This window comes from Staurois parvus, unplaced genomic scaffold, assembly GCF_062004578.1.
Source record: "Staurois parvus isolate SC_StPar_1 unplaced genomic scaffold, SC_StPar_1.0 ptg001270l, whole genome shotgun sequence".
Classification (NCBI taxonomy): Eukaryota; Metazoa; Chordata; class Amphibia; order Anura; family Ranidae; genus Staurois; species Staurois parvus.
The window spans coordinates 1,295,717-1,439,895 of NW_028319066.1; the positions used below are offsets into that span (position 1 = coordinate 1,295,717).

A 144,179-nucleotide genomic window follows, 5' to 3' on the forward strand; every position below is an offset into this window, starting at 1 on the left:
GACCTCACACAAGTTACAAAGTAAACTTTTTACATTTTTTTTGGAAAGTTGCAGCATTTCGCTCTGCCCGGGAACCCCCCGCGTGCCGGGACAGGCAGAGGTTCCCAGTTTTTAGGAGGTTAGGTCCCGGGGCCGAGCGAGGAGGGAGCGGGGAACCCGGGGAGAAAAGTTTGTTGGAAGCCGCCACTCACCGATCAGCCCCCCCACCAGGAATGCCATCACCTGGAAGAGGAGCAGGACGCCACCGACCAGGCACAGCTTCTTGGTGCTCATGTTCTCGATGATCGCCCCCGCCATGGCTGCCGACCGACCGAGCCGCGCGCAGAGAGAGGAGCCGGAGAGAGGAGCCGACGGAGCTGCAACCTCCAGACTGAGAGCAGGCGAGCCGCTGCCGCAGCGTCACGTGACCCGCCCGGCCTGCGCTGCACCTCCCCTGCCTGCCTCCCAGTCCATAGAGGACTGCTGCAGTGCCATACACCGACCGGCACAGGGAACACCGACACCTAGGAGCCATACACCGACCGGCACAGGGAACACCGACACCTAGGAGCCATACACCGACCGGCACAGGGAACACCGACACCTAGGAGCCATACACCGACCGGCACAGGGAACACCGACACCTAGGAGCCATACACCGACCAGCACAGGGAACTCCGACACACAATGGCCAGCACAGGGAACACCAACACCTAGGAGCCATACACCGACCAGCACAGGGAACACCAACACCTAGGAGCCATACACCGACCAGCACAGGGAACTCCGACACCTAGGAGCCATACACCGACCAGCACAGGGAACACCAACACCTAGGAGCCATACACCGACCAGCACAGGGAACACCAACACCTAGGAGCCATACACCGGCCAGCACAGGGAACACCGACACACAATGGCCAGCACAGGGAACACCGACACCTAGGAGCCATACACCGACCAGCACAGGGAACTCCGGCACCTAGGAGCCATACACCGACCAGCACAGGGAACACCAACACCTAGGAGCCATACACCGACCAGCACAGGGAACACCAACACCTAGGAGCCATACACCGACAAGCATAGGGAACACCAACACCTAGGAGCCATACACCGACCAGCACAGGGAACACCAACACCTAGGAGCCATACACCGACCAGCACAGGGAACACCAACACCTAGGAGCCATACACCGGCCAGCACAGGGAACACCGACACACAATGGCCAGCACAGGGAACACCGACACCTAGGAGCCATACACCGACCAGCACAGGGAACTCCGGCACCTAGGAGCCATACACCGACCAGCACAGGGAACACCAACACCTAGGAGCCATACACCGACCAGCACAGGGAACACCAACACCTAGGAGCCATACACCGACAAGCATAGGGAACACCAACACCTAGGAGCCATACACCGACAAGCATAGGGAACACCAACACCTAGGAGCCATACACCGGCCAGCACAGGGAACACCAACACCTAGGAGCCATACACCGACCAGCACAGGGAACACCAACACCTAGGAGCCATTCACCGACCAGCACAGGGAACACCAACACCTAGGAGCCATACACCGACCAGCATAGGGAACACCAACACCTAGGAGCCATACACCGACCAGCACAGGGAACACCAACACCTAGGAGCCATACACCGACCAGCACAGGGAACTCCGACACACAATGGCCAGCACAGGGAACACCGACACCTAGGAGCCATACACCGACCAGCACAGGAAACACCAACACCTAGGAGCCATACACCGACCAGCACAGGGAACTCCGACACACAATGGCCAGCACAGGGAACACCAACACCTAGGAGCCATACACCGACCAGCACAGGGAACACCAACACCTAGGAGCCATACACCGGCCAGCACAGGGAACACCGACACACAATGGCCAGCACAGGGAACACCGACACCTAGGAGCCATACACCGACCAGCACAGGGAACTCCGGCACCTAGGAGCCATACACCGACCAGCACAGGGAACACCAACACCTAGGAGCCATACACCGACCAGCACAGGGAACACCAACACCTAGGAGCCATACACCGACCAGCACAGGGAACACCAACACCTAGGAGCCATTCACCGACCAGCACAGGGAACACCAACACCTAGGAGCCATACACCGACCAGCATAGGGAACACCAACACCTAGGAGCCATACACCGACCAGCACAGGGAACACCAACACCTAGGAGCCATTCACCGACCAGCACAGGGAACACCAACACCTAGGAGCCATACACCGACCAGCATAGGGAACACCAACACCTAGGAGCCATACACCGACCAGCATAGGGAACACTGACCGACACAGAGACCCGCGACACCTAGGAGCCATACTGATCAACACAGGAAACACCAACCAGCCCAGGGAACACCGATATATACTGACCAGCACAGGGAACACTGACATACCATGGACCAGCACAGGGAACACTGACATACCATGGACCAGCACAGGGAACACTGACATACCATGGACCAGCACAGGGAACACTGACATACACTGACTGGCACAGGGAACACTAACACCTAGGAGATGTACAATGACCAGCACAGGGAACACCAACCACTATGAGACTTTCAGTGACCAGCACAGGCAACACCAACCACTATTAGCCACTTTTTTTTCTTCTCCTTTTCACCTTGGAAGTGTTGAGCATTGGCATCTGACATTGGAAGATTTAAAACTAGACATCTAGATTGGATTGTGGAATACCAGTGGATAATATATCACTTTTATAGGTAAAGTTGATCCAGGGAATATCTGATTGCCTCTCTGGGGATCAGGAAGGAATTTGTTTCCCCCTGCAGGAACAAATTGGATCATTCTGTGCTGGGTTTTTTGCCTTCCTCTGGATCAACTGTGGGTGTAGGATTATCACTTTTTTTTTTTGTAATGGTTGAACTAGGTGGACTGTTTGTCTTTTTTCAGCCAGACTAACTATGTAACTTTTCACTCAAGGTAATCGGCAGTGGTGACCTTCAATGGAAAGTGGAATACCCTACAATAAAACCTCTTACATTGACCCTCATTGTAGCTCCATCCCTAACACTAACCTTCCCTTGTGTAAACCTAAATCCTTGCTTGCACACTCACTTTACCTGTACCAGGAGCCTCCACTCCAAAGACCAAGGTACCTGAACCAAAGTTCTGGATTTGACAGCTACTGCTTTGGTCAGAGAAGAGTGTCAAGAGGATGTAAGAGGCCACATCTTCTTGGGAGGACACCCATCTCTCCTTCAAGAAGATGTAAGAGGCCACATCGTCATAGGAGGACACCCATCTCTCCTTCAAGAGGATGTAAGAGGCCACATCTTCATAGGAGGACACCCTTCGGTGGACAGCTGGACCACCTTGTATAGTATAGGTTTCTTTTGTTTTTTTTGGATAACTCTCACTGGCTCTCTTGCTCATCTCTGGCATATAATGCTACTGTTATGTAGCTCTTTTGTGGACAACTGTTTTGATATCTCACCTTTTGAAAACCAAAAGAAAAAATTGAAATGGAAGGTGTAAGGAGGCCAAAGGTGGCCACATAGATGACCCACCTCAGTGGCTAACAGCCCTCTCAATGACATCTTTGACTATGTGCAGTGATGGTCAAATACAGAAGTCTGAACACATGACACGAGGTGTATAAAAAAGCTTCAAGACTGTTTACGAGAAAGTACTTTATTTAGCTACGTTTATACACTATTGCCTTCAAAATAGTCCCCTTGCACAGAAATACTGCACTCCCAGCGTTCCTGCCACTTCTGGGAGTCTTCCTTTCGAAGCGTGTCACCTTCTGCTATTTGCTCTGGATCTCCGCATTGTCAAAACGGCGAACATTGAGCTGGATCTTCATTTTTCTGCAGGAGCCAAATCTGGCGAGTAAGGTGGGTGGTCAGAGACAAACTTAGCAGCAACACAGTGCATGTTCAAATCAGACATGAGGATTGCCTGGACTGTTCTGCATGACACATCGACTGTGTTGTGGATTGTTCTCCGATGATCGTCATGCACAATTTGCCAAATGGTTTCAATATTTTCAGGGATTGAGCTTGTTGAAGGTCTTCCAGTGATGTTCTTCTGCTCTTGAAGAGCGTGTGCCACTCAAAACGCCTCAAATGACTCATTGCAGCATCGCCGTGAACTTGCCCAATCATGTCAAACGTCTCTGCAGCAGAATCTGGAATTAGGGTGGTAGATTTAGCTGTTGGAGTAGAAGTATAGGAAACCAGAGTGTGATTCAGCCAGCTCAGTAAGAATATGTAATGTTGGCCGTACATTATACAATTTTCTTGAGAATTTTTCTTTAGATTTACCAAAAGCCATATTAGAGGTCAAACCTAAACAACACTTTCAATTGTATCCAATCGGGCAGACCCTTGCACTACATAGCTGAAGGTAAATCTAAAGGAAATTGGACAGAGATTTGTAAGAAAATTGTAAGTGTATGGCTAGCCTTAACCTCCTCGGCGGTATGATTCTTTCCGATTTTTTGTGCTGAAAGCGGTACCATTTTTTTTGCATGGAAATATGTAGTTTTTTATTGTAGGCTGTAATTTTTAGGAATAATTCACTGAAATCTGTCCGAACAAGAGTCTAGTAAACATCCCGGATATGATAAAACTTGAAACACGAAATCATAAATTATAATTTAATAAATAATCCTAAAAAATAATAATATAATAGTAATAAATTTAATTCAATAATATAATCAAACCAAAAACACTGAAATTTGAAATACAGAGGCAAATTCGCACATCACTGAGCAAAGTCGCAAAATCGTTTTCAGTGTCTGATGATGAATTTCCCCCACGAATCATTATCACTCAATTCTGCAAGTGGTTCTGATTTACTATCGCTGTTCTAAAACCGCTTTTGACGTAAAGGGACGCTTTTTGGACGCCATGGACTTTTCTAAGTTTCCAGGCAGAAAGAACAGTCAAAATGCAGGCAGGGCACAGGACAAAGCACTCGGGACAAAATGTATGTGAAATGCATTGAAACAGCAATGACCGCAAAAATGACATTTTTAAAAAATTTCAAACTTCCCGCCGGTTCTGGCGCCCGTACGTCCCGACGTCACAGGGACCGGAACACGGAAGCCAGATGCCGGCATCGGCCGGAGGAGATGGCCGGGGACGCTGCAGGGGACACATCGCGGGAGCGAAGGACAAGGTAAGTGCTGCAGGGACCCCCGGAGAACGCCGCATGGTAAGCCTGAGTGTAGCTCGGGGTTCCCGCTCTTGGTATTGAAATTTTACCTCGAGCTACACTCGGGAAAACCGCCAGGGAGGTTAAGGTGGGAATACACGATTAGAAAATTGACCAATCGGTCATCTGAGGACCGAGAGGCTTTCGTTCGTTGGTCGAAATCGTGACCCACATTAACCAATCTAAAAAATCGCTAGTCGGGCAATATGTAGTGTTGACGTCTTCCGTACAAGTGGAAGTGATGCGGAGTGCGTGTGACCTTGTAGCCACGCCCTTCTGGCCAGAACGAGCGACATACACAACGATTAACAGCAATGAGTATAATATAGTTTATTACATGACCTATATACATAAATAGTGATACATAAAATATAATCTGCAGAATTCTGGTTTCATTATCTCATTAGGCCAATCTTCTTTTAACATTTGGATTTTTCGTTCGTGTTTACGAAGATTCCTTGGACATAAACATCCGGGTCATTTTCTGTTTCCCCTCATGCGTGATAGTGCTTGATAGATTTTTTCCGTACGACCGTCATACTGCCGCATAGAAAATTGGTCGTTCGTATGCAAAACGACAACATTTTTCACTGTTGTTCAACTGGATTTTTTCGTTCACAATATCATTATCGGTTAAAACATCCTGCTCCTCAACGAAGAGAAAATCGTTCGATCAGTGGTTCCGCAAAATTTTTCATACGATTTTCTAATTGTGTGTACCCGGCGTGAGGCTGGCCATACTAATACAATTTTTTCTTGAGATTTTTGGTTTTATTTACCAAAAAACATATAATAGGAGGTCAAACCTAACAACATTTTCAATTGTATCCAATTAGGCAGGCTCCTGCACTACATAGTTTATCTCAACCTATTGAATTATGATCTCTTCATATCTTCCGTTAAATTTAATTAATCTTTTTTTGTTTATCCCATTGTGCCTAGATGATAGCTGATGCCCATTATATCCTCTACAACTGTTTTGATTAAGATTTTTTTAGGTAATTTTCTTCTAGCTCCGTGAGCTTTCACATCCAGGGTGAGCCATTGAGTCCCATATATATGTGTATATATATTTGATTAACTACCTTGTATTGGATATATTAAAGTTGTTTGGTAATTGAACAGTTTTCCTTTGATATACTTTTAGATTGCCTTGGCGGTAGAAATTTCCTCAAAAAATCTTCCCTGAAGAAGCCTGTGAGGGCGAAACATGTAGGGAGTATACTACATTTACCTAACCAAGGTGTCCGTTTATGAACCAGCAGTAAATGATCGCTGCTCAGTTCTTTGGAATTCTCGGAGAACACAGTTCTCCTGTGAATGCTGTTTATGAAGCATATGTAGATCAGTTCTCCAAACGAAGGGAGAACGGTCTACAAACGCTGGAAAACGGCTGATTTTATTATAATCTCGCGAGATTACAGTAAAAGATCAGTTTACTAAGCAGAGGTAAATTATCTCTGCTTAGTTTGCGGTCCCTCCAATTCTCCAGCTCTGGGCTGGAGAATCTGGAGGGAGAACACAGATCTCCAGTGAAGAGCTGAACAGTTCTCCTGGGTGTCATAAACTGTGAATGACCAGAGAATAGCTGAGATTCTCTGAATTGCAGCTATTCTGTGTGTCATAAACGGACACCCAAGTTTGAATCTCAGTTGGTATTCTTAGAATTGAAATTGTTTTTATGTTTTTGTATTTTTTCCTTTCTTCTGTTTTTTTACCAAAATACGAAATAAAAATTATTTAACTTTTAATGTGTGGTATTCATATCTATGCACCCTGAAAGTCCCATCTTCTCTATTATTTCCTGCACTACATAGTTGAAGGTAAATCTAAAGGAAATTGGACAGAAAATTGTAAGTGTATGGCCAGCCTAATCAGTCAGACTGCCCGCTGCTAGCAAAACCACAAATGTGTAAGTTCAAATATAAAAGTTGCTCCTCTGCCTCTACTAAAAAAAATTGTGGATAAATAAACACCTTACTGCATAAAGGGTCCCTACAAATGTGCATATGATTCCATGCTCTGTTGGCTGACAAAACAAAAACAAATATGTATATTCAACGTGTTCAAATGAAAATAGTGCTAACAATTACAAATATACAATACGATCAAACTGTGTATACAGTGCCTTTGAAACCAATGTGTACATATATTAAAGTCCCAATAATTATGCAAACATAAGAAATTCCAAAAAATCCCCATTGGCATCCAATGTGAATACTAAGTGATACAATAGTTAATCTTGTTATCCATAGCAAATCTCTGTGCGAAGTGTTCCAATTAGTGCTCCCCCCTCCAGACCCCCACTCACCACAGATAATTGACCCCCTGGAATGGTAGGTCAAATATCGCATGAGATGTTGTAGCGCTCTCCTGCAGAAAGTTGGCCGTCTGTGTGGTCTTGATACCTCTACACGCTAACCGCGGACTGCATAGGTGGAGACACCTCTATCTAGACCAGTGGTCGGCAAGCCGCGGCTCGCGAGCCACATGCAGCTCTTTACAAGCTTAAATGCGGCTCTGTGTGCCGGGCACCCGCTCCCCTCCCTCCCCCCGGACGGGCGTGTGCCGGGCGGCCGCCCCCTCACCTCCCCTCCCCTCCCTCCTCTCGGACGGCCGCCCGCTCCCCTCCCTCCTCTCGGGCGGCCGCCCCAAAAGTCAGGACTCTGCAGCTGTCAGGATGTAGGCGGGGCAGCCAGGATGTAGGCGGGGCAGCGTGACGAACTCCTCTCCTCTCACAGTCCGCCCTGAAGACCAGAACGGCGCGGGAAGCACGACGAGAGGAACGCGCGGAGCAAAGGTAAGTGAATTGACACAGGGGGGACTTACTATATGGGGGATGAATTACTATATGGGGGACTTACTATATGGGGGGGGACTTACTATATGGGGGATGAATTACTATATGGGGGGGGGGGACTTACTATATGGGGGATGAATTACTATATGGGGGGGACTTACTATATGGGGGGGACTTACTATATGGGGGGGGACTTACTATATGGGGGGGGGGACTTACTATATGGGAGATGAATTACTATATGGGGGATGAATTACTATATGGGGGATGAATTACTATATGGGGGATGAATTACTATTGGGGATGAATTACTATATGGGGGATGAATTACTATATGGGGGATGAATTACTATATGGGAGATGAATTACTATGGGGGGGATGAATTACTATATGGGGGATGAATTACTATGGGGGATGAATTACTATGGGGGATGAATTAATATGGGGGATGAATTACTATGGGGGATGAATTACTATATGGGGGATGAATTGCTATGGGGGATGAATTGCTATATGGGGGATGAATTGCTATGGGGGATGAATTACTATGGGGGATGAATTACTATATGGGGGATGAATTACTCTATGGGGGATGAATTACTATGGGGGATGAATTACTATATGGGAGATGTATTTTCAGTTTTAAAAATGTGGCTCTCAAAATAAATTTCAATTGTGGTTTTGGCGAGATTTGGCTCAGTTGAAAAAAAAGGTTGCCCACCACTGATCTAGACCAATCATTTGCAAAAATTCCTCCAGAACCTCCACAGTACTCCTCCACCACTGTAAAACATCAACGGGAAACTTCCATACAGGGGCGGACTGACAACTCATGGGGCCCCCCGGGCAATAGGGGATCATGGGGCCCCTGTGTCCTTTCCCAAACTCAAAAAAAGCCTATGAAAAAGGTACCAGGGGCATCTCATGGGGCCCCCTACTGACCCCAGGCCCTCGAGCAGTGCCCGAGTTTCCAAATGGTCAGTCCGCCCCTGCTCCCATAGCGTAACACCGTATTTATTAGGTAAAAAAACACTTAAAACTGCACTTACATAAAATCCATGTGTATGGCACTTTAAATCCCAGCAAAAAGCAATTCCTTCTCAGAGGACAAGTGTAGCGCCATCAGGCTAAGCTCCTTCTGGAAATAGTAGTCGTCTAAACCGGTGTTTCTCAACCTCTTTTCAGTCAAGGCACCCTTTAAACTGATGGACAGTCCTGAGCCGCCCTTTAAATGATGGACAGTCCTGAGCCGCCCTTTAAAATGATGGACAGTCCTGAGCAGCCCTTTAAAATGATGGACAGTCCTGAGCCGCCCTTTAAAATGATGGACAGTCTTAAGGCACCCCATTCTAAAAATGGGGTGCCTCAAGACTGTCCATAATTTTAAAAGGGCAACAAATGCTAAAATTTTAAAAACTATTCTAATAGTTTTCTATATTGCAGCAACATCCACACACATAGGACACCCAAAGTTAGAGGTGATTTACTCTTCCAAAGCAAATACACTTTTGCACACTGGTACTGACTTGTATGCCTATGTTTCTCTTCTCCCTCAGTTTTTCTCCATCACTGAACGAATGTGACCACAGCACTGACAGAGAGGGGCAGGGGAGGGTCAAACTAGGATGGTGTGCAAGCAACCGACATCCTCCTTATCAACTGATGTCATTGGTTGTCAGGACGCCGGTGGCTAGAAGGTCATAATTGTGCACAATGAAAACGTGTGACTTTTTGTAACTAAAAGGCAGGCTTGATCCACTCACTGGCTTGTATACAAGTTTGGGGCAATTTTTAGAAATTTTGCCAAGGCACCCCTGAAGAAACTTCAAGGCACCCAGGGTGCCTAGGCACCCTGGTTGAGAAAGGCTGGTCTAAACCACAGGTGAACAAGTATCAGGGAAGTCCCTATGAAGACTGAACAACTCCTCTTCATACGTGTTTAGGGTCAGGGATTCCAAGTAATAAAACCAGAGGATTAAGCCTTGGTTCTCATATATGCGGCCATGCGGGCCGCGTTTTGCGCATGCATGAGAGCCCATTCATTTGAATGGACTCCCGTGCCCAGTGACACGCAGGGAAGAAGTCCCTGCACTTCTTCTGAAAAAGCAACCCGCATGGGAACCTCGGTTCCCAGTACGGTTGCATTTTCCAGTGCGGGCGACATGCCATTAGAGCTGATGGCACCCGCCCACTGGTGATTTTTTTTCTTTGTACTTTTATCCCAAGTAAACATGCGTTTTTTGTATATATTATTATTTAAATTTTGATCATTTAAAAATGTGGCTTCTCAGCCCATATCTTCTTGGGATATTTACTTGCTTTTATCTATGTTTGTGTATGTTATTTCATTTTTCATTGTACTTTTCATTTATATTTATTTTTATTCATTATTCTTTTTCTCTTTCTTTGTTTCTCTTTTTATTCCACTTTGCTTTTTTTTTTTCTTCCTTCCTTGTTGTTCTCTGATATCACTGTTTTTGATACAATGGTTTTATATGTCTTGTTACAATGTAGGCGTATCCTCAGGATTCAGGAGTGCTGATTAGGAGTTCTTTATTAACTAACGCCTATATAAGAGAGCACTTTTGTTGTTTTCTTTCTTATGATTAAGTATGAGATCATGTGAAACGCGTTAACAGGTCCTGTCTTCATATCCTGGTGTTTTGTGTGTCCTATGGATCAATAAATATACACCATATTCATCAATCCTCCGGTGTGCGACTGACCCTTCTGCCTGTTAAAGATAGAAGCACCTGGTATCAGCAGGAACAGTGACAGCATGGCTCTGGAGCAGGGGCGGACTGACAACTCATGGGGCCCCCGGGCAATAGGGGATCATGGGGCCCCTGTGTCTTTGCCCAAACTCAGAAAAGCCTATGAAAAAGGTACCAGGGACATCTCATGGGGCCCCCTACTGACCCCGGGCCCTCAGGCAGTGCCCGAGTTTCCAAATGGTCAGTCCGCCCCAGCTCTGGAGGGATCTGTTTGACAGGTAAGTCTGTCATAATGTGCTGGTATGCGCTGCATATGGCTGCATGGACCCATATTTATTTATTTGCAGAGTTTATTTCCACTTTAACTGGCATTTTCAGGAGTGGTCTGCTTTTGCAACCTCGGTATGGTGTGCATACCCCGGCAGAAATCGTGAAATTTTATTCAAAGATGGTGATCATATGAAGCCATTTATTATCAACTAGTTGTTTGGCTCCTTTTTAAATCATAATGATAACAAAAATCACCCAAATGGCCCGGATCAAAAGTTTCCATCCCCTGGAATGTTTGGCCTTCGTACAGACACACAGGTTAATTTCCCACATCTGTGACTTTTAAATTGCAATTAGTGTCTGTGTATAAAAAAGTTGATGAGTTTGTTCATTCTCACAATGGATGCACTGAGCAGGCTGGATACTGAGCCATGGGGAGCAGAAAAGAACTGTCAAAAGACCTGCATGACAAGATAATGGAACTTAATAAAGATTATTATTATTCAGGATTTATATCGTGGCAACAGTTTGCTCAGCGCTTTACAATATAACGGGAGACAATACAGCAATAATAGAGTTCAATACAAGAGGGTTAGGAGGGCCCTGCTCCTTGGAGCTTACAACCTTAAGAGGGAGGGGCTAGTGGTACAAAAGGTAGTAACTGTGGGGGATGGACTGGTTGGAAGAGTAGAAGATTCCATTATTAGCAGAGGGCAGGATAGGCTTCCCTGAGAGATACGTTTTCAGAGATCGCCTAAAATTGAGCAGAGTAGGCGATAGTCTGATAAATTGGGGTAGAGAGTTCCAGAGGATGGGGGAAGCTGGAAAATGATCTAAAAAGATGTCCAGATCCTTTAATATGCCAGTCAGTACTGTTCAATCACTTATTAAGAAGTGGAACGTTCAGAGATCTCTTGATTCCAAACCAAGGTCAGGTACACCAAGACAGGTTGCAGCCACAACTGCCAAAAGAATTGTTCGGAAACAAAGAATGACCCACAGGTAACTGCGGGCTGCTCTGGAAAAAGACGGTGTGGTTGTTTCAAAAAGCACAATACAACGATACATAAGCAAAAATGAGCTGCATAGTCGAGTTGCCAAAAAGAAGCCTTTACTGCACCAATGTCACAAAAAAAGCCCGGTTACAATATGCCTGACAACACCTTGTCATGCCTCACCGGGCTTTTTTCAAAAGAAATTGGTAAAATGACGAGTGGTTGACCATCCACATATTGCACCACATCCCCAGTAGAATTAAACCAAGAAAAGTAGAATATTGGATTTCAAGCCCGGGTTCACATATATGCGGTGCAGTACATCGCATGTGATTCACACAGGAACCGCACCGCATTCCTGCACAGATCACATGCGATTTGTGTGCGGTGCAATCGGAGTCATACATTTTGTATGGCTCTAATCGCACTGCACCCACACCAAAAAGGTGCAGGACCCTTTTTTTGGGTCTGCACTAGAATCGGATCGCATGGGTATTCACACCTATGCGATCCAATTCTGCACATCGCACCGCGTTTTGCAGACTGCTTTCAGGGTGTTGTTAACATACACACCTGCAGCGGTTTGCATGAATGGGGTGCGATTCTGATGCAGTACAGAATTCGCACAGAAAGCGATGTGAATTCTGCACCACATCAGTATGAACCAGGGCTGAAAGTGCATAAAAATAGACAAACAGATATATTTAAAATAGGTTTTTCTCCAATTTATTACAAAGAAATGATATGGAGTACAAGTAAGTACAGTAAATCTTGACATTCATGACAGGCTTGGCCTGGCAAGATTTACTGTACTTACTTGTATTACATATCATTTCTTTGTAATAAATTGGAGAAAAACCTATTTTAAATATATCTGTTTGTCTATTTTTATGCATCTTCAAAATCCCATCTTCTAGTCTTGTTTTTTTTTTCAAAAGAAGACCAGTCAAAAATATTAGGGAGCCCCTAGACACCGCACCGCTGGACTGTATATAATTTATAATGTATATAATATATATATATATATGTATAGTTCCACTTTTTGTGTTTGTATTAGGCTCCATGTACACTGCAGCTGATAAACTGACGTTCAGCAGCTTTTCTGCATTTTTTTCAGCAGCCCCTGAACTCTCTATAATGTTTTCCTATGTGTCCATGTACACATTGTCGTTTATCGTCGTTTACAGGCAGTTGAGTTTAGTCGTTTTTTTTGAACGCACCAAACTTGTGTTCAGGAGTAGATTTTAGCAGCGTTTCAAACGCTTGTAAACGCGGCTAACCTTGTTTATGTTAGCATTTGGAACATTTTTATAACTCTTCCATTTCCAGATTCTGTCCAGAGCCTCTTTTCATCATGAAAAATGCATGCAAAGCATTTTCCCATTTTTCCCGGTACTCAAATGGACCCGGTACACCATACTTTGAGATTTCACATGAAAGAAAATATGTTAGACTCTGCTGCAATAATTTCTGCACAGAAATGAACCGGAACACATCCAAACACCACAAAAAAAAGACAGCTAATCTCAACACATACTGCTCTCTCTGCTTCTGCTCTCTCTATTTCTCTCAAAATGTCTGAAATAGTTAATTTTTTACTGTATTTCAGTGCATTCTGGGAAGGTTTCCTGAGGTTATCTTTAACCACTTCCTGTCCAGACACTTTTACCCCCTTCCTGTCCAGGGCAATTTTCAGCTTTCAGCGCTATCACACTTTGAATGACAATCACGCGGTCATGCAACACTGTACCCATATGAATTTTTTACCATTTTTTTTTGAGACAGATAAAGCTTTATTTTGGTGGTATTTATTCACCACTGGGATTTTAATTTTTTTTGTTATGTAAACGAAAAAGTCCAAAAATTTTGAAAAAAAGTTTTTTTCTTATAAAATTTTGCAAATAAATAATCTTTCATCATAAATCTTGGCCAAAAGGTATTCAGTTATATTTTTAGTAAAAAAAAAAAAACAAGCCAAATTAGTTTATAACCAAAAATTATAATTTTTAAACATTTTTTTTACATTTTTTTTTTATATTATTATTTATGTTTTTTTTTCACATACTGTCACCCTAGCAGTACAGTGTCACCATGGTGACACTGTACTACTTGTGGGGGGTGATGAAGCTTTTTGTTTTTTTTTTCTACAGTGATTGCTTTTACACCCATATAGGATGTAAAAGCAATCATTTCTCTTTCTCCCTGTCTGCATTCTTGCAGCCATTGAGAAATACTGAGTGAGCTGTGATTGGTCACAGCTTGTCACATGGTACAAGGCTTTTGTGAATAGCCTTGTACCATGTGACCTCTGTGATCATTCACAGATTTCACACGTAGTAAGCAATGATGTCACAAGTGACATCTTGCTTACTACTTTGCATGTGATCACTGATTGGCCAATCAGTGATCACATGAACGGGACCTCATACAGAGGTCCTGTCCGACGATCGGTGTTTCACTGTGTCCGGAGGACACAGCGGGCACCGGATCGCGGTGCTGCGCACTCCAAGGGAGTGCACACAGCTAGAAAAGGCGGGTGCCGTTTATGAACGGCAACCCGCCCCTGGAGTGCCACCGCCCTGCCGTTTATAAACAGCAGGCGGACGGCAAGTGGTTAAAAAACACTTCTAAACGCAAATGCTCATAGACGTGGTATGCAAACGCGGCTAAACTGACCTTTTTTAACCTACGTTTTCCAGCAGTCAGTTTCCATCATTCAGAAGTGTCCCGTGTACATGGAGTCTTATGCCCCGTACACACTATAAGAAAATCGTCCGAAAATTTTCATATGAGGACTGATCATCTGATAATCGGATCGTTAGTACACAGCTTTCGAGAGCCGATCAGGACAATTAGTGCGACAATATCCGAAAATTTTTCTCATACGATACCAGGTTGTACGATTTTCCTTTAATCAGTACAGTAGTCGTCCAAAAATACAATACAATACATGACATCACTTTCGATTTTCTTTTCTTTCATAGGAGAATTTTCCTATCTTTAGTAACGTTTTCACTTTCGATGTGAGACTAGCAGGCGAAATAAACGGGCGATCGTTCGTCCGATATTCTCATCGTGTGTACGGGGCTTTAGGGTTGTAGAGTAATTGTGTGGAAAAACAAGAATTATTTTGTTATATAGTAAAGTAGCATTTTGATGATTATTATTACTACAACTGTAACTTGTATCCAAAGTGCTGCTCCCTTGTAATGTGTGTTCTGACTATGCGGAATGTTCTTCTGTCTCTCTTTGATTTAGACAAGTTTTATATTAAGAGCAATGACAGTATTGTCACAGTGGACGCTGCCAGCTGCTACAGATTAAGTTACCCAGGGGCCCGATCAAAACGTTGCTATGGGGCCCCCATGATTCCTAGTCACTCCCATGTTCTGCTGAGAATGTCTGACAGTCACAGAGTCTCAGGGTGATTACTGGAACCTGTGTGCAGTCCTGGGGCATGCAGGGTTTCCATCCTCGTCTTCGCTCCTGACCTGCGAGGCATGCTTAGACTTGTAGTTTGCCGACCATTGTGTGTGGCTCCTGACCGGGCTTCTCCATGCAGCGCGTTCCATGCTGTTGCAAATTTGGCTCACGTTACCGAAGGGCAGAAATTGATGACTGTTTTCTCAAATATCCGAAGCACTGCAATGAGATCATGTCTGAGACTTATAGCACACATTGTTACGCAACGCGGGCTGAGGACTCTCTTGTCAGAGGTGTCTGCACTGACAAACGGGAAACTGTGTCAGAAAAACGGTTGTGACACGCACTTCAGCAATGCCATCAAATTGTAGACTATTAAAGGGGCGCTGTCATGAAAGCAAAACATTTGTGTGATAAGGCACTGATGGAAGCAGTAGCAAGGTTTCTTGCTAGAATGTTTCCATCTGGGTGGGATAAAAGAAGTAGGCAGTGCACCATACAAAAGGAAGTATAAAATCGCTGAGGGTCCAAGCTTTGTGGTAGCACCGGTGGCCCAACGAGCTTCATCCTGCATTGCACTGGGGTTGATTTACTGAATCTGGAGAGTGCGAAACCTGCTGCAGCTGTGCATGGTAGCCAATTGGCTTCTAATTTCAATCTTCTACAAAGGTGTATATCATCATCCAAAAACATTTAGTGTTTAAAATAAATAATTATAGTGTCCAAACATAAATTAGTGTCCAAAAAATATATATATATATCTTCAGTGACTTGAACCAATTGTGAAAAATCCACCACCAAAGGAGATTAAATGAACTCACCAGAGCTAATGGCTGGTCAGATTATAAACCAGCGACTATGTACATCGGGTTCATTGCTCCCAGAGCACAAGCGCTGTTGCTGGTTTATAATCTGACCAGCCATTAGCTCTGGTGAGTTCATTTAATCTCCTTTGGTGGTGGATTTTTCACAATTGGTTCAAGTCACTGAAGATATATATATATATATTTTTTGGACACTATAATTATTTATTTTAAACACTAAATGTTTTTGGATGATGATATACACCTTTGTATAAGTTTGTTATTAGCGCATACCTTTTAATTAGGATTATTGTTGCCAAAATGTATTTTGGGTGGGATATGCTGCTGACACTTTGGTGTTTTTTGTAAGTGGAGCTTTTTTCTTTTTTAATTCGGCTTCTAACATCAACTTGTTCAATTAAAGTGTTACTAAACCCACAACAGTAAAATCAGTCTGTATATGCAGTGTACCATGCTTGTTATACTCACTGTGGAAACTAATGGGTTAATCCTCTGCATTGTGTAAATATGTTGTTTGATCCTGTCTTCTCTGCACCTCCTCTTGTTGAAATGTCCACATCTTGTCTCCTGATAAGACAGACTGAACCCGTAGCCATTCTGCACATGCTCAGTTTAGTGTGTATCGCTAGAGGGTTTTTTTTTCTTGGGGGAGTACATGTGATCAGCATAGGGCCAATCAGCACTGGTCAGACAGCGGTCAGGGGTTCTACATCCTCCTAGAGCATAAAGAAAACTCCTCCTAAAAGCTTTAACCAGTGCTTAGCTGGACACTGGTACAAGTCAAAAGACTGCTATACACTGCTGATGAGAAAAGGTATTTAGCAGTTTATATTTACTAAACTAATTGCATTTCTATGTTCTGTGTACTGGGGGAAACCAGATATAGTGGATGCAGGGTCCTGGGAGACCAGATATAGTGAATGCAGGGTCCAGAGAGACCAGATATAGTGAATTCGGAGTCCGGGGAGAGCGGATATAGTGAATGCAGAGTCCGGGGAGACCAGATATAGTGAATTCAGAGTCCGGGGAGACCAGATATAGTGAATGCAGGGTCTGGGGAGACCAGATATAGTGGATGCAGGGTCCAGGGAGGCTAGATATAGTGAATGCAGGGTCCAGGGAGACCGGATATAGTGAATGCAGGGTCCGGGGAGACCATATATAGTGAATGCAGGGTCTGGGGAGAGCAGATATAGTGAATGCGGGTCTGGGGAGACCAGATATAGTGAATGCAGGGTCTGGGGAGAGCAGATATAGTGGATGCAGGGTCTGGGGAGATCAGATATAGTGAATGCAGGGACCGGGGAGACCAGATATAGTGAATGCAGGGTCTGGGGAGACCAGATATAGTGGATGCAGGGTCCGGGGAGACCAGATATAGTGAATGCAGGGACCGGGGAGACCAGATATAGTGAATGCAGGGTCTGGGGAGACCAGATATAGTGGATGCAGGGTCCGGGAGACCAGATATAGTGAATGCAGGGATCGGGGAGAGCAGATATAGTGAGTGCAGGGTCCGGGGAGACCAGATATAGTGGATGCAGGGACCGGGGAGAGCAGATATAGTGAATGCAGGGTCCTGGGTTTAGTAACATTATAAGCTTTGACAACAAAAATAACTGGAAGCTGATTGGTTTCTATGCACAGCTGCACCAGATTTTGCACCCTCCAGTTTTAGTAAATCAACCCCAATGTGTTTCAATAAGGCCTCTGCATTTTGAATGGGCTCCAATGCAGGAGAAATCTCTCCTGCTCTATTTTTTTTCTCCTGCTGCAGTAGATGCTTTGGGGGACTATTCCAAATACTTTTACAGCCAGGCAATGATGTGATCAGGCACTAAGAAATGGAAACATTGCACAAAATTATTTATTTATTTATTTATTTATTTGTACTGAAAACCAAGGCTTGCCATGGTTGCAAGAGTAAAATTTAAGTTAAAGAAGAAAAGGTTTTTGGGATTTTAAAGGTGCAAAAATTCCCTCAGGATGAACACACAAATATATATAAAAGTCAAGTTTTATTACATTATAATATACATTGATTTGTATATATATTTGTGTGTTTTATCCATTGGGAATTTGTGCACCTTTAACATCCCACATACCTTTTCTTCTCTAACGTTTGCCTATTGGAATAGGGATGTGGTGCAGATTGATCAACTATCCCTATTTATATGTTTCAAGAAAGTAAAGTTTATTTTTTTTGTCATCGCTGGCTATTGAAACTGATCATTTTTGACTTTCAACAGATTTTTACTTTTATTTTTTAAGATGTGAAATTAATAAAATTAAGTGCAGTTGTGTAAGTACAATATTTGGCAGTCATGAAGCAAAAAAAAAAGGTACAAGATCATGTAATTATACGTATTTTTTTGCTACATAACCACTACATTTTGTACTATACATACAACTATATCAGCCTCTGTCATTTTCTTGGTTACCTCTAATAAAATTATCAATAAAAATTTATTGAAAGTCTAACATGACCTCTCAGTCATTTTTGTTTAGTTTCAATAGATTTCCATTTAGAATTTCTTAGGAGAAATTTAAAATGTAAAAATAGGTACAAGATCATGTAAACAATATTTACATTTTTTGCTACTTGACTGCCAATTGTTTTACATACAGCTACGTATATAAGCCTCTGCTATTTTGTTACTGTTACCTAAAATGAATTATAAAAATTAATTGAAAGTCAAAAATGACCTGTCATTCATTTTTGTTAACTTTTAATAGATTTTATTGAGAATTGTTAGAGGAGAAAATATAAAAATTACAGAGGTTCTTATAGCTTTAAGTAACAAAACAAAACATATAGGTACAAGATCATGTGTATATATATATATATATATATATACATACACATATATATATGTATATACAGTATATATATATTTACATTTACATATATACATATATATATGCAGTATATATATATATTATTGGTATTAATAATAATAATAATAATTATTATTATTATTATTTATATACATATATTTATTTCTTTTGGTATATATATATTTAATTTACATATATATATATATATATATAATTAGTATTATTAATAATAATAATAATAATAATACTTATTATTATTATTATTTATATACATATATTTATTTCTTTTGTTACATGACTTTATACTACAGTATATGAACATCTGTAATTTTGCTATGTTTACCTCTAAAAATATTTATTGAAGGTCACAAATGGCCTTTCAATTAAAAAAAGCAGTCGGCTATGACCAAAATCAAATTTTGCTTTCTTGCAACCATGGCAAGAGTATCAGCTTTGGTGCAATGGGGTTTATTTACTAAAGCTGAAGAGTGCAAAACCAGGCTCACTTCTTCATAGAAACCAATCAGCTTCCAGGTTTTATTGCTAAAGCCTAATTGAATGAACTGAGGTTTGACGCTTATTGGTTTGGCTATGCAGAAGGGAGTCTGATTTTGAACTCTCCACCTTTAGTAAATAAACCCCAACATGTCCCAAAAATATGTCAGGGATTAGCTCACTGGGTTTACTAGAAGTCAGCACAGAGCTTCTGATAAAATATCAGGAATCCTCTGCCCAGCCCTAGAAGGGTAACGCCACACAGTACACAGAACATGGAAATGCAATTCTTTTAGTTAATATAAACTGCTAAATACCTTTTCTCATCAGCAATATATAGCAGTCTTGTGACTTCTATCAGTGTCAATCAGAGCACTGGATAAAGCTTGTAGGAGTTGTTTTCATTTTGCTTTAGGAGGATGCTGAACCCCTGACCTCTGTCTGGACATTGCTGATTGGCCCTGTGCTGGTCACATGCACTCTCCCAAGAAAAAAAAAAACTTTCTAGGCATATACACTAAACTGAGCATGCGCAGAATGACTCCTAGAGCTCTGTACTATCAGCAAATTGATTGGGGACAGTAGAAAAAAAAAACCTCTCTAGCGATACACACTAAACTAAGCATGTGCAGAATGGCTACGGGTTCAGTCTGTCTTATCAGAAGATAAGGTGTGGACATTTGAACAAGAGGAGGATCAGAGAAGAGAGGATCAAACAGCCTTTTTACACAATGCAGAGGATTAACCCCTTAGGTTCCACAGTGAGTATAACAAGCATGCTTTCCTGCATCTACAGACTGATTTTACTGTTGTGGGTTTACTAACACTTTAATAAAAATGGAGCAGTTATATTTAAAAATTGAATCGGCATGTTGATGAGGGAGGGGGAAGAACCAGGGAAGGAAAAATAAAAGCATATCAAATTTCAGTATTAATCGTCCATCTGCAGAGTTTCACAGAGTGATGTAGACTTCATCACACCCAGCGTGGTGGGACGTTCAGGACCTTGTAGATGAAGGTCACAGCATACGAGTCCTGATTGTAATACAGATCAGTCCTATCGGTATTAATTCAGAGGCAATCCTTCACATAATCCTCCGCAACTTAGTAACACTTTAAATTCTTTGTGCAAATTTCTGGGAAAATCAGTGAACCAATCATACAGCTGGAAATGACATTTCTAGATGTGTTCCATAGACCAGTGATGTACAGAACACCTCCAGGTTGCCATATTGCATTGAATTGTACAGAAAATGACAGCACTGAAGATTGAATAGGAAAGGTCATTTTTAATAACATTCAATTACAATATGGCATGTGCAGCATTTTATTTTTTTTTATTTGTATTTTTTTCCACGAAAGTTGAGTTACCCTTTAAATCTCCTAGATTGTAAGCTCCAAGGATCAGGGCCCTCTTATCCCTCTTGTATTGAACTGTATTGTTGCTGTATTGTCTCCCATTCAGGGGCGGACTGACAACTCATGGGGCCCCCGGGCAATAGGGGATCATGGGGCCCCTGTGTCCTTGCCCAAACTCAAAAAAGCCTATGAAGAAGGTACCAGGGGCATCTCATGGGGCCCCCTACTGACCCTGGGCCCTCGGGCAGTGCCAGAGTTTCCAAATGGTCAGTCCGCCCCTGCACAGGAGATACGTATACAGGGGTGCTGCGGATACAATGTTTCTCTTACTAGGACTAATCAGATAATCAGGCAAACCCTCACATTTGCAATCAGGAACTCACGGGATGACGTCTTTCAGTATCTACAGAACAGAAGCAAGAGTCTGTAATGAAACCTTTGCAATGTTCTGTATATTTTCAGTTTTATCTTGATAAAAAAATGAATTTCAGGTAATTTTTAAAAACAATAAACTCCAAAAAAATACTTGTGCTGGAATAGCATGTTATATATTGATGTTATACTTATGTCACATCAATTATTTATGAAAGTTACATTTTTCATAAAGGGATAATTAATTGAGAAGCCGCATTTAAAATGAATGAAATCTATTTATTTTCCACTTTAATATGCAAATCACAATTGGGTCTATAGCGCTTCGCAGTCCTCGGAGACAGCATTGTATGAGACGAGCTAGGCTGCGTTGACTTCCTTTGAAATTATTCTAAAAATGATAAATTGGCAGCTGTGGTGTATTGAAAAGTGTCGGGCAATTCCTGCAGTGATTTGGCCTAATTCTGTAGGCCGTTTCCTAATGATTGCGTTCAGATAAAATCTGGGTTTTTTTTTTTTTTTTGGCGTAGAACATGTTGCGAATTTTTGCAGCAATGCACAGTGATATGTTTGCATTACGGCATGAAGCCTTTTTTTTTTTTAGGTCTGTTAGCATTCCGGACCTGACTTTGCGCATGATGAGAGAATTCCACGGCTCTGGACTCTTTCCAGGACTTCAAGAGGACACAGTGAGTAGACTCTGCCAAACATTTGCCATCTAGCAAAATGACTCTTTTGTTATATTAGGAACACCAGTGTTAACCCCCTGCTGGGACGCACAGGAGCGGGAGAGCAGTTATGATTAAACAGAGCAGCAAATGATAAGTTTTTCGGGCTAATGAGCAAAAGTTGGCGGAGGAGACCTTGCGGTGGCAACGACTGGTGACAGCAACCAGACCAATTAGACTGGGTATCTTTGTTATGTGTGGTTCCCGTCCTTACTTCTTTTTAATTAAGTCATGAATATTCCCAGTCAATGAGCCCGACAGAAATAATTACAAGGCTGTCTGAAGGCAAATGCAGAAGCACAAAAAGCAAAGTCTTGGGGGAAATTGTAATTTTCCACTGCGCTTCTTGTTATGTGTGCCGTAGATGGCGCTGTTGTTATATAAAGGCAGACTGGCCAACCTGTACACTTGATAGTAACTCGTTTTGAAGATTTGCTGCATATAGCAGGCTTTCTCAACCTTTTCAACGCAAAGGAACCTGTGAAATAACTTTCCGGTCTCAGGGAACCCCTGCAAAAAAAAATTAATAAATCTATGATTCATGATACATTAGTGTGATAGTTAGTGGGAAGAATGCTCCATACACTTGTGGTCATTGGAAAAAATTCCTCCTTACAGATAGCCAAAAAGATCAGTGATGTCGGTAGGAATTTATCTGAGAGGCAGAAATTGCTCATTGCTCATGGAACCCTTAGCAATTTTTGGAGGAACCCTGGTTGAGAAACCCTGGCATACAGTGTAAAGTCAGACTGTCAGGGCTCTGTCCACAGCAGAGGTACTCGGAGACCTGACATTCCTTCCAGTACCTTTCATGGCCGCAGAAATGCACATTGGCGAAAATCTATGTGCATTGGTGCACAGACGCGAGCCTGAACACGCATGCGCACTGGCGCATAGTTACACACACATTAGCTCATTTTGGTGCCAGACAGCCTTTATAAGGAAGCCCATCACTCCCTCAAATTGCTGGTTGATCTCTAGCTTCCCAGTACCTTTGTCCGTATTCCCTTGCTACTGTGATCTCCTGTTACCGATTTGGCTTGTTCCTGGACCTGTCTTCTCTGCCTGACTACTGATCTGACCCTGGCTTGGCTAATGAATATTCTCACCTGCTCTTCTATGTATGACCCCAGCTATCCTATTGACTACATCTGCTCCAATCTCCACCTGGCATCTGACCTTGGCTTTGAACTGACTACCCTGTGGTCCTCTGCTTCCCTGAAGGCCTGCATACCTCTCACGGGTGCCACCTGTCTGTAGACACCTTTCCAGTTCATCAGCTGTGCTCCTGGGTGTACCTCTGACAAGCACTCCTACAGGCGACCCATGCTACTTTGGACCTGACTCCTTCTGTCCCATATCCAGGGGAGTCTGGAACTTAGCCGCAAGGGAAGCCCTCTCTCCATTGGCCTCTAACACCAGGTACGTGATACAGAATTTAAAATGGATAGACAGCGCTAGACACTAGGGTTGTCCTATAATGGCAGCACCCAGATATGGCAGAGTTCCCCTTTAAACTTTAACATTTTTAATAGTATCTGCTTGCAAAGCAAAGTTCTCAGCTCATTTTCCCCCTCCCTTATTTCCTGTGAGTAATGTGTACCAGTCTGTAGCTAGTTCCCCCTATCTGCAGGTGCTATTCAAGGTTATATTCTGCAGAGTTTAGAAAGACTTTTGAATGTACAGAAAGTGAAAGAGCAAAAATATGCATTGTGACGTAATCATTGGTATATACGCTTGTAAGAAGTAGATTCAAGTAACTTGGCTTTGCACGCATGAGCCTGGCTGGGTCACTCAGCGCTGTTTTAATAAATAACTTGTTTTCCTCAAGTCCCTGTCCGGAGTTCCCTGGTTTTCCAAAGTTGCTACTACACTATTGGCATTACTATCCAATAGTATTATAATAATGTTGGTACAGGTTGTCTGGTTACCGGGCTGGCATCTTCTGTACCCTAAAGCAGTCATTCTCAACCAGGGTTCCTCTAGAAATTGCTAGGGGTTCTTTGAGCTGTGGCTGACCCCCCCATTTGATGGTGCCTTTATTGTTCCAAGGTCAACACCACTTGGCAGAGTCAACAGGAACCTAATCATTCTCACGGCTGTCTGTAAGGGTGGCATTCTGACCACTACTGTAAAGGGGGATATCAAGGTAAGTGTCACAGTTTTGGATCAGGCTCGGAGGCCAGTGGCTGTAGCAGTAGAGAGGTTCACGAGTATTCAGCAGGAAATATACCAGTAGATCCACTTAGCGATGATGAGGGTTTATCTGAGGCATGGGGTCTAAGTACTAACCAGTATTCATCAGGGTTCCTAATGGTGGATGTGAATTTTGGGGAATGCTAGTACCAAGTTGTGGTCCTCAGGATCTCCCCAGCAGGAGGTGAGCAAGAGGAGCTCTGATAGTAGACGTAGCAGACAGAGATGCAGCAGGAAACCAAAAGCATAGTCTGTAAACAAGCCAAAGGTCAGTAACAAGTAGTAGCTGGATGGGATCAGACTGATGAACAAGCGTTGATGATGAGTGGTAGTGAAGATAAGGACAGCAGGTGTGCAAGGAGCAAGATATTGGCTGGAGAGAGCACAATAATCTGGCAAACACGAAATGCAGAGATACGGCTTAAATCAGGAATTTCATGGGAGGAGCAAAAAGTTCAAGATTTACTGAAAACAAGACACAAATCAAGGTTGTCCAAGGAATCAGGCAAGGAGCTGTCCAGCATGCCTTGTGGCACAGTGAGAAAGGCTACAGCGAGACGCAGCAGGAGTCGCAGGTTCAGATCCCAGTAAGGGGCATTTTACCCACTGACCACCAATGAATTAGTTTTTGCAAAGATTCCGTGAGTTCTGAAAATTTTTCCAAGGGTTCCTCTTGGGTAATAAGGCTGCCCTAGAGGATTTCTGCAGTTTTCTTGATTTTTCTGCACTTGATTGTAGCCAAAAGGCAGAGAAGCGATAGTGTTCTTGATTTTTAGTGCAAAACAGAAGATCTAAGATTGATGTGCCACACCAGAAAATGACAGTACAGATGCAATTTTATTCCAGAATAGGGTTAGACTGAAGATCAAAAAAGGTAAGCCAACATGTTTCAGAGGTCCAATAACATCCCTTTCATCAGGGCTTTCCTACAGTCAGCTCTCACACACTGTACAAGAGCTCTAACTGCAGCTCCCTGCCCCCTCCTCTGTCCTCCTGACAGATGCAGAAGGATTTTATCCTAATTCAGCACTTTTGAAGGGATATAGAAAAGAGAAGACTGCAGATAAACAAGTAAAACGTATGTAGGAGGATTTGTTTCATCTCTGTGTATCATCTGAGGCCAGTCACTTCACTGGGTATATGAGAGGGTTTACAGCCACATTAAAGAAAAGCTATAGTGGTTTTGACATAATTATTGGTTTATATTCTTCATCTCCTTCTTATTATTTCATAAATGTTTTAGTTATTAGAAAGTGCCCAGCCCAAGACTGTGCACCCTTTTGTTCCTCAATGTAATTTGTTTAGAACACAAAATTACAATAGCAAGATGCTGACATTGTGATACCACGCGCTGCGTGACATCACTTTACAGTTACTATTTTGGACAGAATGGACTTGAAGGCATATCACTATGCAATATACCTGATGCTTTGTAATATCTTGGTTTGCTTAATAAAAATTCATATGATGAAAACAAACAAAAAAAAAGAAAGCCCAGCGTGCTTTGCAGTTCCAGGCCATGAGTGCACCCTGTTCATTTTAGGCTTTAGTAACTTTACTAATTTATTTTATTTTGAAATTAATTAAAAATATTTGTAGATTAGTTATCACTACATTAAATGAAACTATTTGTTCTTAATTAAAAAAAAAAAAAAAAAATATATATATATATATATATATATACACACACACACAAAACATCAATTTATAAAACTTTGGGACTAGTTTATTTATGCTGTTGCCAGTTACTTATTAATTAATTTTTAATTCACTATTGTATGACCTACCACATCACTAATTGTAGTTTTTCATATATGTACTACATAGAATATTATGAGATTTTGAGAATTTTTTCTGACCTATCATGTTTATTAGATGATTCTCAAAATGTTTATTATACTGTTATTTCTAGTTTTCTCATGAATTATTACAACAGGATAATGGTAATAATATATATATAAATGTATATTATTTATTATGGTTAGGAATAGACAATTAACTTTTCAAACTATTGATATTAATATTTTTGTTCTTCTTCTTGTATTATTATTTTATTATATACAAAGCCCAGCATGTTTTGCAGCCCTGAGGTCATGAATGCACCTCATTTTTTTTTTTTATTTTACTGTTATGTCTAGTTTTCTTGTGAATTATTACAACAGGATAATGGTTAATAATATATATATAAATGTATATTATTTATTATGGTTAGGAATAGACAATTAACTTTTCAAACTATTGATATTAATATTTTTGTTCTTCTTCTTGTTGTATTATTATTTTATTATATACGTAGCCCAGCATGTTTTGCAGCCCTGAGGTCATGAATGCACCTCATTTTTTTTTAAATAAACCTTTTATAAATAATAAAAAAACAAAATCATCCCTTTGTAAACTTTAAAATGTCCCTCTCAAAATACTATCAAAATAATATATATATATATATACAAAACATCAATTTATAAAACTTTGGGACTTGTTTATTTATGCTGTTGCCAGTTACTAACCAATTCATTTTTTATTCACTATTGTATGACCTACCACATCACTAATTGTAGTTTTTCATGTACTACATAGAATATTATGATATTTTGATAATTTTTTCTGACCTATCATGTTTATTAGATGATTCTCAACATTTTTATTTTACTGTTATGTCTAGTTTGCTCATGAATGGTTTGAGTATCCGATATAACACTTTTTCTTGGGATCTTACCCAATTGGCACCATTGATTCAGGAGGGTTTGACAGCTGCTGTACAGTTTTGTGCTGTTTTAAAACAATCTAAAAGAACTTAGAGTGCCTAATGCATAGCTCCCTACTGTCCCTGATTTCGAGGAACTGTCCCTCATCTGAAACAAAGTCCCTCTGTCCATCTTTCCTCCTCATGTGTCCCTCATTTTGGTCTGATCTATATAGTTGTATATAAACTGCACTATTTAGCAAAAAGTGTTTTACAGTGTTAAACTTTCATCCAATTTCTAAATTGTTGTATTTCCAAAGCCTCTATAAAGGAATAGTAGTGGTAAAAAAGCGCTTGTGAGTTTAATCAATCATTTTTTGGGTATTAATTAAGGGGGCGTGGTAGGGGTGTGTGTCCTATGAATACATACTTTTGCTTATACACTCACCAGCCACTTTATTAGGTACACCGTCTAATTGCTTGGTAACACAAATTGCTAATCAGCCAATCACATCAGCAATGCAATGCATTTAAGCATCTAGAAGTGGTGAAGACGACTTGCTGAAGTTCAAACCGAGCATCATAATGGGGAAGAATGGGAATTTAAGTGACTAAACATGGCATGGTTGTTGGTGTCAGACAGGCTGGTCTGAATATTTCAAAAACTGCTGATCTACTGGGATTTTCAGGCACAACCATCTCTAGGGTTTACAGAGAATGGTCCAAAAAAGCCAACGGTTTGCTCAGCGCTTTACATTATAGTGGGAGACAATACAGTAACAATACAGTTCAATACAAGAGGGATTTGAGGGCCCTGCTCCTTGGAGCTTACAATCTAGGAGGGAGCGCTTAATGGTACAATAGGTAATAACTGTGGGGGATGGAGTGGTTGGAAGAGTAGAGGATTCCAGTATTAGCAGAGGGCAGGATAGGCTTCCCTGAAGAGATAGGTTTTCAGTGATTGACTAAAAGTAAGTAGAGTAGGTGATAGTCTGATAGATTGGGGTAGGGAGTTCCAGAGGACTGGGGATGCCCTGGAGAAGTCCTGGAGACGAGCATGGGAGGAGGAGATAAGCGAGCTAGAGAAAAGGAGGTCCTGCGAGGACCGGAGAGTACGGTTTGGGTGATTGGTCACAGCTTGTCACATGGTACAAGGCTGTTGCGAATAGCCTTGTACCCAGGGGCGGACTGACCATTGGGAAACTCGGGCACTTCCCGAGGGCCCGGGGTCAGTAGGGGGCCCCATGAGATGCCCCTGGTACCTTTTTCATAGGCTTTTTTTAGTTTGGGCAAGGACACAGGGGCCCCATGATCCCCTATTGCCCGGGGGCCCCATGAGTTGTCAGTCCACCCCTGCTTGTACCATGTGACCTCTGTGATCATTCACAGATTTCACACATAGTAAGCAATGATGTCAGAAGTGAGCACGCATAGTCTATAATGGTGGGCACCATTTATGAACGGCAACCCGCCCCTGGAGTGCCACCGTCTGGCCATTTATATACAGCGGCCGGACGGCAAGTGGTTAAAAAATTTTATCCACTGTCCACAGTGGGCACCACATCGCGGTGCTGCGCGCTCCCAGGGAGTGCGCACAAGCAGAGGGCGGGGAGGCCGTTTGTAAACGGCCACCCGACCCTGCACTGCCACCGTCCGGCCGTTTATATACAACAGCCAGACGGGAGGTGGTTAATCAGTACATAAAGTAAATATAAATCACTATTTATACCCAATTACTTTTAAGCACTTCACCTCTACCCTTAGAGGTGCACAAATATTAACATAAATATGCTCAGTGAGAAATTAAAAAAACCCTTCGTTAAATTATAACCATAATAATTTCCAATTAAAGTCCAAAATATAAAAATTAAAAACCAAAAACCAAAAATTCAAAAACAAAAATATATATCCAATGTCCCTCTTATAAATAGAAAAATAAATAAATACGTGTTGTCCAAAATTCATTCAAGTGTAAAAACTCTCAGCCGCTTGCAAAAATTTGATTACCTCAAAAACAAAAACAAAAAATATACATAGTGCATTATCCTTTATAGATCAAAAATTACATGTGAAATCACTCCAATAATAATCACCCAAGTGAGAAACAAGTGTATATATAAAACCACATACCGTATTTTTTGCCGTATAAGACGCACCTGACCATAAGACGCACCTAGGTTTTAGAGGCAGAAAACAGGAAAAAAAAAATTCTGAACTAACGGACTGTAGACACAGTACAGGAGATGACCAGAGACTGCGGACAGCACAGGAGATGACCAGAGACTGTGGACAGCACAGGGATGACCAGAGACTGCGGACAGCACAGGGATGACCAGAGACTGCGGACAGTACAGGGATGACCAGAGACTGCGGACAGCACAGGGATGACCAGAGACTGCGGACAGCACATGGATGACCACAGACTGCGAACAGCACAGGGATGACCAGAGACTGCGGACAGTACAGATGACTGCTGACCTTTGGGGAAGTGGGGAGCGGGTACCTGAATTTGACAGGTACCCGCTCTTACTTCCGCAGAGTTTTTGTTTGATCTTACCTGTTCCTCGATCCAGCCACGCGCTGTCTTCCCGGCTTCTGTAATGGCGCTCGGCATGACAGCCGGGTGCCCAGTGCGCATGAGCGAGAAGCACTTGCGCTTTGTGATTGGTCCGGCGGCTTCTGGGATCTGTCATGTGTCCCAGGTACCGCCTTACCATTCACAAAAAGCACTGCTTCTTGCGCATGCGCACTTGGCACCCGGCTGTCATGCCCAGTGCCCACACTACAGAAGCCGGGAAGACAGCACGCCGCTGGATTGAGGAACAGGTAAGGTCCCGCTGCAGAGCTGAGCGGCCGGCCCGGTATTCTGACACGGCCGTGGTGGAAATACCGGACCGGCCGCTCCATATTCGCTCCATAAGACGCACTGACATTTCCCCCCCAGTTTTGGGGAAGATAAAGTGCGTCTTATACGGCGAAAAATACGGTACACATGCAATATACAGTGCAAAACAGTGTATGTAAAACACTCTACTGTGCTCAAAAACTCACAACACAGTTTAATCAGTACAGTTTTTGTCCAAAAATACAATACAATACATGACATCACTTCTGAATTTTTTTTTCTGCCGTACAAGAATTTTCTTCATTTTGATATGAGACTAGCATAAAAAAAAAAAAAGGACAATAATTCGTCCAATATTGTACAGCGCTGAGCAAACCCTTTGGCGCTATATAAACTCGATGTAATAATAATAATAATATGGTCATCGTGTGAATGGGGCTTTAGACTTCCTGCCTGGAACCAATGCATGCGGATGACCTCACACCTCGACTTTGTTTCTGTTTGTGGAGTCTGCAGTCTACACTCCTTTCAGGCTGCTTATTACCCATAACATAGCACAGCTATTTGCGTCCCGGGAGCCCAGAGACAGCCGTGGACTGTGAAGCTGTGGTTAGCAGTGGGGAGGTGGGTGATGTGTGCGGAGGGGGGGGCGGTAGAGAATACCAAATGAGTGCAATTGACTCTGCTGGAATGTTGCAGTGCAAGTAATGATGATAAGATCTGACAAGGTGGCTTTCATGTAGCATGGCTCTATCCCCACTACCCGCTGTGAGGCTGAAAGGCAGAGCTTTCTGTAAAATTCACAGCACTCATCCTGATTAATCCTCAGACTTCCCGCTGTGACTGAATACATTGAGCTAGGTATCCAGCCCTTTAATGTGAGATATGTTCTGATTTTCTCTGAACCCCCTAAGGGCAAAGTGATACGGATAGCGAGTAACCGGCGCACACTATTGAAATGTTGCGGTGAAGTAGGACACCGGGCCTGCCATCTACCTAAACTGTCCTCTTTTGCCGTTCTTTAAAGTTTTGCTAAAAATTGATATACGATATAAAATCGTCGTACGAGCCGTGGTGTCGTTTATTGCTGCTAACCGCATAGGGACCCTGATGCATATAAGTCCTCATGCACACGGGACGTTTTTACAGCGGATGTTTTTGGTTTTTGACCTTTTTTTCTACAGCCAGTAACTCCCCAGCCTGTTATCCTGTGTGTCCATCCCCGGCATGTTATCCTATGTGTCCATCCCCGGCATGTTATCCTTTGTGTCCATCCCCGGCATGTTATCCTTTGTGTCCATCCCCGGCATGTTATCCTTTGTGTCCATCCCCGGCATGTTATCCTATGTGTCCATCCCCGGCATGTTATCCTGTGTGTCCATCCCCGGCATGTTATCCTGTGTGTCCATCCCCGGCATGTTATCCTATGTGTCCATCCCGGCATGTTATCCTGTGTGTCCATCCCCGGCATGTTATCCTACGTGTCCGTCCCCGGCATGTTATCCTACGTGTCCGTCCCCGGCATGTTATCCTACGTGTCCGTCCCCGGCACGTTATCCTACGTATCCATCCCCGGCACGTTATCCTATGTGTCCGTCCCCGGCACGTTATCCTATGTGTCCATCCCCGGCACGTTATCCTATGTGTCCATCCCCGGCACGTTATCCTATGTGTCCATCCCCAGCATGTTATCCTATGTGTCCATCCCCGGCATGTTATCCTATGTGTCCATCCCCGGCATGTTATCCTATGTGTCCATCCCCGGCATGTTATTGCTGCTAACCGCATAGGGACCCGGCATGTTATCCTATGTGTCCGTCCCCGGCACGTTATCCCATGTGTCCATCCCCAGCATGTTATCCTATGTGTCCATCCCCGGCATGTTATCCTATGTGTCCATCCCCGGCATGTTATCCTATGTGTCCATCCCCGGCATGTTATCCTTTGTGTCCATCCCCGGCATGTTATCCTATGTGTCCATCCCCGGCATGTTATCCTGTGTGTCCATCCCCGGCATGTTCTCCTGTGTGTCCGTCCCCGGCACGTTATCCTAAGTGTCCATCCCCGGCACGTTATCCTATGTGTCCGTCCCCGGCATGTTATCCTGTGTGTCCGTCCCCGGCATGTTATCCTATGTGTCCGTCCCCGGCATGTTATCCTGTGTGTCCGTCCCCGGCATGTTATTCTATGTGTCCATCCCCGGCATGTTATCCTGTGTGTCCATCCCCGGCATGTTATCCTATGTGTCCATCCTCGGCATGTTATCCTATGTGTCCATCCCAGGCATGTTATCCTGTGTCCATGCAGTATTATTATACTCCTAGATTGTAAGCTCCCAGGATCAGGACCCTCCTATCCCTCTTGTATTGAACTGTATTGTTGCTGTATTGTTTCCCGTTATATTGTAAAGAGCTGAGCAAACTGTTGGCGCTATATAAATCCTGTATAATAATAATTTTTATTATTTCAGGTACTTCTATAGCGCCATCAATTTACACAGCACTTTACATATATATTGTACATTCATATCAGTCCCTAACCCTCAAGGGGCGTACAATCTAAGGTCCCTAACTCACATTCATACATACACATACTAGGGCCAATGTAGAAAGGATCCAATTAACCTACCAGCATGTCTTTGGAGTGTGGGAGGAAACCGGAGTATCCGGAGGAAACAGGCACAGGGAGAATATGCAAACTCCAGGCAGGTGGTGCCGTGGCTGGGATTTGAACCAAAGACCCGAGTACTGCCAGGTGGAAAATGCTAACCATTTAGCCACTGTGCTTCATTTACATAGACTGTAATCAATGTTTTTTGGGAGGAAAAAATACCCAGAACTAGTGGGTTTCTAGAGGAGTTTTTCAGCTGTAAAAATGTTCTAATGCTTAAAAACACGCCAAAACGCATTAAATCACCGCAAACCGGCATTTTTGGATTTTTTTTTACCAAAAGCCCTCATGCACACTGGACGTTTTTACAGCGGCAGTTTTTGGCGGTTGGTGTTTTTTTTCTACAGCCAGTAAACCCCCCAGCATGTTATCCTATGTGTCCACACACACATAGACTGGAATTAACCTTTTTTGGTTGAAAAAAACCCAGGACTAGTGGGTTCTAGAGGAGTTTTTTTGCTGTAAAAATGCTTTAATGCTGAAAGACGCTGCAAAACGCAGCAAAATGCAGTAAAACGCCGCAACTGGCGCCTTTGGAATTTTTTTTTACCAAAAACCGTCATGCACTCGGGGCATTTTTACAGCGGCTGTTTTTGGCTTTTGATGGTTTTTTCGAAAGCCAGTAAACCCCCCAGCATGTTATCCTATGTGTCCATGCACACATAGTCTGTAATCAAAGTTTTTTGGCAGGAGCGTTTTTTGGCTGGAAAGAAAACCCAGAACGAATGGGTTTCTAGAGGAGTTTTTTAGTTGTAAAAGCGCTCTAATGCTGAAAAACGTGGCAAAACGCTGCAAACTGGCATTTTTGGACTATTTTTTACCAAAAGTTCTCATGCGCACTTGACGTTTTTACAGCGGCTGTTTTTGGCTGTTGATGGTTTTTTTTACAGCCAGTAAACTCCCCAGCATGTTATCCTATGCGTCCATACACACATAGACTGAAATCAACGTTTTTTGGCTGGAAAACCCCCCCAAAACTAGTGGGTTTCTAGAGGAGTTTTTCAGCTGTAAAAACACTCTAACACTGCAAAACGCGGTAAAACGCCACAAACCGGCATTTTTAGATTTTTTTTGACCCCCCCCATAAAATAATTTTTTATGGTAAAAAACCGCTAAAAATGCTAAAAGCCGCAAACGTGGGAAAACGCTGCTAATCGCGGCAAAACGTAGCTAAACTCTAATGCAAAAATGCTAAAAAAAGCTGAAAAACTCAAATTTTTAACGTGACTTTACACAGCTAATGTTACCAGCGTTATTAACACGTCAAGTGTGCATGAGGGCAAAAAAAATTTTTTTTTTGGTAAAAAAACCCCACTAAAATACGCGGGAAAATGCCGCTAATCGTGGCAAAACTTCGCTAATGCAGAAATGCTAAAAAAAGCTGAAGAACTCACATTTTTAACGTGACTTTACACAGCTAACGTTACTAGTGTTAGGAAACGTCCTGTGTGCATGGAGCCTAAAAGGGTTTAGATGGACGTCCAACATGTGCTCCTGGTGTCCAATCTCTACTGGTATTGGAACCTTTATCTCTAGAAGTTTCGTATAACTTGGCATGTAATGAAAGTCACTCTAAGCCCGGGTTCACACTGATGCTGTGCGGAATTCGCAGTGTTTTCAGTGCGCATTCTGCACCGCATCAGAATCGCACTCCGTTCAGGAGAACCGCTGCAGGTGTGTATATTAAGTTAACAACACCCTGAAATCGGTCCGCAAAACACGGTGTGGTGTGCAGAATCGGAGTGCATAGGTGTAAATACCCGTGCGATCCAATTCTAGTGCGGACCCATAAAAGGGTCCTGCATGTTTTTGGTGCCGGTGCAGTGCAATTAGAGCCATACACAATGTACGACTCCGATCGCACTGCACACAAATCGCATGTGATTGGCACAGGAATGCGGTACGGTTCCTGTGCGAATCACATGCGATGTACCGCACTGCATTAGTGTGAACCTGGGCTTAGGGATCTATTTGTTTAAAAATGTTGCTTTACGAATGTGACTAAAATTTGCAACAGAAAATTGCTGCATTTTGTTCAATATGATTATTTCAAGTGCCATTTAAAGGCCAACGATAATATTTTTAATGAAAATACTGCATCATGGTCACTAGATGATGCCGATGGGGGGCATATTTTATCCATTATAATCATTTCCAAGGATTGTAAGCATCATTTAGTGGCCATAATGGTCTATTCTTCCTATAATTCCACGATCTGGAAAATACCGCGAGATGGACATTAGATACCACTAAAAATCGCCATATTTTGCCTAATATCGTAATTTCCTATTCTCATAAGTGCCATCTAGTTGCCATAATGCTGTATGTTTACTGAACTGTGACTGGACAGTGAAAGGAGAAGCAGCAGAATGATGAGCTTCCTATCATCCTGTTCTCTCCTCCTATCAGCAATTGTCATCTGCCCCAGGACTCTGAACCCCAGGCCCACGCAGGGCCACGTGAATGCTTAGTCCTGACTCACTGCCAGAGCCTCTATTGTCCACGAAGCTTCTAGGAATGAACTGTAAAAGGGTTGGGGAGGGGCTTAGTGTTGAGCAGGGGCTGGCCCTAAGGACTGACTTACATTTATTATTATTATTATACAGGATTTATATAGCGCCGACAGTTTGCTCAGCGCTTTACATTATGGAGGGAGACAGTAATAATACAGTTCAATACAAGAGGGATTACATATTAGGTCATATTTTGCCTAATATCGGATTGTAAGCATCATCTAGTGGCCATAACTACCTATTTTTCCTCAAATTCCCCGATCTGGAAAATACTATAAGATGGCCATTAAATGCCTCTAAAAATCGACATATTTTGCCTAATATCGTAATTTCCTATTCTCATAAGTGCCATCTAGTTGCCATAATGCTGTATGTTTACTGAACTGTGACTGGACAGTGAAAGGAGAAGCAGCAGAATGATGAGTTTCCTATCATCCAGTGCTCTCCTCCTATCAGCAGTTCTCATCTGCCCCAGGACTCCGAACCCCAGGCCCATGCAGGGCCACGTGAATGCTTAGTCTTGACTTACTGCCAGAGCCTCTATTGTCCACTAAGCTTCTAGGAATGAACGGAAAAAAGGTTGGGGAGGGGCTTAGTGTTGAGCGGGGGTTGGCCCTCAGGACTTACTTACACAGAAGTCGAGGGCCAGTGTGCAGTCTGGACTTGGGATCCAGTAAGGGGGTTTTCAGGAATGGAATGGCCCTAGTGATGAACACCAGTGCAAGATCTGGAGCCCTCATCAAGAATGCCATCATCTACTGCCACAGGTATACATGAGCAGAGGGAAGTGGCCTCTCAGCCCGAAGCTACAAACATGGTCTGCATGGTGGACATGCCAGGTCACTAAATTTTGGGGGGATTGTCCATAGGGTGACAAGATATACATCATAGGTAGACATGTGCTGAATGAAAAAAATTGTTTTGATTTGTTATTTAAATAATTTAATTTAGTTAAATTCATTTAATTTGTTTTCGGAATTAGCTTCATTTAATAATTTTCCAATTTGATTCTATTTTCCGAATTCAGTTGAATTGAAATCAAAGTATCAAATCAGCATTCCAATTCAAATGTATTGTATTCCAAATTAGAATTTCGGAAGACGTTATATTCTTTCTATTTTATTCTATTGTTTTTTTCTATCCTATTCTTTACTGTTCTGTTCTATTCTTTTATTTTCTATTTTTTTATTATTATTATTTTACAGTATTTATATAGCGCCACAAGGTTTGCTCAGCGCTGTACATTATAGTGGGGGACAGAACATGAGACAATACAGTAACAAAACAATACACGAGGGGTTTGAGGGGCCTGCTCTTTCGAGCTTACAATCTAGGAGGGAGGGGGAAGTGGTACAGGAGGAAGTGGCTGTGGGGGATGGAGTGGTAGGAGGAGTGGAGGAGATTGGTTGTTAGGTGAGGGTGGGGTAGGCTTCCCTGAAGAGATGAGTTTTCAGGGTGTGCCTAAAGGTGAGGAGGGTAGGTGACAGCCTGATGGATTGGGGTAGTGAGTTCCAGAGGATGGGGGAAGTCCTGGAGAAGTCCTGCAGTCGGGCGTGGGAGGTGGAGACCAGGGAGCTAGAAAGTAGGAGGTCTTGTGAGGATCGAAGAGTACGTGTTGGGTGGTATTTGGGTATCAGGTCGGTGAGGTAGTTTGGGGCAGCGTTGTGAATGGCTTTGTATGTCAGTGTTAGTAGTTTGAATTTAATGCGTTGGGCAATCGGGAGCCAGTAGAGGGAATGACAGAGGGGGGTGGCAGAGAGGAGCGGTTGGTAAGGTGCATGAGTCTGGCCGCTGAGTTCAGGATAGACTGAAGCGGGGATAGTCTGTGATGAGGTAGGCCGGTGAGGAGGGAGTTGCAGTAGTCCAGACGTGAGATAATAAGGGAGTGAACGAGTTGTTTAGTAGTGTCTGGGGCTAGGAACGAACATATTTTGGAGATGTTGTGGAGGTGGAGCCTGCATGAGTTTGCCAACGATTGGACATGGGGTTGGAAGGACAGGTTTGAGTCTAGAGTGACACCTAGGACTTTGGCTTACGGGGTGGGACTGATGGTGACATTATTGGTCGTGATGGAGAGGATGGGGTGGGGGCGTGGGCTGGGGGGAAAATTAGGAGCTCGGTTTTGGAAAGGTTCAATTTGAGGAAATGGAGCGACATCCAGTCTGATATGTTGTTCAGTTGGTGGGTGATACGGGTGGAGACTGAAGAGGTGAGGCGAGGGGTAGAGAGGTAAATTTGCATGTCATCGACGTAGAGGTGATAGTTGAAGCCGTGGGAGTGTATCAGTTGGCCAAGGGAGGAGGTGTAGATGGAGAAAACAAGGGGCCCCAGGACAGAGCCTTGGGGGACCCCAACAGAGAGGAGGAGAGAGGGGGAGGTTGTAGCATTATAGGTAACGCTGAAGGAGCGTTGGGATAGATAGGAGGAGAGCCAGGAGAGAACGGAGTCTCTGATGCCGAGGGAGTGTAGTTTATTAAGGAGGAGGGGGTGGTCAACTGTGTTGAAGGCCGCGGAGAGGTCGAGGAGTAGGAAGATAGAGTAGTGGCCATTAGCTTTGGCGGTTAGCAGATCATTAGTGATTTTGAGTAGGGCGGTTTTGGTGGAGTGTAGGGGACGGAAGCTAGACTGTAGTGGATCGAGGAGGTTTTTGTCCGTGAGGTGGGCGCTTAGGCGATTGTAGAATAAGCGCTCAAAGAGCTTGGAAGTAAATGGCAGCAGGGAGATGGGTCTAAGGTTGTTCAGGTCGGTGGGGTCCAGGGAGGGCTTTTTTGAGTATGTGCTCGTGCTTTAGGGGGGAGGGGAATGCACCAGTAGAGAGGGAGAGATTGAAGATGTGGGTGAGGGAGCGTAGGATGAAGGAGGAGGGTGCTCGGAGGAGTTGTGTGGGGACAGGGTCAAGGGGGCAAGTGGTGAGGTGGGCTTCTGAGAAGACCTTAGTGACCTCCTCAGTGGTGGCAAGGCTGAAGGAGCGGAGTGTTGGGGAGGTAATGGTGTATATTCTTTCTATTTTACTCTATTCTATTGTTTTTTTCTGTTCTGTTTTGTTCTTTTATTTTCTATTCTATTATTTTTTATTCCGTTCCTTTCTATTTTATTCTAATCTATTCTATTCAAATTCCGATTTATTCTATTCTATTCGAATTTGAATTTATTCTATTTTATTCTATTGCTTTTTCTATTCTATTATGTTCTTTTCTAGTCTGTTATGTTCTGTTCTTTTCTATTCTATTCTAATGTATTCTATTCGAAATTCGAATTTCAAAAGATGGTTAAATTTATTCTAATCTATTCAATTCTATTGTTTTTTTCTATTCTATTATTTTCTCTTCTCTTCTTTTCTATTTTATTCCCTTATTTTCTATTCTATTTTCTTTTCTTTTACTTTCTATTTTATTCTGTTCTATTCTTTTCCTTTATTTTCTATTCTATTTTATTCTATTCTTGTTTTCGAATTCAATTCTTATGAAATTTAGTTTCATTATTTCGGGTTCATATGAATTTGTGACTATTGTAATTTGGAAATTCGGATGCATCCGAGTAACAAAAAATGTGTCCAAATTTCAGAACAAAATGAACCGCACATGTCTAATCCTAGGTGAATTTTCTTGGTGACTTGACATGCCTGGTGTTCTGCCCTGTTTTTATGCAGTTCTATTCATCTCTTCTGCGAATTAAGCCATGACCTTGAAATTATAGCACGGCTCACCATGAATTTTGTATGATGCTTCCTGTGCATGTAAGAGTATAATCATACAGGAGATCGTCTGGCTCCCATGTTTTGAGGACAAAGAGGGACACCCCAACCACACTCCATTTAAATGGACATGAAGAATTCATACCCAGAAAAAGTTCATTCAAATTACTGTGCTCTTTCTACCCCTGTTGTCTTCTATATTAGTATGTTAAAGCTACAATTGCATTCATTCAGAGCGGGGGTCTCCAATCTACGGCCCATGGGCCAAATCAATCCCACTACAAGATTTTATACTGTCTGCAGCTAGGGTCAGCGGACTATCCCTGGGCATAGCTTGAGGTCTCAGAGGCTGCCTATGGCCTCTGTGTTGACCTGATGTAAGGGGGAGCCAGATGTAAGGGGTACTCTGATGGGGACCCTGATGTAAGGGGTACTCTGACGGGGACCCTGATGTAAGGAGTACTCTGATGGGGACCCTGATGTAAGGAGTACTCTGATGGGGACCCTGATGTAAGGAGTACTCTGATGGGGACCCTGATGTAAGGGGTACTCTGGTGGGGACCCTGATGTAAGGGGTACTCTGATGGGAACCCTGATGTAAGGGGTACTCTGGTGGGGACCCTGATGTAAGGGGTACTCTGACAGGGACCCTGATGTAAGGAGTACTCTGATGGGGACCCTGATGTAAGGGGTACTCTGGTGGGGACCATGATGTAAGGGGGTACTCTGGTGGGGACCCTGATGTAAGGGATACTCTGATGGGGACGAATCCGAATAATTTATTACAAAACTAATTATTCAAATTTGAAAATGAATTCAAATGAACATTTTTTTTAATTTGAAATGAAAACATATTGCAATAAATACAGTAAGGTATAAAAGTGAAATAAGATGAATAGATTAGAATGGACTAGAATAAAACAGAATATAATAGAAACTAAAAGGATGGAATAGATCAGAAAAGAATAGAATAGAACAAAACAGATTATAATAGAATAGAATAGAAAATGATAGAATATAAAAGAATAGAATAAAACGGAATAGAAAATAAAAACAGAATAGAATAAATTAGAAAAGAATAGAATACATCAGAATATACTAGAATATAAAAGAATAGAATAAAACAGAATAGAATAAAATAGAAAATTATAGAATATGTGTAAACAGATGATCATTTGTTTACATCCGCTAGTCCATTGTTAATTTAGAAAAAAATAAAACCCCGGCGGTGATTAAATACCACCAAAAGAAAGCTCTAGTTATGTGAACAAAATGCTAAAAATCTACTTTGGGTGCAGTGTTGCATGACCGCACAATTGTCATTCAAAGTGTGACAGCGCTGAAAGCTGAAAATTGGCCTGGACAGGAAGGGGGTGAAAGAGCCCGGTATTGAAGTGCTTAAGTTAACAACACCCCGAAAGCGGTCCGCAAAACGCGGTGCAATGTGCAGAATCGAATCGCATAGGTGTGAATACGATTCTAGCGCAGACCCAAAAAAAGGTCCTGTACCTTTTTGGTGCGGGTGCGATTAGAGCCGTACAAAATGTACGGCTCCAATCGCACCACACAAAAATCGCATGTCATTTGCACAGGAATGCGGTGCGGTTCCTGTGCGAATCACATGCGATATTCCGCACCGTATATATGTGAACCTGGGCTGAACGTGCGGTGAGATAGGTAAGACCGCTGCAGGTGTGTATGTTAACAACACCCTGAAAGTAGTCCGCAAAACGCGGTGCGATGTGCAGAATTGGATCGCATAGGTGTGAATACCCGTGCGATCCAATTCTAGTGCAGACCCAAAAAAGGGTCCTGTGCCTTTTTGGTGTGGGTGCGATTAGAGCCATACAAAATGTACGGCTCCAATCGCACCGCACACAAATCGCATGTCATTTGCACAGGAATACGGTGCGGTTCCTGTGCGAATCACATGCGATATTCCGCACCGCATATATGTGAACCCGGGCTGAAGGTGCGGTGAGATAGGTAAGATTTGAACCTGCGGAGAGTTCAGTCACGGAGACCAAGTAAATAGAGTGTTTTGAGGAGGAGGGGGTGGGCAACTGTGTCATAGGCAGCATTTATATTACGTTTAGGTGCGATTAAGCGTGTTTACATGCATACATGCGGTAAAAATGCAGAAACTGTAAGGCCACACGGATCTCTACTTTATTTTTTTTTTTTTTACGTTGCTAAACACGGCGCTACATAACGGCCCCCAACGCTTCTGTCTGGGTGGACGAATTCGTTTTAATTATGCTGCATGCACGTGGGTGCAGAACTGGACAGCGCACGCATCTGTACGCAGCGTTCTTTATGTCCCACCCAGGGGCGGACTAACAACTCATGGGGCCCCCATGCAATAGGGGATCATGGGGCCCCTGTGTCCTTGCCCAAACTCAAAAAAGCCTATGAAAAAGGTACCAGGGGCATCTCATGGGGCTCCCTACTGACCCCGGGCCCTCGGGCAGTGCCCGAGTTTCCGAATGGTCAGTCCGCCCCTGGTCCCACCGTGCGAACGAGGCCTTTACACTCATTTTTGCTGTTTTCGAACTTTCGTCGCGCAATGACCTCTATGGAAGAAACGTTCCAGGGCGGCCTGTGCCATCTGGTGACCCTATGAGGGAACTGCAACAACAAGGAAGTGCCGTGATGAAACTGCTGACGGGAATCTGCAGCTGTGAGGAAAGTGCTGCTCTGTGTTTGCCCTTCCCTGGGAGACTTTGCTCAGGGCTATTGCTGACTGATGGCAGCCCTGAGGCTGTGCAGACACCTCCTGCAGCTGCCCCAGTGCAGCCCCCAATGCTGCAGGCTCAGTGGCAGGGCTGCCCAGGCCTTCCCTGTCCTCAGAGGGGACATACTGCCCATCCACAGACATGTCTATGAGGCCAATTCCAGGAACAGTGACCGCTGCAGGGCCAGGTGAGCCGGGGTTTTGTGTGTGTGTGTGTGTGTGTGTGTGTGGGGGGGGGGGGGGGGCGCTTCTCATCATAGGTGACCCCGCCAGGGGTCAGGGACAAGGGGTACTACATGTTTAGCTACGTAAACTTGGCGTTGCAACTCTAAAATGATGATTATTATTATTATACAGGATTTATATCACGCCAACAGTTTACAAAATGAAGGCAGACATTACAGTTACAATACAATTTGGTAGAAGAGGAAACAGAGGGCCCAGCTATATGTTTACAAATGCTCGCAGATCCCATTCTGATAGTTTTGGGGTTCAGCTAAACCGCTTGCCCACCGCCCTATAGCAGAAATACTGCTACAGGGCGGCAGGGCTGTGCAAAATCACGTATATATACACGTGATTTTGCATTTCCGGGTAGGGGCCGTGCGCGCGCCCTACCAGTGCCACCATTGGCGACTTTGGCTGTCGATTACCGCCGGCGATCGCCGAGTATCACTGATGGGGGAGAGGTCTGTATGTGAAAAAATACAGATTTCTCCCCTGTCAGCTCCCCTGCGCGCGCCCTACCCACGCCGCCTTTGGCGGCTTCAGCTGTCGATCACCGGGTCCCAGCCGGAGATTCTCCGCCGGCACCCAGCGATCGCCGAGTATCACTGACGGGGGAAGAGGTCTGTATGTAAACAATACAGATCTCTTCCCTGTCAGCTACAGCACGCTGCATAGCAGAGACATACAAAGCAGTTTCCTTACACTCTACAACACACAGTAAAAACACACAGCACACAGCTAACCCTTTGATCACCCCTCATGTTAAACCCTTCCTTCCCAGCGCCATTAGTACAGTGTTCGTGCTTTTTATTAGCAGTGATCACTATATTAATGTTACTGGAGATGTCATTGACAGTCAGTTCCCCCCCCCCAGTGTCAGAATGCCCACCGCAGTCCCGCTATAAGTCGCTGATCGCCACCATTACTAGTATAAAAAAAAATTTAAATTCCAGTATACATACCGCTATTTGTAGACGCTATAACTTTCACGTAATGTTGTGTAAATGAAGAAAGATTTTTTTTGCCTTTTGTTATACCTTAAAAGTACTGCTTTTTTTCCCCATTTATACTCACCTAGGTGGATGCAGCATAGGTCCCCTGCTGGCTCTAACTGTGAGAACTCAGTGATCACATGACCACTGATCACTGAGCAGAGAGCGGCACGGTCAGTCACCACTGTCTGCTCTGCCCTCTGCTGTGCTCACTGGAGTGCTGGGCTGTGGAGGGAGAGGGTGAGGGAGTGGCTGGCTCAAGCTCTCAGCACTTCGCTGAGAGTCTGAGCAAGGTGCTGCTCCAGTCTTTGGGGTGGATCCCGACTTTAAAGTCGGGATCTTTCCCCAACCTGGACCAACTTCAGCCCGCTGTCAGCTTAAAACGGGTCAAAGGAGTGCAGAATGAACTGCACTCCTGTGATCCACAGGAGGAGCACAGCCAAAAGAGCTTTGGCTTTACTCCTCCTTTTAAATACATTGCTAATCACACTAGCTACGTGTCTGTAGAATTAATATTAATATTTGTACTGAAAACGGTAATTTTGGCTAACTTTTTGAACTGTCAATAAAAATAATGGTTCTGTCAGTACATTTTGTGGGTCATGCCAGTAACAAAATTGGCTCTGTCTGTAAATGTTTCCTGTTGTGTCAGTAAATTTCACTTCTGGAGGTTGGCAGCCCTGCCGGCAGTGGTACACAGACGTCCTGTCCGTCTGCCAAAGTCAAGTAAGATTGAATGCTGCTCAGCCATTCACAGGAGGCTTTGTATTTTCCGAACACACTTCCTATGAATGGCTAAGTTGGAGATTGTGATGATATCCACTCGCCTTTCCACCTCAGCCAGTCACAGGAAGCTTTGTATTTGTTCAGAATGGCTGAGCTCAATTTTGTGATGGGAGTGGGACAGGAAGTCCCAATTTTTTTCCTTCTGAAAATACAAAGATCCCTGTGAATGGCTGAGCTCAATTTTGTGATGGGAGTGGGACAGGAAGTCCCAATTTTTTTCCTTCTGAAAATACAAAAATCCCTGTGAATGGCTGAGCTCAATTTTGTTCTGGGAGTGGGACAGGAAGTCCCAATTTTTTTCCTTCTGGCTTCTAATTGATGTCATCCGTCTCCGGGTCCCTGGTCATGGTTTGTGGTCTGCTCCTGAAAATGTTGGATGTAGAATTATTTTGCAGTGTAAATAACTTTTTTTTTTTTTCCTTTTATTGCATGTTGATGAAAACTTTGTCCATAAAATGATAATCATCTGGAAATACACTAATTATCTCATTACATCGCATTAAATGGTATGAGAAGGCCTATGATGATAATAAGTGCCGCTCTCAGGCGTCCCATAATTACCAGTCATTAGGCAAGCTAAGCAGGTTTGGGGCACTCTGAAATAATTTAATAACATGAGCTTTCATTGTGACATGTCCATCAAATGGAGGGTAACATCTAGAGTGCAGAAAGTGATACTAAATGAAATTTTTGTTTGTTAAAATAAAAAGTTCTACTTACCTGCTCAGTGCAACGATATTGCACAGAGTGGTCTCTTACCTCCTCTTCTGGAAATCGCCTACTGGCGCTGTCCACTCCTCCCTCCTCTGGGTGCCTCCTTAGCAAGCTGGGTGCTATGGAGGCACCCATGCGCATGCTCCCAAGCCAGGCTGTGTGTGTCCATAGACACACACAGCGCTGGCAAGCCACACCCCACTCCCTCTTCACAGGAGTTTGACTGACAGTAGTAGGAGCCTATGGCCAGGGGTGTATTTATCACAAGGCATACAAGACATTTGCCTAGGGCGGCATTTCTCCGGGGGGACAACACTGCCTCTCGGAAGAAGGGACAGAAGAAGGGACACAGCATGGGGACCTGGTAGGTTCCGAGGGAGGCTGCGGGTTTCATGACAGTGTATGCACAGCCCAACTCTCGTTCCCAGGGATGTCTGGAGTTGTTAAGGTGAGTTTCTGTCTCTCGCCATGGGGGACGGTGGCTGGTGTATGGAGGGGCAGTGGTAGTGAAAGGCGCTCTTGAGTGGGAGGTAGGGGTGTTGTTGGTCAATGTCAGGCTCTCTCTGAGGGGGGTGCCCTAAATACAACACTGCCTATGGCTCCTGCTGCTTTCAGTATTTCCTGTGAACCCAGGAAGTCAGCCGGGACAGTGCTGGAGCGGTGAGAGGAACCAGCTAAGTGTTTAGGTTGGGGGGGAAGAGTAGACATTTTTAGCTTAATTCATAAAATTTTGCCTTTATGACCACTTTATATCCTAACTGGTGCTTCCAAATCCCTAAAATTGCCCCCCCTCAACTCCTAATAAAGATAGCTTGTTTTTTTCTTCGGATGTTCAGTCGTCTCCGGCTCTTGATTATCTTGCCACCACGTCCACCATGTGATACACTAGAAAGCCTTTTCCGTAGAATTTTCTTGGTAAGCTTTTTACAAGGTAGGTTACCAGGTCTTTCAATTTATACACACATACAAGGACCAATGAACTCCTTGGTGCCTAGAGTACACATGTATGTGGTGTCTCGGCGGGTGGGCCTTAACGCGGAGAGGCCGCATATATGTGTACCAAAATGTAAACAAGGCTGTGCTGAAAGCGTGCGCTCTGCATGCCCCTGGCACAGTTACCAGCACCTAATGAAAAGCTCCCTATCGCTGCTTGTGATTGAGAGCTTTCTGATTACGTGACCCCTGTAACAGCCAATCGCTGCAGTCACATAATTATAAACCCCGCCTCCCACCATCAGAAACCCTTTAAAGGGCCAGGAGTCGCTGGCATTAAGGGGTTAAACTACCAGCATTGGATACAAATGGAGAAACAGAAAAAGGGCGCACCGACCTAGTGCATTATCGTTTAAAATAAATTATTGAAGAAACAAAATAGGTATCATACTCACAATGGACATATTAACACAGGCATGTCAAACTGAACAAGATGTATGATCCAAACAACATCTGAGTCCATACGATGGAACCCTGAATGACCGACTGGCTAACGTGTTTCGAGGACATAACCTCTTCCTCAGAGGTTGGCACTGAGGAAGAGGTTGTGTCCTCGAAACGCATTAGAATTTGGTCATCCAGGGTTCCATCGTATGGACTCAGATGTTGTTTGGATCATACATCTTGTTCAGTTTGACATGCCTGTGTTAATATGTCCATTGTGAGTATGATACCTATTTTTTTTCTTCAATAAATTATTTTAAACGATAATGCACTAGGTCGGTGCGCCCTTTTTCTGTTTCTCCATTTGTATCCAGTGTATTTGGACCACCCCGGTCTGTTGAGGGCAGCAAGCAGTGCATATTCCTGAAAATTCCAGAACATTCCTATTGGGTCTACTGAGTCCTTTCCTAGCGCAGGAGTAAAGTGTTTGTTGTGTTGGATTAAACTACCAGCATGTCTTAGGAATATGGGAGGAGTCCCAGTAAGCACAGGGAGAACATGCAAACTCCATACAGATGTTGCCCTATCCTGGCCAAGCTTCCAATGAGATCTCCAGTGCCGATAGGCATTAGTGCTAGCCACTTTTATTTCTACACTTTGCTTTATTGCTATGACATAGTAGGCCAATACCCTCCTCTGTGATAGCATACTGTAATGACAGGCATTCTTTAATAAGACATCAGGGAGTCTATTAAACCCCTGATGTCTTCCATGCTCTCCACTGAAGCTTATGAAGTGCAGATCATGCACCAATAGCTTCTTTCCCAGCTGGTGCGGCCTTGGAAATTGAGCCTGTAATACATGATGGGGGTCAGGCAGGCGAGCCCTTCAGTGGGGTGTGGAAGTGAAACTGCCTGAATTGCTTCCACCGGAAAGCCTATCGCTGGATGAACAAATTTGAACACTAGCAGCTGGGATGGATTTTAAAATCCTGTTCTACCAGCCACCATTTACAGTGAAGGAAGTAAGTATTTGCTCCCCTGCTGATTTTGAATGTTTGCCCACTCACAAAGAAATGATCGGTCTAAAAATCAAATGTTCGGTGTATTGTAACACTGAGAGACAGAATAGCAACAAAACATTCAAAAGAAATGCATGTCTAACAAATGATGACTGATTTGCATGTTCATGAGGGAAATAAGTATTTGATCCCCTATCATTCAGCAGGATTTCTGGCTACCAGGTGTCTTCCATACAGATAACAAGCTGAGATTAGAAGGAGTCTATTAAAGGGAGTGCTGCTAATCTCATTTTGTTACCTGTATAAAAGACACCTGTCCACAGGAGCAATCAAATAATCAGACTCCAAACTCTCCACCATGGCAAAGACCAAAGAGCTGTCCAAGGATGTCAGGGACAAGATTGTAGACCTACACAAGGCTGGACTGGGCTACCAAACTATCGCCAAGCAGCTTGGTGAGAAGGTGACAACAGTTGCTGCAATCATTCGCAAATGGAAGAAACACAAAACAACTTTCAGTCTCCCTAGGTCTGGTGCACCATGCAAGATCTCACCTCGTGGAGTGTCAATGATCATGAGACTGATCATTTCTTTGTGAGTGGGCATACATTCAAAATCAGCGGGGGATCAAATACTTCTTTCCTTCACTGTATAAATTGCGCTGGTAGACTAGTGAACCCATGAAAAACCGGCTGCCTGGTCCTTTATGCTTCAGAATGTGGGCGGTAACACCTACATCACCAATTGCTACGCAGGACTGCTGGCCCTGCATTGTAAGAAAAGGGCTATGACAAGACCAGCCAGAGCCTGGCAAGATGAGCGACTTCTATGCTAGAGACTGCTATGAGTATGACTTTCCCTTAGGAATGAATAGGGCTGAGAACCTGGCGAGGATGTCTACAGATGAAAGGGCTGCACAGTGAAGATCACTGGACAGGGTGGAAGGTAGGCTGGAGGGTTTCAGGAGGGTGCACTGTACTAGCAGTACAGTTGTCCTCTAATTATTTTTGGATTGAGGACCCTTAAAAATGTTTCACATACAGGGGCGGACTAGCCATTTAGTCTTTTGGGCACTGCCCGAGGGCCCGGGGTCAGTAGGGGGCCCCATGAGATGCCCCTGGTACCTTTCATAGGCTTTTTTGGGTGTTGTTTGAGTGTGGGCGAAGACACAGGGGCCCCATGATTTCCTATTGCCCGGGGGCCCCATGAGTTGTCAGTCTGCCCCTGTTCACATAAAAGGTTGCTATTTGCTATAAAATGACAGCGGGGTTACAGTATTATTATTATTATTATACAGGATTTATATAGCGCCAATGGTTTGCTCAGCGCCTTACATTATAGTAGGAGACAATACAGTAACAATACAGTTCAATACAAGAGGGAATTGAGGGCCCTGATCCTGGGAGCTTACAATCTAGGAGGGAGGGGTGAATGGTACAATAGGTAAAAACTGTGGGGGGTGGAGTGGTTGGGAGAGTAGAGGATTCCAGTATTAGCAGAGGGTGGGATAGGCTTCCCTGAAGAGATTGGTTTTCAATGATCGCCTAAAGGTAAGTAGAGTAGGTGATAGTCTGATAGATTGGGGTAGGGAGTTCCAGAGGATGGGAGACACCCTGGAGAAGTCTTGGAGATGAGCATGGGAGGAGGAGATGAGGGAGCTAGAGAGTAGGAGGTCTTGCGAGGAGCGAAGTGTATGGTTTGGGTGATATTTAGAGATAAGATCGGATATGTAAGTTGGGGGCAGTGTTGTGGATGCCATAGTTAGTATTTTATCCATTGGGCAACTGGGAGCCAGTGGAGGGATTGGCAGAGAGGGGTGGCAGATACAGAGTGGTTAGTGAGGTGGATGAGTCTGGCATCATATGATGTGTATAGAATAAAATATTTCTTATAAGAAGTGTAACTGTGTCATTTTGTAGGTACCTAGAGCTGTTGGAGAAGGTGCAGTTGGGAGGAGGCGAAAACGCCATCTTGCGCCATACTCAGAGGAACAAAAAGCTGCTGGCGCGGGAGAGGTTAAAACTGCTTATGGATGACGAAAACTTCCTTGAACTGGCTCCATTAGCGGGTCTCGGTCTACCGTACGGTGATGTGCCTTCTGCCGGATGCCTAGCTGGTACAGTTACTGCTTAACCAATTCATCTCCCACCCCTGTACACCCTCACCCCTGGAGCAAAGCAATCTTTACATTTCCTCTATGGCGCTGTTTATTCTGCTATGACCCTGTCATTACGCTAACAAAGTATACACTCACCGGCCATTTTATTAGGTACATCTGTTCAATTGCTTGGTAACACAAATTGCTAATCGGCTAATCACATGGCAGCAACTCAATGCGTTTCGGCATCAAGACACAGTGAAGACAACTTGCTGAAGTTCAATCCGAGCAACAGAATGGGGAAGAAAGGGGATTTAAGTGACTTTGAACGTGGCATGGTTGTTGGTGCCAGATGAGTTGGTCTGCAGCAGAAGACCACACCGAGTGCCACTCCTGTCAGCTAAGAACAGGAAACGGAGGCTACAATTTGCACAGGCTCACTAAAATTGAACAATAGAAGATTGGAAAAACGTTCCCTGGTCTGATGAGTCTCAATTTCAGCTGTGATATTCAGATGGTAGGGTTAGAATTTGGCATAAATGACATGAACGCATGGATCCATCCTGCCTTGTATCAATGGTTCAGGCTGTTGGTGGTGGTGTAATGGTGGGGAGGGATATTTGCTTAGCACACTTTGGGCCCCTTAGTACCAACTGAGGATCGTCTAAACACCATGGCATGGATCCATCCTGCCTTGTATCAACGGTTCAGGCTCGTGGTGTCATGGTGTGGGGGAGATTTTCTTGGCCCACTTTCGGCCCCTTAGTAACAACTGAGCATTATTTAAATGCCATGGCCTATCTGAGTATTGTTGCTGACCATGTCCATCCCTCTATGACTCCAGTGTCCCCATCTTCTGATGGCTCCTTCCAGCAGGATAATGCACCATGTCACAAAGATCAAATCATCTCAGATTGGTTTCTTGAACAAGACAATGAGGTCACTGTACTCCAATGGCCTCCACAGTCACCAGATCTCAAGCCAATAGATCACCTTTGGGATGTGGTGAAAAAGGAGATTCGCATCATAGCACCCAACAAATCTGCAGCAACTGCATGATGTTATCAGGTCATTACGGACCAAAATCTGTTTCCAACACCTTGTTGAATCTATGCCGTGAAGAATGAAGGCAGTTCTGAAGGCAAAAAGGGGGTCAAACCCGGTACTAGCAAGGTGTACCTAATAAAGTGGCTGGGGAGTGCATATGTATAGGTGTATGTATAGGTATGTATAGGTGTATGCAAGGTGAACCTGATAAAGTGGCCGAGGAGTGTATATACTGTGTGCATATATATATATATATATATATATATATATATATATATATATATATATTAGGACAAACAAGCCTTTCTTTTTAATGATATTACCTTTCAAAAATTATTTAATTTTTTATGCAATCCATAGATATAAAAAGGTAACAAAACTTAAAAAAACATACTTTGTTCCACTTTGGTCAGTGTTTGCTTAAAAAAAAATAGTGTTACTGTAGATCTCATGTTTTCAAACAAAAGGCCCGTGGGCTGAATCTGGCCCGCCAAGCTATTTCAAGTGGCCCTCGAACCTCTTCTGCAGCTGTACCACCCCCCTTGTTCTCCCCTCCTGTGTCTCAGCAGTTAGCAGCAGAGAGGAGGACAGAACTCCTTCTATAGAGCCTTCACCTCTCTGTGAGCCTTAGCACCTCTTTGTTTCCACTTCCCCTGGTCTCGGCATTCAGCAGACTCCGGCAGTTGACTCCAGCTCTCCTCTGGTCCTCCTCCAGACACTGCACTTTCTGCTTCCCAGCTATGCCCCTAGCCTCTTCCCAGTAGCAGCACAGGGTAAGGGGGGTGCACTGTGATGTGAGGGAGCTTGGGGGATTTTTGACTTGTGATGGTGGGGGTTGGGGTGCTCTGCACATCTAGTCTTACAGATACAACTGGCCCTTTTAGGGCAACCATAATGTTGATGTGACCCTCTGTGAAATTGAGTTTGACACCCCTACTGTAGATAAAAAGTATATATTTTATTCTATAATTCATCTCATTCAAAATGTTACTAAGTTATGATTCTGGAACAAAGCAGTGCAAACCTTTTTACAAAATATGAATAAAGGAAAATAATAGCTAAGGGAATAAGGGGAAGAAGGAGTTAATAAGGAACAAATGTTTGTTAAAAAAAACACCTGCGCCCCCTGCTGCTTATGCCTGAAAAGAAGCTTCTGTACTTGCAGTGACTATGTTGCAATCCTTAGATACACATCTCATGTATGTCTTTTGTTGTGTATTGTAGGTATGGGGAAGGTCTGCGGTATTTGGTGTATGGTCATCGCTAATGATGCCACTGTAAAAGGAGGAACTGCTTATCCCATCTCAGTGAAGAAGCAGCTAAGGGCGCAGGAGATCGCTCTGCAGAACAGGCTGCCCACTGTGTACCTGGTTGATAGTGGAGGAGCCTTTCTGCCTCTGCAGGTACCTCCTGTGCAGCCCCTGTGCTGTCTGTGCTGCCGCCTACTCCGGGGAAGGTCTTCCAGTATTATTACCTCTCTTGTATTTCCAGGGTCAGCTGTTCCCAGACAAGGAGCATGGTGGAAGGACGTTTTACAATGAAGCCATAATGTCAGCTCTGAAGATCCCACAGGTACAGCAGCAGATCTAGGAGTGATGTTGTAACGGTAGGCTTTGTTATGATTTAATATTTATTTTATTACAGGTACTTATATAGCGCCATCAATTTACGCAGCGCTTTACATATACATATATATATATATATATATATATATATATATATATATATATATATTACATTCACATCAGTCCCTAACCCTCTAGGGGCGTACAATCTAAGGTCCCTAACTCACATTCATACATACACATACTAGGGACAATTTAGACAGGATCCAATTAACCTACCAGCATTTCTTAGGAGTGTGGGAGGAAGCAAGATTACCTGGAGGAAACACGCGTAGGCACAGGGAGAACGTACAAACTCTAGGCAGGTGGTGCCGTGGTTGGGATTTGATCCAAGGACCCTAGTACTGCCAGGCGGAAGTGCTAACTACTTGGAAGCAGGAAGGAAGACTCAACAACGTAGTCTCAGCTTGTTCAAAGGTTTTACTGGTACCACATCCTCTAATGAAAAAACACCGAAATACAGACAAATCCCAGCATAGGAAAAACTAATAGGATTTTAAAGGTACCACACCATGTATATAAAAAGTTTAAATTTTTATTATACAAAATAGTACTGTTAAAAACAAAGTCATATATTATGCCAGCAGTTGACAATCACATCCCATATTAGTCCTGGAGAAGGTCTCATATGGTCATCTCCGACACGTTTCGCAGAACAAGCCCGCTTCATCAGGAAGATCTGGCATATGTTTTTCTAAAGTTACAAACAAAACCAACATGAGTAACAGTAAAGTATTATAAATACAAATATTATACTCTGGATCTTTCCACATGTATGTATTATCTGTTACAAGGAGACTCACATGTCTTATAAGTTGTTCCAAGACTGAAGGAGCCACAAACACCATATGGAGCCAGTGTGCATGAGGACTTAATGAACGATCACATAGTTACAGCAAGGCAATGTTTCGGAGTCTCGCAGGACCCCTTTATCAGGCATGTGACGCTGTGATTGTCAACTGCTGACACATTACTGTCTTTGTTTTTAACAGTGCTTCAATGTTTGTTATTGTGATTTTGTAACATTTTGTATAATACAAATGTAAACATTTTATATGCATGGTGTGGTACCTTTAAAATCCTATTAGTTTTTGCTATGCTAGGGACTAGGCTTTGTTACTACTGACATTTAGGATTCATGTGTTGATGTGTTGCATTATGTTAGGGAGATAATCCCTCTCTATTTACACAGGTGATCACTGTGCCCAGTGCAAAAAATGATTGGAAATCCAACATTTTTAAGTTGTCACCAGAACAGGTGTCCCCATTGGTAGATTTCCCCTCACTCCTGCTCTGGTGACAACCTAAAAATGTTGGATTCGCACATATTGTTGGATTGCACATAATGTTGGATTACACATCTATTTCTGTTTATGAAGAGGGACTAAGAATATGCATGCATCATACATACTAAGGGGGGTACAACTGGGGGAATCAATGGTGGAGAAGAAAGAACATTGGGGAACTGGAGAAAGTACAGAGAAGAGCAACCAAACTGATAAGAGGCATGGAGGAGATCAGCTATGAGGAAAGATTAGAGGAACTGAATTTATTCTCTCTTCAGAAGAGGAGATTAAGGGGGATATGATCTCCATGTATAATACATAAGGGGGATATGATCTCCATGTATAATACATAAGGGGGATATGATCTCCATGTATAATACATAAGGGGGGATATGATCACCATGTATAATACATAAGGGGGGATATGATCTCCATGTATAATATATAAGGGGGGATATGATCTCCATGTATAATACATAAGGGGGGATATGATCTCCATGTATAATACATAAGGGGGATATGATCTCCATGTATAATACATAAGGGGGGGATATGATCTCCATGTATAATACATAAGGGGGATATGATCTCCATGTATAATACATAAGCGGGATATGATCACCATGTATAATACATAAGGGGGGATATGATCACCATGTATAATACATAAGGGGGGATATGATCTCCATGTATAATACATAAGTGGGATATGATCTCCATGTATAATACATAAGGGGGGATATGATCTCCATGTATAATACATAAGGGGGGATATGATCTCCATGTAGAATACATAAGAGGGGGTATGATCTCCATGTAGAATACATAAGGGGGGATATGATCACCATGTATAATACATAAGGGGGGATATGATCACCATGTAGAATACATAAGAGGGGGTATGATCTCCATGTATAATACATAAGGGGGGATATGATCTCCATGTATAATATATAAGGGGGGATATGATCTCTATGTATAATACATAAGGGGGGGATATGATCTCCATGTATAATATATAAGGGGGGATATGATCTCCATGTATAATACATAATGGGGGATATGATCTCCATGTATAATACATAAGGGGGGGATATGATCTCCATGTATAATATATAAGGGGGGATATGATCACTATGTATAATACATAAGAGGGGATGTGATCACCATGTATAATACATAAGGGGGGATGTGATCTCCATGTATAATACATAAGGGGGGGATATGATCTCCATGTATAATACATAAGGGGGGATATGATCTCCATGTATAATACATAATGAGGGATATGATCTCCATGTATAATACATAAGGGGGATGTGATCTCCATGTATAATACATAAGGGGGGATGTTCTGTCCTCCTTATGTGTGAAGGTACATAGCTTGACAGACAGCTAAACCTTTCTCGGCAATGAGTTGACAAAGAAGCAACGTCCAACTTTGTCTTTATTGCAAAGATATAAGAGGTGAAACTGAGGAACAGAAAATAAGGCGCTTAGTAACACTGTCTGCCATGTGACAAAGCATATTATACATTACAGTAAGGCAATGCACATATAAACACATGTAAGACATGTAGGTTACATAAAACACAGATGCATAAGATATAGACGTGTGTAGACGTACCGACGATGCTATTGTGAGCCTGAATGTGAGGGTTGGATCCTACCAGCAGCGTGGTTACCACAGGAATGGAGTCTGTGATGAGGAAATGGCTGCTATGAGCAGGGCTGATGATGTAATCAGAGTTCATAGGCTACAAGCTATGGAAGCTGAAATGGGTCAAACTTCTACTGTGAAAAGATGCAGTGTATACAAACAGCCACTAGATGGAGCAGTTACACAACGAACAGAGAATTACAAACTGATAAGTCATACTAATAATGACTAATTAACAAAGAACAAATTGCTGAAGGCATGACACTCCCCGTCTGGTATCTAAAGGATACCACATTAAATCACCCCTGGAGAGAGCAACAAAACCAGTTCAGTAACGGGTCTGAGAAAGAGTTTGGGCTCCTGTTGTCTGCAGACCTTGACCTCCACTTTTCTGACTTTCCCATCTTCACTTGGGAACACCTTGGTTATCAGTCCCAAAGGCCAGTCATTTCTTCTTGACTGAGAGTCTTTGACAAGAACAATATTACCAACCTCCATGTTGGGTTTGCTGGTTTGCCATTTATTCCGGACATGTAGAGTAGAGATGTATTGTTTTCTCCATTTATCCCAGAAGGTATCTGCTAGAGTTTGCACTCGTCTCCACTGACACTTGTACAAGTCTTTAGCACTAAATTCGCCAGGAGGAGCCGATGCTGTACCGACTTTTTGGGTGAGAAGAGTGGAAGGGGTGAGCAAGAAGGGATCTTCTGGATCACTGGATACTGAAGTCAAAGGTCTGGCGTTCATGATCGCCACTACTTCGGCCATGAAGGTTGAGAGGGTTTCATGGGTGAGCCTCGAAGTTCCCAGCTGTAGAAAGACAGAATCAAGGATCCGGCGAGCTATGCCAATCATACGCTCCCAAGAGCCTCCCATGTGAGACGCATGTGGGGGGTTGAATGTCCATTTACAGTCTTGGGCGGCAAGATATCTCTCTACATGGTCACTGTCAATGTTTGAGGGGATATGCAGTTCTTTGCAGGCCCCAACGAAGTTGGTACCTCTATCAGAGCGGATTAGTTTAACTGGGCCTCTGATGGAGATGAAACGTCTGAGAGCATTTATAAAGATGGATGTGTCTAAAGACTCGATAACTTCTATATGCACAGCCCTGATACTCATGCATGTAAATATGACTGCCCAGCGTTTGCTGTTTGCCTGGCCTCCTCTAGTGTGCCGTGTGGTGACAGACCAGGGACCAAACACGTCAAGACCAACATTAGTAAAGGGAGGTTCTATACTGAGTCGGTCCGCAGGGAGGTTAGCCATCTTCTGTGACTGAAACATACCATGTAGTTTTTTGCAAGTGACACATTTGAAAATAAGACAACTCACAAGTCTTTTCGCTCCCACTACCCAAAATCCAGCTGTACGTAAAGCTCCTTCAGTGAACAAACGTCCCTGATGTTTAGTCTTCTCATGGTAGTGTTGCACAAGTAAAGATGCAATGTGATTGCTTGGAAGTATTATGGGATTACATTCTTTACTCTCGAACTTTGCATTTGAAATATGTCCCCCAACTCTCAACAGTCCATTAGCATCTATGAAGGGGTCCAGCCTCTTGAGGGAACTGTCTTTAGGAACACTCTTTTGATTTTGGATGAGTTCAAATTCTTGAGTATAAACCTCTTGTTGGATACAACGGATGATAACGTCTCTGGCCTGTGTGAGCTCATCCACTGTATGGGCCTTGTGACAGTAATGCCAACCTTTGCAGTGATCTGATCCTGTAGGTGTGGCTCTAAAGGATCTGGCTATGTGGATCAAGCCGGCTATAGCTCTGTTCAGTGATTTCCACGTAGAAAACTTGTCGAATCGTTTGGATCCAAGCTCTTTGTGAGAAACTCTTGTGGTGAGTACAGAAATATGAGGACGAATCTCTGCATCAGCATTTGGTTCTAATAGCTGAAATGAGTATTTCTCCAGGGTGTCAAGTACAGGTTTGTAGAGGAATGGTGGCCCTGTGAACCACGTAGTATCTTTAAGGTGAGCTGCTGGAACAGCTCTTGTAGCATGGTCTGCTGGGTTGAGGTCAGTTGGTACATAGCACCACTGGGTAGGCTGTGTTGACCTCCTAATTCTTTGAACTCTGTTATGAACATAGACATAGAATCTCCTAGTCTCATTGTAAATGTAGCCCAATACTACTTTGCTGTCTGTATGAAACATTGTACTGACAAGTTTTATATCTATTTCTGACACAATGAGATCTGCCAGCTCTACTGCCAGAACAGCGGCACAAAGTTCCAGTCTTGGTATGGTAATCTCAGGGCTTGGTGCCAGTTTTTCCTTGCCCATTACAAAGCCAATTTGGACTTGACCTTTAATGTTTATAGTTTTAAGGTAAGCGACTGCAGCGATTGCTTTTACCGAAGCATCACAAAATATGCACAGCTGCCTAGACTGAACTTCTGCAGGGGAGAAGTGGGCATATGGCCTATAGATATGTAGGTTAGATAATGCCTGTAGAGAGTTTCTCCATGCTATCCATAGTGCTTCTTTTTCTGAGGGAAGTGGCGAATCCCAATCACACGTATCTGTGGTTAACTCTCTGAGCAGAGTCTTACCTTGGATGATCACAGGAGCTGCAAATCCAAGTGGATCATATAGACTGTTAATGGTAGATAACACTCCACGTCATGTGAAAGGCTTTTGCTCTTTGTCGACCTGAAAGGTAAAGGTGTCAGATTTGAGGTCCCAGCTGAGCCCTAGGCTGCGCTGCATGGGTATCGGGTCTGTCGCTAAGTCTAGATCTTTCAAATCACTGGCATGATCTTGAGTAGAGAAGGCTTCCATAACAACTTTGCTGTTTGAAGCTATCTTATGAAGTCTGAGGTTTGAACAGGAAAGCATACTCTGGGTCCTTTTGAGTAGACTGATTGCAGCCTCTGGTGAGGGAAGCGACTTTAAGCCATCATCTACATAGAAGTCTCTTTCAACAAACTTCTTAACGTCTTTCCCATAGTCTTTTTCACCTTCTTGAGCAGAGAGTCTGAGTCCATAAATAGCAACAGCTGGAGATGGGCTGTTGCCAAAAACATGCACCTTCATGCGATATTCTATGATGTCTTGAGTAGGGTCATTGTCCTTGAACCAAAGAAATCTCAAGAAGTTCCTGTGCTCTTCTTTTACTAGGAAACAATAGAACATTTGTTGTATGTCGGCAACTATAGCGATGGGTTCTTTACGGAATCTGATGAGGACACCGAGAAGTGTGTTGTTGAGGTCTGGTCCTGTCAAAAGGACATCATTGAGAGAGACTCCCTCATACTGTGAACTGGAGTCAAATACCACTCGGATTCGTCCTGGCTTCTTAGGGTGGTAAACGCCGAAGATTGGTAGATACCAGCATTCTTCTTTTTCTTTTTGGGGTGGAGCTACTTCTGCATGATTGTTCTCAAACATCTTTTTCATGAATAAGAAGAAATGTTCCATCATCTCTGGTCTTTTCTGAAAGTTGCGTCTAAGTGAACAGAAGCGTTTTAAGGCTTGATACCTGTTGTTAGGAAGATGACGTCTCTGTGTTTTGAAAGGTAGTGGTGCAACCCAGGTGTTTGTTTTATCCTTGAAAAATCCTTGTTCCATTATGCCCAAGAAGGCCTCATCTTCAATAGAGGGAGCTATCTTGTGGTCTTCCTTTGTCCTCTGGAACACCGTGCACCCCAAGTGATCTTGGTCTTCACTGCAAGAGTGGTTCTCGGTTTCTGTAAAGTCAGGATATAGCACACTTGCCGGCTTCTCTCTTAGAAGGAATCTGTTAGGACAAGGCTGAAAGAGGGATGGACGTCCATTCTCCAAGGTATTTGTGTAAAGAGAATTCACTGTGGTTGGCTTGTGAACATTTCCTAGGCAAACATCACCTATGATGACCCTCCCCAGGTCGAGCTTCTGAGCATATGGAGAACTATGAGGACCATTTATTTGTTTTCTTACCTTGTGGACTCTTATGATATCTCTCCCAAGGAGAAGTACTATTTGGGCCTTTGGGTCGAGTGCAGGTATGAGATGCGCTATGGTCTTTAAATGTTCATGATGTAATGCTGCCTCAGGTGTAGGAATCTCTTCTCTATTGTTTGGGATCTGATTGCATTCAATCAAGGTAGGTAGTTGCAGGGATGCTTCACTATTTATGGATTCGACTTGGAAACCAGTAGCTCTTCTGCCTTTTTCTTCACTCACACCAGCGCAAGTTTTAAGTGAATATGAAGAGCAGTGTCCTTTAATACTGAAGATATCAAAGAAGGCTGAGTTTGCAAGAGATCTATTGCTTTGGTCATCAAGGATGGCATACAACCTTACCGCTTTCTCTTTATGACCGATGGGGTAAACTGTAACAAGACAAATCTTGGAGCAAGATTTGTTACTAAGACCTTCTCCACAGACTTGGGTGCACTGGGGTGTCACTTCAGGAGGTACTGTGTCTCCCTCCTCCCCGCCGTGCTCTACAGCCTGGTCTGGGGGTGTGAGAGTCCATGGGGCTGGCCCAGGGTGTAAAGCTGTATTGTGCGCTTCACTGTTGCATTCCGAGCATTTGATGTTCACTGTGCAGTCCTTTGCAAGATGAGAGGTTGAGGCACAACACCTGTAGCAAATGTGGTTTTCCTTGAGGAAAGTTCTGCGATCCCTGAGAAGTTTTCCTCTAAATCCTCTGCATTTCAACAATGAGTGTGGTTTCTTATGTAGAGGACATTCTCTGCATGGGTCCTTTGTGGAGATCGTCTCAGACTCTGTAGTACTGTAGGTTTTGTTTGAGGAGTCTTTAAGAGACACACTGGTTTTATGTACTGCAAACGGTGTACCTTTCATGTTACGAAGTGAGATAGGTTTACCTGATTTGGGGTAAGCGGTGTCAAACATCGAGAAGTTAAAGCTGGGATCATTCCTAGTTTTTGCTTGTTGGTGCACGAAGTCCATAAAGAAAGAGAATGGAGGGAACGAGACATCGTACTGTTGCTTGTACCTGGAGCCTTGAGCAATCCACTTCTCTTGCAGGTTGTACGGTAATTTTTGTACTATGGGGTTTACACCACGTGCAGTATCTAAGAATGCCAGACCTTGTAAGTCTCCTTCAATTTTGGCAACTTGTAGCTCTGTTAACAGATCACTCAGTTCTCTTAGCTTCTGGGAATCTTTGTTTTGGATCTTAGGGAAATCCTCAATTCTTTTGAAAAGTGCGTTCTCTATCACTTCTTGTGAGCCGTAACACTCCTCAAGTCTCTCCCATATCATGTTTAACCCTCTGATTGGGTAGTTAATATTAATGTCTCTAATCCGCCTTGCATGCTCTGTCGACTCATTTCCTAGCCACTTGACAAGAAGATCTACTTCTTCACATGCAGACAGATCCAGATCTCTGATATTATTCCTGAATGATGATCGCCATGACCTATAGCTTTCAGGTCTGTCATTAAACTTGGAGAGTCCCTTGGTTATTAACTCACGTCGGGCAAAGAATTTTAGAAAATCTGACATACCTGTATCTCTGTTTGACAGATTGTTGCTGTAATAGGCACCATCTACTTGTTCTTCCTTAAAGGGTTTGACCATACTGCGATCATTTGTGGGTTTGAATGCAGGTTGCATTGAGGGTTGATGTCCTATGGAACCGTCGACTTGTTCCATGCAGGGTCTTTGGTTAACTGAGGTCGCTTGTTGTATGACTGGAGTCTGTTGGAGCTCCTTAGCAGGGGTTGATGTCGCTCTTGGACCTGGATTTAGGCCGTCTTCTGACTTAGCATGTTGCAGTACGTAATCTGAAGTGCGTTGCGAGTTATTGTGAAGACTGGGTTCGGGCCTACTTATGTAGCTGAGTCTATCGCTTGTGAAGTTTGCTGCTTCCTCTAAAGCCTCTGCTTCTGCTACAGCAGCTGCAGCTTCTTTTTCCACAGTTAGCTTTTCTAGAGCTGCTTCCGTGCATGCTTTCTCTATTTTTAATTGTCTTTCTTGTTCGGCAAATGTCGCGCGGGTTTTGGCGGCCTCGGCCTTCGCGCGGGCAATAAAGACGGTGGAGCTGCTCAAAGATCTCCCTGAGCCTCTGGAGTTAACTGAGATGCGAGACCTTGTCTCGAACTGTCCGGATTCCCTTGCTGACATGATGATGCTGTGAACGGGTTAGCACACTTGCAACCGCTGCGGGTGGCGATGTTGCGTAGTTCCTCCTATCCAGCTTGTGAGAAGCCACCGTTTCGCTGCAGTCAGGACTTCAGGAGTCGCAGTCCTCGTATCCAGCTTGTAAGAAGCCGTCGTTTCACTGCAGTCAGGACTTCAGGAGTCGCAGTCCTCGTATCCAGCTTGTAAGAAGCCGTCGTTTCACTGTTCTGTCCTCCTTATGTGTGAAGGTACATAGCTTGACAGACAGCTAAACCTTTCTCGGCAATGAGTTGACAAAGAAGCAACGTCCAACTTTGTCTTTATTGCAAAGATATAAGAGGTGAAACTGAGGAACAGAAAATAAGGCACTTAGTAACACTGTCTGCCATGTGACAAAGCATATTATACATTACAGTAAGGCAATGCACATATAAACACATGTAAGACATGTAGGTTACATAAAACACAGATGCATAAGATATAGACATGTGTGTAGACGTACCGACGATGCTATTGTGAGCCTGAATGTGAGGGTTGGATCCTACCAGCAGCGTGGTTACCACAGGAATGGAGTCTGTGATGAGGAAATGGCTGCTATGAGCAGGGCTGATGATGTAATCAGAGTTCATAGGCTACAAGCTATGGAAGCTGAAATGGGTCAAACTTCTACTGTGAAAAGATGCAGTGTATACAAACAGCCACTAGATGGAGCAGTTACACAATGAACAGAGAATTACAAACTGATAAGTCATACTAATAATGACTAATTAACAAAGAACAAATTGCTGAAGGCATGACAGGGGATGTGATCTCCATGTATAATACATAAGAGGGGATATGATCTCCATGTATAATACATAAGGGGGGATATGATCTCCATGTATAATACATAAGGGGGGGATATGATCTCCATGTATAATACATAAGGGGGATATGATCTCCATGTATAATACATAAGGGGGGATATGATCTCCATGTATAATACATAAGGGGGGATATGATCTCCATGTATAATACATACGGGGGGATATGATCTCCATGTATAATACATAAGGGGGGATATGATCTCCATGTATAATACATAAGGGGGGATATGATCGCCATTTATAATACATAAGGGGGGATATGATCTCCATGTATAATACATAAGGGGGGATATGATCTCCATGTATACTGTAAATACATCAATGGTTCATATAGTGAACTCGGTGTAGAGTTATTTTCCCTGAGGTCATCACAGAGGACAAGGGGGTACTCTTTTCGTCTGGAGGAAAAGAAATTTAATCTCCAAACATGGAAAGGTTTCTTCACAGTGAGAGCTGTGAAAATGTGGAATAGACTCCCTCAAGAGTTGGTTCTGGCCAGCTCGGTGGATTGCTTTAAAAAAGGCCTGGATTCTTTCTTAGATACACAGAATGTTTTCTTCACAGTAAGAGGGGAATTTCCTTCACTGTAGAGAGGTCTCCTTTTATGTCCTGTTGTATTTGCAAAACAGGATATGAAGGCAAATCTCCCCCAGTGAGATACAAACAGCAAAAAACTGGATGGTGTCTTCATAAACAGTAATAGATGTGGACATTTTTTTTGCCAAATGATAAATTAAAAAAATAAAAAGATTAAAATAATGCCCACATCTATTGTTTATGCAGCCTGATTGTATTACACTAATCAAAAAGGAGGCTTAAACTGGGCTTTATGCAGCTCTCTGGAAATTCCTAATTGTTACTTTAAAATTACTCTTAACAGAAAAGTGTTTTTTCTGCTTTTTTATGGATCAGGTGGCGGTAGTGTGTGGCTCGTGTACAGCTGGCGGGGCGTACATCCCAACCATGGCGGAGGAGACTATTATGGTGGACAGGATTGGAACTATATTTTTAGGAGGACCCCCACTTGTTAAGGCTGCCACGGGGGAGGATGTATCGGCTGAAGAACTTGGCGGAGCCAAACTTCACTCCAGGTAACACAGCCAAGATTGCCTAGGAAGAGCTGGCTGACGTTGGATTACATTTTGTAACTGGCTTCATATATGTCTTAAATATTACAATACTGAGTTCCGCCCATTATAATTCATGGCTCTGTTCCTGTCCACCTGGGAGGTTTTGGTGTCAATACCCACCTTCGTGTGTTTCATCTCCTCCTTTTACATACTCTATAAAAGTCAAATCTAGCAGGTATGTTGGGAGCCCCTCATAATGGAGACAGCAGGTGTGCTGACCTGGGATCTAAGCACAGAGATTTCACCAGTAAAGTATCTAAGAGTTAAAAAAAAAATCAGGTTGCTTAAAGCAGAACTCCAGGCAAAAATAAGATAAATATGAATAACTTAAAAGATAGAATATCAAAAGCTTTTACTGCAGTAATCACATTCAATTCAGAGATTTCAGTACTTTGTTTCTGCTATGTGATGACCTCAGTCTGATGACCAGCATCATTTAACCCACTTCTTCTGAGCCCATGTTGCCCTGGATCTGTTCCATCCTTTGACTGGACAATGAAAGGAGAAGCAGCTCATCATGAAGTCACTCTGCTCTCTCTTCCTATCAGCATGCTCATTGTCAACACATGAACTGACTAGCTTCTTGTACTGCTCCTTCCTCTCACCCTCCAGCCCTAGTAATTTGTGTCTTTTATATCTGCCTGAAGTTCAGCTTTAACTATCCAGCATTTACCAAGAACTGAAATACCAGTGTAGTGCTACCCCCGCACGAGCTGCTGGTAGTATTGGCTCCTCTGCTCTCTCTCTTCTTAGATGGAGCCTCATTCCTACTGACACCATGAGAATACTTTAGCCGGGGCTTTCCAATGGCCACACATGAATGGGACACACTGACCGTTATAAAACAAACTGGTTTTGGTGTACCAAAAGGCAATGTAGCAATTCAATGACTCAAGGTTAGCACATGAGAAACAGTACAAACTGAACACAATGCAATTGATTTGGGTACTCTTGAGGTTGAAGGCTCTCAGTAGGCCTGTGATTTTGTTCAATTTCCTGCAAATCAGGGCTGCTACCAGACAGATCATTAGATCTAAACAGTTTCTTAATATAAGCTTCTGCTGTCTTAGTTGGGACCCTTAACGTTGGCGTGTAAACAGTGCAAAGTTGTTTAGAGGGTGGAGTCCAGAAGGCAGTCTAACAAAGGGCAGACTCAGTCAGGAAACAGGCCTGGCTACCTGGCTGGTAGGACAGGCTAGAACTTGTAGTTCCAAATGGTTGAGTGTAGATGGCCCATGTCCTGTGTACACTAACATTGACATCTACTATTTTATCTTGAGCGTTGTCTCCATTCTCTGCCTAGAGTCAGCGGTTGTGTCGATCATTTTGCAGCTACAGAACCCGAAGCGTACAGCTGCGCCCGACTCATAATTTCTACCCTAAACTTTGATCCGCCACCCGACAGCTGTACCGAGTTCGAAGATCCTCTTTATGATACCCATGAGTTATCGGGGCTAGCACCGAGAGGCTACAACTGCACTCTGGACATAAAACTGGTGAGTGTATCAGGTTTAATAATGTACAATGGGGGAATTTATCAAGAACGTTACAAGCTAAAGGCACAACAAAAATGGTTGACAGAAACACATTGGGGGAAACTTACTAAAACTGGAGCACTCAGAATTTGGTGCAGCCGTGCATGGGAGCCAATCAGCTTCTAACTTCTTCTAGCTTCTGCTTGTTCAGTTAAGCTTTGGCAATAAAACCTGGAAGATGATTGGTTTCTATGCAGAGCTGTTTCAGATTTTGTATGCTCCAGTTTTAATAAATAACCCCCATGGTGTGTAGTTGCTTCTTTCTTGTGGTAATAAGTAGAAGTGAACCAGATTAAAGCATGACCAGCTCTTGTTGTACAGTGTAAATGATGCAGGTAAACGGGTTATTCTGCTACCACTGTCTCTGTTATCTGAGCGTCAGGTTCATGTGATGGCACAGAAATGATAGAAGCCCATATACACTGACATTTGTTGTATGTTCCTTTTAACACGGTGACTTCAAGTAGTTGTAATTTTTTGTAAAATAACAAACATTTCTATACTTACCTGCTGTGTGCAATGGTTTTGCACAGAGCAGCCTGGATCCTCCTCTTCTTGGGTCCCCCGTAGGCTCTCCTAGCTCCTCCTGTCTGTTGGGTGCCCCCACAGCAAGCAGCTTGCTATGGGGGCACCCACTGCTCCGTGTTTCCTTTCACACACAGAGCCACGTCTTGGTCCCACCCATCTATCTCCTCATTGGCTAACTGGCTGTGATTGACAGCAGCAGGAGCCAATGGCTCCTGCTTGCTGTCTCAGCCAATGAGGAGGCAGAGACCCGTGACAGCTGAGGGTGTCATTATCATCTCTGGATTGCGATGAGGCTCAGGTAAGTATTGAGGGGGCTGGGGGCACTGCTGCACACAGAAGGTTTCTTACCTTCATGCATTTTTAGATTCATACAGTCCAGCTCAGGATTGAGCCTGCAGATGTGCTCTCATTGCTGAATATACACAAAAGAGCTAGCCCTCTTAAAGGGACTTGTTTTGTGCAGTGAAATGTCCACAAAAAAAAGTTATATAAAAAGATGTGCCTCCATAGCTAGCAACTTGCTATGGGGGTACACAAAGAAGAGGAGTAGCCAAGAGCTCCAGCAAGGGACCCCAGAGGAGGTTAAGGGCTGCTCTGTGCAATACTATTGTAAGTATTACATGTTTTGTTATTTTAGCAAAAAAAAGTGCTTTTATAACCACTTTAAAGCAGAACTGTGGGCATTTTTTTCCCATTTTGGAAAGAGTAAGGAAGGGTTATAACCTCTGTTGGTTTTTTTGCCATCTGTGTCCCATTGGTGAGATTTACCTTTCCTGGTAGTGCGAGGAAATCCCTGAAAATTAAGGGAATCTCTTGGGGCCATCAAGTCAACATAATTAGTGTCCCTATTGGAAGATTTGCTCTCTATTACTGTTCTGGGGACTACCCAAAATGTAGGATTTTCTTTTACTTTCACTTTCAATGATAATAGTAAACAGGACAAACAGAGAGGTGAATCACCTTCACAGGGGCACAGACCACAAATAAAATCTAACAGGTATTCTAGTCCATCTCTACTCTGTTCAAAATGAAAAAAAAAAACCCCAGAAAATTGTACCATACTTACCATAATTTTTCTTTCCTGGAGCCTATCCATGGCAGTATACCTATAAAAAGCCCCGCCTTAGACTCCTCCCTCAGGACCAGTGAATATATAAAAGAAAGGATTAAGGTATCCCCAGCATTCTCTGTAATGTAGAATACCGAGGGCGGGATTGTATGCTGCCATGGATAGGCACCAGGAAGGAAAATTGCGGTAAGTATGGTACAATTTTCTGTTTTCCTGGTACCTCCATGGCAGCATACATGTGATAAATAACTAGCTGAAATGGGTGGGATCATGCTTAGAAAAAGTTTTATTAAAAAAATAGGAGGATTTTCATTTGGAACAGGTAACGACCGCCTTGATAGCTTGTCTGCTGAATTCCACGGATGAGAGAGCCCCTGGGTCCACTCTGTAGTGCCTCATAAATGTGTGTTGGGATGACCACGTAGCTGCTCTGCAGATGGTCTCAATGGATGCATTTGCCCTAGCTGTGGAGACAGACCTGGTCGAATGTGCCTTGATTGAAGAGGGGGGTTCCAGACCCCTGACCCTGTATGCCTTATGAATTAACTTGACTATCCATGAAGCAATTGTTCTTGATGAAGCCTCTTTTCCCTTGTTTTTGCCCCAGAGGATGACAAATAGATTAGACGAGTCCCTAAAAGATGCTATAGCTTGAAGATAACACCTTAGCACACTGGCGATGTTGAGCTCATGGAAGGTACCTGATTCCAGGTCTGAAAGGGTTGGCAGAGCCCATGGTTCCAAAAGATTGGAAAAGGAAGAAACCTTTGGAACAAATTTGCACAGTGTTCTAAGTTCTACCCTATCTGGGTAGAAAGTAAAGTGGTCTTCTTCTGCCCCTAGGGCTTGAAGTTCTGACACTCTTTTACCAGATGATACTGCTATTAGGCCACTTTTAGAGCCAGATTCCACAAAGAGGCCGATTTGGACTGAGAAAATGGTTGGCTGGATAAAGCCTCTAGGACTACAGATTCCCAGGTGGGAAAAGCATTTTTGACCGGTGGACATATCTTCTTAATACCTTGAAAAATTTGGCCAACCTCTTGTATATTGCCACAGAGACCTTTAAGGTGCTCAGGCCTAGACCTAGGTTAACGCCTGCATGGAGGAAGTCCAGAAGCTGAGAAGTGGAGGGCAGATCTGGTTGAGGTTCCTGCTATTTGAAAAGGCTTTACAATTAATATGTACGACAAAGTTTGGAACAAATTTAGAGGGTTTTCTGGCTTTGAGTAGAGTCGAAATAACTTCCGAAGAACATCCTAGGGCCTGGAACCTCTGACTTTCAACAACCATATGTGAAGCTTCAATTTGTGAGGATTTGGATGTGTGTGCTGTTTCTGACACAGAAAAAAAGAATGAGTGGGATTTTTATCGGTGAGCGAATACTGAGGAACACTGCTACAGGAAACCATGGACATCTCGGCCAGTAGGGTAGGACCGTTATCACTGTTGTGACTTCCATCAGATGTCTCTAAAGGAACTTCGAGATAAGAGGCCAGGGGGGTAGGAAATGCATAGGCCAGGTCGCATGTCCACGGACTCGAGAGGGCATCTATTTCTTCTGCCTAAGGGTGAGGTAGGCATGAAATGAACCTCAGCGCCTTGGAGTTGTCTGCTGTAGCAAAGAGATCCAGATTGGGAAGACCCCGCAGATTCACAAATCAATCGAATATCTTGGGATGCAGAGACCAATCGTTGGCATCCACAAATTTTTGGGACAAAAGGTCCGCCTTTGTAATCAAGTGCAGTGCGCCCCCAGCCGATCACACTGGCATCTGTGTTAACTATCATCCAGGAGAGATACCCCAATGGACGCGATCCTCTAACCATTTCTTTCTTTGTCCACCCCCGTACCCCTCTGTGCATCAGACTTGTCAAATGTATGGGCTGGGATAGGTAAAGCTTGTTCCATTGTCTTAGAAATTCTGGTGCCAGTGGACCCATGGAACCAGTGGGATACATGCTGACATAACCCCTATCAGATTCAGGCAGTTTGAAGCCATCAGGTGGGATCGCGTCCTCACTTTCTTCTTCTTCCGGATGATGGCTGCCATTTTCTGAGGTGGAAGGGACACTGACCCCTTGGAAGTGTTGAATATAGCACCTAGATAAATCATTTTCTGTGTTGGGATAAGCTGACTTTTTGTTTGATTTATCATTTACCCATCTGAACTCTGACAGTGTGGAAATCAGAACCTTTCTGTGTTCTGTTAGTTGGGCTGGATTCCTTGCTAGTAGCAGAACATCGTCCAGGTAGTGATATACCCTGAGCCCAACTTCCCATAATGGGGCTGGGACTGCGATCAGTACTTTTGTGAAGACTCTGGGAGAAGTACATAGACTGAAGGGCAAACTCTGGAATTGAACATGAATCTGGCCGACTGCAAACCTCAGATATAATGGTGGGAGTATGGGTGTGTGTAAGTATGTGTCTTGAAGGTCCACTAACAGCATCCAGTCCCCTGGTTGAACAGTGTGGATAATAGTCTGCAGTGAATTCCTCTTAAAGCTCTCCAAGAATATGTAATGGTTTAATTTCTTGAGGTCTATTACGGATCTCCATTCCTTTGGGGTACCAGAAATAGGTTGAAATAAAAACCTGAAAGCCTCTCGGATGTAGGAACAGGCCTGCTGTGCCTGTAGGGAATCCAGAAATTGAAGAAGTACCTCTTTCTTCTGAGGAGACTCTGGTATTCTCATGGGGGTGAAGAAGTCGTGAGGCGGCCGGTTTGAGAAAGACCAGAAGTGCCCGAATTGTCGAGACCACCCAGGGATCCTGGCATTTGCTTGGCATTGCTTGGCAAAATGCTTCAGTCTGGCTCCTCCTGGGATTGTCTGGGATGACCTGGGTCTCAAAAAGACTTGGTGGTGCCCTGCGGATTAGGCAGAACCATTTGTTTGTGGGCCCTCAAAGTGGATTATGTGCTTCTCCAGGTCTTTCTTGAATCTCTGCCCTGTCTAAACTGCCTGTAATCTTTACTCGTGAACTGCTGAAATCTTGAAGTAAATCCCCTGGTATGTCTAGGTCTTCTCTCTTGGGGTAACAGGCCTGATTTCCCTCCTGTAACATGGGAAATGGACTTTCCCAGCCTCTCTCCAAACAGTGCTATGCCATCGAAAGGGATTTTACACCAATTTTGTTTTGACACCATGTCGGCTACCCATGGCTTCAACCATAAGGTCCGGCATGCAGAATCGATGTTGCAGAAGATCTTATTATATCGATAGTTGTTTCACCAATTAAGTCAGCCAGGAGCCTGAGCTCATCCAGAGCCTTTGAGTATGTTTTCCTTGGGAACTCCCTGTTGGATAGCCACCTCTATATTGTCCATCCATAATCGCAAGGCATTGGAGATGGATGTCAGCGCAAACATGTGTGCATTTCCGGCCATCTAATAGGCCCTCTTTAGGTCAAGATCTATTCGTCTGTTTAGGATGTCTTTAATCGAGGTTGAGTCATCTATAGGTAATGTTATGTTTTTTGCTAAGTGGACCACCGCTGCATCTTAAAAAGGAATTCAAGTAATTGCAAAATAGCTTATTTGCCCATAACCAAGATGGCCACTGCAGCGTCCAGCTGCACTTCGGATGCATGAACCGGCCGCTCTAGGACCCAGCCGGGTGTCCGTGCATGCGCACTGCACTCAGGAAGACGCCGGCACACATGGAAAGCTGGAGAGGGGAGCGCGCTGGCTCTATAGGGGAGGGAAAACAAAAACAAAAGAAATACAAAAGCAAAGGAAGGAAAAAAGTACCTGGGAAGGGACAGAGAAGGAGAGTAGGTGAGCGTATGGAAAGCCATTAAAGAGAAGGACAGGAATAGCTGCTCTCTCTGTCCTAAGCCTCAGCGGACGCCATGAACTTGTCGGCAGACATAGTTCTTCTGGATAAGTGACAACTGCTGTCCCAAAAGACCTTCAGAATGGACTCCCTACCTTATCAGCGCCTTTAGTTACCCAAGAGTAGGGACTGCGAATGGGAGAGGCTGAACCTCGGTGGAAGATGCTCACAGCAGAGATAAGGACGACCGACTTTCATTCACTGACCATAAGGTATGAGGAAAAAAAGGAGAATGCTGGGGGGGGTTTCTTAATCCTTTCTTTTATATGTTTACTGGTCCTGAGGGAGGAGTCTAAGACATGGCTTATCACAGGTATGCTGCCATGGAGGCACCAGGAAAGAGGTTTTGCCTATAGTTATACTTTACCCGTTTCCCGACCGCCCTATAGCAGAAATACTGCTACAGGGCGGCATGGGTGCACATTTCTGGGTAGGGGCGCGGGACCATTCAACACGGCCATTGGGCCCATGTGCAGTGGGGAGCCAGATGAAAAAGCCATAGCCGGCTTCCCGCAGTTAACATGGAGATGTTGGGAACCCGAAGACCTGCGAAAACCAGCCCAGGTGGGGACAGCACTGGATCCCTGGACAGGTAAGTGTCTGTTTATTAAAAGTCAGCCGCTACAGTTTTTGTAGATGCTACCTTCTGATTTTTGGAAACCTTATTGAGCTCCACAATAAAGCAAACATGGCTACTTACATGGGCACACAACAACACACATAGGCTTATGCCTGTAGGGCACACTGCTAGTTTTAGTTTCCAATATTTCCATTGGGCCCATGGAAATCATGAAGTTCCTCTGCTAGCTATCACTTGCAGGTTGTTTGGTTTTGGCACCCCCATCACATCCCACAGTGCAGTGCTTCGTGTCTGAGCAACCTATCACAAGGCACAGGTATCAAATGGTGGGAGCAGGGGCGGACTGACCATTTGGAAACTTCGGCACTGCTCGAGGGCCCGGGGTCAGTAGGGGGCCCCATGAGATGCCCCTGATACCTTTTTCATAGGCTTTTTTGAGTTTGGGCAAGGACACAGGGGCCCCATGATCCCCTATTGCCCGGGGGCCCCATGAGTTGTCAGTCCGCCCCTGAGTGGGAGGCATGGGGTATGTCTATGCTTAGGCTAACTTTGGATGCAGCAGAAGGTCAGAGGATAGGCATTATGCCTAGTATAATTGGACAAAAAATACTGCTTTCAAAACAATCGTATGATAATCTGATTGCTAGTACACATTTTTCGAGAGTCGATCATGACAGTTTATGGGAAATTACCTGTAGGGACAAACACGAAAATATTTCTTGTACAATGGCAGAATGTACAATTTTCATTTTATTAGTACAGTATTTGCCCAAGAAAAATCAGAAGACCAAAGACCACGCATGCTCAGAAATGAAAGAATACATTACAATACATTACATTACTTTCGAAGTTGTAGTCTGTTGTACGAAAATTTTTGTAACTTTAGTGATGTCATTTTTGATGTGAGACTAGCATGCAAAAAAAAGGAACGATCATGTGTCCGATATTGTCATCATGTGTATGTACCAGGCTTAACACCAGAGCCTGCTTTTAGGCATAGTTTTTGTGTATGTATATATATATATATTGTCTCTGTTTTTATGACCTTTATGGCTTGTGAGTATGTTTTTGCATATTTTTAATAAATTTATGTATGTATGTGTGTGTGTATATGTATCAGCCACTTTATCTGGTTCACCTTGCTAGTACCGGGTTGGACCCCCTTTTGCCTTCAGAACTGCCTTCATTCTTCGTGGCATAGATTCAACAAGGTGTTGGAAACATTCCTCAGAGATTTTGGTCCATATTGACATGAGTTACTGTTGTCTTTCTATCATCTCGAGCCAGTCTGCCCATTCCCCTCTGACCTCTGACATCAATGAGGCATTTTCCTCCACACAACTGCCACTCACTGGATATTTTCTCTTTTTCGGACCATTCTCTGTAAACCCTAGAGATGGTTGTGCGTGAAAATACCAGTAGGTCAGCAGCTTTTGAATTACCCACCTGGCACCAACAACCATGCCACATTCAAAGTGACTTAAATCCCCTTTCCTCCTCATTCTGATGCTCAGTTTGAACTTCAGCAAGTTGTCTTCACCACGTCTATGTGCCTAAATGCATTGATTTGCTGCGATGTGATTGGCTGATTAGCAATTTGTGCTACCAAGCAATTGAACAGGTGTACCTAATAAAGTGGCTGGTGCGTTTATTTATATAAATATATATATGTGTGTGTGTGTGTGTGTGTGTATATATATATATATATATATATATATATTTATACAGTATCTATCTGTCTGTCTGTCTATATATAGTGGTTTTGCTGATTAGAACTGTTTGCAGATCCTGAGTCGCCTTGTAGACGGTAGTAAATTTCTGGAATTCAAAGCTGACTATGGAACAACACTGGTGACTGGATTTGCTGCCATTGAAGGGTATGTATGAACAATTTTGATTTTGATCCCATCATAACTATGTAGTGGCCAGGGGCGGACTGGCAACTCATGGGTCCCCCGGGCAATAAGGGATCATGGGGCCCCTGTGTCCTCGCGAACACTCAAACCACACCCAAAAAAGCCTATGAAAGGTTTCAGGGGCATCTCATGGGGCCCCCTACTGATCCCGGGCTCTTGGGCAGTGCTCAAGTGCCAGAATGGTCAGTCCGCCCCTGGTAGTGGCTGATTAAGCCCTGGCTTACACTGCATCCGACTTTGAAATCATGCAACTTCACTTGAAGTCGCACGATTTCAAAGCCGCATGTCAGTGCGATTTCAGGTGCTACTTGGATGACATCTGTGCGACTTCATGCACAGGTGTCTAAGCAAGTTGCACCTGAAATCACAAAAATAGTACAGGAATCTTTTTTTTTTTCAAATCGGTGTGACGTTGCAAAGTCGAAGTGCACCAGTTTGAACGGTACCATAGCCGACAATAGGGTGCGACTTGTCATGTGATTTGAAAATGTCACATTGCACCGGTGTGAACCAGGGCTAAATGCCTTCTTTTGCTGCCCACCTGATTTTCTTTATCACAGAGCTACAGTTTTCAGATAACTTCAGTAGCTGTAGTTCAAAAACATACTTTATTATGTTTGAAAGAACATATACAGTAAGTAATATATGTGTTTTTTTTTTATATTGGCAGAGTTTCTTGCACTTGGTGTTTCACCCACTGTGTCATGGTGTCAGGTTTTGTGTTTATTTTTCTTTTCTTTTTTTTCAGATATTTGGTTGGAATTGTAGCTAGCAATGGTGCACTTACCCATGATGCTTCACTGAAAGGAAGCCATTTTGTACAGATCTGTAACCAGCGTAACATCCCTCTGCTGTTTCTTCAAAATACAACTTCTCAGGAACCTCTCCCACTGAGTCTGTCCAAGGTATGCATGCTACAATGCAGGGTTGGGGGGCATCAGATTTAATGCTGCCCTCTCTAGCAGCCTGGTATTTTCAAGCATAGAGGAGCATATGACCCACTCCTCTTCCTCTATCAGCCCCCATGTGATAGTACTGAGACAATCAATAAGCACCAGGGATTTCACATGGAGGTGTAGAGACAATCACCAAGCATCAGGGATGTCACATGGAGGTGTAGAGACAATCGCCAAGCATCAGGGATGTCACATGGAGGTGTAGAGACAATCACCAAGCATCAGGGATGTCACATGGAGGTGTAGAGACAATCACCAAGCATCAGGGATGTCACATGGAGGTGTAGAGACAATCACCAAGCATCAGGGATGTCACATGGAGGTGTAGAGACAATCACCAGCCCTATGTGTGTTCGGTCTAGACCTACACTATGCCTGATTTCCATGCTCCTGGTGGCTGAAGGTAACAAATGCAAGATTAGGTGGGAAGATGTTGCAAACCCACTGTGCAGGGACTCTGGTGGCAGCTCAGCATCCTGGCTGTGGCACTGTGTTCCAATGCCCTTTCATTTTGGAAGTATACCTACGTAAATTTTTATCCTTATACTGCAACTGTCATGATCTTTTTAAGACAATAATACATTGTATGGCCAAAGTTTGGGGGAAATCTAACCTTCACACCTACCTACATGACCAAACGTATGTTGACCGTCCTACAGATGAGTGCTTTCAGTAAAGGGTACAGCATACAAAGATGTCTTAGACTTAGACAATTGTGCTCTTCCAACTTTGTGGTAACAGCTTGGGGAAGACCCTCTTCTGTTCCGGCATGACTATGCCCCTGTGTACAAAGCCAGCTCCATAAAGACGTGGTTTGATTAGGTTGGTGTTGAGGAACTGGAGTGTCCTGTACAGAGCCCCGACCCTAATTAACACCTCGGGGATAATTGGAACGCTGATTGCCAGCCAGGTCTTCTCATCCAACATCAGAATCTGATATCACAAATTCTTGTTTTGCTGAATGGGCTACAGACACACTTCAAAATCCTCTAGAAAGCCTTCGCCGAAGAGTGATGGCCATTAGGCTCCATTCACACATGAGTGTTTTGTAGCTCTAAGCTCCAGAACACTTGAGGAGCAAAAATCAGTTATTCTCAATAGAGATGGTTCACATCTCCATTCTAAGTCGCCTGAAGCCAAGCACCTGAATAGTAATAATATATGAATAAATAAATGTAAAATAATTACACAAATAAATACAAATCATCATAAATAAATATTAAATAAAATAAATGAATAAGACGTAAAAATAAATAATAATTACCCCCTAACCCTAAAAAAAAAATATATTTGAAAGAAGTTATTATTAATAATAGTAATAATAATAAAAAATAAATAAAAGCCTGAGTATGCAATTTTGTGGTTTCAACCTGAAATAATCAACCTGTCAGTATGAGAGCTCCAAATTATATATTTACTGGTGAAAATACAGCTGTATGAGAGCACGCCTAGTGCTCTGATTAAGTTGATCACAGTTCACATTTTTATAGGGTTTCTTACAGGGTGGATTTGATTTAAATCAAACTGATTTAAATCACGATTTAAATCACTAGTCAGTAAGGCTTGATGTAAATCCTAGTTTTCTACATAAAGACTAATTCTTGCTGGTATAACTTTAATATACAAGTAGATGAAGATTTTTAAAATAACTTTTCATATTAGTTTTTTAGTTATCCCCAGTTTAATAGGTTAATCATTCATATTTGGACAACTTTTCTGTCGTACTTAGGAAGGAGAAAAATAATCATTACCTTAATAATAACAATTTAAATAGATTTATTCATCTGAAACAATAACATTCCAGCAGATGTGATTCGCTTAAACATCCATGTTTGTTAACTAATTTGGCTAAACAAAATATATATATTTGAAGAAACTTAGACTGTCAGCCCCTCCTCCTCACACTTAGTCTCACTTTCTTCTTGTGCAGATCTATTCTACTCCAAACAATCAGAAAAATATTGTTTCTATTCTATTCACTGAACTTCTTGAAACTTAGCACTGAAGGGGTTGATTCTGTATTCATAGGTTTGTAGAAGTTAGGATGAAGGTCTTTTTCTTAACTCTGTTCATGTTATAACATTTTTGCTGTGAAGAAGAGGCATGTGATCTCCGCTGATCTCCGCTGAGTCAAATTCAGTTTTGAGAACTGCAAAAGTAAACCAAACATCTGTGATAATATCTTGTAGGCAGAGAAACTGCCCAATAATCTTACAAAAACCTCTGAAGAGCATGACATTGTGAATGGATTCATGGAATTTATTTACCAAAAAAATGAAACATATACAGCCTTATTCTACATAATTAAAAAACTAATCTTTATTTCATGATGGAATGACCTTTGGATGATAATATATTTTCCTCAAAAAGCATTGTATTCAAAAAAATCCGATTTAAATAAAAAAAATCTGATATAAATAAAATCCGATTTTTTTGATTTTTTTTTAAAAAATCATTGATTTTTATCCACCCTGGTTTCTTAGCACAGGCTACACCCATCATTACTTATCAGTTTTCCAACACCTGTATATATAGTGGACCAAAAGGAACATGTGTTTAAGAAAGCAGAAATTATTCAGATGCCATTTTAGCTGCTTATTACAAATAGAAAAATACAATTTATATTAAATGTTATATATATCAACTTATAATTGTGTATATGTATATATGCATAATAATAATAGCCACTACTAGTGTAAAGGACCTTACTCTAAGACACTCGTGTACGTACTTATGATATAATTTAACACTTTTATCACTGTTATTCCATTAAGCTGTACTTATGATTATGGAGATAGTAAGGATCATATTTATCCCTCTACAAACCCAAACCTGAACAAATAAAAAAGTAATTTGTTATTATTATTATTATTGATAATTATTATTATTTTTATTATAATGTATTTATTTTGTGTTAAGGTGTTTATTATTATTATTATATTATTTTTTTAAGGGTTAGGGGTGAAGGCTAGGGGTTAGTTAGTTATTGATTATTGCATAGTATTCATGTATTGTATTTATTATTTATGATTGTTTGTATTTATTTGTGCATTTATTTTACATTAACTTATTTATGTATTATTATTATTAATAGTAATAATAACACCCCATCCCTTACAAAAACAAATAAAGAATAAATAAATAATCAGAAATAATAAAGAAACAATAAATAAAATATTAACCCCTACCGCAAACCCTAACTCCTACTTCAAACCTTAACCGAACACCCCAAATTCTAACCCTAATGTAACCCCTTGCCCTAACAAAAAAATAAATAAATTAATAATAATAATAATAATATTATTATTATAATAATACTAAAAAAGGAAATAAAAGCTGATGGAAAAGCTGAAAAACCTAGCAACAACTGATGCAACAGATGATATTTTTTCTATTGGCTATTAAAAAAAATGCCAAAACTCAAAAACACCCAAAAAACGCTGCATGAAAATGCGTGAAAAACGTGCAAAAAAAGTCACTGAAATTCGCTATGCTCAAGTATGAATGCAGCCTTATAGTCACAAAACTGAGGTACTAATGCCTGTAGTTTTGGAATGGGAGGTTCAAGAAGCTCTTATGTGTTTGTATCAGGGGCGGACTGACAACTCATGGGGCCCCCGGGCAATAGGGGATCATGGGGCCCCTGTGTCCTTGCCCAAACTCAAAATAGTCTATGAAAAATGTACCAGGGGCATTTCATGGGGCCCCCTACTGACCCTGGGCCCTCGGGCAGTGCCCGAGTTTCCAAATGGTCAGTCTGCCCCTGATTTGTATTATTGTTATTCTAGAACAATAATATAACTGTTGCTTTGTTGTCCAGGCAGAAGTTTTAACGAACAGGCTGAAGGCTCAGGCCTCTATGATGGCTTCTGTAGCTTGTGCCTCGGTACCGAAGATCACTCTGGTTGTTGGTGGATGCCATGGAGGAGAGAGCTTTGCCATGGTATGTAGCCTCATGATTTCCTGAATTCACATAGAAAGGTCCAATAAATGGTGAGAAATAATCCCCTCCTCTAGGGGGCAGTGCACTAAAGAAAACTGAAAGGCCACCTCTTCCATACAGAAGATGGTGTATAAAAACTGTTGCAGGAAACACTCAAGAAGAGTTATAGTCACCCAAAATTGACATGCAGATGGAATCCTTGGTGGGAATCAAAGAAAGGATTGCAGTGCTTCAACACTGACTGCTTGAACATTTCATGTTATCACTAACTGTGACTAAGGGCCCTTTAGAGTATTTAATTTTTTCTTGTATATTAGTGGCAGCTCAGGCAGAGCAGTTTGCTTTCTTTGTTCATGGCCTAAAGTTTGGAAGCAGAAAAGCTTGACTTGTCATGGTGTTATTTCTCACACACCAGATAGAAGTGCTACTGATTCCCTGAGTGACTTTATAAGAACAGCTCATGGAGACAAAAATGATACAAGACTGCACATGTCAGTTACTCGGTTCCTGGTATATCATTTCTTGTGCACCACTTTACAGAATTTTGGATTGGGTATGAAATAACAACCCCTTCTAACTTTTTTTTTTAATATAAATCTGTACTCCCTCAGGGAGAGTTCCCTTCACTTTCTGTCCCAAAAGACATGCCAGAAAGTAAGAGAAAATGTCTCCAAAGTGAGAAGATTTCTGTTATTAGACAGTTGTTACCTGAGCAGGTGTCCCCAATGGAAGATCTCCCATCATCTGCTGTTTTGGTTCCCCCAGTGGAAGATCTCCCATCACCTCCTGTTTTGGTTTCCCCAGTGGAAGATCTCCCATCATCTCCTGTTTTGGTTTCCCCAGTGGAAGATCTCCCATCATCTCCTGTTTTGGTGCCCCTAATGGAAGATCTCCCATCACTTCCTGTTTTGGTGCCTCCAAAGGAAGATCTTCCATCGCCTCCTGTTTCAGTGCCCCCAGTGGAAGATCTCTTCTTAACTCCTGTTTTGGTGCCTCCAATGGAAGATCTCCCATCACCTCCTGTGTTGGTGCCCCCAATGGAAGATCTCCCATTTCCTCCTGTTTTGGTGCCCCTAATGGAAGATCCTCCATCACCTCCTGTTTTGGTGCCACCAGTGGAAGATCTCTCATCACCTCCTGTGTTGTTGCCCCCATTGGAAGATATCCCATCACCTCCTGTTTTGGTAACCCCAAAGGAAGATCTCCGAACACCTCCTGTTTTGGTGCCTCCATTGGAAGATCTTTCATCATCTCCTGTTTCAGTGCCCCCAGTAGAAGATCTGTCATCAATTCCTGTTTTGGTGTCCCTATTGGAAGATCTTCCATCACTTCTTGTTTTGGTGCCCCCAAAGGAAGTTCTCCCATCACCTCCTGTGTTTGTGCCCCCAATAAAAGATCTCCCATCACCCCCTGTTTTGGTGCCCCTAATGTAAGATCCCCCATCACTTCCGGTTTTGCTGCCCCTAAAGATCAGATGTACAAAAATACATATATTTACTGTGGGTTAGTTTGACCAATTATGTGTTTTCTGAAATCATTATTCCATAAGGTGGAATTCCCTTTTTATGTTATTTCTGTTGTTCTCTATCTGCAGTGCGGGAGATCATTTGATCCAAACTTTTTCTTCCTTTGGCCAAATGCAAGAATTGGTCTTGTAGATGCAGACTGTGCTCCACCTAACAGACGGGATGGGGATGGGTCAGAAGATGGGGAAGAATTCACTGCTTTGCTGACCAGGTATGTAAGATCTGAAAACGTTTGACTTGCGATCCAAGAGGCAAAATGGTATTGGTGGGAGGCACAGGATCTACTGTTCAGTCCTTCAGTACGAAGTGGAGATTTATACTGTATGTTAGCTCTCTCTAGGTATCTCTTGCAAACCATAGTGCTATTGAAAAAGACTTTGGGGTTGATTTACTAAAACTGGAGAGTGCACAATCTGGTGCAACTCTGCATAGAAATCAATCAGCTTCCAGTTTTTTTTGTGTCAAAGATTAATTGTACAAGCTGAAGTTAGAAGCTGATTGGCTGCTATGCAGAGCTCCACCAGATTCTGAGTGCTCCAGTTTAAGTAAATCAACCCATTTGTGCAGAAACTAGGAATTTTGGAGGACACAGGAGTGTGACACCAATATCAATTTATTCCATCATAAATATCCAAGGTAAGACCAGCCAAGGCGTTTCTGTACCACCTGCCCCACCCTATTAGATTGTAAGCTCCTATGAGCAGGGCCCTCTTAACCCTCTTTATTGTATTGTAACTGTATTGTCTCCCGTTGTATTGTAAAGCGCTGTGCAAACTGTTGGCGCTATATTAATCCTGTATAATAATAGTTCCCTTTCATTGGGGCTTAAATCGGCACCAAACAATATTATTCTCCACTACTTAGAGTGGTTGTAAAGGTGCAAGATTTTTTACCTTCATGCATTGTATGCATGAAGGTAAAAAACCTTCTGTGTGCACCAGCCCCCCAGCCACCAAATACCTGAGCCCCATCGAGATCCATCGATGTGCACAACATCCTCGGCTGTTCCAGGTCTCACTGCTGTCCATCACAGCCAGTCAGCCAATAAGGAGAGAGAGGGGGCGGGACCAAGATGTGGATCCATGTGTGAATGGACACACAGAGCAGTAGCATGGGAACACGCCTGCTCAGGTTTCCCCATAGCAATCTGCTTGTTATGGGGGCACCCGACAGGAGGAGCCAGGAGCACCGACAGGGGACCTGAGAAGAGGATCAAGGCTGCACTGTGCAAAATCACTGCACGGAGCAGGTAAGTATAACATATATGTTTGTCATTTTACAAAAAAAATCACTTTAATAGCCATGTAATCTCTTTTTCATGAAATCTTTTTATTTGTATTTGCCTCCATGTAATGTTTTCCAGGAGCTATCACAACTCTCTTTTCTCTCTCACTTCCATTTGTTTGGAATGAGCAATACACATTAGTTGCAGTTGCTCACACTACCAATCCCATAGTCCATCTTGGGAGGGAGCAAGAGAGGGTGGCTACAGTGGGACCATGGAGAATGAGCGTAGCCACTCTCTAAGAGGAAGTTAGATCATGGCAGTAAACGAAAGGAATTTGGAGGAGGCTGGGAGCAGTAAAAGGGACGTTTCTGACTTAGGAATACAAAGAAACTTGGGTATGGCAAGAGCCCAACACCTTTCCCTCCGAGATGATGTTTGTAGCATCACTGGATGCCACAGAAGAGGATGACAGTAACAACAAAAAAAAAAAACAAAATTAAAACTGTATGTTATATGACTTGAAGATGTGATCTACTGATCTATCGAGTGAAAGTAGATTGTGGAATTTTCCACTTTAAAGGATAAGTTTACCTTTGGAACATGTTGCATGTTCCACCCATTTTTAGGGTGAAACATGTAACATGTTCCCATAGCCGCAGCCGTGCCCGCCGCCCCCTTTCCTCTGACAGATAGTACAGGGAGAAGTTTCCCTGTACTATCTGTCAGATTTGAAAACAACGCGGCCATGCGGGGCTCCGCCCACACGGCTGCATCATTCATTCACAGAGTTCTGTGTATGAGTGCCTACCAGTCCCGACAGCCTTAGCGGCTGTGGGCTTGTAGTTTTCCATGAACTACCACAGCGCTGTGGAGTGCCGTGGTAGTTCACTGAGGCTTCCTGTCAGAATATCTGCTTGGCCATACATCCCGTACATCCCCTATATCCCATACGGCAAGCAGATATTCTGACAGGTCTGCAGGAGACCTGCATGGCAACAGCCATCTACTGATCCCCTGGTGCAATGCTTTCCAGGCTCCTTTGGACAAAAATAATAAATGCACATTTTTTTACCAGCAAAAAAATGTGTATTTATTATTTTTGTCCAAAAGGTGAAGTTATCCTTTAAAGCTGAACTCTTCCCCTCAGTCTTGCACAGTTGCAGCGGCTCCTGGACTGAAATTGCTTTTACTGTTTTCACTGCACACTGTGAGCTTCTCATATTGTGCATTAGAAGCTACAGCAAGTCAGATAGACATTCCTGGCTGGAGGATGTCCAGTATCACCTAGCTCTTTTTAGCCTCAGTCATAGTGTACCTGCTTTATTCATTCATTGTATTTCATTTCCTTCAATCACAGAGTCTCAGCATCACCTGTGGCTGTTACCTAGGGTGGTCTGAATATAAATGAAGCCTGCCTAAGAGCACCCACTCCTCCAAACTGACATCCACCCATCAAGGCATTTCGATTTTTGCATAACACCTCCCAGGATGCTGTGGAGTTTTCAGGCTATGTGCAGCACCCTGCCAGCTCCTCCCACTAGCCATGATCTGCCTGCACTGCACAAGAAGCATGGAGACCCAGTGCTGATCAATGGGTCTAACATAAGATATGTGGTGAAAACAGGTTTTATCTTATTTAGCAGGTTGATGAGGGAGGAAAGGAGGAACCAGGGCAGGCAAAATATAAGCAGATTAAACTTCAGCTTTAGTTTAGTTATTGCCTGGTAAAGGTAACATTGTAGGGTAATTGTCTAGCGATTCCATTAACCCAGAATTTATAGTAATTTGGGCAGATAGTGTGACAGGAGTCACTTTGGGTGTGGGGCCTATGGAACCCAGTTCACTATGGAGAAATGTCTCTGCTCCCCATGTCCCTCTTATGTGTAAATCACCCTGTGCCTGTTAGGGGTACAGGGTGATCTTTCCTAATATTGTGTGGGCTTTGTCTCAGACTGTGTAGACATGTTTAGGAGATAGGTGGGGTGGGGGTTGTTGATTGTTTAATGTTATATGGCTGATGCAGCCATTGTTCTATTGTTTGTCTGGCTTGGGAGCAAACTATCATGGGATGTATGTGTTTATGTGTATTAGCTTAGTGAGGGGGGGGGGTGTGTCTCCAGCAGCCCTCCCTCCTGATGGGACACTGTCTGCTGGTGTGAAGGTTGAATACCTGTGTGTCTCTTGTTACTAAATGTAGATTGCCCCGCCCTGTGTCATTATGCAGGTAGGGGGGGATTGCCCCCTGAGTGTATATATCTTGTACCTGTGTTCAAATAAAGTAGTCTACCTCCTGGTTTACTTCAAGACTGGTGTCGTCTAGTCTTGTATGGGTGGCTGTGGTGTCTGTTGTCGGTGTTTGGACGGGGAAAACGGTATTCTAATGGAAGTACTCAAGCACAGTCTGGGTCGGTTCCGTTACATTGGCTCTCAGTATTTCTCTTCATGGAAGATATAAGCTTTGGTTTATGGGTATGTGACGGTGTTAATTGGCATGCAATAACTAGCTTTTTTTTTTGTAGATTAAAGGAGGAAAGTTCAGCATTTTATTCTTCAGCCAGATTATGGGATGATGGAGTGATCCTTCCTGAAGACACCCGACAAGTAAGTCTAGATTCAAAAGGAGGAAAAAAAACAACTGTTTTGTATTTTGGCTCAAGCAGGTACATGTGAAGAATTAAAAAAAAAAGAGTAGCTGCGTTTTGTCCCATAAAATAGCCACAGCTTTCCTCCCTGTGGCTGCCAAGTTGAGGGAGAAGGGAAGGGGGAAGCCAGCATAGTTGCTAGGGATGGGGGGGGGGCAGGAAAGAGGATAGCCGGAGAGCACGGGGAGGAGGGGGTTTGTTGGAGAGCACCGGATAGCACGGGGCCAGAGAGTATAGGGGGAGGGGAGGGGGTGGAGTGCACGGGGGCCAGAGAGTACAGGGGGAGGGGGCAGAGAGAACGGGGGACAGAGTGAATGGGGAATCCGGAGAGTACAGGGGGAGGGGGCAGAGAGAACGGGGGACAGAGTGAACAGGGGAAGCCGGAGAGTACAGGGGGAGGGGGCAGAGAGGACAGGGGACAGAGTGAACAGGGGAAGCCGGAGAGTACAGAGGGAGGGGGCAGAGACTACGGGGGACAGAGTGAACAGGTAAGCCGGAGAGTACAGGGGGAGGGGGCAGAGAGAACGGGGGACAGAGTGAACAGAGAAGCCGGAGAGTACAGGGGGAGGGGGCCGAGGGCACGGGGGCCAGAGAGAACGGGGAAGCAAGAGAGTACAGAGGGAGGGGCTGGAGAGAACGGGGATGCCGGAGAGCACGGGGCTTGAGAGTACAGGGGGAGGGAGCGGAGAGAATGGGGGCCAGAGAGAACGGGGAAGCCAGAGAGCACGGGACCAGAGAATACAGGGGGAGGGGCTGAGAGAAAGGGGGCCAGAGAGAACAGGGAAGCCGGAGAGCACGGGGCCGGAGAGTACAGGGGGAGGGGGCAGAGAATGGGGGCCGGACAGCCCAGGTGGGGGCAGTAGAAAAATGCTGGATAGGAGGAACGGTGGGGGCAGCTGCATATAGAAGAACCGTTCTCTCCATGTTCCTGCTGCAGTTGCTGAAGCTGGTTTCTCCTTCACTCCCTCTCGCCGGCATTCAGTGGCAGCAGGAGGAACATGCAGAGATCGATTCATCTATATGCCGCCAACACCAGTCCTCCTATCTAAGTGTACAGGGGGCAGCACGGACCCCCTGCTGCATGGGAGCCCGTGCTGTAGGTATGCCACTGACCAAAATGCAAAAAGGTGGGGGCGGGGGAGCCTCTGGCTCTCAGGCATGCGCTATATGTAGGCCATTCAATTTTATGGGACTAGGAGATAAATCCCACACAATCTAGAACAGTGTTTCTTAACCTTTTTTCAGTCAAGGCACCCTTTAAAATTCTGCACCCCATCCTAAATTGTAGAAAACTAAACTAATAGTTTTACATATCGCAGCAGCATCCACACAGGTAGGACACCCAACATTACAGGTGATTTATTCTTGCATAGCAAATATACCTTTGCACACTGGTACTGACTAGCATTTTAATGTTTCTCTCCTCCCTCAGTCAGCTAAAATGACCCCACTGCTGATGGAGAGAGGCACTGGGGTCCTGCTTAACCAGTGACGTTATCGATTGTTAGGATCCTTGGGGCTGGCCCCCATGGTGCCCAGGGTTGTAATGCTGCCTGGAGCTTTGTGTAAGAAAAAAAGGCAGGCTTGAATATAGGCTGACATTTAACAATCCGATGTGAGAGCCATTACTGGCTTCTGAGGCTTCCATATTAGATTGTTGAATGATGGGGACAGAGCTCAGCTCCAGAGTGGGCAGGAAGGATGGACTAAAGTCAATGCCTTTACCAAAAGCCTGAGATCCAATGGTGCTCAAATTCACAGATATCTGTGGGCTCTCTTTAAAATTAAGAGGATAAAGATTCCCTTCCAAAGAGTTGGGTTAGCAAAAAGTTTGGGGTTAGCACCCCAGACTTTTTCTGGGAGGCCCATACCGTGAACGTTGGAGCAGTGTAACAAATTCTCCTGGTTGTATGCTTTCTTTAACAGTAGATACACCTGCCGCAAAGCTTATTTATTTATTTCAGGTACTTATATAGCGCCGTCAATTTACGCAGCGCTTTACATATATTTTGTACATTCACATCAGTCCCTAACCCTCAAGGGGGCGTACAGTCTAAGGTCACTAACTCACATTCATACATACACTTACTAGGGACAATTTAGACAAGATCAAATTAACCTACCAGCATGTCTTTGGAGTGTGGGAGGAAACCGGAGTACCCGGAGGAAACCCACGCAGGCATAGGGAGAACATGCAAACTCCAGGCAGGTGGTGCCATGGTTGTGATTTGAACCACTGACCCTAGTACTGCCAGGCAGAAGTGCTAACCATTTAGCCACTGTGCTGCCCAAACTCAACTTGGTGGGTTGGGGCAGCTTGGTGGGTGCTGCCGCCTTTCAGCCAGAGCAATTCCTCTAAGTCACTGACTCAGGACTTGACCTCCATTACACTACTACAGAGATTTTTTAGGTTCTGTCATAGCAGGGAGACACTGAATTTCACACCATTTATTTTCGTAGTAAGGCTGGTCTGGCAATTTCAGTATTGATCCAAGGATCTTGGCAATACCATATGTCAGAGGCAGAGTTGAGTTGAGTGCAGTCTTAGCTTGTTCCATCAGAGATGGTGAGTCATCTGCCTGTTTTGAGTTACCATCTTGTTCTTCCTGCTTCAACTTGTCCACCACCTTAGGGACTCTTTTAAAGGACCCCTGTAGTTGGTCCAACAGGAACTGGAGGGTATAAGATGTAGTCTGGATAGATAGTGTGTACTTTGTGGGTAAAAGTATAGGCCTGACAGAAGAGTTCAGAGCTCACCCACCATGAGTCTTACTCTACAAGCAGCTAGACTCTGCCCTGACTCACAGATATCTATCTGAGAATTAATATAACCAAACATTGCCTGTGTTTTCATTACTTGGGTGTCTAGTTTAGCTGATTTTTTTTAAACTGCCCCCCATGCAGGTCAAGTCACAACTCTCTTCCTACCCCGTGTGGAAGCACTGAGCATTTATGGCCAATCGCCAAGCACCAGCCTGGTCACATGGAAGGAAGAGGAGTGAGTGCCATGATTCCCCCATACTCAGCATTAGCAGGCATTGCTCTTCATGCCCAGTGACCAGGGGCTGACTGACAACTCATGGGGACCCCGGGCAATAGGGGATCATGGGGCCCCTGTGTCCTCGCCAACACCCAAAAAAGCATATGAAAAAGCCAATGAAAGGTACCAGGGGCATCCCATGACCTACTGACCCCGGGCCCTCGGGCAGTGCCCGAGTGCTCGAATGGTCAGTCCGCCCCTGCCAGTGACTGAATGACGGGGTGGTGGAATGAAGGGAGGGTCAGTATTTGCAGCTGAGGGGGGGCAGTAAAGTGATTCTGCATGGTTGAATCACAGGTTTGTTTTAAGCAGTAACCAGACAAGTTTAATGAAGCACACAAGATGTGAATTATCTCTTCCTTTAGTATCTTTGCACAAACAGACAATGATCAGGGCTCATTTTTAAATATTGCCATACTCCATATCAGTGCCTATTACACATGATGAGAAAATCAGACAACAAATACTGCTTTTGGAGTGTTCATCTGATGATCTGATTGTTAGTACACAACTCTCAAGAGCCAATCACAACACTTCATGTAAAATTATCCGAAGTGACAAGCATGAAATATTTTCTCGTACGATAACAGAACAATCGATTTTCATTTAATCAGTAAAGTATTCGTCTGTAAAAAATCCTTTTCCCATTGCCCATCATTTCCTTCCTCTCTCCTCCATTGTCTATTTCCCTTTCCCATTGCCCATCCTCTCCTCCCCCATTGTCCTTCCTCTCCTCCCCCATTGCCCATCCTCTCCTCCCCCATTGTCCTTCCTCTCCTCCCACATTGTCCTTCCTCTCCTCCCCCATTGCCCATCCTCTCCTCCCCCATTGTCCTTCCTCTCCTCCCACATTGTCCTTCCTCTCCTCCCCCATTGCCCATCCTCTCTTCCCCCATTGTCCTTCCTCTCCTCCCACATTGTCCTTCCTCTCCTCCCCCATTGCCCATCCTCTCCTCCCCCATTGTCCTTCCTCTCCTCCCACATTGTCCTTCCTCTCCTCCCCCATTGCCCATCCTCTCCTCCCCCATTGTCCTTCCTCTCCTCCCCCATTGCCCTTCCTCTCCTCCCCCATTGCCCTTCCTCTCCTCCCCCATTGCCCATCCTCTCCTCCCCCATTGTCTTTCCTCTCCTCCCCCATTGCCCATCCTCTCCTCCCCCATTGTCCTTCCTCTCCTCCCCCATTGCCCATCCTCACCTCCCCCATTGCCCATCCTCTCCTCCCCCATTGTCCTTCCTCTCCTCCCCCATTGCCCATCCTCTCCTCCCCCATTGTCCTTCCTCTCCTCTACTCCCTTCTCCATTAAAATAAACCCATAAGGTCAGCTCCCTTATCAGAAGGTAACAGTAGCTGATGGGACAGGTTTTCCAAGCTGTAGTCGCTTGTCCTCCATAACTGTTGATGATGGGCAGCATCGGGTTAAACCCAGTGATTGTAAACCCTCGCTTTGTAAAACAACTCATTCAGTTTAAAATGGAAATGATAGACAATACATCTGCGTACAGATATAAAAAAAAGGGAAAAAAGTAAATTTATAATGTTTTTCTAAGTGATCATACTCCCTCTGTTCTCAGCTGCATAAGAGCTATGGGGGGAAAACAGTAGCACACCGATCTTCCCAGTAAATGGCTGTACAGGGCTTATCAGGAATTATCAGGATAAGTCTGATTATTGGAGTAGAGCAGGCTGAGTTCTCAGCACAGCTAGAGAACTGACCACACTGTGCTCTCATGCCTACTGTGGTCAGTTTTTAATAGGAAAGCAGAGGAACTGGCAGGAACACCAGGGATTTCACACAAAGGAAGCAATACAAAGAGACCAGGAGACTTTTTCATACAAGTACATGCTACAGTAGGCACATATCAGGAATATGACATGTTGGGTTTACATATTCTTTAATTTAATTCTGTTTTTTATTTGTCAGGTACTCAGCAAGTGCCTTCGAATTATCAGTCAAAGGAAGTATGAAAGGGCCGCCTTCCGTTCGTCTCCAATGATGAGAATGTGATACACTTCTGTCGTAAATCAGGGAACTTTTTCAATTGTGTACATATTCCATATATAAAAAAATTATTTTCCAAACTAACAAAGTTTTTATTTAAATTGTATTAATTTTATAAATACTATAAAAAAATGAAAACTGCAATATGAAAAAATGCCTCTTGGTCATGTTTACATACAGATTTAGGAAGGATTTCTGCTCTGAGGAAAACATAATTGCCTGTGCAGGTCGCTCCCACCTGTGGTTTGTCTGAGACCAGAGCTGTCATCTTTCAATCTCTCACTATCCCCGGAATTCCACTGATGGTGAGAATGGGTTTTGCAGTTTGGCCATTTAGATTAACCACTTGCCTACCGGGCACTTTTACCCCGTCCCTGCCCAGGCCAATTTTCAGCTTTCAGCTCTGTTGCACTTTGAATGACAATTGTGCGGTCATACAACATTATACCCAAAAAAATATTTTTTATAATTTTTTGAGACAGACAGCACTTTCTTTTGGTGGTATTTAACCTCCCTGGCGGTATTCCCGAGTGTAGCTCGGGGTAACATTTCAGTACCAAAAGCGGTAACCCCGAGCTACACTCGGGAATACCATACGGCGCTGCTCCGGCATGTGTTCTTCACTTACCTTACCCTGCGCTCCCACGATGTGTCCCCTGCAGAGTCCCCGGCCATCTCCTCCGGCTGATGCCGGCATCCGGCTTCTGTGTCCTGTCCCTGTGACGTCGGGACGTACGGGCGCCGCCGCCGCCGGCGGCGGGAAATTTAAAAATTTTAAAAAATGTCATTTTTTTTTTTTTTCATTTTACACAGTAAAACATTGCTGTTTCAACTTATTTCACATACATATTGTCCCGAGTGCTTTGTCCTGCGCCCTGCCTGCATTGTGTCTGTTCTTTCTGCCTGGAAACTGAGAAACGTCCATGGCGTCCAAAAAGTGTCCCTTTAGGTCAACAGCGGTTTAGATCAGCTAGAGAACAGCGATAGTAAATCAGAACCACTTACAGAATTGAGTGATAATGATTCGTGGGGGAAATTCGTCATCAGACACTGAAAACGATTTTGCGACTGAGCTCAGCAATGTGCGAACTTGGCGCTCTATTTCACATTTCAGTGTTTTTGGTTTGATTATAATATTGAATTAAATTTTTTATTATTTTTATATTATTTTTATGATTATTTATTAAATTATAATTTATGATTTTGTGTTTCAAATTTTATCATACCCGGGATGTTTACTAGACTCTTGTTCGGACAGATTTCAGTGAGTTTTTCCTAAAAATTACAGCCTACAATAAAAAAAATACATATTTCCATGCAAAAAAATGGTACCGCTTTCAGCACCAAAAATCTGAAATAATCATACCGCTAGGGAGGTTAAACACCTCTGGGTTTTTTATCTTGCTAAACAAACTAAAAAAGACTGAAAATTGTAAAAAAAAAAAAAGTTTTTTCTTAGTTTCTGTTATAAAATGTAGTAAATAGGTAATTTTTCTCCTTCACTGATGTGCGCTAATGAGGCTGCACTAATGGACACTGATAGGCGGCACTAATGGGCATTGACAGGCGGCACTGATGGGCATTGACAGGCATCACTGATGGGCACTGATAGGCGGCACTGATGGGCATTGACAGGCATCACTGATGGGCACTGATAGGCGGCACTGATGGGCATTGACAGGCGGCACTGATGGGCATTGACAGGCATCACTGAAGGGCACTGATAGGCGGCACTGATGGGCATTGACAGGCATCACTGATGGGCACTGAAAGGCAGCACTCATATATGGCACTAATAGATGGCACTGATGGGTACTGATAGGCGGCACTGATTGGAACTGTTAGGCGGCACTGATGGGCACTGATAGGCAGCACTGATTGGCGGCACTGTTGGGCATTGACAGGCGGCACTGATGGGCATTGACAGGCATCACTGAAGGGCACTGATAGGCGGCACTGATGGGCATTGACAGGCATCACTGATGGGCACTGAAAGGCAGCACTCATATATGGCACTAATAGATGGCACTGATGGGTACTGATAGGCGGCACTGATTGGAACTGTTAGGCGGCACTGATGGGCACTGATAGGCAGCACTGATTGGCGGCACTGTTGGGCACTGATAGGCGGCACTGATAGTTTGCACTGAAAAGCAGCTCTGATGGGCACTGATATGTGGCATTGATATGCACTGATATGTATCATTGATGGGCACTGGTATGTGGCATTGATGGGCACTGACAGGTGGCACTGATGGGGCTACACTGATCATCAGGGCACTGATGATCAGTGTATGTGTCCCTTCTGAGGAATGCCGCTTACCAGCTCTCCTCTTCTCACGCACTGTCAGTGTGAGGAGAGGACTGCCGATAACCGGCATTTCCTATTTTCCATCGTTATAACAGCTGATCAGCTGTGATTGGACACAGGTGATCACATGATAAAGCCAACGTCATCGGCTCTTCACTGTCCCAGGGACACAGCACACCACCGATCATATGACGTCCTCCCAGAACGAGAGAACTGATGCCCTCCCGTCATTTCCTTATATGGCAGGTGGAAGGTGGTTAAGGTGGTTGCAATCCCTTACATATACCCAGTGAAGTGACTGGCCTCAGGTGATACACAGAGATAAATCCTCCTACATAAGTTGTACCTGTTTATCTTCTCTTCTCTACATCCGTTCAAAGTGCTGAATTTATAAAGCTTGTGTGAGAGTTCAGAAAAAAAAGGAGGCAGAAAGCTGAAATTACACTCTGCAGAGCTCAGTGAAGAGAGCTCTGAGAGCTGATTGGAGACAAGGGACACCCCCCTTCACACAGTTCACAGGAACAGAGCTGAGGCTGTCAATCTGCTGGATGTCCCTCCTCTGTCACCATTTTTCTCTTGGTGTCAGGAAAACTTGTCAGAAATGATTCATGCTGATAGCAGAGGAATGAAGCAGCAGACAAATGATACTTAGTGCTCTTAACTGAGACAATTACACACTATAGAGGGATATGCTTTGTTCATATTTCATGTTTGAGGTTTACTACCACATTTTAAGTGGAGCTGTATGCATTTTCTTATACCGGAATGAAATGGTTTATGTCATTTATTCACAGGGATATATTGGTCCTTGTGTTGTTTAGCAGGGGGTGGGGGTTACAATTCATGGAGGAATAAAAAATCCAAAAGTGGAGCCATCGTTATAACAGCCATTTTTCAAATGAAGCCCTTGATTGTGTCTGTATCAGGCCTTTTTCACAACATACGTGTAGAAAAACTGATGGAAACTGACGCGCAGATTTCACTTGCAGAGACATCAGTTTTCATGCGTGCTGTAATTTAACATGTCAAATTTTCGACACGTTGCAGATTCCTGAGCAGAAATAATCTGCACTTGATACCAGAGTTGTGGTGTGAACAGGGCACATAGAGAACAATTGATTTCATTGTGCCTTTGCAGAACGCATGCAGAAAAACTGATGCCTCTGCACCATGGGGTGAAGGAATCCTAGGTGATGAGCAATACAGATTTAACCACTTCCAGTCCGGACACTTTCACCCCCTTCCTGTCCAGGCCAATTTTCAGCTTTCAGCGCTGTCACACTTTGAATGACAATTGCGCAGTCATGCAACACTGTACCAATATGAATTTTTTTAGCATTTTTTGAGACTGATAAAACTATATTTTGGTGGTATTTATTCACCACTGGGATTTTTATTTTTTTGCTAAATGAAAAAGTCTAAAGATTTTGAAAAAAAAATATTTTTCTTATAAAAATGTACAAATAAATAATCTTTCTTCATAAATCTTGGCCAAAATGTATTCATCTATCTTTTTAGTAAAAAAAAAAAAAATTAACCCAAATTAGTTTTAACCAAAAATTATAAATTTAAAAAAAATGTTTTTACATTTTTATTTTATTTTTTTGTATTATTATTTATGTTTTTTTTTAACATACTGTCACCATAGCAGTACAGTGTCACCATAGTGACACTGTACTACTTGTGGGGGGTGATGAAGATTTTTGTTTTCTTTTTTTACACTGATTGCTTTTATACCCATAAAGGCTGTAAAAGCAATCAATTCTCCTTCTGACTGGCTGCATTCTTGCTATTAGAGCGGTTATATCAATGCGGTTCCGATTGGTTGGAGCCGCACCGATTTCTAAAGTAGTGCATGCACTACTTGTGTTGTGATTTGTATAGACATCTGTGTCAGATGTCTTGCAAATCTCAACTGAAATCGGCTTTGATGTGACCGGGGTCTAAATGTGTGATTTGCTGCAGTGCGATTTCTAAAGTAGTTCTTGCATTACTTTTTCTGCAGGTTTTGTTGTGATTTCACATGCATACAATATAATGGAAATCGCACTGCAAATTGTCAGAAATCGTTGAAAATCTTCACAAGTAGCAACAAAGTCTTCGGAAATCGCACTGAAAGCTGTGTGAATTCCCTTCACAATGTATGTGGACCTCTTGTGAGAAACAAACACCAATGTCTTTTCAAACTCTCCACACAATGGACAGTGTTTAGGACTTTTGGCTTAACCATTTGCCGCCCGGCCTATAGCCGTTTGGCGGCTGCAAAAATGCATTACCTTTCCGGGGTGTACGCCATTTGGCATGGTACCGTTGCCGGTACCATGTGACCTGCTGTGACCAATCACAGCAGGTCACATGACAGTTGTATACAATGGATGGCTTCATTCATGCCATCCATTGTCTACTACTGCCTAGCTGTGAATGGTCACAGCTAATCGCATGCACATGTCATGTGATTAGCTGTGGCCAAATCACAGCTAAGCACAAAAAAAAACAAAAAACAAAAAAAACCTGAATGAATCGATTTCATTCAGGTAAATGCTTGCTTATAGCAAAGTAATTCTTTGCTATAAGCAAATTGTGTAAAAAAAAAACAAAAAAATACTGATCACTTCCCTAAAGTAGTACAATGTTACTATGGTAACATTGTACTACTTTGGTCATAGTAAAATATGAAAAACAAATCTTAAAAAAAAAAAAAAAAAATTTAATAAAAAATAATACAAAAATAGAAAATAATAAAAAAAAATATATATTTTTTTTTCATACTGTCACCAGTCAGAGTCCCTGATCACCGCCATGCCAGTTATATGATGACGCTGTACTACACTGGTGACAGTATGTAAAAAAAAAAAGTGAAAATAATTTTTTTAATTTTTTCATTTTCCGAAAAATTATGACAAAAAAAATACAACTTCAAAAAACTCGCCATTCCTCTTATGAAGTACGTCGGACTGTCTACTCTGCAAAAAGGGGTAATTTGGGGGATATCTGTACTGTTCTGACATTCTTGGACCTCAAGAAATTAGATTGGCTGTCAGTACTTCAGGACTGATCAATATTCAGATCTATACCATAGTTTGTGAACTCTATAACTTTCCTACAGACTAAATAATACATCCTAATTTGGATTATTTTCACCAAAGACATGTAGCAGAATACATCTCGGCCTAAATTTATGAAAAACAATTATTTATTTGCAAACTTTTATAACAGAAACAAAGAAAAACATGGGGTTTTTTTTCAAAATTTGTGGTCTTTTTTTGTTAATTTAGCAAAAAATAAAAACCCCAGCGGTGATTAAATACCACCAAATGAAAGCTCTAGTTGTGTGAAGAAAATGATAAAGTTTTAGTTTGGGTACAATGTTGTATGACCGCGCAATTGTCATTCAAAGTGTGAGAGCGCTGAAACCTGAAAACTGGCCTGGGCAGGAAGGGGGTAAAAGTGCCCGGTATTGAATTGGTTAATGACTTGGTCCAGGCTGAGGAGTGACCGGGGGATACCCTTGGCCATTTGGATTGTTCATTAGGCTGCATACGTTTGATCTTCCTGGTGAGCGCATAGTGGTGGAGGAATCACACTGAAGATTGTGTCAACCTTCGGGATTCCCTCTGCTGCATTCACCTACAGTGGAGATTGTTGACCTCTGTGAACTTTCATGGATGGTGATTTCCCCATCTGTGGAGGGCTGCATCTCCGGAACTTTATCCATAGGTCATTCACACACCTGATCCCCTGGCCTCCCCCTGGAATTGGCTCCCTCGAGGCGCTGGAGAGCTAACATTTCTTTCATAGATGGTTGCACTAGCACTAGTCTCACTTTATTGCTGTAATTTGTTTGGGTATATAGGATTCAGGAATAGTTTCAATTTTTTGTTTGCAGTAGCACTTTCATGATTAGTTTCATTGTATTGCACTAGCACTTTTTTTTTGTTCCTTTGGTGCAATTTTTGAGTAGTTATAGATAATTATACAGCATTTGTGTATTTCATCATTAATACGCAGTTCAGTTTTGGGCACCAATTCACAAAAAGAACATTGGGGAACTGGAGAAAGTACAGAGAAGGGCAACTAAACTGATAAGAGGCATGGAGGAGATCAGCTATGAGGAAAGATTAGAGGAACTGAATATATTCTCTCTTGAGAAGAGGAGATTAAGGGGGGATATGATCACCATGTATAATACTTAAGGGGGGATATGATCACCATGTATAATACATAAGGGGGAGGGATATGATCTCCATGTATAATACATAAGGGGGGATATGATCACCATGTATAATACATAAGGGGGGGGGGGATATGATCTCCATGTATAATACATAAGGGGGGATATGATCACCATGTATAATACATAAGGGGGGATATGATCTCCATGTATAATACATAAGGGGGGATATGATCTCCATGTATAATACATAAGGGGGATATGGTCTCCATGTATAATACATAAGGGGGGAAATGATCACCATGTATAATACATAAGGGGGGATATGATCACCATGTATAATACATAAGGGGGATATGATCTCCATGTATAATACTTAAGGGGGGATATGATCTCCATGTATAATACATAAGGGGGGATATGATCTCCATGTATAATACATAAGGGGGATATGATCTCCATGTATAATACATAAGGGGGGATATGATCTCCATGTATAATACATAAGGGGGGATATGATCACCATGTATAATACATAAGGGGGGATATGATCACCATGTATAATACATAAGGGGGGATATGATCACCATGTATAATACATAGGGGGGATATGATCTCCAAGTATAATACATAAGGGGGGGATATGATCACAATGTATAATACATAAGGGGGAAATGATCTCCATGTATAATACATAAGGGGGGATATGATCTCCATGTATAATACATAAGGGGGATATGATCACCATGTATAATACATAAGGGGGGATATCATCACCATGTATAATACATAAGGGGGATATGATCTCCATGTATAATACATAAGGGGGGATATGATCACCATGTATAATACATAAGGGGGGATATGATCACCATGTATAATACATAAGGGGGGATATGATCTCCATGTATAATACATAAGGGGGGATATGATCTCCATGTATAATACATAAGGGGGGATATGATCTCCATGTATAATACATAAGGGGGGATATGATCACCATGTATAATACATAAGGGGGGATATGATCTCCATGTATAATACATAATGGGGGATATGATCTCCATGTATAATACATAAGGGGGGATATGATCTCCATGTATAATACATAAGGGGGGATATGATCTCCATGTATAATACATAAGGGAGGATATGATCTCCATGTATAATACATAAGGAGGGATACGATCTCCATGTATAATACATAAGGGGGATATGATCACCATGTATAATACATAAGGGGGGATATGATCTCCATGTATAATACATAAGGGGGATATGATCACCATGTATAATACATAAGGGGGATATGATCTCCATGTATAATACATAAGGGGGATATGATCACCATGTATAATACATAAGGGGGGATATGATCTCCATGTATAATACATAAGGGGGGATATGATCTCCATGTATAATACATAAGGGGGGATATGATCTCCATGTATAATACATAAGGGGGATATGATCTCCATGTATAAATACATCAGTGGTTCATATAGTGAACTCGGTGTAGTTCTTCCCCCTGAGGTCATCACAGAGGACAAGGTGGCACTCTTTACTTCTGGAGGAAAAGAAATTTAATTTCCAAACATGGAAAGGTTTCTTCACAGTGAGAGCTGTGAGAATGTAGAATGGACTCCCTCAAGAGTTGTTTCTAGCCAGCTCAGTGGATTGCTTTAAAAAAGTCCTGGATTCTTTCCTAGATACACAGAATATAACTGCATACTAACATTCCCAGCAGGAGCAAATTGGAACATGCTTTGCTGTTTTTTTTTTTTTTGCTTTCCTCTGGATCAACTGTGGGTGTAGGATTATAACTTTTTTTTTTTTTTTTTTTAATGGTTGAACTGGATGGACTTTTGTCTTTTTTCAGCCAGACTAACTATGTAACTATGTAATATATTGCCCATTTAGATATTCATTTTGGTTGATTCTTATGTCATTTATTGTATTTTTTGAAGCCCTGCACTATTTGTTTGCACATATTTATTAGGTTGGTTCACCTTTAAGTGCTAGTAGCTTTTTTTCTCCAAATGCTCACTGTTGTTTTTTTAGTAGCATTTAGGAGTGTTTAGCGTTTTTTCTGCTGGAAATATGCTCCCAAAATTCTACAAAAACAGCTTTTTTTCTGCTTCTAAACGCTGAAGCTTGAAAAACACTACTAGCCTGAAATAGTGTGCATGGACACATCGGGTTAACACTATTTAGCTTCTAGGAGCTTAAAAAAATGCTAGTGTGGATGGAGCCTTAACCTCTTCCCGACTGCCCTATAGCAGAACTACTGCTACAAGGTGGCAGGGTTGCACAAAATCACGTATATATACGTGATTTTGTATATCTGGCACGCACATGTCCCCTGCCTGTGCTTTGGCTGTCTATCACTGGGTCCCCGGCCGGTGATTCCCCGCCAGCACCCGGCGATCACCAAGTAACACTGACAGGGGAGAGGTCTGTATGTAAACAATACAGATCTCTCCCCTGTCAGCTCCAGTATGCTGTTTTGTATTGCTCTGCATACACAGTAAAACACACAGCACACATTTAACCCTTTGATCACCCCAGTTTTTAACCCATACCTGCCCAGTGTCATTAGTACAGTGTCAGCGCTTTTTAGTAGCTGCTACAGGGCAGCACGGGTGCGCATTTTCGGGTAGGGGGCTCTACCCGCTCCACCATTCGTGGCCGCAGCTGTCAATCACCGGGTCCCAGCTGGTGATTATTTGCCGGTGCCCGATGATTACCGAGGATCTCCAACGGGGAGGAGAACTGTTTTGTATACTAACGTTTCTCCTCTCTGTCAGCTTGGGCACACAGCTCTGGATGGTTGTGCACAGCACGGCCATCCAGAGCAGTGTGCTTACAGTGAAACACACAGACACCGCCCCATAGTAAAACACACCCTGCACACAGTTATCCCTTTGATCTCCCCTCATGTTATCCCCTTCCTGCCCAGTGCTTTTCTTTTTAGCACTGATTATTTTTATTATTATTGTTATACAGTATTTATAAAGCGCCAATAGTTCACTGTATTTGTGTCACTGGGGATGTCAGTGACACCAAGTCAGTTCCCCCCATTGCAGTCCCGCTAGTATAAGTAAATAAAAATTCCAGTATATATACCACCATTTGTAAACGCTATAACTTTCATGTAAACCAATTAATTTACAGGTATTTGGATTTTTTGTTTAGCAAAGACATGTAGAAGAATAAATTTTCGCCTAAATTTATGCCAAAATTTGATTTTACAGCAAAAAGTCAAAAATATTGTTTTTTTTCAAAATTGTCAGTCTTTTGTTTATAGCGCACAAAATTAAAAACGCACAGGCGATCAAATACCACTGAAAGAAAGCTCCATTTGTGGGAAAAATGGACATAAATTTCAGTTGGGTGCAGCGTTGCATGAACGTGTAATTGTCAAAGTAATGCAGCACCGTAAAGCAAAAAAATGGCCTGGTCAGGAAGGGGGGGAAATCTTCAAGAGGGCAAGTGGTTAAAGGCTTTAAATGCTTTAACGTATTTCTTGAACTACATAATCCTATCAGCAGGGGGCACTGTTTGTCCATAAGACTCTACTACAGACTCACTTGTGAGTTTATTGACAATAAAAAGTTCATTGATTGATATATAAAATAACTTTATTGACAAACCAAAAACATAACTAAATAACATTATCGGGCACAAGGCGCATTGCAGTTCTGCGCCGGACTACGCAGGTCGGATACGTTTTCTGCTTGTCGTTAGCACGCCCTGAGCTCGACAACTCATCCCATAACATGCTGAGAGTGGCAGTGGGCCTTAGTACACCAAGCAGTACACAGATTCAAAAACATGACGCAACAGGTTCCATTAAGGACCGTTTGTGCTCTCTATACCAATCATATTCTTTAAGTAAAGAAAGGGAGAATCTGATTGGGTGCCCTGTGCAACCAGGACTGTTGTACCCACAGGAACCCTCCATTGTGACATTGTACCTCCTGTACAGAATTTCACCGCAGGAATAAATATTTACCTCTGGGGTCTGCTTGTAAATATTTTCACTTAGATTCACACAACATTCACCCAATAACATGTGAGTCCTGGGTGAATCTTGTGTACAGGGGCAGACTGACCATTTTGGAACTCGGCACTGCCCAAGGGCCCGGGGTCAGTAGGGGACCCCATGAGATGCCCCTGGTACCTTTCATAGGCTTTTTTGGGTGTGGTTTGAGTGTGGGTGAGGACACCGGGGTGCCATGATCCCCTATTGCCGGGGGGCCCCATGAGTTGTCAGTCCACCCCTGCTTGTGTCAAAACATTTATAAAGAGACACCTTAGTGTTATGGGGCGATCACGCTTTTTTGAACATCCCGTGAAATGTGACGGGAATGTTGGTGTCGACTTCAGCTCTGGCGATTTCACTCATGTCTTTGGCATCCAAAATCAGCATGAAAGATGGTTTGTGCCCCACACCTGGGCAAACAGCGATGCTGAGCAACACACCTACAAAATTACAAAAAAAAAAAAAAAAAAAAGTATAATGTATTCAATTAGATCAAAAATGTCACAAAATGTCAAATCAAATTGTATCTAAAATTAAGAACAAATACAATCCTGCCAGTAACACACTTTCTATTCCTATGACAAGGCTCACTCATTGTGGGCAGCACAGTGGCTAAATGGTTAGCACTTCCGCCTGGCAGTACTGGGGTCGTTGGTTCAAATCCCAGCCACGGCACCACCTGCCTGGAGTTTGCATGTTCTCCCTGTTCCTGTGTGGGTTTCCTCCGGGTACTCCAGTTTCCTCCCACACTCTAAAGACATGCTGGTAGGTTAATTGGCTCCTGTCTAAATTGTCCCTAGTATGTGTATGTATGAATGTGAGTTAGGGACCTTAGATTGTACGCCCCTTGAGGGTTAGGGACTGATGTGAATGTACAATATATATGTAAAGTGCTGCGTAAATGGACGGCGCTATATAAGTACCTGACATAAATAATAATAAATAATTCTGTGGATGAGCAGCATTGTTACCATAGTTCAGGACTATAGAACACCTCTCCGACTCACTATTGCCTCTACATATGAGGCAGGTGTTCTGTAGTTTACAGAGAGAACTGGGAACAATGTAGCTGATAACAGTCAGTACAGAGAGCACAGGAAGTTTTCAGTTCACTAGATTCCTGCCAGGATCAACAGGTAATTTTTTTGTACTTAACGGAGGAGCCAGCTGCCAATCAGGCAGCGGGATGAATCCCGACAATATTGTCAGGATGCTTCCTAAGCCTGGAACAGCACTGCGCCATCAGCCAATAGCAGGCAATACCCGGATTACAGGAGGAAAAAAGTAAGTGCACATCTGTGTCCCATAAGAGAAGTATGGCCAAAAAAAAAGCTTTTGTCACAATTCTCTTTTATTGCAGTATCATTTCTAAAGTCATCATCAGTGAAAGTGTCTCTAGAAAGTTCTGCTATTTCCTCCTAACCATTAATTATGTAGGCCATAGACGGTTCGTATATCGGCCAAATTTTCGTCCAAAAGAATAATTGGCCAATATTCGCACCGTTAGTGGGGCTATGTCGTTGGCCGATTTTCGTGGTTCCTCCTAGTTTATTTTATCAGTCATGGTGGAAAATTTACGAAAAACGGCCGATTTTCGTAAGCATTGGTGGCAACAAAACGACCGATTTTTCGGCCAATAAACGAACCGTCTATGGCCTGCATTAGACTCAAACATTCAGGTTCTGGATATCATTTTAACCAATAGACGCCTGGCCAATAGCTGTTTGGCGGCTGGAAAAATACATTAGATTTCTGGGTGGACGCCATATGGCGTACTCCCGGGCATGCGCAGTTTGCGCGCTTGCAGAGCCACGCAGCGGCGTGATCTGTCACTGGCCGTGTACCTCGGACACGGCCGATGACAGATCTGAGTACCGGCCCCCCCATTGCCGGTACCATGTGACCTGCTGTAACCAATCACAGCAGGTCACATGACAGTTGTATACAATGGATGGCTTCATTCATGCCATCCATTGTATACTAGTGCCTAGCTGTGAATGGTCACAGCTAATCACATGCACATGTCATGTGATTAGCTGTGGCCAATTCACAGCTAAGCACAAAAAAAAACAAAAAACCCTGAATGAATCGATGTCATTCAGGTAAATGCTTGCTTCTAGCAAAGTAATTCTTTGTTATAAGCAAATTGTGTAAAAAAAAAAAAATACTGATCACTTCCCCAAAGTAGTACAATGTTACTATGGTAACATTGTACTACTTTGGTCATAGTGAAATATGAAAAAAAAATCTTAAAAAAAAGAAAAAAATATAATAAAAATTTAAAATTAATAAAAAAAATTAAAAAAATTATATATTTTTTTTTTCATACTGTCAGTGTCCCTGATCACTGCCATGCCAGTTATATGATGATGCTGTACTGCACTGGTGACAGTATGTAAAAACAAATAGTGAAAATAATTTACATTTTTTTTTAATTTTCCAAACAATTATGACAAAAAATTACAACTTTAAAAAATTCGCCATGCCTCTTATGAAGTACGTCGGACTGTCTACTTTGCAAAAAGGGGTCATTTGGGGGATATCTGTACTGTTCTGACATTTGGGGGATATCTGTACTGTCCTGACATTTGGGGGGATATCTGTACTGTCCTGACATTTGGGGGATATCTGTACTGTCCTGACATTTGGGGGATATCTGTACTGTCTTGACATTTGGGGGATATCTGTACTGTTCTGACATTTGGGGGATATCTGTACTATTCTGACATTTGGGGGATATCTGTACTGTCTTGACATTTGGGGGATATCTGTACTGTTCTGACATTTGGGGGATATCTGTACTATTCTGACATTTGGGGATATCTGTACTATTCTGACATTCTTGGACCTCAAGAAATTAGATTGGCTGTCAGTACTTCAGGACTGATCAATATTCAGATCTATACCATAGTTTGTGAACTCTATAACTTTCCTACAAACTAAATAATACATCCTAATTTGGGTTATTTTCACCAAAGACATGTAGCAGAATATATCTCGGCCTAAATTTATGAAGAACAATTATTTATTTGCAAACTTTTATAACAGAAACAAAGAAAAACGTGTTTTTTTTTCAAAATATTCTGTCTTTTTTTGCTAATTTAGCAAAAAATAAAAACCTCAGTGGTGATTAAATACCACCAAAAGAAAGCTCTAGTTGTGTGAAGAATAAATGAATGATAAAATTTTAGTTTGGGTACAATGTTGTATGACCGCACAATTGTCATTCAAAGTGTGAGAGCGCTGAAACCTGAAAAATGGCCTGGGCAGGAAGGGGTAAAATTTTAAAATAAATTGTTTAAATTTTCATTACATTATTTTAGTCCCAGTGATCTCATCACTTGGTCTCTGTCATTCCTTATGCAATACACCCAGATGCTAGCTGGTGGGAGGGGCCAACAGGATGCTGTACATAGCTTCCTGAAAACATCACAGCACCCTGCCTCAGTACTTCTCGCAAGAGCCCTCAGCCTTGATGCAAGCAGTGGGCCGGCTCTTAGGAGGAGTTATGCAAATTTTAAAATATTTTGATGGGTAGGTTGTCAACCTGGAGGAATGGGCGTGCCCAGGTAACACCCACATGTCATGCAGAGCCTTCATGATTGAAAGAACTGAAATCCAATGAATGAAAGAGGCAGGCCAGGGACAGTCAGGCCGGGGAGAAAAGAAATAGATGATGCTGGATGTGCTCTAGGCAGGAGATCATGAGGGCTCTATCTTCTAATGCACATTGTGAGCAGCTCATAGTGTGCAATGAAAGCAATTTCAGTACAGAGGAGGAGCTTGTATAATTGTGCAAGACTGCATGGAAGGGTGGAGAAAACCCCATGAATTGCTTTCACTTGATAGATCACACCTTCAGAACATTTATAATCTACAGTTTTGATTTTGTTGTTGTTACCGTCATCCTCTTCTGTGGCGTCCGGGGATGCTACAAATATCGGCTCAGAGGGGTAGGTATTGGGCTCTTGCCATACCCAAGTTTCTTTGGTTTTGACGTTCAGCTTCGTAAGCTGCAACAACATAAAATCTTGTTAGCAGAGCTCCGCGGAGGCGGGCACACAAGGCAGGGGCAGGGATGAGTGACGCTTACCCTGTCCGGAATAAAATTGTTCAGGCCCAGTCCGTAGGCATACGAATAATCTTTTCCAGCGTACTTTTTATAATTGATCTGTGGGAATTCAAAGGCTGTAAAGATAATCATAGCTTCAGAGGGAATTGTAGTAATAAAAGAATACGTTTCATCAGGGATTTTTTTCTCCGAGAATAAGTGCAGGAACTCCCCCTTCTGAGTCACCCCTTGTCTCCGCCCCCTACCCACCTCTGAGCACTGTCCCTTGGTTCCACCCCCTAACCACCTCCCAGTACCGCCCATTTTAGAGAATACAGAGCCAAGTATCATTTTGTGATATGGAATTTAATGATAACATAAAAAGTAGTTAATAGATCCCTTGCCAGCAACAATAGATGCCCCCCCAGGGCGGTCTGACCATTTGAAAACTTGGGCACTGCCCGAGGGCTCGGGGTCTGTAGGGGGCCCCATGAGATGCCCCTGGTACCTTTTTCATAGGCTTTTTTGAGTTTGGCCAAGGACACAGGGGCCCCATGATCCCCTATTGCCCAAGGGCCGCATGAATTGTCAGTCCGCCCCTGATGCCCCCCAATGACAAAATACCACCCCTGCAATAATAGACCCCCAGCAGCAACAACAGATCTTCCGGCAGCCAGCATTAACCGCTTCCCGTCCGCCCTATAGCAAAAATACTGCTACAGGGCGGCACCGGTGCGCAAAATCATGTACTGTATATATACATGATTTGCATTTCTGGGTAGACCCAGCTGTCAATGACTGGGTCCCAGCCGGAGATTACTCGCTGGCAGGTGATTTCTGACAATCTCCGACAGGGAGGAGGACTGTTTTGTTTACTAATAGTTCTCCTCCCTGTCAACTCGGGCATACTGCACAGCACAGCCATCCAAAGCAGTGTGATTACAGTGAAGCACGCTGACACAGCCCCCTATGTAAAACACTCCCAGCACATAGTTAACCCTTTGATCGTCCCTCGTGTTAACCCCTTCCTGCCCAGTGCCATTAGTACAGTATCAGTGCTTTTTTTTTTTAGCACTGATCACTGTATTGGTGTCACTGGGGATGTCAGTTCCCCTCAGTGACAGAATGCCTGCTGCAGGCCCGCAGTCCTGCTATAAGTCGCTGATCGCTGCTATTACTAGTAAAAAAAAAAAGTATCTATACCGCCATTTGCAAACGCTATAACTTTCACGTAAACCAATTAATTTACACGTATTGGGATTTTTTTTCTAACAAAGACATGAAGCAGAATACATTTTGGCCTAAATTTATGCCGAAATTTGATTTAAAACATTTTTTTACTGGGCATGTTTAATAGCAAAAAGTAAAAAATATTGTTTTTTTTTCTCTTTTTTTTATAGCGCAAAAAATAAAAAATGCACAGGGAACTGCGTTCCTGCTGAAAAAAATGTTTCTTCATGAGATACACAGCCTCTGCTTCCTTCTCAGTAATACCGCACACAATGAGGTCCTGTAGATCTTCTTATGTCACTGCCAGGGGCGGACTGACAACTCACGGGGCCCCCAGGCAATAAGGGATCATGGGGCCCCTGTGTCCTCGCCCACACCCAAAAAAGTCTATGAAAAAGCCAATGAATGGTACCAGGGGCATCCCATGGGGCCCCCTACTGACCCCGGGCCCTCGGGCAGTGCCCGAGAGCTCAAACGGTCAGTCCGTCCCTGGTCACTGCAAGTCTACCAGACAGGGTCTGTCTCACTGTGAAAAAATAGATTCTCTGTCCTCTCTAGCGAAGTAAAGCACCCTAAGTGACTGGACAGGGTAGAGAGCTTTTTATACCAATGGGATTGTACATTGTAGATCAGGGGTCTCCAAACTTTATAAGCGAAGGGCCAGTTTATTGTCCTTCAGTCTTTAGTGGGGCCGGACCATGGCCATCGGGAGTAGAAAATGTCCATCAGGCATCAGTGGGAGTAAGCAATCCTCCATTGCTGTCTTAGCCAATGGGGAGGCAGAAACCCAGTACAACTGAGGCTGTTATTCACATCATTGGATCATGATGGGGCTCAGGTGATGTCGGTGAAAGGAATTGTGCACCATCAATGGTGTTATTGGGAGGAATTGTGCCCTAACATTGGTGTCATTAGGCCCCATAATTGGTGTCATTTGGATGAACTATGTCCCATCATTGGTGTCATTGGGCCTCATTGTTGGTATCATTGGGATGAACCGTGCCCCATAATTGGTGTCATTGGGCCCCATTGGGATGAACTGTGTCCCATCATTGGTGTCATTGGGCCCCATTGTTGGTATCATTGGGATGAACTGTGTCCCATAATTAATTCATCCCAATGATACCATCAATGGGGCCCAATGACACCAATGATGGGGCACAGTTCATCTCAATGATACCAACAATGGGGCCCAATGAAACCAATGATGGGACACAGTTCATCCCAATGATACCAACAATGGGGCCAAATGACACCGTGTCCCATCATTGGTGTCATTGGGCTCCATTGTTGGTATCACTGAGATGAACTGTGTCCCATTATTGGTGTCATTCGGCCCCATTGTTGGTATTATTGGGATGAACTGTGCCCCATCATTAGTTCATCCCAATTATACCAACAATGGGGCCCAATGACACCAATGATGGGGCACAGTTCATCCCAATGATACCAACAATGGGGCCCAATGACACCAATGATGGGACACAGTTCATCCCAATGATACCAACAATGGGGCCCAATGACACCGTGTCCCATCATTGGTGTCATTGGGCCCCATTGTTGGTATCATTGGGATGAACTGTGCCCCATCATTGGTGTCATTGGTAGGAATTGTATCCCTTCATTGGTGTTAGTGGATGAAATAGTGCCCAAAGGTCCAGATGAAAGCAAGCAAAGGGCCACATCAGGCCGCAGTTTGGGGACCACTATTTGTAGAGTATGTATAATAATTAAAAAAATATATCTTTTAGAGCACTTAACATGAACTGAAACCAAAATCCAAAGGAAAGTCACTGGAAAGCAGCGTATTCTTACACAGCAAACGCATAGGGGCCTATTTATTAAAAATTGACTTTGCAAATGTCTCAGCATTTGCCCAGCTGTCACAAATAATCCCCGCAATGTGTCTAACATGTTTATCTCCTATGATCCTTGGCTCCATCTAGTGACCATCACATAGTATTTTCCTGAAAACCTCAATCAGGAAAATACTGCATAATGGCCACTAGATGGAGTTGGCACTTTAAACTGGCCATGTTCAAACAATAGTGTTACCATTAAAGGTTCCATACTTTGAAACAATAATTACAGAGAGTACAAACCTTGCCGTGGCCCTGAGAAGAGAACCTCAGGCTCAAGCCAGATGGTGTCATCGCTGCGCAAAGTAGCTGTGGCGGTTGTGTACGGCAAACTAATCAAGTTTTTTCCCACATCATTCTGCGCATGAAAAAAGTAGAGGGAAAAGATGTAGTAAGAAAAGGAGAGAACTGTATCATAAAGCTTTATTTTTCCTTTATAGTCAGGAAAAGATGTAAAGTGTATCTACATCCAGCGAGGAAGAGTTAGAACAAGGGGCGGACTGACCATTTGGAAACTCGGGCACTGCCCGAGGGCCCGGGGTCAGTAGGGGGCCCCATGAGATGCCCCTGGTACCTTTTTCATAGGCTTTTTTGAGTTTGGGCAAGGACACAGGGGCCCCATGATCCCCTATTGCCCGGGGGCCCCAGGAGTTATCAGTCCACCCCTGGTTAGAACCGGAGATGGTTAGAATTTAGTGCATAGCCTCAATTCATTACACTGCACAAGTGTAAATTCAAAAGTTGTGATGGTACAGTGGTCTGCGCATATGGGACCCTTCATGCTGCCACTCACTCACAGACTACTCCAGCCGTACCATGCCAGTGTCTGTCCAAAACGGCAGGCCCGGGGCGCTCTGTACGTGCACTGCTGTATCAAAGGCCATGCACGTACAGAGCACTCTACTGGTGCCATTTTGGAACTGACGCTTGTGCTGTATAACGAATTGGAGCCATGCGCTGTGAAATCTACGGTGTCTGCTCCCAGGGATGAATCCAGGGACAGACCCCCCCACAGCAAGGACTGTCCCTAGGGAACGGGAACAAATGGTAAACTTAGCCAATATGCTGGATTTAGAAAAGTTTCCTTCCATTTTATGCTATGTTCTAGAGCAGAAAGTGAAGGTAAATTTCCCCAGTAGGCAGACATGGCCCATGGCCCGGTAATTGTGTGGCTTCCAGTAGTTCATTATTATTGGGCAGCACAGTGGCTAAATGGTTAGCACTTCCGCCTGGCAGTACTAGGGTTGCTGGTTCAAATCCTGACCATGGCACCACCTGCCTGGAGTTTGCATGTTCTCCCTGTGCCTGCATGGGTTTCCTTCAGGTACTCCAGTTTCCTCCCACACTCCAAAGACATGCTGGTAGGTGAATTGGCTCCTGTGTAAATTGGCCCTAGTATGTGTATGTGAGTTAGGGACCTTAGATTGTACACCCCTTGAGGGTTAGGGACTGATGTGAATGTACAATATATATGTAAAGTGCTGCGTAAATTGATGGCGCTATATAAGTACCTGAAATAAATAAAAAAATAAATAAATTTATTTTTCAGGACATATCCAGGACATCCGCTGCGGTTTGTGTGTGCCTCTGTGGGAGGAAGAGTCTGCGGAGAAGGGGAGGCCGCCCGCAACTACCCAAACAACGCGTCGCCATGGCAACCGGCGGCCCAACATATCAAGGAGGCACGTAGTGCTGGCAGTTGAATGAGACCTCCTGATGTCCGGGATTGTAAACTGAGGAGCAGGGACGAACTGACCATTTGAGAACTCTGGCACTGCCCGAGGGCCCGGGGGCAGTAGGGGGCCCCATGAGATGCCCCTGGTACCTTTCATAGGCTTTTTTGGATGTGGTTTGAGTGTGGGCAAGGACACAGGGGCCCCATGATCCCCTATTGCCCGGGGGCCCCATGAGTTGTCAGTCCACCCCTGCTGAGGAGCCTTCTCATGATCCTGACCCATCCAAGCACCCAGAGGAGGGAATCCCTGTAACACAGGCTGCAGTCCCATCCATCCTTAAAGGGGACCTCTGGATGAGCAGACCTTATATCCAGCCCAAGAATATTCTGCTGTGCTGTTTAATACCTGGAAGGAAGTTTACCATACGCCTGGCATATCCCGCTCCCATAAGTGGACGGTGGTGAATTTATTTATATGCGCCTATTCAATGCGCATCCAGTGAGTGCGCAATTTTACTATAACTTCCAAGCACAAGCATCTGAGTTCTGCTGCAGTTGGGATCCTTTATTACTATCATCATTTATTATTTATGAACTTTTATGAACTTTTTATGTTTTATTCGTCACTTTTATTTACTAACTTATATTAGCACTGCACTTCTTATTTATTATAATAAAAAAATCCGACTGAGTTTCTAAACATTATATACAGTATACAAAACTAGAACAAGGTTTTTATTATAGATACACAGTAAAAGAGAACTCTGGTTAGGAAAAGTCATCAGCAAATTTTTAGAGCAGGTTATATGCGCAGTGCAGCTTTGGCCATGAGCTGTAGTGAACTGGAGCTTACTAATTAGATAAGAATACAAAGATTCAGAGGGGAGCTCAAAGGCACCTACATCCCAAATGGCAGCATGATGCAAGAGAAGGGAGGAGGGATACAAAGAAAGAATAAAGAAGAGGAGAATGAACTCCTCACTGAAAAAAGATGATCGGGACTTTAAAGGTGCCAATAATAACAAAACAAAACAAAAATTACAACATTTATTTCAATCATTTAAAATAAACAAGTTTAACATCTACACTTGAGTGTTTAAACTGGGTAGTAGTACTGGTTATAATAATCTGAATCCGGTGCATTACTTCTCAACATGTTTCACCTATTTACAGGCTTCTTCAGGAGATAATGAATATAGCACCTATAACCATGGAACATGTAAATGACAAAATACTAACAATTAACAGATCAAATAAGGCATTGAGTGCCAAAAAACATACAAAGAAAATAGGAATATATATATATATATATATATATATATAAAACATCGATGAAGGGCAACTTACCAGCAGATGCATAACTGGCTCATTTACAGACATTACAAATAGATGGGCCAGTTATGCACCTGCTGGTAAGTTGCCCATATATATATATACTGTATATATATGTATTCCTCTTTTCTTTGTATATTTTTTTGGTATTCAATGCCTTGTTTATTTGATCTGTTAATTGTTAGTAGTTTGTAATTTACATGTTTCATTGTTATAGGTGCTATATTCATTACCTCCTGAAGAAGCCTGTAAATAGGTGAAACATGTTGAGAAGTAATGCACCGGATTCAGATTATTGTAACCAGTACTACTACCCAGTTTAAACACTCAAGTGTAGATGTTATACTTGTTTATTTTAAATGATTGAAATAAATGTCATTTTTCAAAAACATTTTTTTGTTATTAATGGCACCTTTAAAGTCCAGATCATCTCCTTTTCTTTATTCTTTCTTTGTATCCCTCCTTCCTTCTCTTGCATCACATTTATTAGATAAGCATATATCCCCCATTACTAATTAAATCAGTACAGGAGTTCATATGTTTCTTTTCTATTTTGTAGCCCTGAAGAAGGAATGGGGGGACTTTAAGCCCCCCAAAAATGTTGTCTGTTCTGTGTTATCTTTTTGTGATCCAATATCAATATGTAAAGCTTTTGGATTCTCAGACCTTACATGTGCCTCACTCATTGGACTTTCTAAATGTGAATCTTCAAATCTGGCCTCCTGTTTCGGGGGACACCCTGTTTTTGTTGAGAGTCGCCTCACCAATGCCACTCTACCTTATCACAATCTGATGGATCTACCGCTAATCTAAATCCAATGCCCCATTTATAATTATTTAGTAATGTCTACCTTCATTTTGTAAAGCGCTGCGCAAACTGTTGGTGCGATATAAATCCTGTATAATAATAATAACTAATATCTAGCTTCATTTTGTAAAGTGCTGCGCAAACTGTTGGCGCTATATAAATCCTGTATAATAATAATAATAATTTAGCTCCTAAAAAAGCTCTCCTGGAATACTCTACCTTCTGGATATCGAGAGGCAAGACGTATCGGCGTGCTTCTGGCTGTGGCGCTTTGTCTGCGATCCTTTTAACTTCTTCCCAGTTTTCACGCAAGTTGGCCAGATAAAGGTAATTGTAGATGAACTCAAAGCTGTAAGAGAGACAACCAGACATTTTGGTCAACTTCCAGAACTCCTATAGAATGGATGACGCTGTCTGGTATTAATATGTAGACCCGGGGGATCATGAGCAAAGTCAGAATTGGAAATCCCCAAAAAGTGCTGAAGAGCCTTATAGATGAACTCAAGGCAAACAGTTAACCAAAAAATGAAATACATAGATAGAGCTGTTTTACCTGCCAAAGAGTTTGTGTTTCTGTCCATCCAGCTCTACGATTACACAGCTCTGGCAGACAGGACAGCCCTGTCTGCCAGGACAGGAGACTGAAGTTTTTTCTTTGCTGCAGTTAACTAACACTGAGAAAGGTATTAAATACTTAGAAGTCTTACACTGACTTGGCATGCATGAACATGGAAAAAAAGATCTGATGACAGGTCCACCTTGATTGGACTCCAAATATATGCACCAAAACTCCTCTCCTGAAATGACTTGGGTAAATAAACTGATCCAAAATGAGGACTGCGTGCTGGTATCCCCTATATGTGCATTCTACAGATGGAGATATGAGTCCAAAATGTTTTGCTACATCAGCCCCCTCCTAATGGGAAATGTAAAAAGAACATGTTACCCTTTCCAGCAGCACACGTCCACTATTAGAAATCCATTGTCTTCATAGGTGTTGATGTGGTGGAAAATGTTGAAAGCCGAAGTTCTGTATTTTATATTGAGATATTCCCCGGTGTGCTTTTCTGCGACGTGCATCCAAACCTACATAACACAGGAGAAGAGTATATGTTCTATCCGTACCTACATAACACAGGAGAAGAGTATAGGCTCTATCCGTACCTACATAACACAGGAGAAGAGTATAGGGTCTATCCGTACCTACATAACACAGGAGAAGAGTATATGTTCTATCCGTACCTACATAACACAGGAGAAGAGTATATGTTCTATCCGTACCTACATAACACAGGAGAAGAGTATATGTTCTATCCGTACCTACGTAACACAGGAGAAGAGTATAGGGTCTATCCGTACCTACGTAACACAGGAGAAGAGTATAGGGTCTATCCGTACCTACGTAACACAGGAGAAGAGTATAGGGTCTATCCGTACCTACGTAACACCAGTTATATCTACATAACACAAGAAAAGGGTATATGTTCTATCCATACCTACACAACACAGGAGCAGGGGCAGACTGACCATTTGGAAACTCGTGCACTGCCCGAGGGCCCGGGGTCAGTAGGGGGCCCCATGAGATGCCCCTGGTACCTTTTTCATAGGCTTTTTTGAGTTTGGGCAAGGACACAGGGGTCCCATGATCCCCTATTGCTCGGGGGCCCCATGAGTTGTCAGTCTGCCCCTGCACAGGAGAAGAGTATATGGTCAATCCATCCATACCTACACAACACAGGAGAACAGTATATGGTCTATCCGTACCTACATAACACCAGCTTTACTTTCTTACTACCGGAGAAGAGTACATGTTCTATCCATACCCACATAACACAACCTATATCTACATAACACACGAGAAGAGTATAATTTGTATCCATACCTACATAACACCATCCATGCCTACATACCACATGGGAACAGTATACATTATCTTCTATCCATACCTACATAATGCAAGAGAAGAGTATATGTCCTCTCTGAACCTACATAACACCATCAATACCAACATCAATGCAGGAGAAGAGTATATGTTCTACCCATATGCACGTACCACAACAGAACAGTATACAGTATGTTCTATTCATACCTACAGTGGGGATCGAAAGTTTGGGCACCCCAACTAAAAATTTGTATTAATGTGCATAAAGAAGCCAAGGAAAGATGGAAAAATCTCCAAAAGGCACCAAATTACAGATTAGACATTCCTATAATATGTCAACAAAAGTTAGATTTTATTTCCATCATTTACACTTTCAAAATAACAGAAAACAAAAAAATGGCGTCTGCAAAAGTTTGAGCACCCTGCAGAATTTATAGCATGCACTGCCCCCTTTGCAAAGCTGAGACCTGCCAGTGTCATGGATTGTTCTCAATCATCGTCTGGGAAGACCAGGTGATGTCAATCTCAAAGGTTTTAAATGCCCAGACTCATCTGACCTTGCCCCAACAATCAGCACCATGGGTTCTTCTAAGCAGTTGTCTAGAAAACTGAAACTGAAAATAGTTGACGCTCACAAAGCTGGAGAAGGCTATAAGAAGATAGCAAAGCGTTTTCAGATGTCAATATCCTCTGTTCGGAATGTAATTAAGAAATGGCAGTCATCAGGAACAGTGGAAGTTAAAGCAAGATCTGGAAGACCAAGAAAAATATCAGACAGAACAGCTCGCAGGATTGTGAGAAAAACAATTCAAAACCCACGTTTGACTGCACGATCCCTCCAGAAAGATCTGGCAGACACTGGAGTTGTGGTACACTATTCCACTATAAAGAGATACTTGTACAAATATGGTCTTCATGGAAGAGTCATCAGAAGAAAACCTCTTCTACGTCCTCACCACAAAAATTATCATTTGAACTTTGCAAATGAACATATAGACAAGCCTGATGCATTTTGGAAACAAGTTCTGTGGACCGATGAGGTTAAAATTGAACTTTTTGGCCGGAATGAGCAAAGGTACGTTTGGAGAAGAAGGGGCACAGAATGTAATGAAAAGAACCTCTGTCCAACTGTTAAGCATGGGGTTGGATCAATCATGCTTTGGGGTTGTGTTGCAGCCAGTGGCACAGGGAACATCTCACAAGTAGAAGGAAAAATGGATTCAATAAAATTTCAGCAAATTTTGGATGGTAACTTGATGCCATCTGTGAAAAAGCTGAAGTTAAAGAGAGGATGGCTTTTACAAGTGGATAATGATCCTAAACACACCTCGAAATCCACGGGGGATTACATCAAGAGGCGTAAACTGAAGGTTTTGCCATGGCCTTCACAATCTCCTGACCTCAACATAATTAAAAATCTATGGATAGACCTTAAAAGAGCAGTGCGTGACAGACAGCCCAGAAATCTCAAAGAACTGGAAGACTTTTGTAAGGAAGAATGGGCAAAGATACCTCAAACAAGAATTGAAATACTCTTGGCTGGCTACAAAAAGCGTTTACAAGCTGTGATACTTGCCAAAGGGGGCAGTACAAGATATTAACTCTGCAGGGTGCCCAAATTTTTGCAGACGCCATTTTTTTTGTTATTTTGAAAGTGTAAATGATAGAAATAAAATCTAATTTTTGTTGACATATAAGAATGTCTAATCTGTAATTTGATGCCTTTTGTAGATTTTTCTATCTTTCCTTGGCTTCTTTATGCACATTAATACAAATTTTTAGCTGGGGTGCCCAAACCTTCGATCCCCACTGTACATAACACAGGAGGAGAGTATATATTCTATAGACCTGTGCAGTTGGTTTCGCTCCGAGTTGAAATTCAGACAAATCTTTCATTATTCGGAGATTCGGATGTATCCAAATTTCCAAATTACAACAGTAAGAAATTTAAACAAATCTGAAATAACTAAACTAAATTTTGTCTGAAATTCTAATTAAAAAACAAGAATAGAATAAAATAGAATACAAAATAAAGGAATAAAATAGAAAATAACAGAATACAATAGAAAATAATACAAAAGAATAGAATAGAAAATAAAAAATAGAATAAAATGGAATAGAAAATAATGGAATGGAATAGAATACAAAAAAATAGAATAAAACAATAGAAAATAAAGGAATAGAATGGAAAATAATAGAATAAAATAGAAAATAATAGAATAGAAAATAATAGAATAGAATAGAACAAAAATAGAATAGAATATAGCCACCCTCTGAAATTTAAATTTCGAAAATAATAGAATAGAATAAAAAATAGAAAAAAATAGAATAGAATTATTATTATTATACAGTATTTATAAAGCGCCAATAGTTCGCTCAGCGCTGTAGAATAGATTATAACATGAAAGAATAAAATAAAATAGAATAGAAAATAGAGGGAAAGAATAGAAAATAATAGAAGAGATTAGAATAGAATAGAAAATAAAAGAACAGAATAGAAAAAACAATAACATAGATCAGTGTTTCTCAACCGGGTTCCATGAGAAGTCCCCAGGGGTTCCACCGCAAATCAACATTATGGTGGATGTATACTGCCCAATGTTGTTTCCAGTAGTGTTCTTAATGCGCGCTGACAGTCAGTACTGTAAGAACGCATACCGGCCATTTTAATAGGTACACCTGTTCAATTGCTGGGTAACACAAATTGCTAATCAACCAATCACATGGCAGCAACTTAATGCATTTAGGCCTCTGTAGCAATTGTATGTACAAATATGGACGCGAACATTCATTTTGCTAAAGATCCTCCATCTTGTGTCATTCTCACTCCAAATCAGCCCCCCTCCCTTTCTGTTGAATGGCAGGTGGTCTGGTGTATGCTGAGTTCAGGAGTGCATCGGGCACAGCTGGATACACTTCATGGTTGTAAACCCAAATAGCTGATGCCATGGTGTCTGTCCAACTCTTGCTCTGAGCTGCTCGTAAAGCTATAAACCCGCCAGTCACTGGACTTGAAAGCATTCCGGAATAGCAGTAAAACATACATCTCATTTGGAAACCACTTTTTCATACACTTTCATAACTTCTCGCAGGAAATACGTACAATAAAACAAAACATATATTCAGATAGGTCAGTTTAATGCGAGTCACCTGATACCTTACATCCCTAGATTACGTCTACCCGAGAGCAGAAAGCGATATCTCCGTAACCGTCCCAAGCAGATATGCCATATCTGGTGTCTGGACGTTCAGAATATCATTCTGCATATTATCCTACCAGTGGATAGGATTCTGCATGAACCTATGGAAAGTTATTGACCCTGGTAAAAAATTGGGAGGGATTTGGGTCACAGCCGGGGTCTCCGCCTAAACCCCCTCCCCACATGAGGCGATTGGCCCTTGGCTTCAGAGACACCCCCTCCTGGGACCCTACAAAAAGCTGTCATGCCTGGAGAGAGGTAGATGAGAGATTCTCCCTTTTTAACATCAGGAACCAACTTGAGAGAACGGTACCCTTTTGTTCAGGAAACTTGATCTGATTAACCAAGGACTTTGGCAAGTACTCTACCTCTCTAAACTTCTTTCTGTTATCTCTTTGTTGTGTTATTGCTCTCTGTATTTATATATATATATATTGGTTACATATTTTTTCTGTAAATATTTGTATTGCATCATTTTGACCTTTTTAGTAATAAATCCTATTTTCTGAAAAGTGTTGAACTGTTTCTAAAGCTCTTTTATGCAAACTAAGAATCCCTGTCTCTGAAGAGCGCTACTATGTTTTAAACTTCTGCATACATCTGCCTGCGGTGACAGTGTGTATACAGACGCTTATTCAAACATTATAGTGTTACTGCTAATATTGCCGAGTTTCCTCTTTCTCTATACAAAAAAAGGAGGTGGTGGCAGTGTGAAGAATTAATTGCATAATTAACCTGACCCAGTAACAATCGCTCTCAGGCTGCGACACATGGATTGTGGTCCAGTGAGCTCGAAAATCTTTGTGCAGGGTGCAGCTGAGCGTGGCATTGTTATGCACGTGACAGCGCGGTTTTAGATTGGCTAGTCCTTTGATCACAACTTGGTGAGAAGGGCTGGGGGTCTGATGCTGCGCCCATCACAGCATCTAGACGTGATGAAGACGACTTGCTAAAGTTCAAATCGAGCATCAGAATGAGAAGAAGGGGAATTTAAGTGACTTTGAACGTGACATGGTTGTTGGTGCCAGACGGGCTAGTCTAAGTATTTCAAAAACTGCTGACCTACTGGGATTTTCACGCCCAACCATCTCTAGGGTTTACAGAGAATGGTCCGAAAAAGATAAAATATCCAGTTGTGTGGACGAAAATCCCTTGTTGATGTCAGAGGTAAGAAGAGAATGGGCAGACTGGTTTGAGATGATAGAAAGGCAACAGTAACTCAAATAGCCACTCGTTACAACCAAGGAATGCAGAATACCATCCCTGAATGCACGTAGAACCATGAAGCAGATGGCCTACAGCAGCAGAAGACCACACCGGGTGCCACTCTTGTCAGCTAAGAACAGGAAACGGAGGCTGCAGTTTGCACAGGCTCACCAAAATTGGCCAATAGAAGATCGGAAAAACGTTTCCTGGTCTGATGAGTCTGGATTTCAGCTGTGACATTCAGATGGTAGGGTCAGAATTTGGCATAAATAACATGAAAGCATGGATCCATCCTGCCTTGTATCAATGGTTCAGGCTGGTGGTGGTGGTGTCATGGTGTGGGGGAAATTTTCTAGGCCCACTTTGGGCCCCTTAGTAGCAATTGAGCATCGTTTAAATGCCGCGGCCTACCTGAGTATTGTTGCTGACCATGTCTATCCCTTTATGACTCCAGTGTCCCCATCTTCTGGTGGCTCCTTCCAGCAGGATAATGCACTGTGTCACAAAGATCAAATCATCTCCAACTGGTTTCCTGAACATGACAATGAGCTCACTGTACTCCACAGTCACCAGATCTCCATCCAATAGAGCACCTCTGGGATGTGGTGGAACGGGAGAATCGCAACATGGATGTGCAGCCAACAAATCTGCAGCAACTGCGTGATGCTCTCATGTCAATATGGAGCAAAATCTCTGAGGAATGTTTCCAACACCTTGTTGAATCTATGCCACAAAGAATGAAGGCAGTTCTGAGGTCAAAATGGGGTCCAACCCAGTACTAGCAAGGTGTACCTAATAGAGTGGCCGGTGAGTGTATATCTACACCTTATCCAGTCACTATGGAATGTGTAGATATTGTTTGCCCAAGAAGAGGATGGGGGGGCATGAAAAATGTGAAACCACCTTGTTCTAGTTACGTAATTCCATTCTGGTGTCAGGAAATCTGCACATATCTGTGAAGGTTCTCATTTATCCAGACTGGACTTGTTCTGTAGTTTTAACCGCCTTCTGTCCACCATATAAGGCAAAAACGGGAGGGTGGTGGTTCTCTCATTCTGGGAGGACTTCATATGGCGTCCTCCTACTCTAACTGCGTGTGAACACCCTCGGGGGACATGCGGCGCGGCGATTGGTGGTGCACTGTGTCCCTGGGACAGAGCGGACCATCGATCACTGTAAAGAGCCGATGACATCGGCTCTGTCATGTGATCAGCTGTGTCCAATCACAGATGATCACATGTAAATAGGAAATGCCGGTTATCGGCAGTCCACTCCTCCAGCTAACAGCTCGTGAAAAGAGGAGAGTCAGTAATCGGCATTCCTCAGAGGGGACATCTACACTGATCATCAGGGCACTGATGATCAGTGCCCTGATGATCAGTGTAGCCCCATCAGTGTCACCTGTCACTGCCCATCAATGCCACCTGTAAGTGCCCATCAATATTACATACCAGTGCCCATCAGTGCACATCAATGCCACATATCAGTGCCTACCAGTGCACATCAATTCCACATATCAGTGCCCATCAGAGCTGCCTTTCAGTGCCAGTCAGTGCCACCTATCAGTGCCAGTCAGTGTTGTCTATCAGTGCCGCCAATTAGTGCCACCTATCAGTGCCAGTCAGTGCTGCCTATCAGTGCCACCTATCAGTGCCCGTCAGTTTCGCCTAACAGTTCCAATCAGTGCCGCCTAACAGTTCCAATCAGTGCCACCTATTAGTGCCAGTCAGTGCCGCCTATCAATGCCACATAGGCAGTGAAAGGCAGCACTGATCAGGTGGCACTGATAGTTGGCACTGATGGGCATGGACAGGAATCACTTGTGGGCATTGACAGGCATCACTGATAGGCAGTGAAAGGCAAGCACTCATATCAGTGATCCCTGTCAATGCCCACAAGTGATGCCTGTCCATGCCCATCAGTGCCAACTATCAGTGCCACCTCATCAGTGCCAACTATCAGTGCCCCTCACTGCAGCCTCATTAGTGCACATCAGTGAAGGAGAAAAAATACTTAATTACAAAATTTTATAACAAACTTTTTTCCCCAATTTTCTGTATTTTTTAGTTTGTTTAGCAAAAAAAATAAAAACTCCAATAGTGATTAAATACCACCAAAAGAAAGCTCTATCTGTCTATAAAAAAATGATAATTTTGTTTGGGTGCAGTGTTACATGACCACGCAATTGTCATTCAAAGTGCAACAGCGCTGAAAGCTGATAATTAGCCTGGGCAGGAAGGGGGGTGAAAGTGCCCGGTAGGCAAGTGGTTGAAGGCATTTTGCAGCTTCTCCAATCTATTGCTGCAGTTGTAATGTTTCTTCACATTTACATGCAGGCCAAGCTGTCCAGCAAAGGTAACAGTAACGGGAGCTGGAACTAACAATAAAGGTGGCCTTGTACACATAGATTTTGTTATATCCTGGGGAATACGAAGCAGTCATAAGCTGACATGAGATTGGATTGCAATGGACTGGAGTGTCTTCTCGCAAGACTTCACCTGCTCTGTGTCCCCTGGGAATCTTCCAAGTCTACACTTGGACGGTGACGTCACAGCCAGCGATGTGGAACACGGGGTAATGTATGCATAAATCTATCTTTTTTACAGGTACATTTTATACGTATTAATAGGTGATTAGAAAAGGGGTAAGGACCAAACAATTTGAACATCCCTTGCAGTTGATTGCAAGGTCAGCATTAAGTAAACCAAAACAATATATAAATAAATTAAATATATTAAAATAAATTTGAATAAACATAGATTAAAAGGAAAACCTTCAAACTTTTTTGCTAACAAGTTGTGTTCAGTTTCAAAACTCTGATTTTATTTGCTTTGGAGTTCTGGCTCCTGTAATGTTCAGACTCACCCCCATAGTTTCATGGGACTCGAAGCAGTCCATGTAATTGGCCCCCCAAATACTCCACGCCGAAAGGAACTTCAGCAGATTGATCTTCACTGGTTGTTCTACGAAGACTATATAATTTGGCGACAATCCAAAACTAGAAAATAGAGAAGAAAAGGCTGTCAGTGTACTGCAGAGCTGGTGCTAAAGGCTCATCCACACCATATCTGCATAGATCCAGGGGTGGACTGACCATTCGAGCACTCGGCACTGCCCGAGGGCCCGGGGTCAGTAGGGGGCCCCATGAAATGTCCCTGGTACCTTTTTTATAGGCTTTTTTTGAGTGTGGGTAAGGACACAGGGGCCCCATGATTCCCTATTGCCCGGGGGCCCCATGAGTTGTCAGTCTGCCCCTGCATAGATCCACACAAGCTCAACACAAGGTCACATAGAATGCAATTGTTTTTTAGATGCCCTGTTCACACCAGGGCTGTTTTAATGCATGGGCACCCCTGGGCACTGATCAGTGGGCTCCAGGTGTATGGGGGCCCCATGATAATCTTGCATGACATCATACATGCCAACTGTCCCAGATTTGCTGGGACAGTCATGCTTTTTATTAGGCTGTCCCAGGATGGCTGTGTCTTGGAACCTGTCCCGTGTACTCCTGATCTCAGCATTGTGCCCTCCTGACTCCCCCTTCCCCGTACTGTGCCCTTTTGCCTCCCCCAACCACCGTATTGTACCCTTTTGTGTTGATTACTCTTTGATTTATGGCATGTTTTCCTATCAATTAAAATCTAATTTATTGAAGGTACTAATAAATATATGTTTAATTCTATCAACTATTTATATTTTAATTCTTCAGAATAGGTGCGGGCCAGGCTGGTAGGGACCCCAGTGCATTACTGTGGCTGGGAGCCTATGACGGCCCTGGTTCACACCATAATGCTGCGTTGAGGTGTGCTGCGCTGCATAAAAATATAGCATGTCTGAAACTTAATACAGAAAAATGCACAGCACTGTATGTCACCAAGCATGGCACAATGCACCGCGGTATATAGACTTGAATGAAGTGCCACTTTCAATAAAATTAAAAAAAGAAAAGTAAAAAAGTAAAGAGTGTGATACAAAGTGACATCTCACTGCCTCTCACTTCCCCTACACAATGTACACCAGTGTGCATGTGTTTTAGTGTGTGAGCAGGTGTGAACAATCCCTAAAAGATTAGTATATTACAAAAAAAGTGAAAAGAATGTATAATAAATAAAAGTATCACAGTGACAGCTTACATTTTATACATTTTAAATATCTTTTTTGTTATTGCCATATTAGTTATATTTTTAGGTTCACAATTTATACAAAAGAGTGAACAGACTATAGTATATAATATATATAGGGGGCCCATGAGATGCCCCTGGTACCTTTTTCATAGGCTTTTTTGAGTTTGGACAAGGACAACGGGGCCCCATGATCCCCTATTGCCCGGGGGCCCCATGAGTTGTCAGTCCGCCCCTGCACACATATACACACACACACACACATGGAGATGTGTTCCTACCTGATGAATGGCATTATCTGATCTAGCATGAAAAAGTTTAAATGGAATGCTTCAGATTAATTTTTTGCAAGATTTGTATTTTTGGATTGTGTAATACATTTTTAAGTGCAGCAATCCCGCTTGGATATTTTTATATATTGCCTGTGAGACAGCCAGATTGCATTGCACTGGGAATTCACTGTTGAGCTTCTCGCCATGCCTGATTTGTGTGTGTATGTATATATGTAGCAGGAGAGATTAATCCTGTCTCATGGCTGTGATCTGCTGACTGGACTCTCCTGTGTAACCTGACACTTGCCCTGACACAGACAAAGCAGTGAGGGATTTCAGCCCCCCCTTTCTCCTCTCAGACTGTAAGAGAGAGAGAGCCAATTATGAGAGCCATTAAAGGAGCCAATGACAAGGACTCTTTCAAGCAGGAAGTGCAGCTGCAAAGCATTGTGGACGATGGAGTTTTGAACAGAAACAGCCTTATAGGCTAATATGGAGATAGAATAAAAATATAGAACTACGAAAGCCATCATGGTTAGGGAGATTAGAATGAAGGGGGCCATCTTGGGTTTCTCCTGAAGGAGAGGGGGACTGCATATGGCAGGAGAGAGATTGGACCTGGAAAAGAAGTGCTGATGGGCAGTGCACTGGATGCTTGGTGATCTGCATCAGACAAAGGAACATCCAAACTGAGAGAAGTGGTCTACAGTACAGTGCCTACACTGACAGTGTGAAGTGCTCATCGTGAGGTGACCAGAGGAACCTGTCATTTCCAGGACGATCGTTTGGGCCTTTGTCACAGGATCTGGTGAGAGGGATTTCTCCCACTGTCAGATGACAGGAACATTGCACACATACAGAGACATCACACCTTGCTCATATTCACCAGGCACTGGGTTGTGTAGATGGCCCTGCTGAACAGACACCATGTTCACTTTGCTATACAAATACTGCCACAGGATTACAATTACACTTTAAGTGTTTAAGGAGTTTAAGTGCACCAACGAAAGTGGCTAGCTGAAGATCCCAACATTCATCCAGTTACAAAGAGACTAAAGTTACTGGTGCCATACGAGCACGCGCATGCGTAGTCAGGCCTCTATATTGCATGGTGTGTGAGGGATTAGCTTTACCTTGAAAGTAGCTATTAAGCATCAGTTGGGTACAGTGTTTTCCTATTGGGGTCATGGTGTCGGGGTTTAGAAGGGAGAAGTCTGACACAACAGAGAGTCATTCTTCTGCTCTCCTTCTGCTTGGACATCATGGGGCCAAATTTATGAAGAGGAGTTAAATCCACTTTGAGGTTGCCAGTTAAGTGTTTGCCTCTGCTCTTGGGGTTATTCATGGTTGGAATCCACTGAAAGCAGCCCGAGTGTAAAAGTGAGTTATATTGCTTTCCGTCACAGTATTTGTTGTTCTCTTGATTCTCCTAACATATACTGGTTGTTAATGTTTATTACTTCCCATAGGTCTACAGTAAAGCTGATCTCTGTGTTTTATTATAAAGTGTGTGCTTTTCATTGGTCCTTGCACTTACACTATTGCCAGGTGTGCCAGTGTGGGCTGAGACAGTTCTTGGGGTTGAGAGGCAGAGTGGCGGAGTGAACAAACTTAAGCAGCCCCTTCGGGGGTATCGCTACATATATATATATATATATATATATGTATATATATATATATACACAGGTGTACCTCGGTTTACGAATGACAGTCAATTGAAAATAATGCCTCGGTTTAAGCATTTTTTACAAATTGTTTTCACAATACGAAGTGTATGTCGGTGCCGATTTTTAAATGCAATTGCCGGCTTTTTTTTTCCTTCACTATAGCTCACAGAATTAGCTGTCACTTTCCCCGGAGCTAAAGGATACTTTGTTTCTTTTATCTCGGGAAACAAACTAAAAGGAAGCATTGTTTCTTTTAACTCGGGGAAATAAACTAAATTTTCTTTCTTCTAGCTGGAGGGAAAGTGACAGCTGATTCTCTGAGCTATAGTGAAGAACAAAAAATCTGGTAATTACATTTAAAAACCGGCACTGACTTATAGTGACAGCGATTTTTTTTAAAACTTTTTTTCTGACCTCCAGAACGGATTAATTGGTTTTGAATGCATTCCTATGGGAAACCGCGTTTTAGTTTACAAATTTTTTGCAATAAAAAATGTCGTAAACTGAGGTACACCTGTATATATATATATATATGTATTATTATTATACAGGATTTATATAGCGCCAACAGTTTGCTCAGCGCTTTACAATATAACGGGAGACAATACAACAACAATACCGTTCAATCCAAGAGGGATTTGAGGGCCCTGATCCTTGGAGCTTACAATCTAAGAGGGAGGGGCTAATGGTACAAAAGGTAGTAACTGTGGGGGATGGACTGGTTGGAAGAGTAGAAGATTCCAGTATTAGTTGAGAGCAGGATAGGCTTCCCTGAAGAGAGAGGTTTTCAGAGATCGCCTAAAAGTGAGCAGAGTAGGCAATAGTCTGATAAATTTGGGTAGAGAGTTCCAGAGGATGGGGGAAGCTCTGGAGATGTCCTGGAGACATGCATGGGAGGAGGAGAAAAGGGAGCTAGAGAGTAGGAGGTCATGCTAGGAGCGGAGAGTACGGTTTGGGTGATATTTGGAGACAAGATCGGTGATGTAATTTGGGGCGGAGTTATAAATGGCTTTATATGTTATTGTTAATGTTTTGAATTTTATCCGTTGGGCAATGGGAAGCCAGTGGAGGGATTGGCAGAGAGGGGTGGAGGACACTGAGTGGAGGCCAGTGGAGGGATTGGCAGAGAGGGGTGGAGGACACTGAGTGGAGGCCAGTGGAGGGATTGGCAGAGAGGGGTGGAGGGCACTGAGTGGAGGTCAGTGGAGGGATTGGCAGAGAGGGGTGGAGGGCACTGAGTGGAGGTCAGTAGAGGGATTGGCAGAGAGGGATGGAGGACACTGAATGGAGACCAGTGGAGGGATTGGCAGAGAGGGGTGGAGGGCACTGAGTGGAGGTCAGTGGAGGGATTGGCAGAGAGGGATGAAGGACACTGAGTGGAGGTCAGTGGAGGGATTGGCAGAGAGGGATGGAGGACACTGAATGGAGACCAGTGGAGGGATTGGCAGAAGGGGTGAAGGACACTGAGTGGAGGTCAGTGGAGGGATTGGCAGAGAGGGGTGGAGGGCACTGAGTGGAGGTCAGTAGAGGGATTAGCAGAGAGGGATGGAGGACACTGAGATGAGGTCAGTGGAGGGATTGGCAGAGAGGGGTGGCAGATACAGAACAGTTAGTAAGGTGGATGAGTCTGGCAGCAGCATTCATGATAGACTGAAGAGTAGTATAATATATACAGTAAGCACTCTCAGGACTTCTAGAGGAGAATAAAAGTAATCATGCTTCTGTGATTCACATCTTGCCTTTCTCAAGGTCTTTGCCAAAACATTGGTGAGTCAAACTACCACTACCAGTTGAGATTCTCCCTCTTTTACAATATTTGCAGTATCTATCTATCTATCTATCTATCTATCTATCTATCTATCTATCTATCTATCTATCTATCTATCTCCCTATAACAGGGGTGTCAAACTGGCGGCCCTCCAAGCTGTTACAAAACTACAAGTCCCATCATTCATCTGCCTTTAGGAGTCATGCTTGTAACTGTCAATCTTGCAATGCCTCATGGGACTTGTAGTTTGGCAACAGCTGGAGGGCCGCCAGTTTGACACCTGTGATCTATGGTAGGCATATGTACTTTGTGAACTGACTTTGTATTTTTACAGTGCCCCCGAGCCTGAAGAAAGCTCAGATTCTTGAAACGCGTTGCCTTGTATTCTCTTTCTAAATTAACTTACAATCAACAACACTATATCTTCTGCATCCTTATTGTCAGGAAGGAGGTGCCCTTTGCATTTTTTCCTTCTCCTGTATCTCTTGCATGCAAAGTTTGGTGATAAATACTGGTGATATTTACCCTCACCTTCTGTTTTCCTGTTTTGCTTCTGCTTATGTTTGCAGTATGGATTCTGGGCATAGTGTGTGCCTTGTCTTTGGATCTATATGTTTTAATTCCTGTTTGTGTCTCCTCTCTACTTCCTTCCTGTCTAAGTCCCCGGTCAATCAGGTCCGACTTGTCATGCAATTTGATAGTTTCAAATCGCATGACAAATCATGCCCTATTGTCCCCAATGGAAGTGGGCATATCACAGAGTCGGAGTTGGAATTACACTGTTTTTGAAAGTACTTCATGCACTACTTTTTGCAAGTTCAGGTGCGATTTTTGCATGAAGTTGCACAGATGTCTTCTAAGTTGCACCTGAATTCGGATTGACATCTGACTTTGAAATAGTGTGAATTCAAGTAAAGTCACATGATTTCAAAGTTGGATTTGGTTTGGCCGAAGACTAAAGCTTCAATAAAACCCGGCACCAAATATTCAGCAAGGGAAGTTAGATTTGTATACTTGTCCTGGCACCAAATATTCAGCAAGTGAAGTTAGATTTGTATACTTGTCCCGGCACCAAATATTCAGCAAGGGAAGTTAGATTTGTATACTTGTCCCGGCACCAAATATTCAGCAAGTGAAGTTAGATTTGCATACTTGTCCCGGTACCAAATATTCAGCAAGTGAAGTTAGATTTGCATACTTGTCCTGGATCCATGACCCAGAAACTATTGAAGTCACTGAGCATGACAACCAAGCAACTAGCAAATTCAGGTGATAGGAATTGGCAGGTTTCGTATGATGAATGCGGTACCCTCCGGTGCCATCTGCTAGCTATTATATGGAACAGGCTTACTCAACCAGGGGTCCATGGCACCCTAGGGTTCCTCCAGAGGTTTCCAGGGGTTCCTTGAGCAATGAACAATTTCTGCCTCTCAGATAAGTTTCCCATTGACACCATTGATCTTTTTAGCTCTTTGTAAGGGGGTAATTCTTCTCAATGACCACAAGTGTAAGGAGCATTCTTCCCACTGACCATCACACGAATGTACCATGAGTTGTAGATATAGTCATGTTTAGCAGGGGTTCCCTGAGATTGGAAAGTTATTTTAAAGGTTGCCTTCCTCTGGATCAACTGTGGGTGTAGGATTATAACTTTTTTTTTTTGAATGGTTGAACTGGATGGACTTTTGTCTTTTTTCAGCCAGACTAACTATGTAACTATGTTGAAAAGATTGAGAAAGGCGGATATAGAAACATTTTGTTATACAGGTGTACAAAAAGTCAGAATCATGTGTGATATTGTGAAGGCTCCGGTCACCTGTGAACATAGGATGGCATAAATCTGTCACTACAAGGTAACTGGACAACAACCTGGGATTTTGTCACTGGATCTTCTTTGTCTGAAACATAAAACAGGAAATGTTTTTTATATATTCTTTGTTTTACCAATAAACATCTAAAGCTTAATTTGCCTACATTTTGCCTTCCCTGGTTTCCCCCTCCCCAGCAGACAGCAATACAAAACTGACAGAGGTTCTCACCCTCCACCCTACAGAGGTTATAACCCTACTCTATCCAAAGCAAAAAAAAATAGTTTGGTCTTTAGGTACATTTTAAGCTGTGTGATACACAGATGTAGTAAGAAGCCATCTTCCATCCATCCACCAGAGCAGACCCCCATTGTTCGTGCACTGTATTGGGGACGTACCTGCTTGCAGAGGGGGAATTTTGATCACATTATAAGCAAAGGCAAAATGCTTCCCAAAACAGTTCCCGATGTTGTAGACCGTGCCGTCATTCTCGATGTGCGGATGTGCCGTCACCCCATTGATGGAGATGTAGTTGCAGAGATCTACCTGAAAGTCAGACAGGAAGCGACAAGGTTATCGATGACTAACCGCGGTGACTCACGCTGCAGAATTCGCCCGCGATTCAATGACATTTCCAGAGCCATCCACATATGCTTCCTTCTTCCATCATAAAATAGTCGTTTAAATTCACAGTCATGCTCCGGCTCACATTACTTTCCTAATTAGAGTGCAAACAAATAGCCCATAAACCTGGAAAAGGTTAAAACGAGTAAAGAGGAGGCTTAAAGGGAATGTAAGGTCTCTTCAATGATACTAAAGAGACCCTGTCACCACACGGTCACTTGTACATAATAGCTACCCATTATACTTGAGTTATGGTCTGAACCTGAATGTCAACTGTCATTGCTGAGCCAATGGCAGGAGGTTCCTCATCCCTGGTGTGGGCTGGGATGCTCGTGACATCAATGACCCAATGACATTGGCCTAATAGAGTCATGTGCCCATATTAGATCAATGATGTCATAAGCATCCCCACCCATACAAGGGGCAGTGATTCTTCTGCCCGCAGCTCATTGGTCCACCTAATTCCTGTCTGAGCCCAAAAGTTAGCTTTTATTGCTGGGCCAATGAGCTGCTGGTGGGAGATTCCCAGACCCCAGCACAGATGGATGCTCATGACTTTATTGACCTAATCTGACCACATGGCCACATTAGGTCAATGATATCATGAGCATCCTCACTTGGCCTAATAAGGTCACGTGTCCATATTAGATCAATGGTGTCATGAGTATCTCCACTCATGCAAGGGGGCAGGGATCTCCTGCCCGAAGCTCATTGGCCCAGCTATCTTCCTGTTTGAACCCAAAAGTTAGCTTTTGTTACTGGGCCAATGAGCTGCAGGTGGAAGATTCCCTGATGATGTCACAAGCAGCCCATGCAGTTCATTGCTCCAGCAACTTACTGGTTTGGACCCGAAGTTAATTGGGTCAATGAGCTGCGAGTGGGAAATTACCTGCATGGGCTAGGATGCCATCATTGACCTAATATGGCCATGTGGTCAAACTAGATCAATGATGTCATGAGCATCCCTGACCATGCAATGGGGAAGGGAATCTCCTGCCTACAGTTCATTGGTTCTGCCAACTTCCTGTCTGAACCCAAAATTTGGCTTTTATTGCTGGGCCTATGAGCTGCAGGTGGGAGATTCCCTGACCCCAGCACAGGCAGGGATGCTTACAACATCATTGACCTAATATGACCACATGGCCATATAAGGTCAATGATGACGAGCATCCCCACCCATGCAGGGAATCTCCTGCCTGCAGATCATTGTTCCAGCTAACCCAAGGTCCGAACCCATAGGTTGCTGGGCCAATGAGCTGTTAGAAGGAGATTCCCCACCCCTCTGCATGGGCAGGCCTGCTTGTGACATCATTGATAATATGGTCACATGGCAATGGCATGTACTTAATAATGTTATGTGCCTATATTAGGTCAATGATGTGATAAGCATCCCCACTCATTCAGGGGGGCAAGGAATCTCCCACCTTCAGCTCATAGGCTCGCTCATTTCCAGTCATTATAGAGCCAATGAGCTGCAGGAGGGAGATTCCCTGCTCCCCTGCAGGGGTGGGGATGCACATGACATCATTAATCTAACATGGCTACATGAGGTCAGTGAGCCTATATTAGCTCAATGATATCATGAGCATCCCCACTCATTCAGGGGGCAGGGATTTTCTCACCCAGAGCTTATTGGCCTAGCTAACTTCTGGTCCAAACCAAGGTTAAAAGTCATAGCAGGGCTAATGAGCTGTGGGAGGGAGTATCCTCACCCTCCTGCAGGTGTGCGAATCCTTATGACATCATTGATCTAATATGACCACATGGCCATATCACGTCAATAATGTCACAAGCATCCCCACCCATTCGGGGGGCAGGGAATCTCCCACCTGCAGCTCGTTGGCTCAAAAAATTGTAGTTGCCAATGCAGAGCCAATGAGCTGCAGGAGGGAGATTTCCTACTCCCCGAATGGGTGGGGATGCTCATGACATCATTACCCTAAAATGGACACATGGCCATATTAGGTCATTGACCTGCGGTGAGAAATTTACTGCCCCCCTGCATGACGTTGGTCAATATGTCCACGTGCCATAATAGGTCCATAATGTCACGGACATCTCTGCCCCTACATGTGAATCAGCTCATTTTCCCAGCAATGACCACTAATATCTGGGTTCAGACTAACCCAGTTTTGGACCAAACCCAAGCTCATCACTACTTTAAAGACAGCTGTTTTGCCTTTTCCCCACTGCTCTAGGTTATCCACACTGTCCCTGCTGCACACTTTGGGTCCTGTAAAAGAAGGAACACTATAGGAACCTTATCTGTGGCCTGTGTGTTGACTTCCCTTATCTCGAGCCTTTGCAAATATTCAACCTTTTAAATGTGCTGAATACCTGCTCCCCCCTGCTGAATGCTGTGGTTCCTCCCACTGGCTCATACTCCTTGTAGTAATGTAGAAGCTGGCGAAAGGAACCACAGTGAGCAGCAGGGGGAGCAAGTATTCAACACTCCCGAACACCGGAACACCTGCAGCGACTGGAGAGTAGCAAAGCAGCTGCATTTCAACACGACAGAAGTGTGGAGTGCTCAATCTACCGCCAACATCCCCTATTAATGCATCCAAAACCTCTATATTTTTTTCCTTGGAACTTTTTAGGTAATATCCCATATGTTCAAAAAATATATTTGAAATATATTTTAAAAATATGCTTCCCAAATATATTGACATATATTTTAAAAATATATATTTTTAAAATATATTCTACAGATTTTTTTAACAAATAAAAAAGTCATTTTAACATATATTTTTACATATATTTGTAAATGCATTCCAAAAATGTAGATTTGTATTTTTAAAGACACAGTATATTTGAAATGTTTTTTTTAAAAATATTTTTCCATATATTTTGTAATAAAAACGCATATATATATATATACAGTCAGGTCCATAAATATTGGGACATGGACACAATTCTAACATTTTTGGCTCTATACCCCACCACAATGGATTTGAAATGAAATGAACAAGATGTGCTTTAACTGCAGACTGTCAGCTTTAATTTGAGGGTATTTACATCCAAAATCAGGTGAATGGTGTAGGAATTACAACAGTTTGCATATGTGCCTCCCACTTTTTAAGGGACCAAAAGTAATGGGACAGAATATTAATCATAAATCAAACTCTCACTTTTTAATACTTGGTTGCAAATCCTTTGCAGTCAATTACAGCCTGAAGTCTGGAACACATAGACATCACCAGACGTTGGGTTTCATCCCTGGTGATGCTCTGCCAGGCCTCTACTGCAACTGTCTTCAGTTCCTGCTTGTTCTTGGGGCATTTCCCCTTCAGTTTTGTCTTCAGCAAGTGAAATGCATGCTCAATCGGATTCAGGTCAGGTGATTGACTTGGCCATTGCATAACATTCCACTTCTTTCCCTTAAAAAACTCTTTGGTTGCTTTTGCAGTATGCTTTGGGTCATTGTCCATCTGCACTGTGAAGCGGAGTCCAATGAGTTCTGAAGCATTTGGCTGAATATGAGCAGATAATATTGCCCGAAACACTTCAAAATTCATCCTGCTGCTTTTGTCAGCAGTCACATCATCAATAAATACAAGAGAACCAGTTCCATTGGCAGCCATACATGCCCACGCCATGACACTACCACCACCATGCTTCATTGATGAGGTGGTATGCTTAGGATCATGAGCAGTTCCTTTCCTTCTCCATACTCTTCTCTTCCCATCACTCTGGTACAAGTTGATCTCGGTCTCATCTGTCCATAGGATGTTGTTCCAGAACTGTGAAGGCTTTTTTAGATGTCGTTTGGCAAACTCTAATCTGGCCTTCCTGTTTTTGAGGCTCACCAATGGTTTACATCTTGCGGTGAACCCTCTGTATTCACTCTGGTGAAGTCTTCTCTTGATTGTTGACTTTGACACACATACACCTACCTCCTGGAGAGTGTTCTTGATCTGGCCAACTGTTGTGAAGGGTGTTTTCTTTACCAGGGAAAGAATTTTTCGGTCATCCACCACAGTTGTTTTGTGTGGTCTTCCGGGTCTTTTGCTGTTGCTGAGCTCACCGGTGCGTTCCTTCTTTATAAGAATGTTCCAAACAGTTGTTTTGGCCACGCCTAATATTTTTGCTATCTCTCTGATGGGTTTGTTTTGTTTTTTCAGCCTAATGATGGCTTGCTTCACTGATAGTGACAGCTCTTTGGATCTCATCTTGAGAGTTGACAGCAACAGATTCCAAATACAAATAGCACACTTGGAATAAACTCTGGACCTTTTATCTGCTCACTGTAATTGGGATAATGAGGGAATAACACACACCTGGCCATGGAACAGCTGAGAAGCCAATTGTCCCATTATTTTTGGTCCCTTAACAAGTGGGAGGCACATATGCAAACTATTGTAATTCCTACACCGTTCACCTGATTTGGATGTAAATACCCTCAAATTAAAGCTGACAGTCTGCAGTTAAAGCACATCTTGTTTGTTTCATTTCAAATCCATTGTGGTGGTGTATAGAGCTAAAAATGTTAAAATTGTGTCGATGTCCCAATATTTATGGACCTGACTGTATATATATATATATATATATATATATATATATATATATATATATATATATATATTGAATATGGACAAAATTGTAGCATTTCAAATCAATGGCAATATATTTGGGAAGAGTATTTTTAAAATATATTTCAAATATATTTTTCTTCCATGTGGGAATACACAACTTAAAAAATTATAAAATTACAAAACAGCTGACATTTCTTCACATATACAGTACAATGTGATATTCATTACAGGATACCCAGTTGTCCATGCCTAAATACTATTTAATTTCCATGATCAGGGGTGGACTGACAACTCATGGGGCCCCCGGGCAATAGGAAATCATGGGGCCCCTGTGTCCTCTCCCACACTCTAACCATACCCATAAAAGCCTATTCAAGGTACCAGGGGCATCTCACGGAGCCCCCTACTGACCCCGGTCCCTCCGGCAGTGCCCGAGTGCCTAAATGGTCAGTCCGCCCCTGTCCATGATGTTAGACTTTGTCTGCATCGATGTTAAACCAGGAAAAACCCGACACGTTTCGGAGAATTCCTTCCTCAGGGGAGAAAGGTATACCATATCTACAATGGAATTAAAATATTAAGTACAAAAATGTTTATGCAATGAATCACCATATCATTGGGGGGGTTCCATACCATACTTACCAAGAACAAAATAACCAGCTGTACATTAAAACCAAAACAAAATCAAGGTTGCCATACTTCCATCCCTCAACTGTGGCCCAAAATATAATGTAAATAGGTTCTGGACTCCACAATTTAGATTTATTTATCAAATGTTTTGTACTTAACAGTTTAACTGTAATATATATATATATAAAATAAACTTCAATGGTCCCAAAAAGTGTTGCGTTTACCATTTATTTTTTATCCAATAGCAAAGTATTGACGGCACTTTGATGAGACTTTGATGCTACTTGAGTGCCAGAGTGTAAAGTCGCATCAAAGTTGTACGCATCCAAAGTCACATCAAAATGGCATCAAAGTCAATACTTTCCTATTGCCAAAATAACTGCATCAAAAACGCATGTTCAAAAATGCAAGTTCAAAAACACACTGTGAAATCACACAATTTACAGTCTTGATAGATGTGAACCTAGCCTTATCGCGGTGGGGGGAAAGCAGCAGCAGGGGGAGAGAAGCCGCATGTAAGAGATATGTCATAAGAACTGATTTTTTTATGACCTACAGGATCTCTTATGTTCGAAAATCCTCATATTGTTAAAGTGTATAAAGAGCAAAAAAATTTTTTTTTTTTTTTGGAATGGAGTGGGTATTATTGTTTTCATCTTTGTTCCTTTTGGGAGAGTTTCCTTTACTTCCTGTCTTGTAGACATAGCAGGAATTAGGCTCCATGCACATGGGGCATTTTGATAACGCTGGTAATGTTAGCTGTGTAAAGTCACGTTAAAAACAGGAGTTTTTCAGCTTTTTTTTTAGCGTTTTTGCATTAGCGTTTAGCTGCATTTTTCTGCGTTTGGTCAAAAAAATCCAAAAACACTGGTTTGCGGTGTTTTACCGCGTTTTTACAGCTAAAAAACTCTTCTAGAAATCCACTAGTCCTGGGTTTTCTTTTTCCAACCAAAAAACGTCCTAGGCAAAAAACATTGATTACAATCTATGTGTGTATGGACACATAGGATAACATGCCAGGGATGGACACATAGGATAACATGCCGGGGATGGACACATAGGATAACATGCCAGGGATGGACACACAGGATAACATGCCGGGGATGGACACATAGGATAACATGCCAGGGATGGACACATAGGATAACATGCCAGGGATGGACACGTAGGATAATATGCCGGGGATGGACACATAGGATAACACGCCGGGGATGGACACGTAGGATAACACGCCGGTGATGGACACATAGAATAACACGCCGGGGATGGACACATAGGATAACATGCCGGGGATGGACACATAGGATAACATGCCGGGGATGGACACACAGGAGAACACGCCGGGGATGGATACACAGGATAACACGCCGGGGATGGAAACACAGGATAACACGCCGGGGATGGACACATAGGATAACATGCCGGGGATGGACACATAGGATAACATGCCGGGGATGGACACATAGGATAACATGCCGGGGATGGACACATAGGATAACATGCCGGGGATGGACACACAGGATAACATGCCGGGGATGGACACATAGGATAACATGCCGGGGATGGACACATAGGATAACACGCCGGGGATGGACACATAGGATAACACGCCGGGGATGGACACATAGGATAACATGCCGGGGATGGACACATAGGATAACATGCCAAGGATGGACACATAGGATAACACGCCGGGGATGGACACATAGGATAACACGCCGGGGATGGACACATAGGATAACATGCCGGGGATGGACACATAGGATAACATGCCGGGGATGGACACACAGGATAACATGCTGGGGATGGACACACAGGATAACATGCTGGGGATGGACACACCTAGGATAACATGCCGGGGATGGACACATAGGATAACATGCTGGGGATGGACACATAGGATAACATGTTGGGGATGGACACGTAGGATAACATGCCGGGGATGGACACACAGGATAACATGCCTGGGATGGACACATAGGATAACATGCCGGGGATGGACACATAGGATAACATGCCGGGGATGGACACATAGGATAACATGCTGGGGATGGACACACAGGATAACATGCTGGGGATGGACACATAGGATAACATGCAGGGGATGGACACGTAGGATAACATGCCTGGGATGGACACATAGGATAACATGCCGGGGATGGACACACAGGATAACATGCCGGGGATGGACACATAGGATAACATGCGGGGGATGGACACATAGGATAACATGCGGGGGATGGACACATAGGATAACATGCCGGGGATGGACACATAGGATAACATGCCGGGGATGGACACATAGGATAACATGCTGGGGATGGACACATAGGATAACACGCCGGGGATGGACACATAGGATAACACGCCGGGGATGGACACACAGGATAACATGCTGGAGATGGACACATAGGATAACATGCGGGGGGTTTACTGGCTGCAGAAAAAAACGTCAAAAGACAAAAACAGTCGCTGTGAAAACGTTCATTGTGCATGAGGACTAAAGGGAAAATTTCTCCAAAGTGATTGAAATCTGCTCTTGGACAGTTGTCATCAGCTCAGGTGTCCCCCTTATTTCTTTTCTGTTGGCAACTCAGATTTTTGAATTTTCCCGCACTTTCAGTTCAGGTTCAGCTCATTGAGACGAACAGGGTGTGGTTGTCAGATTTTCACTGACATTCGGCCATATAATGTATGTAAACTGATAGGTCTTACATATATACAGTATCTAAATATCTATGTGTGTGTGTATATATTATATATATATTTTTATATATATATATATATATATATATATATATATATACCGGTAGGTTTTTTAAAAAATAAAAGTACCTTTTTAATGGTCTCTAGTGTTTCTGGATCAACCTTTGTGATATAATTGGTTTCTGTGCAGGCGTAAAAGTCCTCCCCTACGGGGTAGATGTTGACCAGGGCATTGTCCGTCACCTCTATCCCTTTAAAGTAAGAGAAAAACCTGCAAGACAACACAGAAGTCACTCGCTGTCCACAGTCTGGATGAAAACCTCTGGTTTGCATTAAATAGTCAATATTGAATTAAATATTATATACAATTATATATATATAATATGTTATACATAGTTACATAGTTAGTCTGGCTGAAAAAAAGGCAAAAGTCCATCCAGTTCAACTATTAAAAAAAAAAAAGTTATAATTCTACACCCACAGCTGATCCAGAGGAAGGCAAAAAAAAAAAAACAACAGCAAAGCATGATCCAATTTGCTCCTGCAGGGGAAATTGGATATTCCCTGGATCAACTTTACCTATAAATGTTAGTATCCCGTTATATTCTGTGTATCTAAGAAAGAATCCAGGACTTTTTTTGAAGCAATCCACTGAGCTGGCCACAACCAACTCTTGAGGAAGTCTATTCCACATTTTCACAGCTCTCACTGTGAAGAAACCTTTCCATGTTTGGAGATTAAATTTCTTTTCCCCCAGATGTAAAAAGCGCCCTCTTGTCCTCTGTGATGACCTCAGGGGGAAGAACTCTACACCGAGTTCACTATATGAACCACTGATGTATTTATACATGGAGATCATATCCCCCCCTTTATGTATTATACATGGAGATCATATCCCCCCTTATGTATTATACATGGAGATCATATCCCCCCTTATGTATTATACATGGAGATCATATCCCCCCTTATGTATTATACATGGAGATCATATCCCCCCTTATGTATTATACATGGAGATCATATCCCCCCTTATGTATTATACATGGAGATCATATCCCCCCTTATGTATTATACACGGTGATCATATCCCCCCTTATGTATTATACATGGAGATTATATCCCCCCTTATGTATTATACATGGAGATCATATCCCCCTTATGTATTATACATGGAGATCATATCCCCCCCTTATGTATTATACATGGAGATCATATCCCCCTTATGTATTATACATGGAGATCATATCCCCCTTATGTATTATACATGGAGATCATATCCCCCCTTATGTATTATACATGGAGATCATATCCCTCCTTATGTATTATACATGGAGATCATATCCCTCCTTATGTATTATACATGGAGATCATATCCCCCTTATGTATTATACATGGAGATCATATCCCCCCTTATGTATTATACATGGTGATCATATCCCCCCTTATGTATTATACATGGAGATCATATCCCCCCTTATGTATTATACATGGTGATCATATCCCCCTTACATATTATACATGGAGATCATATTCCCCCTTATGTATTATACATGGAGATCATATCCCCCCTTATGTATTATACATGGTGATCATATCCCCCTTACATATTATACATGGAGATCATATCCCCCCTTATGTATTATACATGGTGATCATATCCCCCTTACATATTATACATGGAGTTCATATCCCCCTTATGTATTATACATGGAGATCATATCCCCCCCTCTATGTATTATACATGGAGATCATATCCCCCCTTATGTATTATACATGGAGATCATATCCCCCCTTATGTATTATACATGGAGATCATATCCCCCCTTATGTATTATACATGGAGATCATATCCCCCTTATGTATTATACATGGAGATCATACCCCCCCCCTTATGTATTATACATGGTGATCATATCCCCCCTTATGTATTATACATGGAGATCATATCCCCCCTTATGTATTATACATGGAGATCATATCCCCCCTTATGTATTATACATGGAGATCATATCCCCCCCTCTATGTATTATATATGGAGATCATATCCCCCCTTATGTATTATACATGGAGATCATATCCCCCCTTATGTATAATACATGGAGATCACATCCCACCTTATGTATTATAAATGGAGATCATATCCCCCCTTATGTATTATACATGGAGATCACATCCCCCTTATGTATTATACATGGAGATCATATCCCCCCTTTTGTATTATACATGGAGATCATATCCCCCCTTATGTATTATACATGGAGATCATATCCCCCCCTCTATGTATTATATATGGAGATCATATCCCCCCTTATGTATTATACATGGTGATCATACCCCCTTATGTATTATACATGGAGATCATATCCCCCCTTATGTATTATACATGGTGATCATACCCCCTTATGTATTATACATGGAGATCATATCCCCCCCCTTATGTATTATACATGGAGATCATATCCCCCCTTATGTATTATACATGGAGATCATATCCCCCCTTATGTATTATACATGGAGATCATATCCCCCCTTATGTATTATACATGGAGATCATACCCCCCCTTATGTATTATACATGGTGATCATACCCCCCTTATGTATAATACATGGAGATCATATCCCACCTTATGTATTATACATGGAGATCACATCCCCCCTTATGTATTATACATGGAGATCATATCCCCCCTTATGTATTATACATGGAGATCATATCCCCCCTTATGTATTATACATGGAGATCATATCCCCCTTATGTATTATACATGGAGATCATATCCCCCCTTATGTATTATACATGGAGATCATATCCCCCCTTATGTATTATACACGGTGATCATATCCCCCCTTATGTATTATACATGGAGATCATATCCCCCTTATGTTATATACATGGAAATCATACCCCCCCTTATGTATTATACATGGTGATCATATCCCCCCTTATGTATTATACATGGAGATCATATCCCCCCTTATGTATTATACATGGAGATCATATCCCCCCTTATGTATTATACATGGAGATCATATCCCCCCTTATGTATTATACACGGTGATCATATCCCCCCTTATGTATTATACATGGAGATCATATCCCCCTTATGTTATATACATGGAGATCATATCCCCCCTTATGTATTATACATGGAGATCATATCCCCCCTTATGTATTATACATGGAGATCATATCCCCCTTATGTATTATACATGGAGATCATATCCCCCCTTATGTATTATACATGGAGATCATATCCCCCTTATCTATTATACATGGAGATCATATCCCCCCTTATGTATTATACATGGAGATCATGTCCCCCCTTATGTATTATACATGGAGATCATATCCCCCCTTATGTATTATACATGGAGATCATATCCCCCCTTATGTATTATACACGGTGATCATATCCCCCCTTATGTACTATACATGGAGATCATATCCCCCTTATGTTATATACATGGAGATCATACCCCCCCTTATGTATTATACATGGTGATCATATCCCCCCTTATGTATTATACATGGAGATCATATCCCCCCTTATGTATTATACATGGAGATCATATCCCCCTTATCTATTATACATGGAGATCATATCCCCCTTATGTATTATACATGGTGATCATATCCCCCTTATGTATTATACATGGAGGTCATATCCCCCTTATGTATCATACATGGTGATCATATCCCCCCTTATGTATCATACATGGAGATCATATCCCCCTGTATGTATTATAAATGGAGATCATATCCCCCTTATGTATTATACATGGAGATCATATCCCCCCTTATGTATTATATATGGGGATCATATCCCCCCTTATGTATTATACATGGAGATCATATCCCCCCCTTATGTATTATACATGGAGGTCATATCCCCCCCTTATGTATTATACATGGTGATCATATCCCCCCTTATGTATTATACATGGTGATCATATCCCCCCTTATGTATTATACATGGAGATCATATCCCCCCTTATGTATTATACATGGAGATCATATCCCCCTTATGTATTATACATGGAGATCATATCCCCCCTTATGTATTTATACATGGAGATCATATTCCCCCTTATGTATTATACATGGAGATCATATTCCCCCTTATATATTATACATGGAGATCATATCCCCCCTTATGTATTATACATGGTGATCATATCCCCCCTTATGTATTATACATGGAGATCATATCCCCCCTTATGTATTATACATGGAGATCATATCCCCCTTATGTATTATACATGGAGATCATATCCCCCCTTATGTATTTATACATGGAGATCATATTCCCCCTTATGTATTATACATGGAGATCATATCCCCCCTTATGTATTATACATGGAGATCATATCCCCCCCTTATGTATTATACATGGAGATCATATCCCCCCTTATGTATTATACATGGAGATCATATCCCCCCTTATGTATTATACATGGAGATCATATCCCCCCTCATGTATTATATATGGTGATCATATCCCCCTTATGTATTATACATGGAGATCATATCCCCCCTTATGTATTATACATGGAGATCATATCCCCCTTATGTATTATACATGGAGATCATATCCCCCTTATGTATTATACATGGAGATCATATCCCCCCTCAATCTCCTCTTTTCAAGAGAGAATAAATTCAGTTCCTCTAATTTTTCCTCATAGCTGAGCTCCTCCATGCCTCTTATCAGTTTGGTTGCCCTTCTCTGTACTTTCTCCAGTTCCCCAATGTTCTTTTTGTGTATTGGAGCCCAAAACTGAACTGCATATTCCAGATGAGGTGTCACTAATGATTTGTACCGGGGGAAATGATATCTCTCTCTCTGGAGTCTATACCTCTTTTAATACAAGAGAGGATTTTGCTCGCTTTAGAACCCGCAACTTGGCATTGCATGCCATGTATTAAGCTTGTGATCTACCAGAACCCTTAGATCCTTCTCCACCATTGACCCCCCCAAATCCTTCTCCACCATTGATTCCCCCCCCAGATCCTTCTCCACCATTGACCCCCCACCCCAGGTCCTTCTCCACCATTGACCCCCCCCAGATGCTTCTCCACCATTGACCCCCCCCCCAGATGCTACTCCACCATTGACCCCCCCAGATCCTTCTCCACCATATAACATTATATTGAAATAGATGATAAAATTGAATCGTCAATGATCGGACATTATCTACCTCACTTACCTGGAAAAGATGTTTTTGCAGGGATCGGGGTAAGCAAACGTTCCAAACTCGGTGATGACAATTCTTTTCTCAGTCATGGCCCGGACATATGCATCAGTCTTTACAAATCTGCAAAATAACATTATAGCATTATTGAAGCGTATATATAATATTTAAAATAGAACTAAAGTTAAAACTTTTTTTTTTCATTTTTGGATCAAGGAAGGGAGGGTTATAGCTGAAAGGCAATGTAGTCACCTTTATGCATGCGCTCCAGTACTGCAATTTAGCTCGCTGTGCCGACACTCCCTGCGCCAACATGCACAGGACATTTGGAAGCCCAAGAATTGCTTACTCCTCAGCTCCTCCTCCAGACATTGATTGTCATGTGAAAGAGCAAATGTGAAATTATGTGTGAAACTGGGCAAATCGCTGGATCTCTGCAATGTTGTCAAAATGGCAACCTTTGAGCTGGATCTTTGGGAAGAAGGCATTTTCAGGGGTTGAGCTTGTTTTCTTCCAGTGATGTTCTTCCGCACTTGAAGCGCACGTGCCACTCGAAACACCTCGAATGACCTGTAAACTTGCTCAATCATGTCATACATCTCTGTGGCAGGTTTGCCCAGTTTCATGCAGAATTTCACATTTGCTCTTTGTTCTAACTTGCTGTCCATGATGAAATAGCAGATGTGGTCAGAACAGCACCAGTTGCACAGCTCCCGATGTACACAGGACAATGTCTTTTGGCACACTGACTTATGAAGGTTGGTGCTCCTTGCGACTGTGCGTGCAGCTTCGTGCTGCCATCTGTTGACGTGTTACAAAACTAGTCTCGAAACTTTCTGATACCACATCATACGGTGGACATTATTATATTAATGTAGAAAAATGAAGAGGACTAAATTTACCATTGGAAAGGATTTTTTATATCTGTTCAACAAGTGAAAAAAAATCCTCTTGATCCTGCAGTCTATCGGTCTTGTATTGTTCCAGGTCCCCTCAGTGAATCAAAAGTGGATTTATATACTTTTTTGGCTACTGAGGAATATATATAAAGAAAATTTCTTTGCCTGGAGTTCAGCTTTAAGAGTCAAAGCGCCACAATGGAGGCAGAGGTCCTTGTTTCAGGTCATGAGGTCAATTTTGAAGCATTGTACCGGCCAAAGCGGAAAATGAGAAGCCTAAGAAGCTTTTATTGCATTTTACAGATCGCCGAAAATCCTTTTCATTGTTTTCATTGCAGCTGCGATTTTTCCAGAATAAAAGATCGGCAGGTTCAACAATGATTGAAAATGACTGGAAATGTAGAGCTTGGAGGCCACCCGGGGCAGGCTGTACTCAGAGATGGCATGAAGCCGGCAATTTTACAGCAAAGGATACTGGGTAAACCAAAGCGCGGCGATACAATGACACGTGTGTGATGTCCGGCACACAGCGGGGTCGGCGGGCTGCTCTGCTCTCTGTGCCAGAGAACTTTCAGATGAAGTTGAAAATTATTACGGGCTGCGAAAATAACAAAGCGCTATGAATGCCATCCTGTTCAGATAAAGAACCGAAACATTAAACTGCCAACTCACTGGGGATACAATGTAATAACTTGTCCATTTACAGGATAAGTACACTTCTCTAATCTATCTATTCAGTCGTATCCGACCCTTGGTGATTGCACGGACCGTCACTCGTAAGCGACTTTTTCCATGAATTCTCTTAACAATTATTTTACAGGGTAGGTTGCCAGGTCTTTCCCCAACCCCCACCATGCAGGAGATCCCACATGGCCAGGGATGAAACTAGGACAATTTAGACAGGAACCAATTAACCTACCAGCATGTCTTTGGAGTGTGGGAGGAAACCGGAGTACCTGGAAAAAACCCACGTGAACACAGGGAGAATATGCAAACTCCATGCGGGAGGCGCTGTAGTCGGGAATCGGACCCATGACCCAATTACTGCACGGCAGACGTGCTAACCACTAAGCCACTGTGCCACCCACTTCTCTAATAAAAAGCGCAATATGCTTTCCTCGCATTAGCGTTCAAAACTTTTTCTTTAGTGGTCCCATTGCAGGGATCTCCCTTGTGTCACTAGTACAAGAAGTGAGAATATTATCACAATGGGGACACAGGCAGCAATACAAACCTGGCTGATATTTTAAGACCCCTCCCTTAAGCCACTCACCAAGGGTGATCAAAAGTTTAGACCAGACATCTCTAAAATTTTTAAACAAAGGACCAGTTGACTGTCCTTAAGGCTTTAGGGGGGCCGAACTGTGGCCAGTGTGAGTAGAAAATGTCCCAGCATCAGTGGGAGTAAACAATGCCCCACCATTGGTTTAAACAGGAGGAATAGTGCACTGTTGTTGGCTTTAGAAGGATGAATAGTGACCCATGGTTGGTATCAATTGGAGGCATTGTGCCCCACCGATGGTGTCAGTGAGAGAAATAGTGCCCTATCATTGGTCTTAGCAGGAAGAATAGTGCCCCATCAATGGTATCAATTGGAGGCATAGTGTCCCACCGCTGGTGTCAGTGAGAGAAATAGTGCCCTATCATTGGTCTTAGCAGGAAGAATAGTGGCCCATCAATGGTATCAATTGGAGGCATAGTGCCCCACCACTGGTGTCAGTGAAAAAAATAGTGCCCCATCATTGGTCTTAGCAGAAAGAATATTGCCCCATCGATGGTATCAATTGGAGGCATGGTGACCCAATGATGGTGTCAGTGAGAGAAATAGTGCCCCATCATTGGTCTTAGCAAGAAGAATAGTGCCCCATCGATGGTATCAATTGGAGGCATAGTGCCCCACCACTGGTGTCAGTGAAAAAAATAGTGCCCCATCATTGGTCTTAGCAGGAAGAATAGTGCCCCATCGATGGTACCAGTGGGAAGAAGAGTATTCCATTAATGGTGAAAGTGGGAAGAATGGTGCCTCATCATTGGTGTCAGTTGTAACAATAGTGTCCCAAGGGGTGGATAGAGGCAAGCAAAGGGCCACATCTGGCCCCCGGGCTGCAGTTTGGAGACCACTGGTGTAGACAATCCCTGAACGACCATTTAAAGCTGAACTCAAGGAATGAAAAAAAAATATTTACAAACAATATATTCCCACAAAGTCAAAAAGGACCCACCCACTACAGGCTGTCTGCAGAAAATTAGAAGATGGGGCGGGGACAAGGAAATGTAACACCCGCCTAGAGTAGTATAGCCTGTTAGGTAAATTTAGTTTAGCTCCTCTCTGATCAGTGAAGCAGGGGTTGATTGCTCGGTGCCTCACAGGCTGCTGTGCTGGTTGCTTCCCCCTGTATTCTAGAGGATTATAGAAATTTAGTGAGAGGGAGGGCATGCAACCTGAATATTTATGGGACTTTAGCCAATCCCTGGGGAGGTGTGCCCAGTAGGCGGTTGGAGAGCCTATAAATAGTTTAGGGCAGTGGTCTCTAAACTGTGGCTCATGGGGCTGGATGTGGCCCTTTGCTTGCTTTTATCGGCCTCTGGAGTATTATTTCTACCACTGACATCAACAATGGGGCATAATTCCTGTCACTGATACCAACCATAAGGCACTATTCCTACCAATGACTCCAACAATGGGACACTATTCCTCCCACTGATACCAACAGCAGGGCACTTTTCTTCCCACTGACATCAATGATGGGGCACTATAACTTTCCCTGGTACCAATAATGGGGCACTATTCCTTCCACTGACATCGGCAATGAGGCATAATTCCTGCCACTGATACCAACAATGGGGCACTATTACTACCACTGACCCCAACAATGGAGTACTATTCTTCTCACTGACACCAATGATGGGGCACTATTCCTACCACTGACCACAACAGTGTGCACCATTCTTACCATTGACACCAACGATGGAGCACTATTCCTTCTTCTGATACCAACCATGGGGCGTTGTTTACTTCCCTTGATGTCAGGGCATTTTCTACTCTCATTGGCCATAGTCCAGACCCATCAAAGTCTTAAGGACAGTAAACATGTTCCTGGCTTAAGGACAGTAAACCTGAGGTCCCAGCCTTAGCTGGGGGGGGGAAGCTATCTGCAAATGTAGTCCTGGAATCAGTTCGGGTCTAAAGAAGCTCACTGGAGAGTGTCTGGTGGATATCAGAAGCATGCAACCAATAATCCTGTGGCTGTGTGATTAGATGACCCAAGGGCTGGAAAGTTAGTGACTGTGAGTAGCTTTTGATCTTTTGGGAGAAGTCATAGTCTCCAGTCAGCTCTAGAAATTCTGTGAGACATTTTTGCGAAGCTCAGCAAGCTAGAGTCCTCAAAGTGTTCCGTTCATTAGTTTTAGGGTATCCCAGGTTCCCTTCACCCCACCCAAAATCATTGTTATAATAAAACCCAAAAAAGACTGTGTGAGCTTTATTTGGGGGAAAGAAAATATGTTCACCAGTGGCTTTATAGTGGGTGCGCTACAACAAGGAGAGATCAGCAGAGAGCGGTCTTTATTACAGGAAGCTCCTGCACAGAGGGAAAGTCTCACACTGGATCTACTGCACCAAGATTCAAGAAGAATACACATCACTCTTGTATTCAGACAACATTGTATTAATAACCACCATGTGAAAGTAGATGCAGCAGCTATCTCATATCTCAAAGATCTTATCAAGCCATATACTTCAGACAGGGGCGGACTGACAACTCATGGGGCCCCCAGCAATAGGGGATCATGGGGCCCCTGTGTCCTCGCCCACACTCAAATCACACCCAAAAAAGCCTATGAAAAGGTACCAGGGACATCTCATGGGGCCCCCTACTGACCCCGGGCCCTCGGGCAGTGCCCGAGTTCCCCAATGCTCAGTCCGCCCCTGACTTCAGACAGCGCTTGTAACTAATTAACAATATGTGAAAGCAATATGCAACATAAATGTGCTAATTAGAAAAGAATTCCTCTTCTTTTTCTCACCCTCTAAAATTATGGACAGTCTTGAGGCACCCCATTTTAAAATGTAAAAAACTATTCTAATAGTTTTATATAATGCAGCATTCACACATGTAGGACACCCAACATTAGAGGTGATTTATTCTTTCATATTAAATACACGTTTGCATACTGGTACTGACTAGTATTCCTGTGTTTCTCTTCTCCCTCAGTTTTTTTCCATCACTGAACTAATGTGACTCCAGCACTGACAGGGAGGGGCAGGCGAGGGTCAAACAAAGATGATGTGCAGGCAACCAACATCCTCCTCATCAACTGATGATGTCATTGGTTGTCAGGATGTTGGTGGCTAGAAGGACGTAATGGTGCATATTAAAGACACGTGGCTCTGTGCAACTAAAAGGCAGGCTTGTTCCACCTGCTAGCTTGTATACATGTTTTGGGCAATTTTTAACCATTTTTTCAAGTCAACCTTGAAGAAACCTCAGTGCCTGGGCACCTTGGTTGAAAAAGGCTGCTCTAACAGGTCAGGGCTTCTGGAGCCCACCCAAGGGCTTTCTGGAAGAGGAGTGGAAGAGGGAAGCAGGCCCAGATCTGCATGTTTAAGGGACCTTGGCCAATCCCCTGGCAGGAGGCTGGGAATGGTGACCAGGGCAACCCTCAAATGTGGCAGAGCCTTGGGGGTGGTGTGCAGTATCAGGTGGAAGATGGATTGAGGAAGACTGGAGTGTGGAGCGTGGGAGGGGGCCCCTGGGAGGGGAGCCTATCTACAGGCAGGTTGCTGGAGAAGAAGATCTCCTATGCCTCAACGTCTCCTGGGGAGGACAGCCTCTATATCAGGGAAGGAGCCAGTCCACTTTGCCTGAAGGCAGCCTCCAACCCACTAAGCTAACAGGAGAGGACAGTGTGAATACTCTTACACCCCCCAGGCCAGATAAGGGGAGAGGGCAGTCAGGTGCAAGACCCAACTAGCTTCTCATCTGGAAGTGTTCAATTGACAGCACTTGGGCCCCCTTGTTCAGGGATAACCTCAGGCAGTTGGGTGAAAAGAACAAATCATCCAGGGACTGAGGAGGTACACCTAAGAGCCTT

The 144,179-nt window shown here is 43.1% G+C and overlaps 3 protein-coding genes across 6 annotated transcripts in view; 1 reads left to right on the forward strand and 2 right to left on the reverse strand.

Annotated features, from left to right (window-relative positions):
• WLS (Wnt ligand secretion mediator) overlaps positions 1-384 on the reverse strand; it is an 80,007-nt gene extending 79,623 nt beyond the window's left edge. Inside the window, exon 1 of one of the 2 annotated variants that reach the window (XM_089660754.1) lies at positions 192-384. In XM_089660754.1, coding sequence (XP_089516880.1) covers positions 192-297 — 106 coding nt within the window. In that variant the 5' untranslated portion in view covers positions 298-384. The remainder of the gene's footprint in view (positions 1-191) is intronic. The other variant, XM_089660753.1, reaches the window with a different exon arrangement.
• A 40,920-nt stretch (positions 385-41,304) lies between these two features.
• On the forward strand, positions 41,305-87,935 carry LOC149437684 (methylcrotonoyl-CoA carboxylase beta chain, mitochondrial-like). 3 transcript variants are annotated; one of them, XM_089660755.1, is made up of 12 exons: positions 41,308-41,557; positions 48,407-48,603; positions 50,857-51,035; positions 51,124-51,204; positions 62,072-62,250; positions 63,593-63,785; positions 71,615-71,718; positions 72,506-72,662; positions 76,534-76,656; positions 78,251-78,393; positions 81,930-82,011; positions 87,015-87,935. In XM_089660755.1, the coding sequence occupies exons 1-12, from the start codon at positions 41,382-41,384 to the stop codon at positions 87,096-87,098; spliced, it is 1,698 nt and encodes a 565-aa protein (XP_089516881.1). In that variant the 5' UTR covers positions 41,308-41,381; the 3' UTR covers positions 87,099-87,935. The 3 variants fall into 3 exon arrangements, with proteins under 3 accessions (XP_089516883.1, XP_089516881.1, XP_089516882.1); XM_089660756.1 differs by having other exon boundaries at positions 41,310-41,557; positions 71,627-71,718; XM_089660757.1 differs by lacking the exon at positions 76,534-76,656 and having other exon boundaries at positions 41,305-41,557.
• A 9,262-nt stretch (positions 87,936-97,197) lies between these two features.
• Positions 97,198-144,179, reverse strand: part of RPE65 (retinoid isomerohydrolase RPE65) — a 59,119-nt gene continuing 12,137 nt past the window's right edge. Inside the window, exons 4-14 of the mRNA XM_089660758.1 lie at positions 138,202-138,309; positions 133,123-133,264; positions 124,897-125,044; positions 124,507-124,588; positions 117,728-117,860; positions 109,521-109,660; positions 108,794-108,923; positions 105,003-105,117; positions 101,713-101,807; positions 101,521-101,632; positions 97,198-98,059 (exon numbers count right to left, since the gene is read on the reverse strand). Coding sequence (XP_089516884.1) covers positions 97,908-98,059; positions 101,521-101,632; positions 101,713-101,807; positions 105,003-105,117; positions 108,794-108,923; positions 109,521-109,660; positions 117,728-117,860; positions 124,507-124,588; positions 124,897-125,044; positions 133,123-133,264; positions 138,202-138,309 — 1,357 coding nt within the window. The 3' untranslated portion in view covers positions 97,198-97,907. The remainder of the gene's footprint in view (positions 98,060-101,520; positions 101,633-101,712; positions 101,808-105,002; positions 105,118-108,793; positions 108,924-109,520; positions 109,661-117,727; positions 117,861-124,506; positions 124,589-124,896; positions 125,045-133,122; positions 133,265-138,201; positions 138,310-144,179) is intronic.

Bases quoted from the DNA above. Each gene is read 5' to 3' on its own strand.
- LOC149437684 (XM_089660755.1), top strand. From the start codon at position 41,382: ATGGCAGCCCTGAGGCTGTGCAGACACCTCCTGCAGCTGCCCCAGTGC. The intron at 51,205-62,071 runs GTACAGCAGCAG...TTTATGGATCAG, and splicing joins CAGCTCTGAAGATCCCACAG to GTGGCGGTAGTGTGTGGCTC. The intron at 63,786-71,614 runs GTGAGTGTATCA...TTTGCTGATTAG, and splicing joins GCACTCTGGACATAAAACTG to AACTGTTTGCAGATCCTGAG.